Genomic DNA, 144179 nt, shown 5'->3' with positions numbered 1-144179 from the left:
ATCGTATAATTGCTAATATCATTAATTACGCGATATGCCTAACGGCAAATCGACATCTATTGGTTGGGTGTTTGTTTAGGGGAGTTATCTTTTCTTATCTGCTGGTCACCAGACGATGAGAACAAGATGGGAACCAGAATAGAAAATTCACACGAGTTATCTCGCCTTGAAATGTCCATAATTCTTGCACATGACGACGTTGTCAACACATAATGGCGGCCAGAACTTTACGTTGAGGATTTTTGCATTTCAGGCTGATAAGTTAAATCATATCATAGTTTGATGCTTTAACATTATAATACACGATAACTTAAAAAGGAAAGGCTTACTTTTTATTTTTAGCTGAAATAGTTTACAAGGAAAGTGCGTTTATCTAAATTTAGACTGCACAATTGAAAAAAAAAATGAACCGACGTGTATTAAAAAGATTTGATGCAGGAAATACCATTCTTTTCATTTTTATTCATTATAACCACCAACATGAAAGAAGATAAAATTCGGATTGGAACTCAAGCTTTGCGCGTTTGACTCCGGTGATAAACCAATTCACAAGACATCCGTTTTCCAGAGTTGATATTTCCTTTAGGGAAAACGGTAGTATTAAATTTTCCCAGCATTAGGTTGGCCTTTTGTGTACCCAAGGCAGGTGAAGGAAGTCAAATTAGGAGCGCTGTGATTGGATGTAAGGGTACAATATATTTTTTATTTATCTATGAATAACTGCAGTGTGTATATTTACAATATAAATTTTGAAACCTATTAAAATATTTTCTAGAGAATTATTCGAAAAGACTTCCAAAATTTCATAAATTTTGTGCAAAATGACGGTGGACATGGATAACATAAACAAGCTCCGTTGGAAGTTGGTCATGATACTATTTGGCTTTAATTTTTAAAACAGAATAATAAAGTACTAACACAACATATAACTGTTTTATCCAGGTTTTTATCTTAAAAAGTGGTAAATTTAGAAAATGTTACTATTGTCGCCAATGGCAGAATAAATAGTACCGTTCGTTTTCCCTTTACACAGACTCCACATGGCACTAGTAGAAGGAAACAACTCTTTACCTTAATGCAAACGCCATCTTGATGCTCGGAAATATCTTTTTCTGTTTACAAAAAGGTTGATTTAGCGGATCGTACATATCAGAATGACAAGTAAGTCAGCCACATAATAGTTTGAGAACATGAGCTTGCGATCTATCTATACATATGACAATAATAATCGCACCGAAAAAACTATCTAAATTAGACGATCAAAAAGTTGTACTACTGAAAATTATTGAAAGGAAATCGCAAGGTACTTGCCATTTCATTTTTTTTTTTTTTTAAAGAAAATGACTTATAAAACTATTCATTTTTTTTACATAATATCCCGTACACATGGTGTTTAAAGTACCAAATAATTCCGGTTTGATTAAAGGGTGCCGAATAATAATGATTTGAACTGATTTGAAAAGTGAAAAAAATAATATGCTGAACATCTTTGAAAAATAAAGAACAAAGTAGTAACAGCTGAAATGTAATAAAAGTCTAGTGTATGGTGTCCGCCCGCTGCCAATGTGATGCGTTGTGTCGGTCAAAATGCATGTTGTCATAACATTTTTTCTGCCCGATAGAATTTTTCAAATTTAAAAACAGACATGCTACATTATTTCAGGATCATAAAATTGAAATTTGGGAAAAACTGAGGCGAAAATATTAATTCCAAAACATTAATAAAAATAAATGGTGAAAAATCCAAGTCACCCCTCCGTGATGGGTACACTCAAAATCAATATTGTTTTTCTCCATATCTAACTGTTAGAACTGTTTAATTTTCAAAAACAGCATACAATATGTACCAAAGATTATAACAGGAATGTATGAAAAAATTTGAAGAGACCAATTTTGGGAATTTACTAATAATTGAAGCCGAGCCGTAACGTTAGCGAGAAAAGGTTAAAAAAAAACACACACATTTATTAATACACACGGTTTTATTTCAAGAATATATGTACCAGGGATTAACTTTTTTCATTTCAGAGCAGTTAATACTTCATATAAACACGAATACGCTTATAATTCTACCATCTTCCGCTCTTGTAATGAAAAACATGGAAAAAATAAGACCCCTACTTCAAAATGGATACAAATTTCTGCCCTGGCTTGGACACTCCTTTTCTTATCGAAATTTTAATTCCAAATACTAGCGAGAATAAGCTGTAAAAAATTTTATAGTATCGGAGGATATGGTTTTTTTTTGTACCCATTTTGAATATCACTATTTAATTCTACAGTGCAGACAATAAAAATCCAAAATTCCATCTTTAGATAAAATATATGTTTCCTGTTATTTTAATGTATGAGAACAAAAATAATATTTATTTATTTTTATTTTTCTGACATAAAGGTGCTTAAAATCAACATTTTCTTTTGTCAGTATTTTGCAGTACATGATAGAAAATAAATTACAATTTTTTACAGCTTATTCTCGCTAGTATTTTTCAGTTGACGTCGGCCGACGCAAAATAGCAATCTCCGGCGCAGAGATCACATATCCGTTCCGTTCAATACTTTGTAACACTACACTCAATATGACCTCTGCCATACCTTTTTTGCGTACTTTTTTGTTCCCAATCTCTAATCAAAATCTACATTACTGTTTATTTAATTAAGATACTTTTATGGAGAAAAACATAGAAATTCTCATTTTTGCAAAGATAAGTATATCAAACGGAAAATTTTGCTATGTTTATTAACGTAATACTAAAAGTTGCATTTTCGTTAGAGATTAAATTTTTTTCGTAAACACAGCCGGTTGTGAAGGGACTATTTTGTCACCGTAATTACCATTTTTTACTATTTTACATTAATTTTATATTAATTTCTACCTATAATTGCAATTACTATTATGTTCTGTAATGCCCGTAATAGTACAGATTCCCGGAGACATCATTTTAAATATTTACCCTGCCACGTTGTTTTTTTTGCCGACGAAAAAACAACATGGTGCTTGTTTTGTTTTGTCATAGTGAAGTTTGATGTAACCCCATGTTTTCTGACATGAGCCCACCCTGAAGAAGATGGAGCAAAGACAAAAATGTATTATGCAGAAAAATGTAAATCAGTATCAGCCATTTGATAAGCAGAATAATTATTGGCAGGGCTTATTTTACCAACTTAGGTCTTAGCATAAGTTATCATTAATAGGTCTTAAACAAAAATACCCCACATCCATAAGTGGACTTCATCAGCTGGCCTCTACATAGTCCAAATAATTATGACTTCTACAAAGGCTATTATATTTTTTTCTTTGACGCCTTCGTCAAAGAAAAAAAAATAATAGCCTTTCAAGACGTCATAATTATTTGAACTAGCCTCTACATTTCTATTGATACATTTGTAAATCAAGATATATGTCACATGTATGTAGGTTGTAACTTACTTTAAAAGTTTACAATCTTATTCTTTGATATAACTTCTCCACATTCACACCTACACAATTAAGTCCTTATAACTATGATGTCATGCAAGTATATTTTTATTTTTTTCTTTCAGGATGAAGATGTTTTTATAATTATTTTGACTACATTCAATACCGATAGATTTATTTTAACATCAGCTAGTGGGCCCCCACTTATAAAAATTTCTGAATCTGCCACTGATTATCAAATTTGTACTTTGTTTCTCACCAGTTCCATGTTGAACAGTTTGTCCATTTCAGCAGGGGATGCAAGTACAACCAACAAAACAGAGTAATTTAAGTAAAAGTACTTGCATATCATTCTGTTTTCTAGCAAGGACTAGAGAGTGAAGTGTTTAGAAAGCTACAATTTATATATGATAGTAAAAAAATTTAAATGATAGTAGGTCATGATGCATAACTAATCAATACTTAATCTTTCTTAGATTCACCATAGTTTTATTTAAAGTCAATCTTTTTCTGCAATCTAATTTAAAAAAATTAAATCCTTTAATTGCTCCTGTTCTGATATGTTGCGCATCAAGCATTGATGCGTGACATATGAGAACAGGAGCAATTAAAGGATTTAATTTTAATTAGATTGTCTTTTTCTGTTAGGTACAAATGTGTTAGTTTTCCTTACAGTTTTGCAAACAAATGCACACAAAGAAAGGATAGATAGGGACATAGGCTCATACAAACAGCTGGTGAAAGTTTTGCCTATTTATTTGAATCTGTTTTTTTTTATTATTCATTTTAAAGATAGAAATCATAGTTATGTATACAAAAGAATATGTGGTATGATTGCCAATGAGACAAATATCCACAAAAGACAAAAATTACACAGACATTTAAAACTATAGGTCACATTATGGCCTTCAACAATGAGATGTAGTTTAAGTCTATGTGACATTATCAGACACAAAAAAATATTCCCTGAATTTTTTACAAAGGCCAAGTGATACCATGATGGATTGCTTGAATGTAAGCTGTCAATATAATGAACACACTGAAATTATTGACACTTAAAGTTCTAGACAATCAAACAAATAATATTTGAATAAGTACAAATGTGTTCTTTATACTGAACATGAAAAATGATATATATTATATAAACTCTTGTTGAATGTTTATGACTTAAACAGAAATGTGGTTATAATTCTCATTAGAGCTAATTTCCTAATGCTTGTAAAATAAGACTTTGGTAGACTTGCCTGCAATGTAGCTCAAGCATTGTGATTAAGATTGACATCTGCAAACAATGTAGATAGGAATAGTTATTTAAACTTGTATATTATATTTCAATTTAATTGAATGTTATCCCAATAACAATTGTACAATATACAAACAAAACAAGCAAGCTAACCAAATTCTTACTCTACATACATTAGGAAATTATCTCTAACTACTGCTTCTATATATACTTTCCTTTCATTTTAGCAGTTATGACAATGTTATGCCAAAAGATGACTTAAAGGGGCATCTGGAGTAAAAAGACAGACTACTGAGTATAACATGAAATTAATTATATCAATCAAATTATAAAATATTTGACAATTTTATTTTCAATTACAGTTTAACCCAAATGTTTAAGACTGATTAACTTCTCTTATGTAGTGCATTACATAATGTCAAAGTTTTCTTCACAAAATTCATAATGCTACAAAGTACTGAAGTTTTAAATAGTTTGTAAATGTTGTGCTATTCATATACATCTGCTGTGTAATTACTCTATTTACATGCAAACACAGGATCATACAAATCATACATAGTAAACATTGTAAAAAGATGTTCATACATGTACAGTGTATTTAGAAATTGAGTCAATATCTAGCTATACATATACCATACATTTTCTATAGAAGTAATTAAACACTTTTAAAAATACTGTCTTTACTTTTAAGTTACCATTCATCTAAATTGCAGTTCTTCAAATGACCATGAGAACAGTTGTAAATTGTTAATGAAAGAAGAGGAAGAAGTGGATGGACAGGAATCAGACTAAAACAATTATGCATATATGTTGAATGTAACAATTGGTTTTTTTAGCTCACCTGGCCCAAAGGGCCAAGTGAGCTTTTCTCATCACTTGGCGTCCTGCGTCCGTCGTCGTCGTCGTCCTGCGTCCGGCGTTAACTTTTACAAAAATCTTCTCCTCTGAAACTACAGGGCCAAATTTAACCAAACTTGGCCACAATCATCATTGGGGTATCTAGTTCAAAAATTGTGTCCGGTGACCCCGCCAACCAACCAAGATGGCCGCCATGGCTAAAAATAGAACATAGGGGTAAAATGCAGTTTTTGGCTTATAACTCAAAAACCAAAGCATTTAGAGCAATCTGACATGGGATAAAATTGTTTATCAGGTTAAGATCTATCTGCCCTGAAATTTTAAGATGAATCTGACATTCCGTTGTTAGGTTGCTGCCCCTGAATTGGTAATTTTAAGGAAATTTTGTTGTTTTTGGTTATTATCTTGAATATTATTTTAGATAGAGATAAACTGTAAACAGCAATAATGTTCAGCAAAGTAAGATCTACAAATAAGTCAACATGACCAAAATGGTCAGTTGACCACTTTAGGAGTTATTGCCCTTTATAGCCAATTTTTAACCATTTTTCGTAAATCTTAGTAATCTTTTAGAAAAATCTTCTCCTCTGAAACTACTGGGCCAAATTAATTGAAACTTGGCCACAATTATCATTGGGGTATCTAGTTTGAAAATTGTGTCCGATGACCCGGCCAACCAACCAAGATGGCCACCACGTCTAAAAATAGAACATAGGGGTAAAATGCAGTTTTTGGCTTATAACTCAAAAACCAAAGCATTAAGAGTAAATCTGACATGAAGTAAAATTGTTGATCAGGTCAAGATCTATCTGCCCTGGAATTTTCAGATGAATTTGATTATTGGTTGTTAGGTTGCTGCCCATGAATTGGTAATTTTGAGGAAATTTTGCTGTTTTTTTTGTTATTATCTTGAATATTATTATAGATAGAGATAAACTGTAAACAGCAATAATGTACAGCAAAGTAAGAACTAAAAATAAGTCAACATGACCAAAATAGTCAATTGACCCCCTAAGGAGTTATTGCCCTTCATAGTAAATTTTTAATAATTTTCACAAAATTAGTAGATTTTCACTAACATTTTCCACAGAAACTACTGTTATAGATAGAGATAATTGTAAGCAGCAAAAATGTTTAGTAAAGTAAGATCTACAAACACATCACCATCACCAAAACACAATTTTGTCATGAATCCATCTGTGTACAATGTTTAATATTAACATAGACCAAGGTGAGCCACACAGGCTCTTTAGAGCCTCTAGTTTTAATTATGCCAATTTATAAAGATAAGACCTGATTTGTATATACATGATAAAGATAAATACACCATAAAAATATTTAATTTTGCTTTATTCTTTTGCAGGAAACCAAGTATGAAATTGAGAGGGTTTCAGTATTTCTAGCATATTATAGTATTCATTTATACTTGGGATTGGTATACAACTATACAAACAACTGATCAAGCACAAGCCACCATTTGTTACTTTGTAACTCACTAATTGCTTTATCTTTTGTTTTTGCTTCAATTTACATATTTGGGCCTATGTTGCTTCTAGCCTCTTTTTTTTTGCTTAAAGATAAAATGTATGCTGTATAATAACAAAGTTCATTATATAAAGTCTGTAAATAAGGGAAATACACTTGTTGTATGTTGGTTCGAATCCAACTGCAGACGAACAAATGTGAGCTTTGTAACTCACTAATTGCTTTATCTTTTTTTTTTTCTTCAATTTACATATTTGGGCCTATGTTGCTTCTAGCCTTTTTTTTGCTTGAAGATAAAATTTATGCTGTATAATAACAAAGTTCATTATATATAAGTCTGTAAATAAGGGAAATACACTTGTTGTATGTTGGTTCGAATCCAACTGCAGACGAACAAATGTAAGCTAGTTAAGCTTATGAAAGCATTTTTTTTTTATCATTTTACAAAATAGCAATGATTTTTAGGATAATAGTTTCTTTACTAATAATTGGAAAAATAACTTGTATATTTTAGGAATAACAGTACTGTAGTTGAAGAGTTGCCACCGTCAATTGTAGATTTGACGGTCGCAAATGCAGTTTTACTGGCGACGCGTAGCGGAGACAGTAAAACGGAGATTTGCGACCGTCAAATCAAAATTGACGGTGGCAACTCTTCAACTACAGTACTGTTATTCCGATTCTAATGCATTACAAAAAGAAATAATACGATAAAACTTGAAAAAAGGTATAAATTTGACAAATAAAAAAAAATTCCGCGAAACTTCATGAATGATTTTGGAACAAAGAAGTCATGGCTAAACGTGACGTCATACAAATGAAAACTTACAATCTGGAGGTTATGAAGTTACTTGTACGCTTCAAATTCGAATAGAATTTAATTAAAACGGCAAATTCGAGGTAGGTGTTGTTTTATTTTCGATTATATAGTAGTAATCGAACATTTATTGATTCATCAATACAAAATGGCGGGTCCCTCCTTAGTTACGCCTGGTCAACTGTGGATTTGACGGCAACTTTTAGCCAATGAAAAACATTGTTACATTCAAATTGCATTAGAATTTCCTATAGACTTTTGATTTTTAATTTCAAATAAATGAAGGAACACAATTCATTTAATTGGCATTTATGAAAAAAAATAATTAGAAAATAAAATATAATACATGTTTATTCATGATATTGATATTAAAGAATGCTTTCACATTTTGCTTTTCACCTCTTATAGTGTTGAAATCACTATGATTTTCTACATATTGGTGTTGGTGTTAAGTTGGTGTTTAAACTACCAGATAATATACCAAAATGGACACATTTCTATCCTGTAAAAGTTACTCTCCATCTGGATGAGATAGTAACACAGACTTATTTGTAGATTTTTATACAAAATGCATATGATAGAAAAAAAAAATCATGTACCATCTGTTTAGCATAAATTAAAATGCACAGACACTGCAAAGTCTTATAAACTTACAGTTAGGTTAACACATTTTATAAAAAGGCTGTAACTTATTAGTTTTCAGTAAACAATTACTGTAGTTGTAGCCATAATTTGCCACCTTTTACAATTATGAGTAGACTAATATTGCCATCTTATAGTCAACAGGGAAGACTTTTAACTGCAGAAACTGAAATTGAAATACAAAATGGTTCATATTTATTGGTTCTTAACCTGATTTTGAAGACTGTTCCTTAACTTTTAAGTTCTTGTTACTCCTCAGGTTCATACATGTAGTTCATATGCATACCATAGACAGGAAGCTTGAGATTGATTTTGGTCCCTATGGTTTAGGAATTAGGGGCCAAAAAGGGGCTTAAATAATCATTTTTATTTGTTTTTGCACAATAACTTTAGTACAAGTGAATAAAAATTTATAAAATTTAAACATAAGCTTCATGACCTTAAAAGAAAGGTTGAGATTGATTATAGAGGTTTTGGTCCAAACGGTTTTTGAAAAAGGGTCCAGAAAGGGGCTCAAATACATCTTTTAAGCAGTTGATTTTGGTTTTGGCTCAATCACTTTAGAATAAGTAAATAGAAATCTATGAAATTTAAAGGCAAGGTTTATGACCACAAAAAGGAAGGTTGGGATTGATTTGGGGGGTTTGGGTCTCAAAGATTAGGAATTATATAGGGGCATAAATAAGCAATTTTGTTGGTTTTCACTCAATAACTTAAGTATAAGTAAATAGAAATCTATAAATTTTAAACACAAGGTTCATGACCACAAAAGTTAGGTTGCAATTTATTTTTGGGGGTTTTGGTCCCAACAGTTTATGAATAAGGGACCAAAAGGGTCCAAAATTAAACTTTGATCTAAAATTGAAATATATTTGCTTAATTTGATATGCTGAATCTAACTGTGTAATTAGATTTTTATTTTTTTAAATTTTGGTCCTGTTTTCAAACTGGTCTACATTAAGGTCCAAAGGGTCCAAAATTAAACTTAGTTTGAGTTTATCAAAAAATAATTTCTTTGGGTTCTTTGATATGCCAAACCTAAACATGTACTTAGATTTTCGATTATGGGCCCAGTTTTCAAACTCGTCTAAATCTAGTTCCAAAATTTTAAAAAGAATTGAATATATGGATATACATTTTGTACATTGAAGACTAAAAGGTTCAAAATGGAACTTTATTAGATTTCGTCAAAAACTGAATTCTTGGGGTTATTTCATATGCTGAATCTAACAATGTATTTTGATTTTGGATGTTGGACAATAATAGGTAAATTTCCAATTCAATTTAAGACCACATTCATTCCTTGTCAGAAACCTGTTTTGTGTCAACTATTTATTCACAATCCAAATTCAGAGCTATATCAAGCTTGAATGTTGTGTCAATACTTGCCCAACTGTTCAGGATTGGACATCTGGGGTCTTATACAGCTGTTCCCTGCAGAGCATATGGTTAAAGTTATACTTATTTTATTATTTTAGCTCCTTAGTCTAGATTATACAAATTTCTAAATGTTTAGGATTAAGATGACTTTTAAATTTGCAGCAATATTAATTTGAGTCAAATAAGGGTCTTTTATGCCCCTACTCCTTTAAGATATTGAATAAAGTGTTGACATTGAAACGGCTGGATTGACAAACAATGGCATACCATGTATATCCCTTATCTTAATAAAAACCAGAAATTAAAAAGATTTTTCTTTTTATTATATTTTCAGATCACAATTATGTTAACCTGATCATAGAAACATGAGAAGCATTACAAACCTGCATAGATTATACACACACATGGAATAGACTCTCACTTTAAAAGAACTTACAAACAAGACTTAAGAACTCATAAAAAATGATTCATATTTCAATGAGTGAATTGGAGTGATTCTAATTGCACATCCAAATTTGTGTGCATTTAATACATGTATTAATTACAATGAGTTTTATTAATTGCTGTTTTGAAAATTTTGTATGTCTTATTAAATCTATCATGAACATATTGTTGTTAGCAATTAAAATAGCAATAAAGAATACATTTTATCAGTTTTAGCCAAGTAGTATGTAAATATGAATGTCCTTCACATTGTTTACATTTTTAAAACTTCCCAAAAAGCCTTTTGCTTTATACTACTCATAACTTCAGTAATGTACAGATAAAACTGATTTAACTTTTTACCTAAAGCCTCGGTCACACCTTACCGGATAAGACGAACGGACGCCTAACGGATGAAAATAAAAGTTGTCCGTTGACAAAATTGTTATCCGTTGGGCGTCCGTTGATGTACTGACCAACTAAAACGGACGCCTAACGAATGCATAACGGACATGCAACGGATATGCAACGGACGAGAAACGGAGACGTAACGGACAGAACGGATGTCGAACGTACATCCAACGGACGAGTACCGCATAAAACGGACACCTAACGAAAGCGTACCGGATAAAACGGATAAACAAGATATACGAAAAAATTAAAGGCGACAATAATAATACATGTCAATCGCATTAATATTGAAAATGTTCTAGTTAAGTAATTAAGTAAGTTGATTTTATTTCGAGTCGGCATATATATACATAATAACAGACAAAACATGAGCTCTGATGAACTTTTTAACCGACTATCACATAAAAAATCATGCAAATCCTACCAAACAAAACTGAAAAAACATGCAATATAATGAAAGCAAATCTATTTGTCAAAGTTCTGTGTGACTGGTTTTTGTTTGTTCTTCAAAATGCCGCTAAAGGGTAGTGTCTGACCTGAATAAGTTTAACAGCTGATTGATTGTGAAGATGTGCCCTTACTCTAAGATCGATTATGAATAATAAGAATTCATGAACCTTAAGAAATATTTTTGGCATTTCTGACGAGAAATTTTCAATTGCCATCAATTTTATCCGTTTCAGATCCGTTCATCATCCGTTATGTCCGTTATACGTCCGTTAGAAGTCCGTTTCTCATCCGTTTTATCCGTTAGACGTCCGTTAGAAGTCCGTTGGTGAATTTATCTGCCAGACCTCCAACGGATGTATAACGGACACGTAACGGATACAAAACGGAAACGAAACGGACGAGTACCGTACAAAACGGACGCCTAACGGACGTCTAACGGACGTTCAACGGACATTTTATCCGTTAGACGTCCGTTCAAAGTTTTGAACATGCTCAAAATTTTCTACCGGACAGAACGGACGTCGACGGATAAAACGGACGCTTAACGGACATGCAACGGATAAAACGGACGCTTAACGGACATGCAACGGATATGGACGGACGTCTAACGGATTGAAAAAAAGTTATCCGTTAGGCGTCCGTTCGAGCTATCCGGTAAGGTGTGACCGAGGCTTAAGATTTGAGATTTAAGCATATGAATTCAAGGAAATAATTGGTATGAGTCAATTGGACAGCATTCCAAAACACAAAAATCTTAATAAAATACTTCAGTTACAAATAAAGATCTGCCATCAACAAAAAGAAAGCAGTAATAACAGTTGTCTTGCAAATAAATTATAATGGGTTAAATGCATCTCACACTGGATACATGTACATCATGTCTGTGCTTGATTAAATGGTTGTATTGATGCATGAGAAAGTTCAGTATTATTACCTCTTACAATGACAATTATTTCATGACCCCACACAATGAACTTGCAGAGGGGGATAATGTTTTTGACCCATGCATTTGTCTGTCTGTCATTCCTGGTCTTCAACAACTTGTCATCACAACTCCTCTGAAAACACACTTGTAAGAGAACTTCATATAATTTTATAGATGTGCATATCAACAGGAAATTGTGATTCAATTCTTTTTCTAGAAGTTATTCCCCTTTGAACTTATTGGCCTCAATTATACTTCTACAATATAGTTTTTCATTGCAAATTCTATGAAACCTCACAAGAGAATCTTTTTAAGCTTTGTAGACAACAAGGACATACTAGATAGATGTTTGTCCAGTGACAATGTGGGGACATGGGGTATGTGAATGTGCTGACAATGGTTTTTGAATTTATTCTGAATTCAATATGGCATGTAAAATGTTTAACTAGATGATAAATTTAAGCTCAATGTAGCTTCCATGTTTTGTTGGCTTACTGAATAAAAAATATGAGATGTGTTTGTTGCTAGTGAGACATTATTTTTTTTAGCAGTGATAATGGATCCAGAATTTTTTTCAACTTGAAATAATAACAATTGATTAACAGTACATACATTCATCACTGGTTTAGTGCACATAACTCCAATATCAATTATTGATAATGCCAAGAGTATCAGGACATAATTTGGGTGTAACATCTACCAAGGTATCTGCTAGCTTAAAACCCAGTCCCCAATCATGTATATTAAATAATAGACATTGGTTTATGTGCAGTAAAAGTCAAGATTATATGATACATTAGAGAAGGGGTATAATGCAAGAATAAAAGTAGAGTAATAAAACCATTGTCAAGTGTTATACTGCAAGATTCAGAATTTGAAAGAATTATTTCATATACATGTAGGTGTCTATGTACTTTAGAATGCTTGCACAAGAATAGGCTTCATGGAAGCAAAGCAATATATTTTTCTCATTTGGTAGCAGGAATTTTTTATAAGGTAAGGTACAACCCCACCAAGCTATGAGAGGCTTTCCCTCTGACAAACGGTTGTGCTGTTTAATATACAGGTATCACAGAGGTTTGTTAATATTTGCCATGTACCTTTTTTAATGGAAGTTTAATGGATTCCTAATGGTAAGGATGCATTGGACCATAAAAAGGAATATGTTTGCTTGCCCTAACCCTTAGCCTACCTACCCAGAAAATAGCTGCCAAATAAAAATCTTTTTATTGTCCTGATTTGAAGAAGTTTCTTTTTTTATCAGATAGGCAGGAAGACTAATAAACAGCTGATACTTCAATTTCTTTTTTGTTGAGAAAAGGAAATGGACACCTGTCAACGTATATTTGTTCCACCTAACAGAAGTTCCAATGGAAACTTTGTTATAAACATTGTAATAATATCTATTCCTGTTGGAACAAATATTCTATATCATTTATTCCGTTAGGTACATATACTGTAATATTTATTCCTGTGGAAATAATATTCCAGAATATTTTTTCCTTTAGGAACTTATATTATGAAGGAACTTTTATTCCGTGACATACCTACCCACTGTCTCAGCCATTGAATGTAGGGTTCGGGCAAACCAACAAATTTTTAAGTGTGGCCTTTTAGCAATGTTTAGTAATACCTAGCACTTTATTCCAGAAATCCCAACCTTAGATTTTCTTCATTTCTATTTTTTTTCTTTTTGCAAAAACAATTGGAACACAGGGAGGGGTTTTACAAAAACCGAAAAAATACAAGGGTAGAACCCCCTTAGCAACTGTGTTTCAAATCATTGTATCAATTTAATACAAAGATTTGAAACACATACAAGACTTTCACTTACATGTACTTTGTTTCCACTTAATTTGTCTCCTCAGTGGCGTATCCAGAACTTTTCATAAAGGGGGGTATCTGACTGACCAAAGGGAGCCCACTCCAGTCAGGCTTCAGCGAATCCCTATAAAATCAACCATTTTTTTTCTCAAGAAAAGGGAGGGCCCCTGGATCCGCCTATGCTTCTATTTTAAAATATGTCTATCACGGCACTATGACATGTAAACTAAAGTGTGATTTTTAGGGGTTTCTTATGTATGAACCCGGCAAATTGTAACAAACCCATGTGGAGTACTACATAGAGCTATACTGAATGGACAACTACCATCCTAGACCAGGATCAAAAGTGCTGACAGAGTGATAAAATACTTGAAAGACTCAAGATTGCCGTAGCCTACATGTAGCCTGTCGGCAAAATTCATAAAATTTCTTCTTTTTTCGCTTCAAATATACTCCTCATAGTTACCAGGATTGAAATTTTGTGTTTGCGTCAGATGCACGTTTCGTCAAAGTAATTTTTAAACTTCAATTTGGCGACAATCCTAGTTGAAGGAGATGAAGCGATGAGATGATTCTCATAATTTCCGCCATCGCCACTTTACCTCATTACTCCTAACCTTCCGCAAATATTTTTTTCGACAATCCTCGCTAAATTGTGTATCACGCAAGGGACTTTGCAGAGAATACCGAATGCTTGTCGGCCATGAGGAAATTTCCTCATGGAGTCGGACAATGTGTGGCAGAGGTCATATTAAGTGCAGTATTGCAAAGCATGTATGGAACGGATATGAACTCTGCGCCGGAGATTGGCAAAATAGTCCAATTTTCGGCGTAGGGCTACTGAGCGCCGCCGAATCACATTTTGGCCGAAAAGGCACATCCGGTTGTCCTACTGTCATAGGTAAAATAGCGATAAACAGATTATCATTGGTCATCTCAACTCGATTGCTTTTCTCACTTTCGCCGTGACCGGCTCAAGCGAGAAAATCAATCTCGTTGAGATAACCAACGATAATCTATAAATATCATAGAATGTAAACAATTATTTTTAATATTTCCTGATGAATGGTTACGTAAAATGAAAGTTTTAGGTTTACCGTGAATCCACAAATCATTTTTCTCCTTTTATCGATGCTGTCATTACATTTCCAGGGGCCGCTAAGTTTATCATTAATTATATTAACATTAAATGGTTGACACGAAAGATGTGAAAACGTTACTTTTTATTCATTTTGGGGTTTTCGAAAACTTTGACTATGCATACCCATGGAAGGTTAATCCAGAAAACACCGTCTGTGAGTTTCACCAAGTCATTTCCTTGATTCTTTGAGAATTTTCACTGATTCATTACATTGGTTTAGTGTTCTTTGTCACTTTCTGTGAGAATTTACACTGATTCATTACATTGGTGTAGTGTTCTTTGTCACTTTCTTTGAGAATGTACACTGATTTATTATATTAGTGTAGTGTTCTTTGTCACTTTCTTTGAGTGTTTACACTGATTCATTACATTGGCGAAGGGTTCTTTGTCTATTTCTTTGAGAATTTACACTGATTCATTATATTAGTGTAGTGTTCTGTGTCACTTTCTTTGAGAATATACACTGATTTATTATATTAGTGTAGTGTTCTGTGTCACTTTCTTTGAGATTTACACTGATTCATTACATTGGTGAAGGGTTCTTTGTCTATTTCTTTGAGAATTTATACTGATTCATTATATTAGTGTAGTGTTCTGTGTCACTTTCTTTGAGAATTTACACTGATTCATTACATTGGTGCAGTGTTCTTTGTCACTTTCTTTTAGAATGTACACTGATTTATTATATTACATTTATTGTACAGTGTTCTGTGTCATTTTCTTTGAGATTTACACTGATTCATTACATTGGTGTAGCGTTCTTTGTCACTTTCTTTGAGAATGTACACTGATTTATTATATTACATGTAGTAGAGTTTTCTGTGTCACTTTCTTTGCGATTTACACTGATTCATTACATTGGCGAAGTGTTCTTTGTCTATTTCTTTGAGAATCTCACTGATTCATTATATTAGTGTAGTGTTCTGGGTCACTTTTTTTGAGAACTTACACTCATCCATTACATTGGTGTAGTGTTCTGTATCACTATATTCCTAGATTTACTTTATATAACAATTTAAATATAATTGGGGGAAGGGTTTGCTGTATATGAATTAAAACAGACTTTCACTGAAACATTCGATGTCAAAAGAATTTCCAAAGTCTTCATGTCAATATTTTTTTACAAAGTTGATGACTTTTCTCAATAAACTGTTACATCAAGTCGCAACTTAAGATTTGAACATTTCATATGGAATTTTGTTAAATGAATCTATCTTCTACATATCTATTTGAAATAATCACTTGTCAGTTTGCTTAATTGGTCACGTCGGTCCCTATTTTTTAAATATACGGTAGAGAATAGTATTAAATAGCTATTACCAAATGGTTACAAAAGCGCAATTATTTGCTTACATTTTACCAAGATGGTACTCAGAATTGAATCCTATACGGCTTCTGATTGGTTGATACAGGATTGGGATTACATTTAATCGAAAGCTTATCCAATTAGGTTTAAAAATTGCCGAAAATCATATTCACATTTTACGAAGTAATGAAAATATCTTCCATTTCTGTACGTAGGACGCATTAAAAATATGCCTTTTTCATTAAACGAAAAAAGTAGACGATCTTTTTCAACTGCATTTTAAGTAAATTTGAGTCGCATGACCCTATATATTTTTTTAGTTGTAATGCAACACTGACATTTCTAGTAACAGGAACTGCTACCTGTTTTTGCCTAGTTTGTGTAGTCTTCGAGAAAAAAAATACGGAACACTAGTGGTACCCTATGGAAAATGCATTACGAATAATTGCGCTCTTGTAACCAAATGCTAAAATGTTATTTCACATCAGAGTTATCTTTCTTGTTCCAAACAAGAAAACAATCGATGATCTAATTAAGATCCAACATTCCATAGCATGTTGGTATAAAGGAATGGCGATTTGAACATGTAAGTGTACCTGTCCCATTAGTATGGACGTTCATTAAACAATGGTGTTCAAATCTTCATCTTGTTGTTTAGAAAGTAGATGTTCGATAGTCCTTGCTTAATATAGTCATATCGTTTTAGACAAATCTTGACATACGGTATAAAACTATTTGTGTAATATATTCATACAATTTTAGACATGTGGCGATGTAAAGCTGGACACATGGTATAAACACACTCTGTGTAATATATTCATACAATTTTACACATTTGGTGCTGTACAGCTTGACACAAGAATATAAACATACTTTTTGTAATATATTCATAGCTTAACACATGCTTTAAACACTATCTGTGTAATATATTCATACCATGTTATACATGTTGTGATGTAAAGGTGTAACACCACTAATTCGGGCCCGACCAGAAAGCACACTGTGACACCCGAAAGTAGTACATATCTAACACAAAACTAGTTCCTACGCATGAGTGTAACTTTCTAGATATGTAGATTATTTATATACTTGTGGTATCAAATGAAGGCCGAATGACGGGTGATCATTGAAGAATCCTTTTTGACTTATAATTTTGGATATTTAAAAAAAAAATGCACCAAATTTTAAAAAGAGGGTACTTTTTGCCTGTTTGTCAGATCTGACGTACCTGTTTTGGTATATGCAAAGTTTCGGGAACCTGTTTTTTCTTATATGCCATTAAAAGTATGTTGATTTTTTTTCAGTACAAGACACCATAAAGTGTTGCTGTGACATGCAATGAATGTCACTTTATTTGAACATAAAATGAAAGAGCTGTGTCTGCTTAAAAATGAGGAATTTAACATAGAAAGCAATGGGGCCATGCATTAGTGGTGTACTTCCAAAAACTTGACACATGGTATATACACTCTTTGTGTAATATATTCATACCATTTACAAATGTGGTGATGTAAAGCAGGACTCATGGTATAAACACACTTTGTGTAATATATTGCTAAACCTTTATACATGTGGTTATGGAAAGCTTGACACAAGGTATAAACACACTCTGTATAATATATTCATACCAATTTATACACGTGGCGATGAAAAGCTGGACTTATGGTATAAACACCCTCTGTGTAATATATTCATATATCATTTTAGACAAGTGGCAATAAATAGGTTGACACATGATATAAACACTCTTTGAATAATAAATTCATAGTATTTTAAACATGTATTGTTGTAAAGATTGGCACATGGTATAAATGTGAGCCAAAATTTGTTCCTGTGAAAAAAATTCCAGTGGAAATAATTTAACAGAAAATATGTTCTGGGAGAACTTATTCACAGACAATTTCTATATAATTTGTTCCATCTCTATGAAATAAGTTCCATACTTTACCTGGTGAAAGAAGTTCTGGATTGGTGAAATTTGTTCCTCACCTGGTGAAAAAAGTTCCTTGTCTGTGAAATATGTTCCACTGGTAAAACAAGTTATTTTATATACTGATCACTTTGCATCAGTGAGTTTAAAGTCATTGTAAAAGACATGTATTAGATTGATAATGTGTATAAATAAATAAAAAGTGTAAATATCCAATTTAGATCATGTGGAGTAAAGCAATCAATGTTTATAAACTAAATTATACTAATAAAGGCAAACATGACTCTTACACTCAAAACTATCCAAGAAACAAATATCCACATTTAATTGCATACTCAATGAATAATACTAAAAATGACACTTATGAACTAGGAAAGAGTAGAATAAGAAATAATAAAAGTCTTTCAGAAAAAAAGGTATTACAGTTAAAGATTAACAATTGTACTAAATTGTACACACTCTTTTAATACTTTGCAATGACAATAGCTAAGTACATGTATGATTAGAACAATAATGAAAGATGAACAGGAAACAAGGAGGTTGACTGATACCACATAAATGATAAAACATAGATACAAATTATGATACATTATCATGGCTTTCATTTCTTATCTTCATCCTACAGTCATGCCTTTTAATTGCAAATGTATCCCATGCAAGTACAAGTACAGCATCCAGCTTGCATTATATTTTTTAAGTGTAACAAGAAAATGTTTCGCTGTGCAATATGTAAAAGGTACATTTTCATTGATTTCTATAAAACACCTTCGTTCAAAACTGATATCAAAGGAACCGTTTATTTCACTTTTTTTATAATTTAAATATTGGAACAAAACTCATGGAGCTATGATTTTTGTTCCGGAACTTATTTCACATTTGGTTAAAAAATTAGTTCCGGAACAAATTTTCTAGTGCTGGAAATTATTTTACGGTGGAACAAATGTCACGCCGGAATGGAGTTTTTGTTACATAAACACTAGATCTTTGTAATAAATACATACCATTATAGACCTGTGGTGATGTACAAACCTTATGCGCAAATGAACAACATATTTTACTGAAATTTTATTCTTGCTTACGAAAATTAATGTTTTGCTGCCAAATACCAATAACTTCTTTATATTCTTATTTTAATTACTTTCGCTGTTGTTCAAGGTTTATGAAAATCAACAATATTGTTATTAATAATATATCCAATATACATGTATAAAGTTGTGGATTTGAAAGTTTTCCTTAAATAATCATATCCAATCTAATTGTTTAATCATAGCATGTGTTCTAACTCAAATAAACAACTTTTTTTAATGCTACAAATATTGTAAACATTTGTTATAAAGTGGAGATAACTACAGAAATACTCGAAAGACATCTTGAGGGAGACGTGTAGTCTTCAACAAAAGACAGGTGTCATAACAGTCTGTCTAAAATGTACTAATAGATTATTTTTTTTAATTTTTTTAGCCAGCAGTGTACACGAAACATTATATGTGATATAGAAGAGAATCAGATGGTGTGTATATGTCAATAGGAGAGAAGCCCGACGACAGAAATAAAAAAAAAACACATCTTGGTGCATACATACAGTCTTTGGCAAATAGACATGATAGATTTACATAGATTCGACAGAAACAATCAAAGATTTGTCATTTTTTTCTTAATAAGGGAGGGGGCACATAACACTATGATATGTACCACCACTAAGGTGGGAGAAACCATTTATTTTACAATAAATCTTTAGAATTTCATGGATTTATGATTTGATTTTCTTGAAAATTCATTCAAGCTTATATACAAATAAAATGTATGGTTTCAAGGAACAAAGATGTATGCGTGCTTATGTAAATATAAAGAAAAGTTTAAATGTTGGTGTCTGTCCAGCGTGGAGATTTAAAAATTTATCAATGCATTGCAAATGAGGCAAAAAATGTGATGCTCTGATTGGACCCATGTGTGAAGGAAATCCCCAACCTGTGTATGCAAATACTTACTTGTGTAGTACACTAGCCTAGAATTTTCATTCATTTAATTTTTTAGTCCACATGATGCAATTATATACCTCAATGCTTAACTATAACAAACTTTCTGCGTGGGACACATGTTCTGGTACACCAAAACTGGTACCTGCCACCTAACGGCGATGTTCCTCGCATAAGTTTCAGAAAATGAAATGAAACAGGGTTAAATAATAGTAACTTTTAAATCTCGACCATTCCCCTTTTATCTTTCATTTTTCTAGGAGAGAAAAGAAAGGAGTTCTGTTGCATCTTAGATAAGATCCTTTCGACTCCGTGGACGTTCGGGTTTCACTCAATCCCAACGAGGGCTATAATATGCATATAAACAACACAGGTTTTTGCCAATACCGTCTCTGTTGGTATCTTGCAAACTTTCTACTATATAAGGAGTTAAAACCCTTTACATCGTATGCTTATCTTCTGAGAGAAGTCAGTTGGAGCGTGTTTACCTCCGAATTATGTGTGGAAAACATTTTTTTTTATGTGTTTTTCTTTAGCTTTTTGCATAGTTTTGTGTTTTTTCTTTTTAGAAAAGAGGGAGTGCGGTGAGATAGACCTTTTTATTGACAAACAAATAACTTTTTTTTACCTATGTAACAGAGAATATCAATAAAGGAAGATGCAAGGTATATTTAAAAAAAGAAGATGTGCCGTATGATTGTCAATGAGACAACTCTTCACAAGAGACCAAAATGACAGAAATTAACAACCATAGGTCACCGTACGACCTTCAATAATGAGCAAAGCCCATACCACATAGTCAGCTATAAAAGGCCCCGAGAAATAACAATGTAAAACAACCCAAACGAGAAAACTAACGGCCTTATTTATCAACTGAACAGAAACACAACAACACCCATCTGCACTGCATGATATTCTCTGTATTGTCAGTTCGAATTTACACCACGTTTCACATGCAAGGGGTTGAGCAGTGGCGGATCCAGAACTTTGCCTAAGGGGGGGCCCGCTGACTGACCTAAGGGGGGCCCGCTCCAGTCATGCTTCAGTGATTCCCTATATAATCAACCAAATTTTTCCCACGAAAGGTGGGGGGCGGGCCCCCAGGCCCCCCCCCCCCCCTGGATCCGCCTATGTTGAGTTATGATCATTACGGCATTAACAAACCAAAAAATAAATTTTAGCGCGGGACCTACTTCCACGTAGGCCTGTGTAAAATAGGCATGCAATGTCTTCAATCTGAAAAGATGTACATTTTATATCACAGTTTAAAGACTTTATTCAGTCGAAGTCAGATTCGTACTGATATTAACCATTCGGTGAGCAACAAAAAAAGTAGTAAGTCGAAGGTTGACATCACTATGGTACCAGTTGTAACGGAACTGTGAAGAATGACGGTATTCACTGCAGTGTAAGAGGAATAATCAAATGTTTACACCACCGAATAATCAGTTAAAGTGATAACACCCAGACAGGTTATTACAGGACAAAGACAAAGAAATTAACAACTGTAAGTCACCGTACGGCCTTTAAAATAAATAAATAATCTTTATTTCAAGTGATTGATCCCACTAGTTAAAAATAATCTCTCTGGGAGTCCGCAAAATAATAATAACGTATTTATAAATACATACAGTATTATAATGATATATTATACACAATATACAATTGTATCTAAATAATTATGAAAGTAATTAAGAAATCATTAATAAAGGTGTGACCGAGGCTTTAACAATTAGCAAAGCCCATACCGCATAGTCAGCTATAAAAGTCCCCAAAATGACAAATGTAAAACAATTCAAACTAAAAACTAGCGGCCTAATTTATGTACATAAAAATGAACGAAAAACAAATATGTAACACATCAATAAACGACAGCCACTAAATTACAGGCTCCTGACTTGGGACAGGCACATACATACAGAATGTGGCGGGGTTAAACATGTGAGCGGGATCCTCCACCCTCGACCCTTTCCCTGGAACAGGGGTGTAACAGTACAACATAAGAACTCTTATTCGATTTCGGATGATGAGAACAAGGTTGCCTCTGTACATGTCCTCACTGTTTCTTTGAATTTCTTCATAATACGTACAAGTTAAATCTAAAGGTTCATACAAGTGTTAGGACGCTTCTTAATTACGAGTTCCAACAATCCTGTGAATCTTTGTATCGTACACCATCTACGAAGAAATCATACCCATCGAAGGTGTCGGTTGGATTCCCAATAAGTAAAATGTTGTGTTCCGACGTTAATCCAAATATATGGTCGACATTTGGAGTCATATTGTTACGGCCAGAAATCGCCTTTAAATTGTAGCCAACAAAAGACACAAATCAATAATAAAATTTAACAATATTTAATATACAAAAGTTTACAAAAGGTATTACACAAATATTACTGTTAACTTAACTGTCAAAATATGAGTCCAATCTGTTATCTTTATCTGTATCCGGAAATCTTTCGGAATCCAATTTGAATATTACGTTCACTACTAAGGTCACAATCCAGTATGATGTTGTTTGTAGAATAAAAGTGTCAATCCAAATGCTGTGAATACTAATGTCTATCAATGTCTATGTCCAAGTTTAACTATGAGAGTTTAACTTTAGTGTCTGTATATATAGTGTTGTCATGGAAAATTCTAGAACACTCTATAATGGAACATTGTGAAAAATCCTGGAAAGTTACAACGGAAGTTTCTGGAATAACGTAGAAGTTCAAATTACGCATCTTTTATAAGGATCATTCTAGAAAGTTCCAATCATTCTGTGATTGTTCCAGTGATTCCTAAACTGCACAGTTATAAGATTATTTGGTAAACAACTATCAGGCCATACAACACAAATTAGGCCAACATAAATAAACATAATAATTACAATATCATAACACCTCCCCCCTTAAAAGAAGTTTTAGTGTAACAAAAACTTATCATGAATAATATGAACAAAAATACATAATATATACAAAGTGATTTAATAAGCTCTAGATAAAGCATCAGCTATTACATTATCTTTACCCTTAATATGTTTTACAATTACATCATATTCCTGTAACAATAAACTCCACCTAGTCAACCTCTGATTCTTGTTTCTCATTTTATGCATGAAGGTGAGAGGATTATGATCAGTATAAACATGAATAGGATATACAGTGGGATTTAAATATACATCAAAATGTTGAAGTGCTGACAACATTGCAAAACACTCTTTTTCAATAGTTGAATAATTTTTCTGATGTTTATCTAATTTCTTAGAAAAATATGATATAGGTTTCTCAACATTATCATCTGTCTCTTGATATAAAACAGCTCCAATTCCTACATCGCTTGCATCAACGGCAAGTTTAAATTGTTTTTCAAAGTCTGGAGTAATCAGAACTGGACTATTAATTAAAAGTGATTTGCTATTTTCAAAAGCGTTTTGACAATTTTCACTCCATATAAATTTAGAATCTTTTCGTAAAAGATGAGTCAATGGTTGAACCACAGTAGCAAAATTTGAACAAAATTTTCTGTAAAATCCAATCATGCCTAAATATCTCATAAGTTGTTTTCTATTTGTAGGAGGAGGAAATTTGGAAATAGCTTCCACTTTAGCCATAATAGGTTTCACTTGACCTTGGCCAACTGTATGCCCTAAATAATCAACAGTGGCCTGACAAAATTCACTTTTACCAAGATTAACAGTCAAATTTGATTGTGACAATCTATCAAAAGTATCATACAAATGTGTTAAATGCTGTTCCCAGCTATCACTACATACAATAAGATCATCAATATAAGCATAACAACAGTCTAAATCTTTTATAACATTATTTATCATTCTTTGAAATGTAGCTGGAGCACTTTTCATGCCAAACGGCATTACAGTATATTGAAATAAGCCATCTGGTGTAACAAAAGCTGATATTTCACGAGCTCTCTGTGTCAATGGAACTTGCCAATAACCTTTCAACAAATCAAATTTGCTCACAAATTTTGCTTGACCAATGTTGTCAATACAATCGTCTATCCTTGGAATCGGATAGGAATCAGATTTTGAGACTGAATTTACTTTTCTGAAATCAGTCACGAAACGAAAGGTTTTATCTGGTTTTGGCACAAGGAGACAAGGAGAGCTCCATTCACTGTTACTCGGCTCAATAATATCATTGTCAAGCATATATTTAATTTCTTTTCTCATAGCTTCAAGTTTGAGTGGATTGAGCCGGTAAGGATGTTGCTTAATTGGAGAAGCATCTCCTACATCAACATCATGACAAACAGCAGTGGTTTTGTTTGGCACATCTGGAAAAAGATTTTTAAAAGAAAATACCAAAGCTTTTATTTCTTCTCTACGATCAAAAGACAGATGTGCAAGTTTTGAATCTAAATTTGACAAAATTTCTGAATTTTTCAATCTAACTGTCTCTTCCATAGTTTTAGAACTAAAAGGTGGTTCAATTACATCTGGTTTGTCACGATTGTTCTCAAATTTAACCATGCCTAAAGTGGCAACTGGTTTACTCTCACATTCATTCGTACGCTCAAAATATGGTTTTAACATATTAATATGACACACTCTATTTTGTTTGCGCCGACCTGGAGTTTTTACAATATAATTCAAATCATTAATTTTATTCTCTATTGTATAAGGACCACAATATTTAGCCTGTAAAGGATGTCCAGGGACAGGCAGAAATACAAGTACCTTATCACCAGGCTCAAAAACTCTGTCCCTGGCATCTTTATCATACCATATTTTCATCTTGTTCTGTACATTTTTTAAGTTTTTCTGAGCAATTTGACAAGCAGTATACAATTTTTCTTTAAAACTAGATACATAGTCTAAAAGATTCAAGTCAGTATGTTCAGTAAGCCACTTTTCCTTAATCAATTTTAACGGTCCCCTTACAGTATGATCAAATACCAACTCAAAGGGACTAAATCCAAGGGATTCTTGAACAGCCTCTCGAACCGCAAAAAGTAGAAAGTGAACTCCATCATCCCAGTCTCTGTCAAATTGAAGACAAAAAGTTCTAATCATGTTCTTCAATGTTTGATGAAAACGTTCTAAGGCACCTTGAGATTCTGGATGATAAGCACTTGATCTGTACTGAGCAATCCCTAACTGGTATACGACTTGCTGAAATAAACCTGACATGAAATTTGATCCCTGGTCGGACTGTATAGACTTAGGAAGTCCTACTAATGTGAAAAATTTGATCAAAGCTTTGACGATAGTAGGTGTCTTGATATTTCTGAGCGGAATAGCTTCAGGAAAGCGGGTAGATGTACACATGATTGTCAATAAATATGCATTTCCAGTCTTGGTCTTTGGTAAAGGTCCAACACAGTCAATTAGAACTCTGCTGAAAGGTTCGTCAAAGGCTGGAATAGGCAGAAGTGGTGCTGGTGGTATTTTCTGGTTAGGTTTACCAACAACCTGGCATATATGGCATGATTTGCAGTATTCTGCGACATCATTTCTAAGTCTGGGCCAGTAGAAATGTTGCAATATTTTTAGGCAAGTCTTCCTTATACCTAAGTGCCCAGCCAAGGGGGTGTCATGGGCAAGACCAATAATTTCTTGCCTATAAACTTTAGGCACCACCACTTGGTATAGCACTCTCCATTCCTCCTCTGGGGTGGCATCAGGAGGCCTCCACTTCCTCATTAAAATGCCGTCCTGATGGTAAAAGCATTCGGCCACTTTGTCTGCTTCCTCCTGTGGTTGAGCTCTCTGGCTGAGCTGAAGAACCTCAGGGTCTTTATGTTGTTCTTCAGATAAATTCTTTCGGTCTAATGAATGGCTGTTAACGTCTGGCCATGGCATAATAACATTCTTGTTAACACTAGGTGGTCTTGTGATGGCCTTTTCTGAGCTACCAGGACCTTCAATGTCAGCTATAAAAGTGTCAGAAAGGTCCATGTAATCAAACTTGTCTTCTTGCAAATTCTGATTTTGTTGTTTTCTAGCCATCGCCCTAGTAACAACACAAGCTGGATACAATTCAGCATCATCTTCAGGTGATTTAACATCCACCACCGGTTCACTGGTAACAATTGGTTCAGCAACCACTTTGTTCCTAGCTAGATCATTTCCTAGCAATAATGTAACACCCTCAACAGGGAGATTAGGACGAACACCTACAACAACTGGTCCAGTTATCAAATCTGACTTCAGATAAATACGATGGAGAGGAACATCTATACAACCTAACTCTACACCTTGTAACAAAACGGAGGCACCAACAGAAGTATTCTCGGACAAAGGCAACACACCTTCTAACAATAAAGTCTGAGAAGCTCCAGTGTCCCGTAAAATCTTAATAGGCTGAAGAGTGGTATCATCAACAATAGAAACAAACCCATCAGACATAAAGGGTTTGTATTCCTCCATGTAATCACAAAAACTGGACTTAAAAGCCTGACGCGCAGGGCATTCCAATGTACTGGTATTATAAGGTGTCGTACAAGCACTGGTCTTCGGCTTATTATCTCGTTCATTCTTCTTCTGGAGTCTAAAACAATCAGCCATCAGGTGACCAATCTTCTTACAATAAGCACAAGTCAGTGACTTCTTCTCAAAAGTATCAAATTTTGGACTAGACATATTATAACTGGACTGACTCTTATTCTGTGCAACAGACTTACTATCAGTACGCTCATTGCTTTGATTTTTGTAATTTCCACTGGAAGTATTGACATTTTGACCCTTGAAACTTCTTTTATGTGAAAGAGTATAATTATCTGAAATGACATCTGCATCATGTATCGACTCAACAGTTTTGTCGTCTAAATGTGTTTTTAAGTCTAAATGAACACATAGTTTGAACTCTTCTAATAATATCAATTGTCTTAGGTTATCAAAATTGTTATCTGTTTTCTTTGACGTAAGCCATTTGTCAAATAGATCTTCTTTTTCCCGAGCAAATTCCACATATGTTTGTGAATCAAACTTTTTATAAGATCTAAATTTCTGTCTATATGCTTCTGGTACTAGCTCATAAGCTTTCAAAACTTCCTGTTTTACCGTGTCATAATCAGAACTTTTTTCTGATGGAAGTGCGGAGTATATTTCAGCGGCCTTCCCCTCAAAAACACTTTGCAGCATCGTAGTCCAATACGGCATAGGCCATTTCAAATTGTTAGCAATTTTCTCAAACTGTGGAAAATATTTATCAACTGTTTTTTCACAAAATTTTGGAACCAAACGTATGTTTTTTGCTGCATCAAAATAATCTGATTTCGAGTGAACTTTAGTGTTGCTTTCTTCTTTGACCATTTCAATTTTTAGTTTCTCCATCTCTAGCCTTTCCCTCATTTCAAGTTCTTTTAATTTAAATTCATCTTCTTTTCTTATCTCCAGTTCTTTTAATTTGAGTTCATGTTCTAATTCAAGCTGTTTTAATTTAAAGGCGTCAATATTTTCGACCTTAAGTTCAAGAGCCTCTTCACCTAAAATTTCTGCGTCAACTAATTTGTCTATAACCAAATTTTTTATAATTTGTTTTCTCATAGATACTTTAAAATCTAATTTTAGATGTTTAGCAAGCAACACTAATTCCTCTTTCTTTAAATTATCAAACCCCTCCAGGTCTGGCGTTTTCAAAAATTTACCAGCATCAAATGCCATTTTGTAGAATTTTGTTGGCTAGTTATAATAAAAATATTAAACAAATTTTGAATAAAATATGTTCAGTATCCCGGACGAGCCCCCAATTTCTGTTACGGCCAGAAATCGCCTTTAAATTGTAGCCAACAAAAGACACAAATCAATAATAAAATTTAACAATATTTAATATACAAAAGTTTACAAAAGGTATTACACAAATATTACTGTTAACTTAACTGTCAAAATATGAGTCCAATCTGTTATCTTTATCTGTATCCGGAAATCTTTCGGAATCCAATTTGAATATTACGTTCACTACTAAGGTCACAATCCAGTATGATGTTGTTTGTAGAATAAAAGTGTCAATCCAAATGCTGTGAATACTAATGTCTATCAATGTCTATGTCCAAGTTTAACTATGAGAGTTTAACTTTAGTGTCTGTATATATAGTGTTGTCATGGAAAATTCTAGAACACTCTATAATGGAACATTGTGGAAAATCCTGGAAAGTTACAACGGAAGTTTCTGGAATAACGTAGAAGTTTAAATTACGCATCTTTTATAAGGATCATTCTAGAAAGTTCCAATCATTCTGTGATTGTTCCAGTGATTCCTAAACTGCACAGTTATAAGATTATTTGGTAAACAACTATCAGGCCATACAACACAAATTAGGCCAACAAAAAAACTAGTTCAAAATACAGATCATCGAGGTCGGGTGAAAGTGCCTGCGGTTTGTCCATGACAGGCGCGTAGCTACGTTTACGTCAAAACGCCTGGGCGTACACTTGAATTTTTGTTAAAAAAATATTTTAGTCTATAAAGAAAATAAAAATAACTTGTTAGAAGCACATCAGCTTTATAATTCTTTCTTCGTTGGCTTGTAATTGTGGATAAAATTGACGAAATTTACTTTCAGTCAAATGGTATCATATCATTTATTTGTTCATTTTCTGTCAAGTCTGAAGCTACTTTGAGTTTTATACTCCCTTCCCTTTTGTTTTAAGCAATCCTTTATCTCCTTAAAATCGTTTTGTGGTTTACAGTTTTGTTGAGCCTGTGACATACATTTGTATTTCTGACGCCAAAGCGCGACATAGTGATCCTATATGGCTTTTTTATAAATTATCAATGCATCAATCTTCATAAATTGTCATGAAACTTGGGCCAGAACTAGTAGTACTCCAGATCAAGAAAAAATATCTAAAGAAAATGTTGGATTTTTTTTAAAATCCTGTAATGGACTGATAAATGGATTCACTTTTTGAAGGAGGAATCCTTGACAAAAAAAAAACAGGATTCCACAGAACCCTTTACGATATCTAATATTGGACCTGAACATCTCTGAAGATTAATGTTCATTTACGAAATTTGGAAATAGAAAGGTGATTTTGTTGGTTAATTGCTTTACCCTCACAGCTCTTTTAAAAGATATTTAAAAGCTACTGGTTTTGAAATTATCTCTGAATCCTATGACTATTATATTTCAAATTAACAAAATGAATAATTCAACATAACAAATAAACCATTTAGATTGTAAAGTATGTTGCTACTGATGAGTTTTTAATGACAGGAATGTTATTCATTCTCGATAACTCATTAGCTTCCGGGGGCCTCGCTCCCTAGATCTAATTTATCCACTACCCGAAATTGTTTGACATTGATCAGTTTGGGGTCCTAAGACCCTTCACCAAGGTTCGGGCGTACACGTTAAAATGACCTAGCTACGCCACTGCTTGAGTAGAGGATCGGCAAACCATGGGAGAGGTGGTAAAGTTGACAGCATAGTTAAACTATATTTAATGGTTTTTTTTGTGATTTAAACAGTGGCTTCCGTTTGCGCTTCAACCACAGATTCAAAATGTTTGGTAAGGTTTTGACTAAATCCGATTTTAGCTGACAGTTTCTATTTCGATTGTAAGTAAGGCGGAGGCATTTTAAGGTTAGTGGTGGCATTAAATGCACACATTTGGTATTACCGATTTGAAAGATGAAATTAAGGTCACTACAGGTGATGTTTAAAAACAAATGATCACAAATAGATTGATTTGGTTTAAAGTTACTTTGCCTTGAATCAAATTCCATTTTCCAACAACTGAAACCAAAACTTTTCATGTTAAGGAATCATTCATTTGTAAATACATCACTCGTTGATTTATTAAATCATTATTAAATCAAAATTAATTTGATTTCCCATTTTGGAAATATTCAAAACCTATTTGAACAGTCAAATTCATATAATAATCTGAATTATGTAATTGAGCTACCCGCTGCTTCAGTTTAACGTCAAAACGAAGAATTATTTGCAAATGATATTAATATCAGGATGAAAGACAACAGTCATAAGAAATAAATCAATGGATATGACAATATCATTGAGAAATAATGGTTTGTCTTTTTGAATACAGATATTTCATTTATTTTTTTTACGGCAGCCATATTGATTTTCCCTTTGTGACAATTTGTTCCTGGCGAAAAGCTAGATTTTCACACTTCACTGCATTACAAAATTGGCTTTTAAGCAAAAGAATGCCCGATGGATGCGACATTAACTGGCGATTACACGTCATTTAATTTTATACTATTGAACCATGCCTACATCTTCTCTCCGATTCTGACAATCACATAGAAAATTAATTGGATTTTTATAACAGGAAACAGTGCGTATTGAATAATATATGTCCCGGAAATGGTACACAGTTGAGACGAAAATCAAGCGCCTCAAGGATTAAGATTTTTCGTTCGACCTGCTTGCAATAAGATGCTAAAGCAACGTTTTGATTTATAATCCAACATCCTAATAAGTTGTTTATCCTGCTGTGTGATGTTTGTCTCTTTCTTCGTTGTGTTTTAAACTGCTTCATTAAGCTTTGCTTCCTCTTCAGATTTGGAGGATAAAGTGAATAAAGAGCAAACTTTCTGGATATAGAACCTTTTCTTCGAATTTAGAAAAAAAGAAAATCTGTTAATACATATTTCGATTGGAAATAATTTTAACCTATTCAGAATGAATTTATATCAATAGTCAATACGACTTCTCCTATAATTACTTTTATATTGTATACTCGCCTTCCATTCCATGTTTAAGTAGCAATACGATAGTCCCATTTATTTCATTAATTATATTAAAGGTTCCTTAATTTATTTATGATTATTATGCGCAATAGATATGTATACTGTAACAGGTAAATTGGTGCAAATGTGTTCCGTATAGATATTTGCCTAATTGAAACATGAGAAAAATAATATTTTGTGCAAATGATACAACGGTCATCTAAAAAATAACAGTTGGCGCAAAATGACTGCTGCCGAAAAATTCGGCTATTCTTATACTTCCCACAAAGCTCTTAACTTTTCTACCTTTCTAAACATCTTTGGCTTTCAAATGTTTGGTTTGAGAATTCCTGAAGTAAGTTAAGGTTAAAAGCGCCCTCGTGGAGACTGTGTATATGTGATATTAGGTTAGTAGGGAGGCGGGGCTTATCTCATACACGGTTAGTAGTGGTGTTACGTCCCTTTATATTCCATATAAGGTAGTAGGGAGGCGGGGCTTATTTCATACACAGTTAGTAGTGGTGTTACGTCCCTTTATAAAACAGAACGGTACTGAGAAAAAATCGTAAAGGTTAAGCTTTGGATTTTACACATTTTGGCCACGAACATCACTGAAGAGACATGTAATGTCGAAATGCGCATCTGGTGCAGTAAATTGGTATAGTTAATGTTATTACTACCACTGGGTCGATGCCTCTGCTGGTGGACTGTAAGTCCCCGAGGGTATCACCAGACCTGTAGCCAGTTCTCCGGTACTGGCATGAAAATATGGATTTTTTTGTGTTATTAAATTTGCTGTTACGAAATGTTAAAAATCATAATAAATTAAGGAATGTATCTCTCTCATGCAAAGCTCTAATTCCTTTCACGGATTTGGCTATACTTTTTGGAACTTTTCGATTATAGCTGTTCACCTTTTATATATAAGCTTTGGATTTTACACATTTTGGCCACGAGCATCACTGAAGAGACACGTACTGTCGAAATGCGCATCTGGTGCAGTAAAATTGGTACTGTTAATGTTATTACTACCACTGTGTCGATGCCTCTGCTAGTGGACTGTTAGTCCCCGAGGGTATCACCAGCCCAGTAGCTAGTTCTCCGGTACTGGCATGAAAATACGAATTTTTTTGTGTTATTAAATTTGCTGTTACGAAATGTTAAAAATTATAATAAATTAAGGAATGTATCTCCCTCATGCAAAGCTCTAATTCCTTTCACGGATTTGGCTATACTTTTTGGAACTTTTGGATTATAGCTCTTCATCTTTTATATAAGCTTTGGGTTTTACACATTTTGGCTCGAGCATCACTGAAGAGACATGTATTGTCGAAATGCGCATCTGGTGCAGTAAAATTGGTACCGTTAATGTTATTTCAACAGACGAAGAACTTGATTAAGATTGAAATCAATTCATAAAACACATTTAAACCTAACAAGTTGTTATTGTTGGTATCTGTTTTTGTAGGATCAATGGAAGTGGTTTCTTAATGCTAACAGTATTGAAGACTTGCTCATTTTGATAGGTCTAAATTTCACACGTTAAGATAGTCGGTATGATAAATTCGTTACATAGTATGCTAGTGACCTAATACGTTATATATCTGGGGTCAGTAAATTCCATATGGGGATTCGAGCTTCGCTCTCACCCCATATGGAATTTACTGACCCCATATATACCATATTAGGTCACTAGCAAACTATGTTACTATTATTATTTTCTCTAAAGAAGTGACGAAGGTCATGAATATGCAAGTTATCTTTTTTGTTTATCCTGATTTATTATTTGGTTGTCAAAACTATAATCATGATAACAGAATAAAAACATCTATCATATATAAAAGAGTAAAATATACCAGAACTTTAACTGATCAGTAAAATAATATGAAGTCCTGTTTCATGTCTTATTACAGTTTAAGACTTTAAAAGATACGAGGAGTGTCTCGTAAAGTGTGTGACTTGTGTATTAAATGGTAGGCCTGGAATCTTTGATATGGGTTTTATCAATAAAAATAATTAATTATCAATTCGGACCTTTTATTTATTTATCAGGAACGTTCAAAACCCTAAAAATGCATCATAAAAGCAACTGATGAATAAATCTTTGAGTATGTGAGAGAAGCTATCAGAACAGAATTTAGGACGGTATGTTATCAATCATGTCAGTACCGAAGCCGAAGTCGATATCGAAAGCGAGGAAGATTTTGAATAATACTTTCAAAGCTTTCAAAGCTAAATTATCAGTTCTGCTTCTTGCGATAGCATGCATAAGTTTAAAATTCTCAAAAGTAACAGTTTGAAATGCGGTTTGTTTCAACTCGGCTTATTCATTTGAAGATAAAAGCACCTTAGAAACAAACAAAACGTGATGAATTTTATGAATTTTCTTGTGTAATTGGATTGCTGTCTCAAAGTAGAATGGTAGGTCTCAATCTATGAAGATCCACAGAGTTGCAACTGACCAATTGTCAGTGTTTTGTCTTTTTTTTTTATACCTTTTAAGCTTCTCAATTGATAGACTGTAAACAAAATAATTTGGTCAATTTCCCCTGTATTTGTTACACTTACAGCGTCAAAATCGATATGTTGTCAAAGCATAATAGAATTATAAAGTCTATATCATAATTCTACAAATATCATTTCATAAATTTACAGTGTCCATAAGATCAAACTCTCATTGCTTTTTGTTGATGCTGCTGGCATTTTGATGGAAAATTTCAAATGTTACATACTTTAACAAATTTTGAATTTAGCCCTAAATGGATCTAAATTTTAATACATTAGTTTCACACATATTTCCCGATAGAATTGTGATGTTGGTTAACGATGTCCATCTTCTGCATTTTTTTTTTTTGCTGTTAAAAAGTCAAAATTTGCAATAGTCTGTCTGTAATTATAGGAGAAGTCGTTTTGAATTCAATCCAAATGTTGTTAAAGAGCGCAGATTTTTTGATTTTTGTGGGGTTTTTTTTGTGTGTGTTTTTTGTTTTGCTACATGCATTTACTGACTTTGTGTCATATATGAATACACAGGTAAATTTTACGTGAATTTGAATTCATATTAATTTCACATGAAATTTACATCAATTTCACCTCAAACGAGCTTATACGTGAAACTCATGTAAAATTCGTGAAAATCACATGATTTTTTTTTCAAGTGAAATTCACATGATTTTTTTTCACGTGAAATTCAAATTAATCTAAAAAATTAATTGAAATTCGCCTGAAAATTTTCACGTGAGTTTCATGTATATTAATCTCGTTTGAGGTGAATTTAACGTGACATTTTTCCCGTGAATTTCATTTGAGATTCATGTTAAATTCACGTGAGCAAATTGTGCCTGTGTACTAGTACACCATATCCTTTCTTTACTATTATGCTGCATATATATACTTACGACGTTTACTCAACACGCAACTGCAAAACAAATATATATACTTAGTATACATAACAGTCATGTATATATAGCATACCGGGATGTTCGTGTATGAAACAAATCAAAGAGCGATATTGGACGTATAAAACACCATAAGGAGTAGAAATAGTAAATGGAATTTGCTTAAATTTTGCATGCTGTTGATTATAGATCTAGATTCACTCGGAATATCCAAGTGCATTAAAAGAATTTAAAAAATAATTATTTAGGACCCTTTTTGAAAAGTGGTTGCCAGCTTGGGTTTAGTACGATTATTTTGACGTTTTGTTGTATTTTTTCACTTAGAACCACACTTTGACTGATGTATACCGACAAAATAAAGTCTCTACTACTAGTATCACTATTTTAAAAAGCATAAAAAGTATGGGTCCCCGTGCTATTTTCATGCTACAAGTTTTGTAAAATTGACAAAACTAGCATAATTTTTATCTATCACTTAAAGTGTAATAGCATTTAAAAGTCTTTTGATTTGGCTTTACCATTGTTCTCAATGATCTAAGTTTTCTTTATAATACATTATACTTACTTCAAATGTTATTTAATTTGTTTGTACTACTATCTGAAACGTTCTTTGAATTTTCTTTCATTTATGTTGTCAGTACTGTATGTATTTTCGCTGATATAAGTGAAATGTTATTGTACTAAGAAAACTTTTAAATACAATATTTTCGTATAGGAATGCATACACCATCATCTTACCTTTCTTTTTCTGCTCGAAAAAAAATAAATCTATATGAAAAAAGTAGAACCAAGACTTTTCTTCATAAAATAATGTTTACGATATTGCTAAATACGAAAATAGTCGCTTCCAATCGTCTTGTTAGTTATGAAGCAAAAACTCTGACACACCTCTATCTTAGTTGTTTTGAGTGATTTTTTTGTGGTAAACTTAAAGGTATAAATGACGTGTTGTGCTGGTACACCACTTTCCAGAGTTAAGGTACCGTTGTGGTGGGGTGTCGTTATATGTGTCTTACCTAGTCAGGACGCTATAATTCAGTGATTGTAGTTTGTTTCTGTGCGTCATATTTTTTTTGTCGTTTGTTGTTTTGTACATATGTCAGGGCGATTGTGTCGTCTAATGCTTACTATGCGTATTGGTTTAGCTCATTGATGAAGTATGATGGTAATCTATAGTTGCTTTCTTCTACATCCTACATGTTCTACGTCGACTCATTCGATCTCTGGTTAAACTTTGTCTCATTGTCAATCATACCAAATCTTCTTTTTAATATACATATCTGTATTACTAGTATAGAATTGAGAATGGAAATGGGGAATGTGTCAAAGAGACAACAACCCGACGATAGAACAGACAACAGGAGAAAGTCACCAACAGGTCTTCAATGCAACGAGAAATTCCCTTACCCGGAGGTGTCCTTCAGCTGGCTCCTTAACAAATATATATATTAGTTCAGTGATAATAAACGCCATACTAAACTCCAAATTGTACACAGAAACTGAAATTAAAAATAATACAAGACTAACAAAGGCCAGAGGCTCCTGACTTGAGACAGGCGCAAAAATGCGGCGGAGTTAAACATGTTTATGAGATCTCAACCAAATCCCTATACCTCTAGCCAATGTACAAAAGTAAACGCATAGCAATACGCACATTAAAATTCAGTTCAAGAGAAGTCCGAGTCTGATGTCAGAAGATGTTACCAAAGAAAAAAACAAAATGACAATAATGCATAAATAACAACAGACTACTAGCAGTTAACTGACATGCCAGCTCCAGACTTCAATTTAACTGATTGAAAGATTATGTCTTCATCATATGAATATCAGGCGCAATCCTTCCCGTTAGGGGTTTAGTATCATACCATCATAACATACATGAGAAGAACATAACCCGTGTCATGCCAACAACTGGGTTTTAAATAAATGTGTTTAGTTCTGATTCAAAGATCTATAATAAGTGAATCAATATTAAGCCAAAATATGAAATCTTTAATGACCTGACAACAGTATCGTAACTATATCCTTTCTTAATAATTCTATTTGAAGGTTTTGTTAGCTTCTGCGGTGAATACTGACATTTTTGTGCTTTATAAAGAATAATTCCATAAACAATTAGATGTGAAATACCTGAACTTATAAGAAGTCTGCATGTTGAGCTATATTTACGAATGATGTCCTTATACCAATGTTAAAATTTAGTAAATGTTTTGACTAGTTTGTGATATCGAAAACTCTAGTGTAATAATTTTTCAGTAATACATTAATTTCTCTCGTTAAAATCTAAAACATTGTTACATACATGAGCGAATCGTACAAGATGAGATATAGATCTATAAACACCGTAAGATGGTGACAAGGGAACGTCACCATCTAAAAATGGATAATTAACGATAGGAAATGAAAATTCATCTCTTTTATCATAAATTTAAGTATTAAGCTTTCCGTTAATGATATAGATATCAAGATCGAGGAAAGGGCAGTGGTCATTGTTAGTATAAGCTTTATTTGAAGTAAGTTCAACAGAATAAATTTCTTTAGTATACATACTGAAGTCGTCATTATTGAGAGCCAAAATATAATCCAAATATCTAAAAGTATTATTAAATTTGTGTATCAGATGTTGTTTCGATGGGTCTTTGCTGATTTTTGTCATAAATTGTAACTCATAGTAATACAAAAACAGGTCCGCAATAAGTGGTGCACTGTTAGTCCCAATTGGAATTCCGATAACCTGACGATATACAGAATCTCCAAAGCGAACAAAAATGATATCTAGTAAAAATTCAAGGGCAGATATATAGTATCAAAGCATGCCCAATTGACATAGTTTTTTTGTTCATTGCTACTAAAAATGACCTAAAAGAGTTTTTCTACAAAGAGAACAATACATATTGTATTCATTCAATAGGACAGGTGGACTAACAAAAGTCGAAATAGCCTGGTCAGATGAAGATAGCACTGTGGAAAACTTTCATTGGGTTCGCAATAAAACAGAAATATAAAATACCGCGCCGAAGTACAAAATAATGGACGTACTTCAGCGCGGTATAAAAAGTAATATTTTAGTCATGGCTGGTTTGTTCGTAAGGCTACTCAAAATTAACATGGATTTGTCCTAGCATTATAAATGTAACTAACCTTTACCATTAATACATTGATCAGTGCTTTTCCTTTCTTGCATGACATCACTTGGTAAAAAAGATAGCTGCGCATACACACTAATGCTAGTTGGAAGGGATATTAAGAAAATCATATTTTATACATCTGTCTCGAACCACTATTTTGAAGGTTGGAACAATATTTTTTTTTGTATATTAAAAACAACGGGAAAACATTAGGAGTTTTCAGAATGCAATTGCATGTCGTATATATCAGTTTTATTAGTTAATATCCCTATATTTAGAAACACGAGATTGATAATTATTGAGATAACTATATAAAAATTGACTGATGGCAGAAAAAACAAATAATAATTTTCATTATAAATACTACTGTAAATTCTGAAATTATTGTGTGCATTTATTATTGCTATTTTGTCATTTTAGACTAAAATGCGATTTTAATTTTTGCGATATTAAGAAAAATCCTGTTTGATTCATATAAAAAATTTCAAAATACGAATGGCGATGATAACCCTGTCGCATTTTTCGCAATAATAAAAACATCGCAATAATTTCTGAATTTACAGTATATCGTAGAACTGCACAAAAGTTAACAAAAATGAAATGAACTGTAAAATAAGATACTTCAATATATAGGATTTGTCGATCTTTAATTCTGAAACACACAAATTTTATTTCAACATACCAATGCTACAATTAGGATTTTACAGACTGGACAAATGAATTAAATAAAAAAAAACCTTACAAATATGTACTTATAAGGATTTATTTAGTTCGTGTGTTTATAGGTCGCATCCTAAGTTTTTAAGTGTTTGCTTCTATTTGATGTTTTTTCGTTAGCTGTGAATGGAAAAAATAAACATTTTGGATGTTTGGAGATATCGCATAAACTAAAATTCTATGGTGAAGGATAAGTTGTCAAAGGCAATGAAAAATGATTTGTAGATGAAAATGAGTCAAGATCATGATCAAAAATAAAACGACGGAAAAATGAACAGAAACAAAGTAATTTTCATCACAAATGAAACATATTTATGGTTATTTACAACATACCTTATCCATATCGGTCAACCAAATCTTGGTGGTGTCCGTAAAGTCTTAAAAACAAGATGTTTAAAATTATGTATGTACCTATAAGCAGCAACCCTCTATCAATGAAGTCATGATAGGAAACACAAGCACTGTAAATACGTATCAACTGTGTTATGATATTGTAATTATTATGTTTATTTATGTTGGCCTAATTTGTGTTGTATGGCCTGATAGTTGTTTACCAAATAATCTTATAATTGTGCAGTTTAGGAATCACTGGAACAATCACAGAATGATTGGAACTTTCTAGAATGATCCTTATAAAAGATGCGTAATTTAAACTTCTACGTTATTCCAGAAACTTCCGTTGTAACTTTCCAGGATTTTCCACAATGTTCCATTATAGAGTGTTCTAGAATTTTCCATTGACAACACTATATATACAGACACTAAAGTTAAACTCTCATAATTAAAACTTGGACATAGACATTGATAGACATTAGTATTCACAGCATTTGGATTGACACTTTTATTCTACAAACAACATCATACTGGATTGTGACATTAGTAGTGAACGTAATATTCAAATTGGATTCCGAAAGATTTCCGGATACAGATAAAGATAACTGATTGGACTCATATTTTGACAGTTAAGTTAACAGTAATATTTGTGTAATACCTTTTGTAAACTTTTGTATATTAAATATTGTTAAATTTTACTATTGATTTGTGTCTTTTGTTGGCTACAATTTAAAGGCGATTTCTGGCCGTAACAGAAATTGGGGGCTCGTCCGGGAGACTGAAAATATATCATTCAAAATTTTTTCAATATTTTTATTATAACTAGCCAACAAAATTCTACAAAATGGCATTTGATGCCGGTAAATTTTTGAAAACGCCAGACCTGGAGAGTTTTGATAATTTAAAGAAAGACGAATTAGTGTTGCTTGCTAAACATCTGCAGTTAAATTTTAAAGTATCTATGAGAAAACAAATTATAAAAAATTTGGTTATAGACAAATTAGTTGACGCAGAAATTTTAGGTGAAGAGGCTCTTGAACTTAAGGTCGAAAATGTAGATGCCTTTAAATTAAAACAGCTTGAATTAGAACATGAATTTAAATTAAAACAAGCAGAACTGGAAATGAAGGAAAGGTTGGAAATAGAGAGAAAAGAAAAAGAAGATGAATTTAAATTAAAAGAACTGGAAATGAAGGAGAGGGAGAAAATAAAAGAAGATGAATTAAAATTAAAAGAACTTGAAATGAGAGAAAGGCTAGAGATGGAAAAACTGAAAATTGAAATGGTCAAAGAAGAAAGCAACACTAAAGTCCAGTCGAAATCAGATTATTTTGATGCAGCAAAAAATATACGTTTGGTTCCAAAATTTTGTGAAAAAACAGTCGATAAATATTTTCCACAGTTTGAGAAAATTGCTAATAATTTGAAATGGCCAAAGCCATATTGGACTACAATGCTACAAAGTGTTTTTGAAGGAAAGGCCGCTGAAATATACTCTGCACTTCCATCAGAAAAAAGTTCCGATTATGACACCGTGAAACAGGAAATTTTGAAAGCCTATGAGCTAGTACCAGAAGCATATAGACAGAAATTTAGATCTTATAAAAAGTTTGATTCGCAAACCTATGTGGAATTTGCTCGGGAAAAAGAAGATCTATTTGATAAATGGCTTACTTCAAAGAAAACAAAAAACAATTTTGATCAACTAAGACAATTGATGTTATTAGAAGAGTTTAAACAATGTGTTCATTCAGAATTAAAAACACATTTAGACGACAAAACTGTTGAGTCAATACATGATGCGGCTGTAATTTCAGATAATTATACTCTTTCACATAAAAGAAGTTTCAAGAGTCAAAATGTTAATACTTCCAGTGGAAATTACAAAAATCAAAGCACTGAGCGTACTGATAGTAAGCCTGTTCCACAGAATAAGAGTCAGTCCAGTTATAATATGTCTAGTCCAAAATTTGATACTTTTGAGAAGAAGTCACTGACTTGTGCTTATTGTAAGAAGATTGGTCACCTGATGGCTGATTGTTTTAGACTCCAGAAGAAGAATGAACGAGATAATAAGCCGAAAACCAGTGCTTGTACGACACCTTATATTACCAGTACATTGGAATGTCCTGCGAGTCAGGCTTTTAAGTCCAGTTTTTGTGATTACATGGAGGAATACAAACCCTTTATGTCTGATGGGTTTGTTTCTATTGTTGATGATACCACTCTTCAGCCTATTAAGATTTTACGGGACACTGGAGCTTCTCAGTCTTTATTGTTAGAAGGTGTGTTGCCTTTGTCCGAGAAGACTTCTGTTGGTGCCTCCGTTTTGTTACAAGGTGTAGAGTTGGGTTGTATAGATGTTCCTCTCCATCGTATTTATCTGAAGTCAGATTTAATAACTGGACCAGTTGTTGTAGGTGTTCGTCCTAATCTCCCTGTTGAGGGTGTTACCTTATTGCTAGGAAATGATCTAGCTAGGAACAAAGTGGTTGCTGAACCAATTGTTACCAGTGAACCGGTGGTGGATGTTAAATCACCTGAAGATGATGCTGAATTATATCCAGCTTGTGTTGTTACTAGGGCGATGGCTAGAAAACAACAAGATGAGAATTTGCAAACAGACAAGTTTGATTACATGGACCTTTCTGACACTTTCATAGCTGACATTGAAGGTCCTGGTAACTCAGAAAAGGCAATTATAAAACCACCTAGTGTTAACAAAAATGTTATTATGCCATGGCCAGATGTAAACAGCCATTCATTAGACCGAAAGAATTTATCTGAAGAACAACATAAAGACCCTGAGGTTCTTCAGCTCAGCCAGAGAGCTCAACCACAGGAGGAAGCAGACAAAGTGGCCGAATGCTATTACCATCAGGACGGCATTTTAATGAGAAAGTGGAGGCCTCCTGATGCTACCCCAGAGGAGGAATGGAGAGTGGTGTACCAAGTGGTGGTGCCTAAAGTTTATAGACAAGAAATTATTGGTCTTGCCCATGACACCCCCTTGGCTGGACACTTAGGTATAAGGAAGACTTGCCTTAAGATCTTGCAGCATTTTTACTGGCCTAAACTTAGAAATGATGTTGCAGAATACTGCAAATCATGCCATATATGCCAGGTTGTTGGTAAGCCTAACCAGAAAATACCACCAGCACCACTTTTGCCTATTCCAGCCTTTGACGAACCTTTCAGCAGAGTTTTAATTGACTGCGTTGGACCTTTACCAAAGACCAAAACTGGAAATGCGTATTTATTGACAATCATGTGTACATCCACACGCTTTCCTGAGGCTATTCCGCTGAGAAATATCAAGACACCTACTATTGTCAAAGCTTTGATCAAATTTTTCACATTAGTAGGACTTCCTAAGTCTATACAGTCCGACCAGGGATCAAATTTCATGTCAGGTTTATTCCAGCAAGTCGTGTACCAGTTAGGGATTGCTCAGTATAGATCAAGTGCGTACCATCCAGAATCTCAAGGTGCCTTAGAACGTTTTCATCAAACATTGAAGAACATGATTAGAACTTTTTGTCTTCAATTTGACAGAGACTGGGATGATGGAGTTCACTTTCTACTTTTTGCAGTCCGAGAAGCTGTTCAAGAATCCCTTGGATTTAGTCCCTTTGAGTTGGTATTTGGCCATACTGTAAGGGGACCGTTAAAATTGATTAAGGAAAAGTGGCTTACTGAACATACTGACTTGAATCTTTTAGACTATGTATCTAGATTTAAAGAAAAATTGTATACTGCTTGTCAAATTGCTCAGAAAAACTTAAAAAATGTACAGAACAAGATGAAAATATGGTATGATAAAGATGCCAGGGACAGAGTTTTTGAGCCTGGTGATAAGGTACTTGTATTTCTGCCTGTCCCTGGACATCCTTTACAGGCTAAATATTGTGGTCCTTATACAATAGAGAGTAAAATTAATGATTTGAATTATATTGTAAAAACTCCAGGTCGGCGCAAACAAAATAGAGTGTGTCATATTAATATGTTAAAACCATATTTTGAGCGTACTAATGTACTATGTGATAGTAAACCAGTTGCCACTATAGGCATGGTTAAATTTGAGAACAATCATGACAAACCAGATGTAATTGAACCAACTTTTAGTTGTAAAACTATGGAAGAGACAGTTAGATTGAAAAATTCAGAAATTTTGTCAAATTTAGATTCAAAACTTGCACATCTGTCTTTTGATCGTAGAGAAGAAATAAATACTTTGGTATTTTCTTTTAAAAATCTTTTTCCAGATGTGCCAAACAAAACCACTGCTGTTTGTCATGATGTTGATGTAGGAGATGCTTCTCCAATTAAGCAACATCCTTATCGGCTCAATCCACTCAAACTTGAAGTTATGAGAAAAGAAATTAAATATATGCTTGACAATGATATTATTGAACCGAGTCACAGTGAATGGAGCTCTCCTTGTCTCCTTGTGCCAAAACCAGATAAAACTTTTCGTTTCGTGACTGATTTCAGAAAAGTAAATTCAGTCTCAAAATCTGATTCCTATCCGATTCCAAGGATAGACGATTGTATTGACAATATTGGTCAAGCAAAATTTGTGAGCAAATTTGATTTATTGAAAGGTTATTGGCAAGTTCCATTGACACAGAGAGCTCGTGAAATATCAGCTTTTGTTACACCAGATGGCTTATTTCAATATACTGTAATGCCATTTGGCATGAAAAGTGCACCAGCTACATTTCAAAGAATGATCAATAATGTTATAAAAGATTTAGACTGTTGTTATGCTTATATTGATGATCTTATTGTATGTAGTGATAGCTGGGAACAGCATTTAACACATTTGTATGATACTTTTGATAGATTGTCATATTCAAATTTGACTGTTAATCTTGGTAAAAGTGAATTTTGTCAGGCCACTGTTGATTATTTAGGGCATATAGTTGGCCAAGGTCAAGTAAAACCTATTATGGCTAAAGTGGAAGCTATTTCCAAATTTCCACCTCCTACAAATAGAAAACAACTTATGAGATATTTAGGCATGATAGGATTTTACAGGAAATTCTGTTCAAATTTTGCTACTGTTGTTCAACCATTGACTCATCTTTTACGAAAAGATTCTAAATTTATCTGGAGCGGAAATTGTCAAAAAGCTTTTGAAAATAGCAAATCACTTTTAATTAATAGTCCAGTTCTGATTACTCCAGACTTTGAAAAACAATTTAAACTTGCTGTTGATGCAAGCGATGTAGGAATAGGAGCTGTTTTATATCAAGAGACAGATGATAATGTTGAAAAACCTATATCATATTTTTCTAAGAAATTAGATAAACATCAGAAAAATTATTCAACTATTGAAAAAGAGTGTTTTGCAATGTTGTCAGCACTTCAACATTTTGATGTATATTTGAATCCCACTGTATATCCTATTCTTGTTTATACTGATCATAATCCTCTCACCTTCATGCATAAAATGAGAAACAAGAATCAGAGGTTGACTAGGTGGAGTTTATTGTTACAGGAATATGATGTAATTGTAAAACATATTAAGGGTAAAGATAATGTAATAGCTGATGCTTTATCTAGAGCTTATTAAATCACTTTGTATATATTATGTATTTTTGTTCATATTATTCATGATAAGTTTTTGTTACACTAAAACTTCTTTTAAGGGGGGAGGTGTTATGATATTGTAATTATTATGTTTATTTATGTTGGCCTAATTTGTGTTGTATGGCCTGATAGTTGTTTACCAAATAATCTTATAATTGTGCAGTTTAGGAATCACTGGAACAATCACAGAATGATTGGAACTTTCTAGAATGATCCTTATAAAAGATGCGTAATTTAAACTTCTATGTTATTCCAGAAACTTCCGTTGTAACTTTCCAGGATTTTCCACAATGTTCCATTATAGAGTGTTCTAGAATTTTCCATTGACAACACTATATATACAGACACTAAAGTTAAACTCTCATAATTAAAACTTGGACATAGACATTGATAGACATTAGTATTCACAGCATTTGGATTGACACTTTTATTCTACAAACAACATCATACTGGATTGTGACATTAGTAGTGAACGTAATATTCAAATTGGATTCCGAAAGATTTCCGGATACAGATAAAGATAACTGATTGGACTCATATTTTGACAGTTAAGTTAACAGTAATATTTGTGTAATACCTTTTGTAAACTTTTGTATATTAAATATTGTTAAATTTTACTATTGATTTGTGTCTTTTGTTGGCTACAATTTAAAGGCGATTTCTGGCCGTAACAACTGGGAGACATAAACTCCATATGCACGTGTTGATAGACTACTGCTTCATAAATTCACAAAACGATGTAAAGGATCAAAACTTGTGTACATTTAATACATCATCGTTGTTTCATGGACGTTCAATCCCAAATTTGCTTATGTTGTATATATAGGTTTGGGTTTGTATATTCCAAACTGTTCCTTGATGTACTATGTTCATTCAATCTGATATAATTTGTTATTAAATTTAGAAAGAATATAAAAACAAGGAGATGTATCTTGTTAACCAATAAGATCATTTTCCAAAAACATCATCCAAAGAATGTCAAATATAAGGTACAAACAACTGTATATGAATTGAAATATGGTTGGGTCTTTCAAAGCAGATGTTGTCGGCGATTGTTGCGAAATAATGAAATTAGAAAGGAAGAGTATGTGTTTAATACAGGAAACACACAAAATAACACAGATCAGATAAAAGAAAATAGGTGCACAACTTCATGACCTGCAGAAAAATCTGTCGACGTTTGGTAACCCTTTTAAACAGATTTAAAGGTGTCATCAAAGCGTCACCAAGACGACGACTACATTAATAATCGCTTTGTTTTCACCCAGCTGGGCACTGTCAGGAGACACACAGATAGTAGTTGTTTTATTCTGAAATCCGCGGTTCATGCAGCAAACGATTGTCACTCATGCTTATTTGTATTTTCCAAAAAGATCATTTAATTCTATAAGATTTCACGGCTATTTACTTTTTTTCGACGATAACTTTTTGAATTTAGATAATAATCATCTGTTCACAATATAATGCTATTTTCTGTTATATATTCGATTTCTTTTTTCTGTGGTATACTATTATAAAAACGACACACTATTGTTTGCACTATTAGTCTCGAACCATAAATAATATTTATGTTTTGTTCTTAAAAAAAATCAAAGGAAAATGCAGCAAATGAAATCTTAAAGCAAATATCATGTATTGCTGTTGTGTTAGTGCCACAGAAAACCATTTGGAGTTCGGAATCAATATTTTCTCACATTGTCATGGACAGTATAACTGCGTAATCATTAACGCGAGGAGAATGATCTATGTGTTGTCCTAACTACGTTGGATATGATCTTTGTCTACAGCTTGTTTATAATCATGTTTTAAAATATAAAGTTAAGACAACAGACTATCATCATTGTGACCAAGATGACAGAATGGACATTTAAATATTTGGTGATACTGGTTTTATCAAGAGCAAAGATAAGACTCTTATGATACTTGGGTTCGAAATCGATTTCGAATAAACGTTTTTCCTCGCTTAATATCACAAAGCATAGGGTAAACTGTAACTGTTATCTAAAATGTTGAAAGACTGACAATATATAATTACAAAAGCTTTTAATCAGTGCCGAAGACATTTGATAGAATATATAAAAGTCATTTAGCAGTTAACTAGCTTTCTTATCTCACAATTCAGGTTCTTAAAAACGCAGGATAAGACTTAATTGAAAGTTTACTATTGATGCCTAACTTAGAAACACTTTAAACAACAAAAAAAGAGAGGAAAACCTAGTGCAATCAACAGATTCGTATAGAAACACACGGATACCAGCAAGACAAAACACTGGAAGTTGATAACAGAAAAGGGAGACCGCCGAGACAAAACGTAGTCAGTAGTCTTAGTGTTTGTATTTTGTTGATTGTGGAATGTCTTTTATAATAAGTATGGCCTGATATAGAAATTGATTACCACAACACGTGTTTCTCTGTGATATCCTTCATTTGGTGTATGTACTCTCGATGAATTCAAATACAAATAAAAATTTAAAAAATGATGTAAATGAAAAACCAATTGGTCCGAAACCACAGTTATTTCGTAGTAAATTTCTTTTAGACAATAAACGAAAATTAAAAAAATCCCACTTGCGTTTTCTCACTAATATTTTTACAGTGTGTAGTAATACTTTTGGGACAAATTATATCAAAATTATAGAAAACATCATCAGTTCTACTCAAAATATGGACAATTTTATTTTAAGGGGTCTTGAAATCTTTTGACAGCTGCCGATGTGCTAATTTTATTTTTATCTTTTTCAGCTGGACCAAATCACTACTTTTATTACCGTGTCATTTCACCCCCCCCCCCCCACTTACTTGCAAAGTGAGGCATAAAACATAGAAAAAGGGGTATAAAAAATGGCAATAACACACAGTGACTGTCCACATTAGGGACTATATTGAAAAGGATTATGTTTCTGTCTGTGCGTCCGTTCGTTCGTACGTTCGACTGTCCCGCTTCAGGTTAAAGTTTTTGGTCAAGGTAGTTTTTGATGAAGTTAAAGTCCTATTAACTTCAAACTCTTAGTACACATGTCACATGTGATATGATCTTTCTAAAATTAAATCAATAAAGGAAATTATTGCCCAGTTACAAACACTACCAGGACATAATAACATTAACGGTACCAATTTTCCTGCACCAGATGCGCATTTCGACAATACATGTCTCTTCAGTGATGCTCGTGGCCAAAATATTTGAAATCCAAAGCTTATATAAAAGCAAGATAATCGGTAATGATTTTTTTAGTAATATGTTTCAGCACATGTATAATAATAAATTAACCCCAACTTAAGCCTGGTAAACTTGTTGTCTCCTTGTGAAATATAAAGCATATTGAAAATGATTTTTACTTGTTGTCTCCTTGTGAAATATAAAATGTTTTATATTTCACAAGGAGACAACAAGTTTACCAGGCTTAAGTTGGGGTTAATTTATTATTATACATGTGCTGAAACATATTACCAAAAAAAATCATTATGGATTATCCCCTGGTAGTGTTTGTAACTGGGCAATAAAGTCTTTTATTGATATAAAGTTAAATACTTCTTGCTTCTGATCACTAGACATCACTCCAGTCCTGTCAGGTTTAATTCTTATATATGTGGATGAAAAATAAAAGTCCCCAAAACATTCACATGGCAGCAATTGCATTTAAAGCCTTTAAGGCTTTGATTTTTTTTTACAGAAGAGTGTCATTTTTTTACAGAAGAGTGTCCACTATGCACTTGCACTGCACTATAATAATAGTAGAATAGGATGCTATGATATAAATAGATGAAAATTATATATACATGCAACCGTTATATTAATATTATATCTGACAACAAACCAGTGTATTCTCTGGGACTATTATTATATTAGTATAAAAGTCCAAGGTATACTGATTTGTATCACTACAATACAATAGTTATTACGGTGATGTTGAATTTCCTGTCATTTATTCATCATCCGAGCACGAACTTGTATCAGAAAAAATCTCTATAAATTAACCTCAGTTTCAGGTATAGAGATGTGATCTGTTTCTGTGACATGTGCTTTTGACCATCCACAAGAACCTGCGGTCATCCGATGTTCAGTATTTCGGTACTTTGATTTATAATTATTATTTATACTATATCATCATTTTAATATACACCTTCATCATTATCATAATCATTATTATCATTATCATCATTAGTATCATTACTATCATTAGTATTGTTGTTGTTGTTGTTGTGACTTTGAAATTGTTTTTGTTATTCAAAATAATAACGTGTAATTAGTTTTAGTGATATGTATTCGTTTTGGGGGTGATATTATTGGTAAAATGAAGACATAATATGACCAGAAAACAAGATCATTTGTTTTTAATCCATTGTGCTCTTATTCTTGTTATACAAATTTATGACTTTATTTAGCAATCAATTCAAAAAGCTATTGGTTTAATTTCAAACTCCATAAATCTGTGATTTTCTAGCAAGTAAAATATGCTTCTCTCTGACAACTTGGCGTGACTAGCATCATGAAAAGTAGCTTGCGATATCAGTTTGTCATAAACAATCGGCAATGTTTACCATAAAAATCCATTAAATAGCAAAATATTTACATACCCAATGAAGCAGCGTTCCTTTAGCAGCCGGCAAACGTCGCATGCGTTAGCACATTTAGCAGTATCTTGGCTCCAGTTGAACATAATCCTATTGATTGTAATCCCCAATCGTTTTGAGGAAGAATATCACTTTAGTTTTCGGTTTTACGATCGACGTATCTTACATTTATTGCCTCTAAATACACGCCTTGTAGACTTATGGTGGAATTTAATAGAAATGATTAACTAATCTAATTTTGCTAGCCCTTTTAGTTCATTTTTATTGTTTTTCTAAGAAATACTGTGAAAAGATAGAAATAGGTTTAATGAATTATTAAGAACAAATTATCTCGAACATTTTAGACTTTCGAACATTCTCGTTACTGATGAATAGATATAGTCGTTTATAAATATTAAATAAAATAGTCCAGAGAAAATGGATGTCAGCCTAAACTCCAAAACCTATAAATGAACCAAAATCATCAATTATACAAGGATAACTTAGACCAGTAAAGAATGTAGAATTGCTGGGATTTACACATGGACCTGGCAGGATAGACAGGTACTAGGCTTTTATCACAAAAACACACTGTTCCGTGACTGTGACTCATAGATAATATATACATTGTATATTTTAAATCATGTAACTGGTGAGATCATAACATATACTCAGCACACAAATTCAACAGCTGCAACGCATTATTTTTAATTCTTTTTTTTTTTGTGAATATGTATCAAACCCTTTTAATTTATTTTGGCAAATACAAAACAATTACTTAACTTAAATGTCTTTGTTAATCTTGCTTTCATTTTATTTATAACCATTTCTGTTTGTCAATTGAAATGAGTCCACCAATAATAAGAATTTAAAACTAGTTGTCACGTTTGCTTGCACCACGTTTGCTTGTAAAAAAAAAACCATAATTAAATAATTGACGAAAGCCTAGACGCTGACAGTGTTTGTTGCATACATCATTAGGTTGGTTCCATCCGTAAAATAATCAGTAAGCGTTTTGCAAACTTGTCAAATAATGGACGGAAAACAGTCTAATACAGCATGTGCTTAACAAGTTTCTGAAAGTTTTAATTTGGAAGTGATATTGCTTAGTGACAAAGATTCCGACAACTTTATATATTCTACCTGCAGAATAATATGCATATCATTCATATAACTAGCAGACAAAATAATTAAAAAAATAATTATGCTTTGCATAAGATGATTTAAACACCAAACTGATGAGAAAATATTATGCAACATTAGCTGAATACCGCAACCTTTACCTCCACAAACACGATAGAAATCATGACAGTTACTCATAGCCAATCAATAAGGCGGATAGAAACGTTTACGGACAATGAAACTGATGAATGTTCGGCGTAGCATTCCTTTCACAGAAATTGAATTGAGCTACAGATCTACAAAGATTGCTTCTTTTGAAATGAAAGTAATATAAACGAAATGTTTTTATGTTGTTAGAGCTCATATTCTCTGATTAGTTTATGGTCTTTTGACAGAATCGAATATCAGGCTAAACGCTTATGTCTAAATTTGTAAAAGACTATTCAAAAGGTCGACTACTAGATTGTGAATATTTTATGTTTTCAGAGAAAAACTGAAGATAGGCTGTATTATGGTATTTGTTTTTTTTAGTTTTTTCTCAGGATATAGATGTATTTTTTTAGTTGAAAAGTTTTTGACCTAAAGTCTTACGTACATACACACGTCTCTTTATTAAAAGGTTAAAAGGAATAAACTTACAACGTTTACATAATTAGATAACTATAAAAGTAAATAAATATATTCATAAATTTTTGTTGTTCATTTCTGTGTCGATTTGGTCTCTTGTAGAGAATTGTCTCATTGGCAATCATACAACATCTTTTTTATATGTATTTGCTTACTATTGGTATGGTTCTATTTATATTATTTCGTGGTGGATCGTCAGTATCATTAGTAAATTTTTATAATGGGTTTTTATAGTCTAGTTATAAATGGAGATAGTGACACTTTTTTCTCTCGCATTTTTCATCTCAAATCGGTTTTAAAGAGAACATTTAAATATGTCTTTACCGAAATAAGATATAAGATATGCAACTGTCTTTAGATTTTATAACATCAATGATAATATTTAACAGGTGAATTATAATTTGTTACTATCGAATTACAAAAGCAATAAAATGTTTGGTCCTACTGTTATCATCTATGATGAAATTGTGTGTTCCGTTTGCAACAGAAGAACCCTACATTGACAATACAAATGACCTTTCAAACATAAAGCTTTAGTTAGGAAAATGACAGTTGTTTTCCATCCGTTTGATATCTGTCTGAGGCTGTGATTTTGTCATTTGAAAAGGGAATTTCCGTTTTGATTTCCCTTGGAATTCGGATTTTTTATTATTCTACTTTTTTCAGTACTCGTTATCTCAAAACTTATCAATCTGAAGGAATTTGGATATAAGACATTTGAGAAGCTTTATAATTCTTGTGTGGTACAAGTATTAGACTACAACTCCTCAGTTTGGGGATACAAAGACTTCTCCGGAATCGATAATATTCAAAACAAAGCAATTAGATATTTTCTTGGAGTACACAAATTTGCACCAAAACTAGCAATAGAGGGGGATATCGGATGGCTACTTTCTAAAGAACGACGATAGCTTATCATGATAAGTTACTGGAATACACTGTTGAAAATGGATAATTCAAGGGTTTGCAAACGTATCTTTCAATGTGACTAAAGCATATGCTCAAACAACTGGTCGGCAGAAATAAAAACTATAATGACAAACATTGGAGTTATGGAAACTTTTTAGAATAGGAAGAGTTGTGATATAAATAACGCAAAATCATCACTACTTTAACAGCATAGTCTTAATTGGTTAAAAAACTTAGATAAATATCCAAAACTGCGAACATACAAAACTTTCAAAACTAATTTCTCTGCAGAAGTACTAGTATACGTGAACCTTAACCTACAACGCAACGAACGGTCCATGTTGGCTCACTTCAGATGCGGCATTCTACCTCTAAGAATTGAAACAGGACGGTTTAGAGGCGAACCTGAGGACAGCAGACTTTGTAAAATGTGTAGCAAAAATGAAATTGAAAGTGAAATTCACTTCCTTATTAACTGTGATTTATATAATGAACTTCGAAATGAACTTTACTCAACCATACCAAGCAAAGAAACATTTTTATCACTGCCACACTGTGAACAATTAATACAATTTTTAATTTATTTTCCAAGAAGAACAGCTAAATATATTTTACAAGCATTTACAAAACGCAGACAATTCATTTATGTAAATAATTGAACTACAGGACTCTACTATGAAATGATTTAAAGATTTATATTTTTTAAGTGACTTATAGGTCCAATGGGCCGGGTGTACACACATTGTATTGACAAATATTATTATTATACTGTAAATATACACAATGTCACTATAATAAACAAATTCGTATTCGTATTCGTATTCGTAGCACAAACTGTATGCTCGAAACACAAAATCCAGTTTGATTCGTTGATTTTTGAGTCCATGTAATATGATGTTCGTAATCGAAATATTTATGACTGTAAGACTATTAAAATGCTTTGAGTTAATGCAATAACGATTGTTTTGGAGTTTAGTATGACGTCCATTTTCACTAAAGGTAAACATTTTTGTTTAGGGGTCAGCTGAAGCACACCTCGGGGTGCGGGATTTTCCCGCTACATGGAAGACCAATTGGTGGTCTTCGGCTGTCATCTGCTGGTTGTTGTCTCTGTGACACATTACCCATTTCCATTCTCAATTTTACATTATATTTGTTTGTTATTTGTAACTAATCGTAGATAAGAAGTTTGACAAACATTACTAATAGAAACAAATTGAATGGAAACATGTATGATTGTAATATATCAAAATTGGGTATATATAATCTACTTTTGTGAGTATACTTTGTCTTTATTTAATGATGCATGACAAGTTGATTACTTCATGTAAATAGAACAAATCAAACCATTATGTGTATGTGGTATAATTTCTAATGATCATGAATCACAGACCCAAACCCTATGGTGTTAAAATGGAACGGCTTTTAGCAATGAGCAAACTCATACCTTTAAGTCAGCCGTAGTAGTTACCTTGATGTACACAAATTAAAATAAAATAATTATTAGTCTGATATAAGGTGCAGCATTAAACGAAGACCATTACGACAGACGACAATAACACAAACCATTGGAATCCAGTAACAGTCCACTGGCTTGGAACAGACATATAGCTTGCTGTTCGGTGTAAGCCAAGGCTCCGTATCGAAGGAGTTATGATGTTCTTTGATTAATAATGGATTACCTTTTACAAAATGTGACTTGGATGGAGAGTTTCTGATTGGCACTCATACTACATCTTCTTGTGTAAAACATTCTTAACCCTCCCATAGCCTGGAACAGTTATCACTGAAGAGATATGTATTGTCGAAATGCGCATCTGGTGCAAGAAAATTGGTACCGTTAATTTTATTATGTGTTTATTATTTATCACCATCGTAAGTCAGCAGTCAAGTATTCCAGTAATAATACCAATCGTGGTCTTATTTGTTCCTTAACATCCTTTAACATTCAAACCGAAATGCGTTAACAAATAGATGTGAGTATACCATAGCTGGAAATAAAAGGGTTGATACATAAGCCTTAAAGTAATTTTTTTTCCTTTTTATTTTAAACTCTATTGTTGGTTTTGCTTATATTTTCTCATCCTAAAAAACATGAAATATATAGGCTGCTGGAATTATATAATAATCAATCAATTAGTTCATTGACTACAATGAAGTCAATGTATTTATTTGCCACACGGTAATATGTTTATTTTATTTTGCGGAGGAACAAGATTCTGTTTTAAATCATAGGGGTTGTAGGAACAGCGTGCGTAACATTAGTTGTTATCTTATAGTTCGTTTCTGTGCGTGTTACATTGTCGTTTTGGTTTTTTGTTGAACTTCAATATTTCTGTTGTTTCGTTGTTTTCCCTTATAGTTGATGTGTTTATCTCAGTTTTAGTTTGTAACCCGGATTTGTTTTTTTTTTTTCTCAATCGATTTATGAATTTCGAACAGTGGTATACTACAGTTACCTTTATTGATACTTTTTTGTTATGCACAGTAACTGAAACAGAAGAAATAGTTATCAAGGTATCAGGATTATAATGTAATACGCCAGACGTGCGTTTCGTCTACAAAAGACTCATCAGTGACGCCGCTCAGATCAAAATAGTTGTATAGCGAAACAAGTACAAAGTTGAAGACATACTAATGTATCCTTCTCGTCTGTAAAAGGATAAAGGAAGCCCGTGATTGTGATTGTGACATTATTTACATTTCCCCCGCCACATTTTGTTTTTAATAGCGATTGTAATAATTCCTCGTTCTATCCGCCAGCGAGTTAAATTGGGATAAGCAAACTCTGTCGTTCATAATTAGGACAAATACTGTCCTTCAAATCGTCAAATTATTCTTCTTCGGGAAAAACTGATGTTTCAATGAATGGAAAACAAACGGTACAACCATTTATTGGCGCAGATGTATTTTTGGAAAAGAAATACCGTTCTTATGTACTAACGACTATGTGGCTTAAAATCTTAAGCTTTGTTTAACAAATAATGTGTGACATAACGCTATTTATAGGTATTATGACGACAAAACATGGTAAATATTCCTCAAACGTAGTATATTGGACCTTTAGTTTAAATACATCTAATCAGTGGCGGATGCAGCCATTTAAAAAAGGGGGGTTCCCAACCCAGAGTAAAGGGGGGGGGGGGTTCCAACTATATGCTCCCATTCAAATGCATTGATCGGCCAAAAAAGGGGGGTTCCAACCCCCGGACCCCCCCCCCTCTGGATCCGCCACTGCTAATTGTGGTTCTACCAAACGTTGATTGCATATAGCTTGTTACTATTGGAAAGATTTGTTATATCTAACACATTGTGATGTTAATTTGTCATAAATTTATTCGATTAAGGCATTAAGCAATACACAACAAATCACTTCCTGTGTATGACAAATCAACAAAAGTAGAAAGTGAAGCAAAAGATGGAAAAGGGACATTCAAACCATTACGTAAAACAAACTGACAATTACATAGTAAAATACGAAAACGACCGATAGACAAACAACAGCATACAAAACACAACATAGAAACCAAAGACTGTAAAACTAATAAAAAAATCAATTAAAAGAAACAATCAACTTCAGGAATAAACAAATATATATTCACAATTTACTCACTATACTAACCACTATTACTTGGTGTTCAACATCGGCAGATGTTCCACAAAATTTTCAAAAAAGAAGATGAGGCAGCATATAAGATATGAAACTGTCTTTAGATTTTATAACATCAATGATAATATTTAACAGGTGAATAATAATTTGTTATTATCGAATTACAAAAGCAATAAAATGTTTGGTCCTACTGTTATCATCTATAAAGAAATTGAGTGATCCGTTTGCAACAGAAGAACCATACATTGCCAATACAAATGACCTTTCAATCGTAAAGCTTTACTTAGGAAAATGACAGTTGTTTTCCATCCGTTTGATATCTGTCTGAGCCTGTGATTTGTCATTTGAAAAGGGAATTTTCCGTTTTGATTTCCCTTGGAATTCGTATTTTTTATTATTCTACTTTTTTCAGTACTCGTAGCACAAACTGTTAGCTCGAAACACAAAATCCAGTTTGATTCGTTGATTTTTGAGTCCATGTAATACGATGTTCGTAATCGAAATATTTATTACGGTGAGACTAGTAAAATGCTTTGAGTTAATGCAATAACGATTGTTTCGGAGTTTAGTATGACGTCCATTATCACTAAACGTGTACATTTTTGTTTAGGGGTCAGCTGAAGAACACCTCTGGGTACGGGATTTTCTCGCTACATGGAAGACCAATTGGTGGCCTTCAGCTGTCATCTGCTCATTGGTCTGGTTGTTGTCTCTTAGACACATTACCCATTTCCATTCTCAATTTTACAATATATTTGTTTGTTATTTGTAACTAATTGTAGATCAGATGTTTGACAAATATTACGCATAGAAACAAATTGAAAGGAAACATGTATGATTGTAATATATCAAAATTGGGTATACGTATATATAATCTACTTTTGTGAGTATGCTTTGTCTTTATTTGATTACTTTGCGTAAATAGAATAAAACAAACCATTATGTGTATGTCGTATAATTTCTAATGATGTATCACAGACCCACAAATACTATGGTGTTAAAATGGAACGGCTTTTAGCAATGAGCAAACTCAAAACTTTAGGTCAGCTGTAGTAGTTACCTTGATGTACACAAATTAAAATAAAATAATTATTAGTCTGATATAAGGTGTAGCATTAAACGAAGACCATTACGACAGATGACAATTACAAAAACCATTGGAATCCAGTAACAGTCTACTTAGAACTTAGAACTTTATTAACTCTCTAGACAGTTTACACTGTAACAAGAGGCAGACAAATGATACAAATAATAATTTACAATGGTGAACAAGATAGAAAGAAATATACATACATAGTTCATTATACCTAAATCTCTGTACACAAGTATACACATACATAACACGTGATAATCATTCAAAGCTATAATAATGGTATCTGAGATCGCCCATGCCAAGAAATTGCCTCCGTTGAAATTCTGCAAACACCCCATAGAGCAAATTACATGGATGATTAATATTGACCATTCGGTATATGGCCGTGTTCTAAGCGACACGTACATGAAGGTCATAAATTAATTTCTTGAATGAAATCAAATCTTTAGCTACTAATGACTGCCGTAGGAGGTCGACCGGAATTTTTAGTGAGGATTTCTTGGCATGGAGTAACAGATAGAAAACTCGGGGTTAGAATTCATAGAACAGAAAAGGGGCAGTGGCAAATATTTCATGTATATTTTGAACACAGAGTGAATTTACCCGCACCCTTTGCCAAAAAAACCCTTTCTTTTTCTTATTTGTGCCTTCGGACTTTATGTTTTGAATTGTAGTTTCACTTTCCATATTCGGTATTTATTCAAATGAAAGCTCCACGTGGTAAAAATCACGTGATGCAGGGATATAGTATCTTGGAGTTGGGCTATTTCTTTCTTTTCGGGCGGGGACTCCAAGCAAACAACATGCATGTGTATAACGGCACTGTAGATTTTCGTATTAAATAAAGGAAGTTGCCGGTCCGGTAAATGAATAAATTGGTTAGAAAGCAAGGTTTTAATTTAAATTAGATTCCTAAGCTTAATTCCAGGGTTGAAAATAGAGAGAACAAATAAAAAGGGGGAGGTGTCCACAGGGAATATTTGTATCTTATGAACTCTACGTGTATATTTGAAAGGTTTATTTTTTTTTATTTAATTAAAAAAGAGAAAAACAAATGTAAGACAAATTGTGAATGGTCTTTCTTCCTTTCTCCCATGCCAAGAAATTGCCTCCGTTGAAATTCTGCAAACACCCCATAGAGCAAATTACATGGATGATTAATATTGACCATTCGGTATATGGCCGTGTTCTAAGCGACACGTACATGAAGGTCATAAATTAATTTCTTGAATGAAATCAAATCTTTAGCTACTAATGACTGCCGTAGGAGGTCGACCGGAATTTTTAGCGAGGATTTCTTGGCATGGTCCAATACATGTAAATACATAATATATTAGAATCATAGATATTTCATAAGTTTTTTTTATAAAAATAGACAAGTTATTTAAGACTTTTACATTACATAAAGACATCAAATCTTTCATTTTATATTCTGAAGGGTTAACAATATAGTAATTTGGGATATATGCACGTCTTAATTTTTTAACCTCGTCATTTCGGCATACAAATAAGTAATGAAACTGATTTCCAATACAATTATTTTTGCACAAAGTACATAGTCTTTCCTCTTTTGGAATATTATGCCATCGACCAGTTTCTAGTGGAATTTTGATATTTGAGCATCTAAGTTTGGTAATATATATTCTATTTTCTTTTTTCAATTTTACTAAATAATTTTCTAAGCAAAAAGCGTGTTTAAACAGTAAATAATATCCACCTCTAGAGTAGTTTTCAGCATCACTAAACCATTTTTGAATAAACTGATCTTGTAAAATTTGCTTTAAATATATTTTGATGTCAACATTTCTTAAAATACATTGATTGTTCCATACATAGCTTAAACCTGTGTTTTCTAATGTAGATTTAATACAATTAATCCATTTGGAAACAATATTTCCAGAATTATGCATGTTATACAAAAATTGGTATAATAATCCTGATAATTTCGTGCTGTTTAATGATAATAATTTTGACCAGAATGATAAAATTCGTAATCGTACTTTAATTCTCAATGGATACCTGCCAGTTTCGCCGTACACCATATAATTAGCAGTACTGCTTCTTAATGAAAGAATTCTTTTCAAAAATTTTAAATGAACTCTTTCTAAAGCATCAATGTTTTCGAAACCCCATATTTCACAAGAGTAAATCAGTATGGGTTCAACCAAAGAATCGAACAATTTTAGTTGCAAATCAATAGGAATATTTAAATTCCTTATTTTTCTGTAGAGAGCATAGAGTGCCTTTTCTGCTTGTTCTATCAATTTTTTTCTGGCATTTGTAAATCTACCGTTACAATTAAACAGCAAGCCTAGATAAGGATAAAAATCTACTATTTCAATATCAGAACCATATAATTTGAAATCATGTAAGTGGTTTCTTTTGCTTTTTCTTTTTCATAATCTTTGTTTTATCTGTGTTCACAGACAGTTTCCATTGTGTACAATATAATTCAAACATATCTAATGTATTTTGCATATCACTTGCTGTTTCAGCAAGTATGATAGTGTCATCTGCATAGAATAAGATAAAAATTTGTTGAACTTCAGTGTTTCTGTTGTTTCGTTGTTTTCCCTTATAGTTGATGTGTTTATCTCAGTTTTAGTTTGTAACCCGGATTTGGTTTTTTTTTCTCAATCGATTTATGAATTTTGAACAGTGGTATACTACAGTTACCTTTATTGATACTAGTTTTCATATGCACAGAAACTGAAACAGAGGAAATAGTTATCAAAGGTACCGGGATTATAATGTAATACGCCAGGCGCTCGTTTCGTCTACAAAAGACTCATCAGTGACGCCGCTCAGATCAAAATAGTTGTATAGCCAAACAAGTACAAAGTTGAAGACACAATTATGTATACTTCTCGTCTGTAAAAGGGATAAACGAAGCCCGTGATAGTGATTGTTACATTATTTACATTTCCCCCGCCCACTTTGTTTTCAATAGCGATGGTAACAATTGCTCGTTCTATCCACCAGCGAGTTAAATTGGGATAAGCAAACTCTGTCGTTCATAATTATGACAAATACATGTCCTTCAAATCGTCAAATCATTCTTCTTCGGGAAAAACTGATGTGTCAATGAATGGAAAATAAACGGTACAACCATTTATTGGCGCAGATGTATTTTGGAGAAGAAATACCGTTCTTATGTACTAACGACTATTAGGCCGAAAATCTTAAGCTTTGTTTAACAAATAATTTGTTTGACATAACGCTATTTATAGATACCATGACGACAAAACATGGTAAATATTCCTCAAACGTAGTATATTGGACCTTTAGTTTAAATACATCTAATTGTGGTTCTACCAAACGTTGATTGCATATAGCTTGTTACTATTGGAAAGATTTGTTATATCTAACACATTGTGATGTTAATTTTTTCATAAATTTATTCGATTAAGGCATTAAGCAATACACAACAAATCACTTCCTGTGTATGAAAAATCAACAAAAGTAGAAAGTGAAGCAAAAGATGGAAAAGGGACATTCAAACCATTACGTAAAACAAACTGACAATTACATAGTAAAATACGAAAACGACCGATAGACAAACAACAGCATACAAAACACAACATAGAAACCAAAGACTGTAAAACTAATAAAAAAATCAATTAAAAGAAACAATCAACTTCAGGAATAAACAAATATATATTCACAATTTACTCACTATACTAACCACTATTACTTGGTGTTCAACATCGGTAGATGTTCAACAAAAGTTTCAAAAAAGAAGATGAGGCAGCTAAAATTTGACAACTTTGCAAATGACATATACACATATATAAACTATACATGTTACAATGGTTTGTCAAATTGGAACAGTAATTTAATTTGAGAGTATTTACCTTAAGTATGGTGAGGAAAGTAGATAGATGTAGAGGCGTGATTTAAATATGTTTTGATATAGAGAGCACTTATAATTTTCAGGTGGGTTTGTTTGAAAATTATTATATCAATCACAACAAAATGATTTCTGTTAAAAGCTGTATGTTTTCTTATCTTGTTGATTGGGAAGAGTCCAGTTGAGGAAAACGACCCATTTCTGAGAATTATATACCAGGCAGAGAGTAGTAGGCATATGATTGAGAATTAGGTTGAATGTTTCTATACTAACTGAAGCAAAGAAAAAAAGCAGAGAAAGCAACGGAAGCTATGTATTTAAGTTATTAAAAAAGTCATTTATTCAATCTTTCAGTAAAATGGCAACTTAATCTGTTTGACAAAATAGTAAAACCTATCCTACTGTATGGATGTGAAGTTTGGGGCTTTGAAAACAAATCTATCATCAATCAAGTTCACCTGAAATTTCTGAAACATATCAACAAAATCAACACCAAGCATTATTGTTTATGGTGAAACCGGCAGATGTCCACTTGACATCAGCATTAAATGCAAAACTTTTTTTCGATTTGTTGCAAAGTATGTTCAGACGAAAACAAATCGTCATCGATTTACAAGATCACATACTACCCGGTATCAACACAGTGGAAAAATGACAGAATCAAATGAGGAAGAATGCTCAAGATATTCTAAGCATGTGGGGATTTTCAAATATTTGCCAACTTCACAAAGTGGATCAATAAGAGCATCAAAATGGGGTTAATTGTCCAATAGAAGCATACATGTTACTCGTCAATACAAAACTCCCCAAAATGCATAAACTATAGACTGTAAAAAAATGGAATTCGAGAACTACCTGAATATTCTTGATGATAAAAATGTGGTTATCTTATGTAAATTCAGAGCAGGTAACCATGCGGTGCCTATAGAAAAGGGTAGATGGCAAACATTGCTCGCAATGAAAGAACATGTGCGTTGTTTAGTTCCGGTGATATAGGTGACGAATTTCATTATTTATTTTGCTGTTCACAATTGATGAACGAGCGAAAATTAATTCTAGAAACAAAATGATCACATAGTCCAAAAATAATTTCAATTTGCTCTCTGTTTAATATTAAAAAGCAATCTGTTTTAGTAAATAGTTATTAAATTTACCAGGGTTATAATTTAGTACGCCAGACGCGCGTTTCGTCTATATAAGATTCATCAGTGACGCTCATATCAAAATATTTATAAAGCCAAACAAGTAGAAACTTGAAGAGCATTGAGGATCCCAAATTCCAAAAAGTTGTGCCAAATACGGCTAAGGTAATCTATGCCTGGGATAAGAAAAGTTTTTCGAAAAATTCAGTTTTGTAAACAGGAAATTTATAAAAATGACCACACATTATTGATATCCATGTCAACACAGAAGTGTTGACTACTGGGCTGGTGATACCCTCGGGGGCATCAGTGGCATAGACCCATTGGTGTAAATAGTTATCAAAGATACCAGGATTATAATTTAGTACGCCAGAAGCGCGTTTCGTCTACATAAGACTCATCAGTGACGCTCATATCAAAATATTTATAAAGCGAAACAAGTAGAAAGTTGAACTGTGTTTATATATTAGATGTATTAATAAAAAAAAACAAATGTTAGTCCCTCCATGAAAATGTAGTATACGCATAATCATCGTACTGGTTAAATCTAGTGTAATACATGTTACTAAACATGTATATACCATCATAATTTTGTACTTTAGAATATCTGCATTAATTTTGTTCACCTCAATTTTTGTATTTGTATTTATATTGTATGTTGCTCTGTAAACTTGTATTTAGTTTTTAGAGACTGAAGTATATATCTATCTATCTTTATGGAAATGATGAAAGATTGTAAAATAAGTAAAGGCAACAGTAATAGACCGCTGTTCAAAACTCATAAATCCATGGACAAAAAACAAAATCGGGGTAACAAACTAAAACCGAGGGAAACGCATTAAATATAAGAGGAGAACAACGACACAACAGTAAAATGTAACACACACAGAAACGGACTAAGCATCAGACAAAATCCCACGAGAATAACAAATATAACATCAAAACCAAATACATGAATTTGGGATAGACAAGTACCGTGACACGTCTTATCGAAATGTGAAAATACACTCAAAAATAAGAGAAAACAAACGACGCAACGTTAAAATGTAACACACACAGAAACGAACAATAATATAACAATGGCCATATTCCTGACTTGGTACAGGACATTTTAAAAGGAAAAAATGGCGGGTTGAACCTGGTTTTGTGGCATGCCAAACCTCGCACTTTAATGGCTATATGTTAAATATAACATTGAAATGACAACATAATATTACAGGATTACAATACAAATAAATAGGAGAACGTATTAGACAAAGAAACACATGATTAATGAATAACAAAAAGCATCAGGTTTAGAAAGTAAAATCACAAAAATACTGAACTTAGAGGAAGATCAATTGGGAAAGTCCATAATCACATGGCAAAATCAAATAACAAAACGCATCAAAAACGAATGGACAAAAACTGTCATATTCCTGACTTGGTACAGGCATTTTCAAATGTAGAAAATGGTGGATTAAACCTGGTTCTATAGCGCTAACCCTCTCACTTTAATGACAGTCTCATTAATTTCCGATATTTTTACATTGATGCGTTAAATAAACAGACACAATAAATATAATAGTCAAAATATGGGTACATCAGTCATCATCGTTTAACAATTTTAAAAGGAACAATTTAACAGAACACAAAAACATCTACTATCTACGAAACACATTTATTGAGTGTCTGACGTCAGAAAATTTTATACGTCACATAAATTTGTCGTTCAATGTACGTACAAACAATTTTAAAATTTTCCTGGGAATGTTAGCATACAGGGTTAAAAAATCAAAAGTATGTAAGAATAAATTTAAGAAATAGACCGAGATTTAAACTAGTCCAAAAGTTATATATAGAATTTATAAGAATCCAAAAATAGTTAATTCCACTACGCGATTGAATGATTTTGACGTTTGTGGTTCAACGTATATTGTAATTCATAATAGAAATATATGATAATGACATATAATAGAACAATATCATACTGACGGGATCTTTTAAAGAGTCACGTTATAAGAACAAAAGAAATACAAAAAGTCGCAAATACAAAACAAACCACAAAAAAATAAAAGCCAATACAAACACATTGACGAGATGTATAAGTACCGAGCCACGTGAAACGGATATCACATGAAACCATTCAACAGTAAAAGTAATATTAATAATAGAACAAAGACAAATGAAAGAACTATATAACACGTTGTTAAGATGATAAACATCATCAGTACGAAGAATCTATACATCAAGACCATCGTTAAAATTCAATACGTCAAAAACGCGCCTCGTCCACACAAGACTCACCAGTGACGCCCAGATATAAAAGATCGAAAGCGAAAAAAAAGGGGACAAAGTTGTACAGCACTGAAGATCAAAAGTTGAAAAATGCTGTGTCAAATACGGCTATGTTTTTATGCTTGGGATAAGAACATCCTTATTATTTAGAACAATTAATGCTATTGCAAACAGTAAATTTTATCAAATGAATATAACAGATATACATAATGAAACTGAAGTATTAACTCATTACAGAAAACAAACACGAATACATAATGCACAGTCCAACACAGAATAAACACACCCGACTCAGTCCAGGCCTCAACGCAGTAAATCGTGAAAATGACGTCACATACGATTGTGAAAAGGCATTAAAAATTACGTCACATTTGAATTTATGAAATTTCTGAAACAGCAGAAGAATGACGTCACATATGAAAAACTATATCTCAAAAGTAAGATAGAATTAAGATTGATTAAAGATTATAATAGAACTAAATACTGATATTGCATTTAAACACAATGCATATTGCAATACTTATTAATAGCAATTAACTATAATATATATGTCCAGTTTGTTATGAATCCAACTTCAAACGTAAATTATCGTACAGATTACGTTGACCAAAATCAAATCTAATAAATGACGGCGGTGATTAATTTTTCTCTCCATAACACATAAATATAATAGAAAAGACGTCAACACATTTGACAAAATCCGATGAGAATTACAAATATAACATTAAAAATTTAAACTAAATACATGAATTTGGGATAGACAAGTACCGTAACACGTCTTTACACGTATTTACGGAGTGTCAATTTTAATCTGTCCTCCTCATAACTTTGTTGGAGTAGTTTCTGCGTAAGGAGCACACTCCTGTATATGAAGTCCGTATAGTGTGAACAAGCACGTGAATAACGTATCAATTGTGATATGTAAACACCATACAAAGGGGCAGATGGTATGTTACTGCTGAGAAATGGGAAATTAATAATTGGGAAGTTGAAATCGTCCCGTTTGTCATAGATTTTCGTGTGAAGTCGTCCATCTACGTCAATATGGAGGAAAAGATCAAGGTATGAAGCAGTCTTTCCAGTATCAGTAGTATCCAAAATTTAAAGTTCACTGGGATATATGAGATGTAAGTATTGGCTGAAGTATGGGTTATTCAATGATAGAACATCATTAATATATCGGAAAGTAAAATTAAAGAATTTCGCAAGGTGCTTTTTCTTTTTGTCTTTTAGAAGGTTCTGAATGAATTCTGCTTCATACGAGTACAAAAACAAATCAGCCAGCAGGGGTGCACAATTAGTACCCATTGGAATACCGATTGTCTGTTGAAATATGAATCCTCCAAACTCAACAAATATATTGTAGATCAAAAAGTCCAGCATTTTGATAATATCATCTTCAGTATATTTTCTGGAAGATTCAGTGTGATTCATCACAAAATATGAATTATTGTAACCCAAAACAAGAAATTTGTATCTACGATTCCCATTTTTATAGAAAAAGCTCTGTTTTATGAGATGGTGAAGTCGATCTTTCAACTGAGCATGGGGAATAGTAGTATATAGCGTAGAAAAATCAAAAGTTTTTATGTTGCTGCAAAATTGCAAAGATTGTGATCGAAGGTTAAGCAGTAGATCTTTGGAATTTTTGAGAATCCACATCTGGTTAACACCACTGGTAGAATATATCTCCTCACAATATTTTTGAAGCCCATCTTTAACTGTAGAAAGAATAGTAGTCAGTACTTTAGAAAGGTGTTTAGTCGAACATTTTGAAGAACCAGCTATGTATCGTTCTTTATGTGGAGTTTTGTGTAATTTAGGTATCCAGTATAATGAGGGCAAGTTTTCTTCGTTTTCTTTGATGTTGACACTAAAAGAAAGAAGGACAGATTTATGATTTTGTAAAATTTCGTCCTTGGTAAATGATGTTAAAGAATATGTAGGATTACCAGTAGTTTTATCAATTCCAAGCTCTGCAGTGAGACATTGCAAATAATGTTTTTTACATATGAAGACAATATTATTGGAGGCTTTATCTACTGGAACAACGACATATTTGTCATGCAAAGAGGATAAAGCATCCACAACCTCCGGATTCTTGAAAGGGTTAGAAACTCTAGTACTCATATTACATCGTAGTTTATGTATGCGCCTCTGAATGCATGATCGAATAGCTTTGATCCATTCAGACAAAGTGTCCAGTTCTGGTTCGTCTGGTTCGCGCTTTACCCATTTTCTTACATAGTCCTCAACTGCATCCATCAGTAACTTGAAATTCTTTTTCCAGTTGATGGGCTGGGGGATTCTATATTTTGGTCCCTTGGCTAACAACTCTCTTAGTTGTTCATTGGTAACGATGCCAAGGTCACCAGTAATAATATGACCAGCTGGATTGTAATTGTATTGTGACGATGTACATGAGCAATCCGAAGGCTTGGATTTTGTATCTTTGAGGTTAAAAGGCTCTAAAACTCTCTTGTGGTTGAAAATCTTGGATGCAATAGACTTGGTGTAAGTATAAGAAATAACAGGTGTAGCTTTATTTTTGAAGTAATCAGGTATAGTTTTTTGTACAGATTTTTGATGGAAAATATTGCTAATATTTACAGCATCTAAACCTTTATTGGCGAATTCTACCTTAAAAAAATAACGTTTTTCCTCACTATTGGATGTAGTGGATACGGGTTTGAATAGTCTATGGTTAGCAATGTCCATGATAATTGCAACTAATCTATACAAAACAGAACGAGAATCAGTAACGGAAGTATTTTTGGCATCTTGAAATAGTAAAGAAAGTTTTGACAATGGAATGGAGTATAATTTAGTTCTAATGTGATGAATTCCTAAAGGTTTTTGAACAGACGTTAATAGACTATCAATTGTCACGGTGTGTACAGCAGGTGGTATATATTTTCTGTGACCATGACTTCTATTTCGTCGAATAGAAGTATTAAATAATTGTAATGTATTGACGGTACTAAAATAAAATTATTTACCCGGTAGTACCTTTCGCCTATTCATTATAGCTTTTTCAAGATATCTCTTAATTCGGTATTTTGCTATTTTACTGGGTTTTTTTTTAATTTTTTAAATCATTGAAATAGTTATACATTCTTTTTGTGTTTTGAGTTCATATGCATCATGGTGATAGATCCCTTTTTATACTTAACAAAGAGACAATTGCGTAAATTTTTGAAGAAAATTCAATTGATTTGTCACCCTCTATATAATGGCACTATTTAAAAACTCCTCAGTTCATTCTTCTGTTGGTGGAATGACAAGTAAACCAATAGATTAGAATGTATTGATCCTTCACAAACAACACAAACATAATTATAGTAATGTCATTACCAAAAATTTACTGTTTGTGCGGAGAAATAAACTATCATTTTATACCAATATTCCCAAGAGTCCAAAATAATAGGTTCATTAACACAATGCTTAATTTTGCTATAATTCAAAATGATTCTAAAGAATCAATAAACTCTCGTGTTTATTTTTGATTAATCTAAATTTTACAGGAAAAAAAACATTCAAAAACTGAAATTGATATTTATTAAAGGAAAACAGCAATAATTATTGGCTTTTCTTTTTTAAGAAGAGTTTCATTTTTAATATATAGGTAGTCACGTCACATCTTACAACTACATATAGATTCCTACACTGCAACAAGTGTATTACGATATGTCTCCACTCGAGACAGTTAAATTTTATTATTCAAAGCGCGAGGGTTGCTGAGCTTTTTAAATAATTAAAATGTAACTGTCGAAAATGGAGAAATATCGTAATACACGAGTTATAGTGTCGGAATCTGTTTCTCTGATGATTTTTATCCTTCTTTTACAAAGATTTTCAGAAACTTATGGTCTTTATATGCGCCGTCATCAGGCATGGTGGCCTTTTTTCATGACGTCACAATTGGAAAATTCACAAGAAAACAAAACATTTTGACGTCATAATCAAATTTCGACTCATCATTTGCCGAGAACCGATTTTTCACTAGGAAATGTGAAAATTGCACAAAAATTAGAGAAAAGTATTTATATCATAATACTAATACCAGAGAAACTTAAAATTTTTCAAAGTCATGCATATATTGTAAACAAAACTCTTTTTTTCTCGAAAAACTAAGGATTTTCTTATCCCAGGCATAGATTACCTTAGCCGTATTTGGAAATTTGGATCCTCTATGCTCTTCAACTTTGTACTTGTTTGGCTTTATTATAACTATTTTAATATGTGCGTCACTGGTGAGTCTTATGTAGACGAAAGGCGCGTCTGGCGTACTAAAAAATAATCCTGGTACCTTTGATAACTTGTAAAGTTGCAGAGGCCTTAGCTAATCACAAGAAGTCAGAAAACAAAACTTGCGGGATAATAACAAATGATTACTATTTGTAAAGGCTACTTTCGAGAGAATCCTTATCAAACTAATTTGCGATTAACTGTAATAGGTCCTTACTTGGTTCACACACTTTCCAATAAAAATAATGATGAACTTAGCTTGACTTTATGCATAAGCTTAGATTCTTGATCAAATTTAAATCCACTTGACAACTACATCAACCCATCCACACATTAATACACAACTCTATGATATATTGACAAGGATAATCAAGGTTCCAGGGTAGACATATAAACAGTTAGCTCAGGTTTCCGTGCACATGACACCAACTTTAGGAATAACGTTTTCCTGATACGCCCTTCTATATGTAGACAATGCTGCAATTGTTGAGAGCTGTATACGGGCATAAGCTTCATCAAGAGGTGCCACAAACATTGCTATTTAGTATATCTTTAGGCTTGAGAGATCAGTATAGTCCTCAAATTGTGTATTTTGAGTGAAAAAACTTTATTTATGTAGCGAAAGGATAACACCAGCTTCTTTTCATTCGTCTTAGACAGCTCCTATGTGAATTTTGCTGTGATTTTTTTTCACATTAATATGTAACAGTTACCCTTTAATTAAGGCATACTCTATGGCTGGCTTAATCGGGTTACCTTATGGAGACGATATGTAGAAATTAAGTGTTCACTGAATCAAATGATATTGCCAAAAACACTGTGACACTAATTCTAATTTATCAATTTTCTGGTAAGAAAAGTACTGATGATATTTCATAAGACTGAGTGGGGCAGAACTTATCGATAAAACATGTCCACACAAAATAAAGAAACCAAAATAAGACATAGTCATGATGACTTATGAATTCAATTAAAGCAACAAGAGATATATATACCACAGTTTCGAAAATGGAAAATAAACTTTGAATGGTTTTACACTTGTAATTTTTGGGGCCCTTTATAGCTTGCTATTCGGTGTGAGCCAAAGCTCCGTGTTGAAGACCGTACCTTGACCTATGAATTGTTTAATTTTATAAGGTGTTACATGGGTGGAGAGTTGTCTTATTGGCACTCATACCACATCTTCCTATATCTATTGGAATTCATCAAATGTTTATCAAAATGATAATCAGATAAAGGAAGTGGTTATCGTCATAAATGCTATAAGTTATTTAATCCAGCACTATACATTGGTATTACAGAAATATGTATATTCATCTAAAAAGTAAAAAGGCAGTCAGAAGTGAAGAAATAGCAATGGAAAAACATATAGTTTAGAAGATATTCCATGTAATTCGTGCATGATAAAGAGGGATTGTTGTCACTTTATAAAGGACATAGTTTAAAAAAATGAGAACAACAGAACAGACTGATGATATTTAAATTCGGTTTTTGGTAATGTTGTCAGTTATGTTCCAGAGCACCAATATGACATGCATATAACGATCAATGAATAAAATTTATGTTCTAATGTCTTTTATTTGTAGGTAATTTGTTTCAGCATGAATCTTGCTATAATGTTTCATTGGTTATACTCTTTTCTTCAAAATCTTAATCAAAGACTAAATTGAGAGAATCTTTTGAACTTTGTAGATGTCTCTGATAGTTGGTGTGCGTGTCAGCAGCAATGATACTTCAGAGCCCAATTAAGTTGTCACAAAACTCTACTAATCTCATTATATGGAATTAATTTCAATGCTCATTTGTTTACATTTGACCAATAAATAACGAATTACATTGATTGTCAATCAATAAAAGAAATAATTAATTTTCCAATCCAAACAGGTAAAATCCTACATTAGAAAATTGCATGTGAAGTTTTACACCTGGTTGTCCTTTAAGTCAACAATTTACCGTGCAACAGAGACAGCATATCGACGTTTCATGTAAAGTATCCATTAAAGTAAACAGGAATGCAACAATGAAAGTAGTTTTAAATACCTGTTCTAAACGGTAACCGAGATATTCTATTAAATCTTAAAAAGAATCCTTAATATTAATGAGTTGACATAACCATGTAATTATCTTTAAATTGCTATCATCATAATATAATACCTAAAATTAGAGTGCAATTTTGTTGGGAGTAAAATGTAATGACTGCTTGTTTGAAAATTAGTTTCAAACGATATTTGTCATTTGTATAATTCTGAATATAAGAGATTATAGAATACTGATATATTTTTCACATGCCTGTCTTTAATTTCATGCCATAAAATTCGGTGTAATTTAATCTTTTCATTCGTTTGTGATATACAATTAAGGGTATTATCGATTTAAGTGTTTAATGTTTTATTTCATCATTTAACTTACAACAAATTACAATAGAAAAATAAACCCTTTTAAAGCCAGACAATCGCTGCAACATAAGGTACATCGTACAAAACGACACATTTATGTAAAATGTAATGTAACATAAAATACATATAGTATATTTAAACTGGCAACATACTGTCTCCTTAATCAACCTCAGATACTTACGAGGCAGAAAGTTTGGGACTCAAATATATCCATGTATTATGAGTTTTCGTGCTATAACGTATTCGGACCTCATAATTTCCATTGAAAAGGCACAAATAATACGAATTGCATATGACGTACGAAAACATGTAAACTGATCATATGTATAAAAACGTTTCAGACATATGCACCAAAAAGGTCAGGAGAATTACCATATCTTTAAAAGTAAAAATGTCTCGGGAACTGAAATCTAACGATTTCATACAATACCCTATGCGAAGCTATGGCTTCTGATATCTTTGGGAGTGACAATCACAATCAGTTGAACAAATACAATGGGAGTGAATGCGGAGCGGCGGATCAAGCCATTTTAAAGGGGGGGTCCCAACCCAGAATAAAGGGGGGTTCCAACTATATGCTCCCATGCAAATGCATTGATCGACCAAAATAAAGGGAGGTTCCAACCCCCGGAACCCTCCCCCTGGATCCGCCACTGGTGCGCATATGGTAAACATATATTATTGAATCCATTAAGCACGACACGTGTTTATGGCAATCTATAACTCCCACCAGGAAAGGAGGACCGTTTGAAACCTTCTTGTCAATGATTGAATGACGACGCAAATAAGTTTGTCAATGAAAAGAAACAAGAACAAGGACAATCAATTAATATATAATTAACTCCTAACTTAGATTAAGTAATGATAACCGATAACCAAATATGAATATCTATACAGAGTATTAACAGATTGACTTCAACATAGTCTTCTTCTTCTTCCGAATACGAGAGTAGACTTTGTAAGAGTGTAAAAATTTCAGGAACTTGTGTGCTATGTACATATGGACTTAATCAAAAGTAATATAATAATGAAAAATGGTTAACAATAACATATATACATTATGTACAGTGGCTTGGTAGTTTAATAAATTGTTGTGGGTCCTTCAAATGTTATAGTGGATATGCCATCTTTGAAGGATTCCAGGGTGTCAGACATACCTATTGCTTCAGATAGTGAATTCCAATCAGAAATAGTGTTAGGATAGAATGAAAAATTGTAGAAATCTTTCTTGGTCGCTATTTGCCTAAATTTATGTTTCCTCCTAGTACGTCTATCAGATATTGTTAAATTGTCTTTTGAAACTTCAACTAACCCCCAATTAATGTTATATAGCATATGTATAGTTAATCTAGACTTTTTTCTTCTTATTTGTAAACTTTCCCATTCTAAGCATTAATCAAGTTGGAAACTGCTCCAGGTGTTCTGGCTTTACTCGTTAAAGACAAATCTGACTGCCTTACGCTGTATCTGCTTAACCTGAGTGATGTGTTGCTTTTTGTATGGATTCCAGACAGGAGAAGAGTATTCGACCGACTGGACGGGCAAGTGATGGGTTTTTAACCATACGTATGCAGTTTTTCAAGTTTCTACGAAGAAAACCTAAGGTTTTATTTGCCTTACAGGTAATACTGTTTACGTCAAGATCATGGCTTATAGTTACGTCTAAATATTTACTGTCTTTTAACATTTAACAAAGACGGTGACAGATCTGACGATTCATTTACCAACCAGTTGGAAGCATTTGCAGGGTCATATAGTATAAAAATTAAGAGACAAGGTATACTTTCCAGTCAGGTACCTCTATCCACAAGAGTCAAATAAGTTGTACTGATCTTTTCCAAGAGTCGTTGTAGTTTATTGCACATCTATTATCTTTTTAGAGAATCCAATTAGCCTGGTCCTGATAACAAGTTGTTATTAGTAATTTCCGATAAATTTTAACGTTGCTATGATGGTTTACATTTTGAGATTTACCTTTAAAAATACTAACTTAAAGCCCTTGTATTTATAATCTCCTAAACTGTCTTTTTATTATTTTTAACTTTATCAAATGAAAAGTGAGTTTGAACTGCCTGTCAGTTTTACTTGTCGTAATCTTGTTAGATATCTAAAGCTATCTGATATTTACTGTGCAATTCTATTATTTAATATCCTATTAAACACACACACGATTTTGCGTGCAAACATACCATAAACGTCATTTAAACAAAAATAATCGCATTTCCCTTAACGTTGGAAAAGACAAAACGTTATCATTAGAAGAAAAACTATTCCGTAATTTACCCGGTGTTGTTGAAATCCAATATTCATTAGCCATATCGCTGTCTATCAGTCTTTTTGGACTTTATATTCAATATAGCCATCAAAGATATCAGGTATCTATAAACAAAAACTGTACCGAAATTTAAATTTTATTGGTTCGGTTATGGGTAAGTTTTACTAGTACATACATGTATACACGTACAAACGACAGATTTTGGAATCAGTAATAGTTTAGTAAAAGTTGTCTGCATATGTTGTTAAATCTGTTGGCAGTTTTGTTATAATATTTTAATAGAGAAGTATTTATTTTCAAGTTAGCACAATACAAAGATTTTTCACTCCTAATCAGACAACTTTAAACTTTTGTTGGGATAGTTTAGTACTTGCTAACAAATCCCACTGACAATTATGAATCATTTTATAGTACAGCAAACTTGGAGTGAGAGTGATCATCAAACTCTTCCAAATTTTCAATGTTTCAAAATGCCTCTATAGGAAATAGTAACATAAAATAAATATGGAAGTGATGTTATTGTTGGGCAATTATAGTGTATTTGTTGGATTCATAATGTAACTTTTTGACTGTTTTAGTAATTCTATTTGTTAATTTGCCATACATAAAACAATTGTCGGAAGTGTATCATACCGAGACCCCCATATCAGCCCGAGACGAAGTCGAGGTGCTGATATGGGTCGAGGGATGATACCCGGGCCGATATGGAAAAAGCCATGTATTAATCTCTATATAAATGTAGCTGTACTCAAACTTAGATTGCAACTCCCTTAAGTAAAGTCAGATTAATCTCTTCTGTTTAGCTGGGGGGAGGGGGGGTTAATGTTTTTTTTTTGCTTTTTAAATTTTATTGTACATTCGTGTCCCGGATGTAGGGTATTCCAAAAACACGTGATGTCAACAATGGCATCGATATCATATGTATGTCTACACGTACATGTATAATCTAGGAAGAAACCATATATAAGAATAAACTTTTAGAACTACTAAGCTCCATATTCAATGCAAAAAGGGAACATTTTATTGAGAAATGTTTGATGCTGGTTTATAATGAATTTCTATGAATATTTTAACATTCAGTGTTTTTTTTGTTTTTTCTTTTTTTGTTTGTTTTTTAATTTTAGCACGGTTTTTTTTTTATTTGAGAATATGAAGTATGAAGACTTTAGAATGTAAAGATAGGATGTGATATAATTGCAAATAAAACAATAACTATCCACCAATGACAACGGAATAATCAATGGAACATCTGAATATATCTCTTTACAGCTTTTAACCCCGTTGAGTTGTTGTCAAACTGTCGTATACCCAGGAACTCACTTTTCTACCTTAAGGAATAAGACCAATAGCTCATTGTCCCATTTCTTTCTATGTTAAATTGTGCATCTTAATCAATCATTCATAGCAATGTTGTCTTAGGTTTAGATAGTGTGAAAGTTATTTCATGTCAAACAATACCTTATTCTGACTTGTGCTTGAAAATTCAACACCTTAAATTGTATATTAGTGCGCAGTTGATCCTGGAAGTCTGTGTGGTACAATATTTTACATGTTGACAAATTTACAGCTATGTGAAATAACAGTTTTTGTTAAAAAAAAAATATGTACTACTGTCTTGTGTGTTCTTTCGGATCCTAATTAGTGGTTTTATAGCTTAAGGTCACCCTCGAACCAGTTTAGCCTGTATAGCCAGAAAGTTAAATAGGTATGATATTCAATTTTCTTTCGATGAAATATGTGTTCCAGTCCTTATAATGATGATATAAGCCGCTAGGTCAATCTGTCTATGGATATATCTTATAGTGCCTTAGTACTGCATTTCGTGCTAAAACTTATACAAAAGTCATAGTATTTAATATGTTCGGAAGACAAACTTCTGACATTACAGTTATTGTATATATCAATCTTTGTTTTGATCATCCATTGTTAGTTGTGTACTTTGATCATGTCTTTGAATAAGGGTTTAAACGACGTAAACATTTTAAAAGAATTCCACAGTTCAAACACCCCATATATTGTTTAGAAATGTCCATCCAAAAAAATGCTACGCCCCGTTTTAGCAAATTAGGCTGTTGAAGTACTTTTTGTTACAATTAAATCTGTCTACAGTCGAAATTAGATACTTCGTCAAAAAGGAAGAATGTTAATTTCTTAAATAGAACATGTAGAAAATTATAGCTTTGTAAATTAATACCAATGGCTTTTCTGTCGTTTTCTTGTCACTATTTTCTTGTTAGTGCCAGTACACAGGGGCAATCATCTAATTAAAACCTGATCATGTAATGGTTGGCTATTCAGGGAGATTAATTATTGGCGAGATATATCGGAAAATTCCGGTGATATTACAAATCATTTTCATAATTGTCTCATTTCTTTTATTGATATATGAGCTCAATACATGTAAACATTTCCCCATACATTGTTCTTATTGATGCAACACGAAGAAGCTTCATTGTATTGGTTTCCTAGTATAAGAGCAAAGAAAAATATCTTTGTGTCAACATACATGTCTTTTGCATACTGTGATGAACTTGGACCTATGCAAGAAAATATGTTTTTATTGTAAAGATAATAAAATCGTCACTAAAAGCCTCATTCATTGTCTAACATTTTCCTTTAATTGATCTTAACTATCACAAAAGATCGCTGTAAAACAATTGATCACAATCAATTAAATTTAAAAATAAAAAGATACAATTTTTTTAAGGATTAAAGCAACATTAAGTGCAGTGTTATAATGCATTACTGTCACTACAAGCTGATGTATATTTCAATTAACAATTGCCCAGTAGTTAAAGATTAGTTTTCTGTTTTTTTTTTTTTTTTTTGAGAAACGGTCAATACAACCACGTTCCTGATTGGATCTTCATTTCCGGATTGGAAAAGTAATACCAGAAGACAAACGTACGAGGGCGGGAACTTCGATATCAAGTATATGTAAATTGACTTTCGTGTAAATCACCGACGAGCCCCGAGAATCAGCCAGAGTAAAAATTGTAAATAAGATTAAATGTGCTATATTATACTTTGACCTTTGATGAAATGATTTTGGATTTAAAAGTATGTTAGTCATATGGAAATTGATACCAAAGTTGTAAACTTTGTATAACTCTGTATGAAAGTGTCTACTGATTGTGATTAAGTTTTAACAGAACATCTAATACTTTTGGAATAAAATACTGTGTCACAGTTTCTGGATGCATTATGCTATACACATTTATCTTTTCTTAATTTAAGTTAACAGTTGGATATAAATTTACAGCTGAGAAAAGATGGAAAACTTGAAGCGAACTTTTTTATTTCCAGTTTTTGTCTACTATATTTTAATGTGCTGCCTGCCAGGTAAGTAATGAAGTTCTTTTATTCTATGTTGTTCTTAAAAACTTAACATGTATTATTGTTTTTACAGGTTAATTAAGATTGCTGTTAAAAAAATTCTAACTTTCACATTTCACGAATGAACACTGTATTGTTTTTTTACAATGTTATCATGTATTTCTACATTTGATTTGTTTCAGCATACAATGATGACACGTTTTACCTGTCTGACTTTTGATAGGTCACCCCTACAAGTTTACGTGATATATAACTAATGAAAACTTGCATGGGTATTTAATGTAATCGTAATTGAATAAAGGTGGTTGAAATTTTTTTTGATTTTTTTTACATAAATTTCCTTGTAGGTTTATTATTTATCTTAAATGATTTCGGAAATCTATTACCTTCTACATGTCGTTTTCGGTGACATCTTATGGGAAATGAAGCATGTTATCTTTTAATTAAGATTCCAGTAGCATGCAATCTGTAGCGTATGCTTCTGTTCAATGTTATCATTTTATTGTACCTAGAAAATAGATAGAAAAACAATAAACGTATCAGTCAGGGTCAGATTTCATATGCTGTTTATTTCCTTTTAATTGAAAAATAACATTGCTACTCTTAAAATATAATGACCACCCGTAATTTTATTAAACAACTTTTATTCAATTTTATTAGCGTACATTTGTTTAAGTACTTTGTGCATACTTCGTTAAAGATTTGTCAGTTGACTGCACAAAAGTTAAATTAAAGCGAAAAGCACTGAAAAAACATATTATTAAGATTTAATCTTACTTCATTGCACTAACAATAATACTTTTATACAAAACGTTACCATAACATGTTAGCATCAGTGTACAAAACTTTCTTTTAACTTTAAAATACGTTTAATAATTTAATGTAATTTGTAATTTTCTTGCATGAATTTTTTTCGTTTTCATGTTCATGATAATTTGAACAGTGCATCAAATGTTTTTATATGAGAATTTCGTATGCAAAAAATCCATTTTGATTTAAGATACCTATATGTCAATGTATGCAAAATAAAAATTATTCTGACTAGTGTGTTATTCTTTTAAAAGGCTGGAAGAATAAGTAATTTTGATAACACAATTTACCAAATAGTCTTATTTGCTATTGATTTTGCATTTTATAGTGCAGGACGGTGGCAATAGACAGCAATCATTCGGCAATTGAAAATTTCACCACAAATCATTATTTAAAAAAAAAAACTTTGTGCATGCGTTTGTTGTGCAATACAATATTCGAATTTCCCCTGTATACACGCACCCCTGCTCTTTATGGATAATTATCATTTTGATAGAACTTGATATTCATAACATCTTTCATTAAATAATCACACTATTGTAGTTTTCAGCTTATATTATTAGAAATATGACCCAGATGACTTTTTACTTGTAGCTGTTTGATTTATTGTTTTTGTATGACAAGAATCTGCACAAGCCCACATGGTTAACGCTGTTATCGATTTCGTCACGCGACTTCACGTCTGCTACTTTTATAATTAATATCTATTAATACGCACCACCATGCATGTAAAGTATATTCGATCTTAGAACAATCCTTTTGTGGTCAAATGTTGCTTGGGCACGTGCCTTAAAGCACAACATGTGCATGCAGTTTTTACAGTTACCATTGAGTTATCAGTTCCATTTTTCTCATTTTACATATGTTGGTTTTTACTGAACTTCAAAACTGCTTATGTGAGACAATGATTATATATTTTTGGTTAACAAAATTTACTAAAAATTGTGTACTAAAAATTGTGTACCAAAAATGTCATTTGCTTGTCAAATATGACAATATCTGGATGATGTCACAGCGACAACATAAATAACTTCTTTTTCCATTTTAAATTGCCATTCTTTTGTCTATCATGAAATAGTTAATGTTTTTAGCAGTTTCAGAAGAAAATTAACGACTCAGTTCCCTCCCCCAACTGTTGATGCTAGTAAACAAGAAGAATATGAACGAAGTAAACAAGTTCAGTTTAAATTTACGTTTTAGAATAGGAAAAAGGTAGTCAGTTTTCATATATTTCAATTTAGTCACTCAAAAATTAGATTTACTAGGCTCTGTATTCAGACTTTTAAAGCAACTTACTCAAGATAAAGAAAAACGAATATGGAAAAGAAAAACGAATATATGGAAAAGAAAAACGAACATGGAAAAGAAAAACGACTATGGAAAACGTATTAACAGTAACAGTATGACTGTCACACGTGACTTTTCAGTATATTGATACGGTCTCCCAATAGAGTTCAATGTCGCAAGGAAATGAATGTCAGTTTTACAACTTCGGTTCAATTTTTCATATTTGAAAATGTCAGTCTATTGCAATCTCACTGAAGATCACCAATTCGTCTGTCAACAGATGTTTGATGTCGTAAGGGATGACATCAAAAGATCGATGTAGGATAAAAAACTTAAATCAAATAGTTTGGGGTGGGGGGGGGGGGGGGTCAACATTGCTGCAAGTTTTGTTAATCTAAAATCGCTTTAACATGTATCCCTATTGGTCAATCAATATTTCCCAAATTAAGTTAAGAGGGGGGGTGTGGGGGTCAGTGAAAAAACTATGTGAATTAAGTTTTTTATCCTTCATTGAACTTTTGATGTCGTCCCTAATAGATCGGCATTTTAACTAAGTTTTTTTTTTATATGTCAATCTAGAGTTATTAACAGAAGAGTACACGCTTAAAGTGGAGGTTGAGGAACAATGTTAGAAACATTTTTTAGATGCGTCTATTTTAAAGAATTGTTAAAATTGATCTATAGTTATATCCGTTAGTTGCTCGGTTAATTATTGTGCTAACAATGATATTTTTTGCGAGTTACCACTTGTTGTCGCTTTTAAATTTGGTACCAAATTAAACTGTGCATCATTGTGAAAATTTAAATAAAGCATACTAATGTTTGGATTTGTGGTTACTGAACCGCAGTGATTAAGCCTCTCTCTGTCATGTACTTCCGGTGTCACTGCCATTTTGTTTATCAAATGTCAGAATGAATTTATCTGGCAATTATTATAAATTTTCAGTATCAATAAAGGTCGAAACGTGTTTTCCCTTTCATTCCCAGAGTAGACAATCATATTAGATAGGTACGGTATGTGAATGCTGATCAAGTATGACATTAAGCTGGGTTGATGTTAGACTTCGATCACTTAATGACCAGTTTGGGCATTATGTACAGTCGTTTCAAGATGATACGAAGGGCCTCTTTTGTAAGGATTATGTCAAATATAGTACTTTATCAATAACATCTCATATTCCCCATTGACATCTTGAAATCATAATTCTTATGAAATTGTACTTGATGTATTGTCTTGTGTCCTACCACGTGCGTTACTAAAGTGCTATTAATCTGACATACCATACTACATGTGTACGTTATGTAAAACTGAGGTAGCTTGTAAAATTAAAAAAAAAATATGTATAAAGGTTTATTCTAGATAAAGATCATAACCGATCAGACAAGTACATTTCAAGAAAGAAATTAAGCTCGATTTAAACAAGGTAGACAAGTTTTAATCGCTCATATCCCACGCTTTCTATGATACTAATGCAAATGTAATCTTCGTGAAATTGAGAAAAAAATCCTTTCTCAGTTTTAATTGCCATTGTTTCCAATTTAGGACATACATGTAACTAACAACATCACAAACGAAAAAATACATTTAGGATACAATTGAAAAATATTTAAAACCAATAGCAATATTCATTTTCCCATATATTCTTTCCTTTTTTCTTTTTTTTTTTTGGGGGGGGGGGGTCTCGGATGGTCTTATGACTAGTGCTGCATGCTAAACTGTCGTCTTTACCCGCTTGTCGTTTTGAAATTTTCCTAAATTGTTAACTTTTTTTTATTTATTAGATTAAATACAATATTTTTTTCGGTGTAAAAGTTTCAATTCTAAAGATAAAATTTAATTAAAACTTCGATGGTTATGTACAATGAGAAATTTAATTATATTTGTTCACCTACACGTGAATAGTAACATCAATGTAATCAAGACTACATTCTATATCTCAACTCTTTAATTTATAAAAAAAATTAAAGGAAAAAAATACAATTTTAAAATTAAACTTGAGAATCTTAGATTATGTGAAGATTTCATTTAATATCTTTTACATTCTATAGTTTTAAATAATTTGTAAGTAATCGTTATATGCAATGATTTCGCACATGTCAGCTTCAGTTGCTCATCTTAGATTTCAATAATTTTAATAGTACAATCCTTAGAGGCACATAACAGAGACACCTTAAAGGTACTCAACAGTATAATGACCACAGACAAGACCACAGAAGTCACTGCATACTTCCTCGAACTAACAAATAAGTCAAAGTTAAGTGATAAAACACAAACTTGGATTTAAGTACATCTGCACTATGTAATTGTTTTATTACTTGCTTCCTTGACTCTATAAATAAAGTTTTGTGTTACTATTTTCTCACTTTTGTCACTTACTACACTCGACTATTAAGTGCAGTTATCTTGGGATGTTGAAGTTACTAGACCAACGCATTTTATGCAAGTATTGTATTTTTGAATTATATACTCGTTCAACTGTACTAGCCGATAACTAGTTACCGTAACCTGGAATTTTATACAATAACGGTAGCGGAAGATATGCTTGCGGGAACATGACGTCATCGCTTTATAACTTTATCCTTCACAACGTTTCACGATGAAGCAGTATCTTAATTTGCTTTGGATATGAAATCCAAAATGAAACTGTATGAACCTCTTCTGTTACATACGTGTTTAAACCAAGTCTGGGTTAAATCTATCCAAATGTTACAACACTATGGAGATCCTGGTAAAACTATGTTAACTTATTGTTCAGTATCATTTTGTTTTGAAAGTAACTGTAATGACTAAAGAGAAGTAACTTTCCTATCAAGTATACATAATTTTAAGCGTCAAAATCGCTTAACTGATTTAATTTCAACAAGGAATGCACACCTCCATCCTAAAGTGTGGAAAGTCAAAAGTCTAAACGGAAAGAGGATCATTACAAAATGGGTATAAGGAGTAACAAAAACTTACTTGAGTAACGTTATGGGAGAAACTGTTTGCTCTGTATTATAAAAGTACCGAAGTATTTGCTTTTGGGATCACAGTAAACTTTTTGACTCAATTATAGGGCTGAAAGACAATCGCAAAGGCCTCTGATTGTGGTACATAAACAATTAGATCATGTAGGCAATATATATTATCTTTTATAATATTAGCCAACAAAATTTTATTTCAAAAAATTGAATTTAAAGTGTGCATAACACTTTAATTGATTTATTAAGTATTCAAAGCCACATTCAACACCATTGACTATTTCGTAATAGTTAGTACTGAGTAAATACATGTATAGGTGGGGGTAGCTAAAGTACCGAGAGAGAGAGAGAGAGAGAGAGAGAGAGAGAGAGAGAGAGAGAGAGAGAGAGAGAGAGAGAGAGTCACAGACATTTGGCATGCTAACTGACAATTATTGTCAATTTCGATTCGATTTGCACAACTGCCACATGCTTAGTTCGAACTCACAACCTCAGTGTCAGTTATACAGTTGTTGGACAACTTAGAGCACTCGGCCACCGATGTCCCTAAAACTTAAATAATGGCGATTAAATAATAAATTTTGTATTTTGGGACTTAGAATAGAAAGCCCGTCACATATCGTATTAGAGAGTTATATCAAGTTTTGTTATCAAATACCGAAGATTCGTGATTTGTCAAGATTACTGAAATTAACTGTATTGTTTGCTTCGTTAGTGATTGACTTAATAGTCGCGTCCAAATCCCAAATGGAATAAGTTTGGACATTTGAACAAAACATCCAATGCATTTTGGGACATATATCAATGTCGGGGAATTCCTGAACAATCGTAGATAATAACAGTATAAATAATGTAGTAAATATTTCTACTTTATACGGGGTGTGAAACAAAGTCAGAGGGAATTTTTCCCAAGGTACTACATAATCACCAATCAGTACTACATTGTCCAATCACAGTGGCAAGAACCAATACCAATAACCAAGAAGACGATCGAAAATTGTGAAATTAAACTTATCTATTCTTTTCACTGATTAGTCTAAACAGGTCCAAAATCAATATTTGCACACCTCCGACACGTTCTGTGCATTTACGGATGATGATAATGATTAATTTATTGCATTTTCGGATAATAAAATTCAGATCATTATTATCTTTGTAGTACTTTGTCGTTTGACTGAAATGCGTAGTCGATGTTTGCTTTGAAAGCCGGTGTCTTTCTCCCTTGTGTAAAATTATGTCTTTTTTATCAATGGTTTCATCTACATTTGAATCTGACTTGTTCTCAGTGTGCCCTTTTGCTCTAGAATATAAGTGATATTTCGTTTTTGTCGTTTTGTCGGCTCTAGTTTTAAACATTTTGTAACTATTTTATGCAGTAAACTTCCTATTCTTCTTTACGCAATGTTTATATTTCACGCCTTATCATATAAGACCCCATAGTTCCGTTCCTATAGTAGTTTATTTATCACCACCAAATATCTAATTCTGTATTCTCTTTGTATAATCAATTTTGATTTTACTATACTGTAATCAACTTGGGGACATAGGGGACCGAGTTGTCTACGAAGCCCAAATACTGTATCACTAACCTGTCAACACTGAGGTTTTGAGTTCGAATCCCGGACGTAGCTGGAGCACTCGACTCTCAGCTTTATTGACTAGTATTGTCAGTTTTCCTGATGAATGTCAGTGGTTGTCTCCCTGTATGCCGGCTTTCTCAATAAATAGTATGGAAAGTGGTGTTAAACACCAATCAATCAGTTAATTAATCAATTGAATCACGTACACATTACTTTGATGAAATAATTTTGCTAAGCGAGTTTTAATACTTAGTTTATGAGCAATACAACTAGGTCGTAACCATTGGGTCTTTCTTGTTCTTGTTCTTATCTGAATACGTTCTCTGTGTATGCTATTTGGTGGTGTTGTTATATTGCCATTCGGGGTACTCTTTTTTTTAAAGCATAGATATGAGTGACAAGGTCCACACTTATACGTTTCCATGTTCATGTAACCATAATCAAAATCCTAATGTGGCATATATTTCTTAAAGCTCCCATCATATGAATAAACATATATAAAATCGAGAAAGGAAATGGGGAATACTTATTTTCAAGTTGATGTTTTCACAATTTCATTGTAAAGACAACTTCATTGTAAAGTACTTTGAAGAATAATAACACCAATAGGATGTAGGTGTGTGGACATCCAAAAAGGATAAATATTACATAATAAAATACTTTAAACTAAGAATTGTGCTCAGCTTTTCTTTTAAATCTCAGTTAATTACTGTTTGATGTAAAGTAGTGTTTTCCTCTGTCGTATATTACAAACGTCATAATGTTTCACTTTACGTCCATAACTTGACACACCGGTTACTGTCGGTAAGCATATCAAACAAAGAGAACGATTGGATGACGATAGTATTGTTTTCAATGATAAACAGTATCCAACTCTAAATAATTATAAAATATAAAAACAAATTGTGACCTATAAACACTTCCTAAATTGGATATGCTTAAACATGAACTTCCTACATGATCAAAAAAAGAACGCTCAATACGATAGGCATTGATGGCGAATGAAAAAAGTATGCTAAACACAATACACTTTCTTTAACTTCGACACTTTTGTAACATTTGTATATTGTACAATGTGTTACTTCTCTATCCTTATCGTAAGTTTTAATTATTATAAACTTACAGACAGATTGAGAGAATTAGTCCATTTTGTTTCTTAGAAAAGAATGACTAACTTACAAACAAACAAAGTATCGTGTTTTTAGGAATAACAAGCCCTAATGTGTTCAAAATACAACACGATTGGTGTTTTAAAACAGACTTAAGACATTAACATAAACTACGCACCTTGTCTGGTCCACTTGGTCCTTTATTTGAATGAAGTGTGGGTTGTGAACACGATATTACGACAAAATATCTTCTCATTCTAGTTAAAATAGTTTCTATACCAATGGTAATGTCTTAATCAACGGTTTTAACCACTGAATTAGCAAAAACTTTCATTCTTGAAAACCAATTCATTGATGGACAATAAGAAAGAAAAAAAAAAGACAACGTCTTCATTGATGACGGTAGCGGTCTCGTATATTCACTACAACACTTGACAGTGCATTATTAGAACGTACACTCACAAAAACACTATGCACTGCTCTTTATAAAGATACATTCACTAAAACACTATGCTCTCTACCTTAGGATGAAATTTGAAGTGCTTTGTTTTTTCTCGCTTAAATAATGTCGTGTAAATAAGATACCGTCAAAAATCATTACCATTCTTTATCAGTGTATGAAGAAGTCTAGTTTTTGGTATTTTAGAGTTTTGGCAGTGTGTATAGTAAAAGATTCGGTGGTATTAGTATGCATGTATTTCATTTATAGTATTTGTATACGTGTATCAAAACCGTATTTTTACCAAACAAACCACCACCATTTTGTAATCAAATATAATAAATTGTTTAATGATAATTCATTTATCTAAAAGAAAAATATTTATTTACATGTAACATTGTTGGTGTTATTTTCCAGACCGATATAATTTATAAATTATTATTTATTTATCAATCGAAACGCATATTAGTCAATACACACTTGATACTTTTGGTTTTTTTCACAAGATAAAAACAAAACTCATCAAAGATATTGAAAAAAACAACTTTAAATAAATACATTTTGGAGTAGATGTAACGAAACTTAAAAATAAACTTTATGCTCTCTTCAAGAAGACAATATCTGCGGATTTTCACTCGTCATATGCAACACAATTTTAGCCACACTACTAATGGAACGGCTTAATCTTCGAAGCAAATAGGATTCCCAGTTTTTGGTTTGGTCCGCCTAGTCATTAAATTAATGCTTAATTATGATTGTTGCGTGTTAATAACCCCCGTGGGACTTATATTGAAATAATACATATTAGAATGTGAATTTGGGGGATCTTTTAAAATAAGTCTTGTGTACTTTTGCTTGTTTATACATCTTTTTTAATCTAATGCTATGGTTTGTCTTTATTTTGGTTTCCTCATGGACCATGTCAGGGGCGGATCCAGCCATTTTAAAAAGGAGGGTTCCCAGCCCAGGACAAAGGGGGTTTCCAACTATATGTCCCCATTCAAACCCCCGGAACCTTCCCCCTGGTTATTTGTTCGCCGTCTTTTTATCATTTTTAAGTTTTGAATGAGCATTGTCGCCGAGATAACAACATTTTTGTTAAAGTTGCTTGTGAACATTACGATCCTGATGGGGGACAACAAGCGGTGAAGAGAAACTCATTTTTTTAATGTTTGATACTTTAGAAGTTATTTCAATTTTGAAAGAATTTTGACCTAAAAATTGTCAGTGTTTTAAACAAAAATTAATATACGATATTGTTTGTATACAAAAGCAGTGCGTAACTTTGAAAAGTAACAAAAACAAAAACCTTAACCAATGAAATCCAATATGAACTATGTGTGTATTTTTTGGAATTTACAGGAACAGTGTGTTTACACAAGGCTTTTGAAGGTATTGTACCACATTCTCAATCTTTAGTTTCAGGTGGGCGGTTTTACTGTTTGCATTTCTTCATCTGTTCGTCTGTTCTTCTTTATCTATTTCCTTGCTGTGTTCTGTTTTCTTCGATTTTTGGTACATTATCCCCTTTTATGGACCTTCATATTTGTCATATTGTGATAGTTGATTAAAGACCACAGGTTCAGTCAACTTCAAACGTAGTATCGTCTTTTGCAATTGCACTAAAAAAAATTTCCGCCAAAAAAAAAAAATACGATGCAAGTTAAACCTTTATTATTTGTCTTTATTTCGACCTGAGGTATTAAAAATAAATCCAAACAGATTTATACGTCAATGTCATTATTTCTAAAAATCAATGTTCTCTAGTATAGTTCTATAAATCGGTACTGCATCATTGAATCTGTAAATCAATATCAATATCTGTTCTAAACGATTGTACACAAACATTCGAGTTGTAGAAAATTACATTTCGAAAAAAAATACAATGCTTTTATTTTGATAAACTTGAGCTTAAATTACTTGTTATCGAAAAAAGGGGGGATTCTGTGACAATATAATCACTCACACAAATAACATTCAGAGATGAACGGGTGACAGTACTGGATGGTTATTTGATAAATGACTAAAAGATCCATTGGGCCGATGTGACACAAACATAGGCTTCAGTAGTTTACCGATATTCAAATCTCGTAAAATTGATTAAGATGACACATGTCAAGGGAAAACAAAAACCCTGGGGAATAGAATGAACTTCAAAAGGGGCGAGACCGAGTCAATATGACGTACATGTAAGCAACTGTATATAGTGTAGCGTATAGTCCATAACAATGAGTAAACCCCATACTGTACAGTCAGTGATAAAGGCCCCGATAGAAAGAAAACAAATATGACAGACATCAACCAACGAAAACCACTGAATTACAAGATCCTTTTTTGGGATAGACACAAGCCATGGGCACATAAAGAATTCGACGGGAGAAACAAATTGAAAGTTATATATAGTGCTCAAACGAAGCAGCATAATTTTGTTTTACGTTAATCTAAAATATTTTGTAATCTGAATGATATGTGTTTTTTTCAGCATTATGTTAAAATTCATGATGCATGATTTTTTTTTATCGTGATTCATTCCTTTGTTATTTGCAGGTAATTTCACTGAAAATATTAATTATTATGAGAAGTCCATTCCTAGATTAATAATCAGAAGTCCATTACTAAACTAGTAATCAGAAGTCCATCGCTAGACAAGTAATCAGAAGTCCATCGCTAGACTAGTAATCAGAAGTCCATTACTACAGTAGTAATCAGAAGTCCATTACTACAGTAGTAATCAGAAGTCCATTACTAGACTAGTAATCAGAAGTCCTTACTAGACTAGTAATATTAATATGGTAGATATACCTGTAGAAAAGCAGGGCAAATGTGTAATAGTCGATGCCATCCAAATCTAGTTTGTAAATAAAATGTTGATTTTTAAAATATTGTGCATGAAATTTACATTTATCAAAACGATTGTACGCATAAAAATACTTTTAATAACAATTTCATTTTAATTCATATTCTCAACCTAAAAACAATTGCTAAAACAATACGATAAAAAGAACAATCATTATGCCATTTAATATTTTCATACTAACTTCACCAACCCGCCCTTGTGGACTCGCTTGATATTATTAATACTAATAAAGTCGGTATCAAAAATGGCGCGCTTGATATTAACACTGATACAGTCAGTATTAAAAACAAAACATGAATTATTCAATATATATTTTGCATATCATTTAAATATACTGTGCTTATCATTTAATTAATTTGTGATTAACATTTCAATATTTGTGTGTCTTTCATATTAATATATTATGCCTAACGTTTTACAATATTAAGGTTATTAGTTTGGTATAATACTGTTAACTTTTATTATATTTCAATATGTTATATATTTTAGTATCATTTTAGTTATTCTGTATAATCCCTGACGTTTTTTCTAGTGATTATACATAATCCCTGAAAATTTTAGTGATTATATATAATTCCTGGAAATTCACTGTAACATATAATTCGTCTTAAATTATTTACCTCATGTTTAACATATAGGTGTCTGAGCGTTGCTTTACAACGAAATATTGAAGTCTTTAATTTCGCCTAAAAATGTTACAGATCTTCAAATTAGCGTTAATATTTGAACACTTTCTCCTGTAACATCATGGCAATATAAGTATGATAATTCCTCCAAAACAACTGTTTTCTTTCCAAAAAACAAGATACGCGTTTTGCTTAAAGGGAAAACGGTACTATTTATTCTGCCATAAGCGACAATACTAACATTTTCTAATTTTACCACTTTTTATAATAAAAATCTGGATAAAACAGTTATGCGTGGTGTTAGTACTTTCTTACTCTATTTTAAAAATTGGAGCCAAATAGTATCATGACCAATTTCAACGGAGTTTGTTTATGTTATCCATGCCCACCGTCATTTTGCAGCAAATTTATAAAATTTTGAAAGCCTTTTCCAATAATTCTCTAGAAAATATTTCAATAGGTTTTAAAATTTATATTGTAAATATAAACACTGCAGTTATTCATAGATAAATAAAAAAATATAGTGTACCCTTACATCCAATCACGGCTCTCCTAAGTTTACTTCCTTCACCTGTCTTGGGTACACAAAAGGCCAACCTAATGTTGGGAAAATGTAATAGTACCGTTTTCCCGAAAATGATGATTGCTTAATTTAAAAGCTGTTCTGTTACAAATAACAAGCGAAAATGTATATGTCTGTTGGATGATCCGTCTGAAAAACACCTTTTTTACAGAAAGCTTATTTACCGGTTTTATTTAATTAGTTGAAGAGCTAAAAGTACTGAGAAATTCCCTACTGATATTAATGTCGAAATTTACAAAGGCTTTGTATTTTTTAATTCCATTGCTAAGAAAATAAATTGAAAGCGTAAACATATGATAACTTTCAAATAGAAGTTGGTTATCATTCTTTATCGTTATTTTTTATACATTATTTATAAGGTGACACATTATACGAAAGGCGTTAAAGCAAAGTAGAATTCTACCTACATACGAACTTTTTTGTGACACTATTGGTCACACAGGATTTCTTTAATGATTGCTTTGTAGACACACTGTCTTCCTAGTGATAAACATAAGGCAATGATGTATTTTAGATCTTGAAAGCTGCTTTAAATCATAAGATCTTTATAAGTGTGAATGTATTTATCCCCGTGTGTAGACAGCACTGCAATATTTCATATTCTAAGGCTAAAACATTTGATAAATCTTTTTGTCCAGCAGGAATCTGTGTGGCCATGACATCCATTTATATTTCTCGTGATATAAGCATTTGAAACAATTTCTAAAGCCATTAAAACCATAATAGTTGATATATTCGTCATTACACTAGTTTTGTAGTTTTGCATTTTAATACAGACACCCGGCCAAAATTTAAGCAAAACCTAAATGATTTTGCTTCTATTTTTTGTTTTAAAATTAGATTTGATACTGATTTGTTTCCATATATTTCGTTAATCTATCGTTATTCGACAGGTAAGACGTCAGGTATAACTTTTGTTCCTAGGTACCTAACAAACAGGTTTCCAAAAGCTGCATACAATTTTTTTTTCAAGTTTCGTGTAATGAAATGTAACTGTTAACTGCAGGCTAAATTGTGCCGAATTATGTGACCGTATACCAGTCAAACGACCATTGCTGACTCGTAGGCATCGTTAAGTTCGACATCAGTGGTCACGTGGTCACCGCATTTGGACTTTGAGACAGTGGAGTCAAGTCCATTGGTCTGACGAGAGCAGATTCCTCCTACATCATATTGATGGGCTCATGCGCGCATGGCGTCCTCGGAATACAGCATACAAGAAACAAAACAACCTCGGAACTACAGCGTTTGGTGGTGGGTGTCTGACAGGTTGGGTCGTTTTTTATCGACTGTAACATGGACCTTAATGTTCTGGCTGGGATTAAAATATCGCGATTACATCATCCGGGATATCGTTGTGCCACATTTTGACGATCACAATCTTGCAACTAGACCAATATTCATGGACGATAATACTAGGCCACACAGAGGACCCATTGTTTTCGATTATTTTCGTCAGGAGCCAATTGACACTATTCTCTGGCCACCTATGTCACCTGATATGAATTCCATTGAGCATGTCTAAGATGATATTGGTCGAAAAATCGACAGCAGGGTTCCTGCTAGTACGAAATTACAGGAATTACGAGTAGTCTTGATTAAAGAATGGCAAAGAATTCCTGTTAGAAAATTAAGACGCCTAGATTCAAAGCAGGAGACAACGTGCAGAAGAAAACTTTTCCAGAAGCGTGAAGCATACACTCAATACTGACCTAAATTGTACTATAATGTGTTCACAAATTGTCACTCTGGAATCTTGAAAAAAATGTGTCTTGTGCAGAGCAAATGTTTCAAAAACTCCAGTAAAAGTTTCTTATTTTGCTATTTTACAACCATTTGCCCAAAACGAAACAGTCAAAAGTGCAATCATGAAAACAGTCCAAAACTTTCACTTTTCAATAAACATGCTATGTGTTATCCTATAAAAACACAAATTCAGTTCATTGTATCGATATTTGGTATAGTTATGAACTCAGTATAGAATGATTCTTGAAAATTATCAGGTGTAAGTTGCTTAACCTTTGGCGAGGTGTATATATTATTAAGGCTCAAATATGTTTTAGTTTTCATTTCACGACGTCATAAATATAAAACAGAATTTTTTATTAATCTCACAAAAACATGAGTTTCCATTGATTTTTAGAAACATAGAATAAACTTTTTTTTAACCTGAGTCTTGTTACAACTTTTTACATGCTAGAAAATTAAGTTTGTCAAAGTCTGCACTCTTTGTTTCCTATGCCATTATTTGCTTAAAAGACAGTTTTATCAACTATTCAGGAAAATCTCTATTTTATGGATACGCAAGATCTAAACGTCAATAAAAGTTTGGTAAAGATAAAGATAAATTTCTTTTTCTTTAATGCAGGTCTTTTAGTAAACTAAACATTGTCGTAAACTTGAAAAACATAGGAATTTGTAGTCGGGTTCAATAAGGCCTTTACCTCTTTCAGAATTTGAATACATACGGGGCATAAGTTTTGAAACAAGAGATTGGTAGTTTGGCTTTATATCATTCTTTGAACATTATATCATATTTACGTAGTGTTTCTTGTTATAAAGACTTGTATTAAATAAAACACGTTCATCTGTTGAGTATTATCATAATAAGCTTTCTTCATTCAATATGCTGTGTTTTATATCAAAACTCCTCGATTTAGTTAATCCAAATAACGAAAATCAGAAAGGACGACACTTTTATACAAACAAATGCCCCATGGTATACGTATTGTACAGAAATAGTTGTAAATTTCACATGCTGTGATACAATGGGAGTAATCTATTTCAATTTTCCTATTCAAATAATAATGAAACTAATGTACGAGTAAATTGCTATGTAGCGTATATCTGCCTTGCAATTGAAACTTCGTATGAGCAATTTTATAATTAAGCAGAGGATAACGGTCGATAGCGGATGTAGTTAACTACAACAAAGTCACAGCTAGTGTAATTACGAAATCTTTGACATATAAAACTACAATTCTGTAATTCAAACTTTTATATTGAAATATTGTAGCTTGCCCTTGTATGAATATTGTACATTATTGTAAATTGATGAAGACGGGATACGTATTGATGGTATTTAAGTAAAATTAAGCATAACCAGGAAACCTCTTGCATCTTAAAATCATATATTAAGCCAGACAACTTCGATTGAGAACGACTGTTTTGTACTTCTCTAGATGCCGAATACCCGACTTTCGCTACAAAAAGAATAAATGATGTTAAGGTGTTCAAGCCTGAATTGTTTGTCCAGTTGCTATCGTATAATGTTCCCTAGACTAAATAATTCGTGTACCCGATTGTTCGACTTGCATAGAGTTTCGTATCTAAACAAATATCAACAACTCAAATCTTGCATCAAGTGTGTTGATATAGAAGCTGTACTAACCCCTTTCGATCAAATTGATATGTAAATGCATTTTAAAAGTATGTACCAAGAACAAGACAAAGACAAGACGTAGCAATAACGAAAATAAACAATAAACAATAAATCATTAATAAACTGAATTAAATAAGATATATTAACTGCACTTTGTACTTACTATAAGAGGTAAATAAAATAACGTAAGCATCAATTTTAAATGATTTTTTTTAATCATCATATAATTATCCCTTTTATTTATAGAATTATATTTATAATATGTAAATCATGTAGCCGTTTGATTGTAATATTTACTGCAGTACACAATTCATCTGAATATAAAGATTTATTATTTTAACCTGCAAAGTAAGTTCATGGTAACATGTTTAGCATATTCAAATTCTGACACATGCTTCCATGATGTTAGTTTGTATCACATCCTGCAATGTGTAAAGAAAATATGGAACCAGTTATATGAAAGAAATTGACGCGACAAAAAACTGAAAATAATTATATGCATAGTTTTTATTCGTATGATTAAACATCTATAAGACATATCTTTTAACTTTTACAACATCTTTGACATATCCTGTAATAAGTACAGACGTTGCCAGGTTTTTTTTTCATGTAAGGTGATAAATTTGAAATGATAGACCACCACCTGTGTGACAAGGTTGTTGATACATGCATGCAATATTCGCTTCAATAATTTTGCAAGTTTTTTTTTTAATTTGATCTTCGATAAAATTGCATGCAATTCTACAAAATGGTTTTTTTTTCGCAAATTATCATTACTGTTCCAAATGCTTGATTCATAAAAAACAAGAACATACTATTATTAATCTTTATTTTTATATATTATATATATTACAAATTGAATCTATAAATCTGTCGAGCGCGATGTCATCTTAAAAGGGTAAACGTACAGATAACAATACCTTGTACTGGTATCTCAATATCTATATAGAGGATATATCTCTATATTTTAAAATTATATCGAAACTGATATGACAACTTTTCTCGAAAGATCTGTATATCTTATTTAAATAAGCAGCATGCATCATATACAATCTATTTGACATTTTTCCAATCTTCGCCTTTTTAAATAATTAAAAAACCTAAATAATTAAGGAATTTATTCAAACCATATATTGCATGAACATTAATGGGGGAAAGTCCTGATTTTAATCATTGCTCTTAATTGCAGCGAACTTGTATTACTTCCCAGAAATAGAGAACAATTCGAAGTCAAACTAGTCCACAATTTTATTCTCAACATAAACGCGGGCATTCAAAATGACTCTCTTGAAAGGGTTGTATTACACCATTGTCAGTCTTTAGTGTATAGTTGTATCAATGGCAATCATACCTATTTTAAGCAACATGGAAAATACCCGGACGATATCTCGTATCTCAAATAACTGGTTGTTGATTTTCTACGCCTTCATTTTTTTTTCTTATCTTCATCAGATATCAGAATAATAAATCAAACAGATGCCTCTGTCTTAGATATTTAATACCAAAATAAGAAAACAAATCATAGTCTTCATAAAAAGATCATTGCAGCATGATATTGCATCCGGATTAGTCATTTCGTCATTCACTTCATATTTAGTGCTTCCGACTGCCATATAATTGATACACGTCAATCATCCGCCATTCTAAATTTGTTTCTTCTCTAATTTGCCTATTTGGTTAATGTCTTAGACTCCAAATGGAATATAATAATAACTGCTTTGTCAGTAACTTGGTGTCATGAGATGATGTTAAACCATTTATAAAACAAATTTATTACGATCTAGAAAATGAATTTAGAGATAAGATCCCTTTTCTAGCTTTTCTTCTCTACTTCGTGAACTTTTCTTTGAAGTGTCAGAAATAGCAAAATGATATTAATTCTCAACACATGAATAAGCGCTGAATAACCGCCACATTCTTTATCTGTATGTTATCATGTTATTCAATGGTTGTTTCTGGTTGTTGTCTGTTATATTTTGTTTTGTTTTGTTTTGTCATAAATCAAGCCGATTGGTTTCTTTTTCGATAGAATTGTTTCACATTATTCATGTAGAGGGCCGTATTTTACCTGACTATTCAGTATATGCTTTGCTCTAAGTTTTTGGTATATAATGGCTCAAATTCACGCCAATGGACTATATATGTTGATAGTTATCGCATTTGATAATGATGTTCCCGGTGGAATATTTATTATTATTCCACTCTATGTTAAATTTAATATTTTAATCAGATTATGATTGAATGAGACCATTCCATGTGACATCGAACAAAAACTTCTTATTCCCTTCGGAGTATCATATTCCCCTCTGAACATCGAGACTTACTTGTGCGACGTTACGTTGCGTGGAGTGGCACTCGGGGAAATATGAATTTTCTTTGGTAAACAAATCTTCTTGTCTTACCTCCTATACATTTCCAGGAATATGATTGGTTAAAAGCGTCCGCGTGCAAACCGTGTATATTTGATATTAGGTTAGTAGGGAGGCGGGCTTATCTCATACACGGTTAGTAGTGGAGTTACGTCCCTTTATATTCCATATTAGGTAAGAAGGGGGCGGGGCTTATTTCATACACGGTTAGTAATGGTGTTATGTCCCTTTTTAAAAACAAAACGGTACTGAGAAAAAATCTTAAAAGTTCCAACAGACGACGAAATTGATGATTAAAATTGAAATAAATTCATAAAACACATTTAAACCTTACAAGTCGTTACTGTTGGCATCTTTTTTTGTAGGATCAATGGAAGTATTTTCTTAATACTAACAGTATTGAAGACTTGCTCATTTGAGAATCACTAGTCTTAATTTCACACGTTAAGATAGTCGGTAAGATAAATTCGTTACATAGTGTGCTAGTGACGTAATACGGTATATATGGGGTCAGTAAATTCCATATGGGGATTCGAGCTTCGCTCTCACCCCATATATACCGTATTAGGTCACTAGCACACTATGTAACTAATAATATCTGTCTCAGGTACGGGAAATAAATGTATAATATTTACCTCGGTGGGATTTTGACTGTTTGAGTTTAAGTGATTTGTTGATGATAAAAATCTCACAGTAAATATGCTTTTTTGTTTCAAATGTTCTAGGATAGAAATTCTACACACGTACAATATTTGTTGGAGTTTTCACTTAATAACATTCATCGTCTTTTTTCGCTTGTATATGTCTCTGCTGGGAAACATCAAACGTCGAACACTTAAGTCAAGCTGAAGATAAGATACCAAAAAGAAGAACAAATGTGATAAAAATTGTCAGTCTGGTAATGAAACTGACAGTTGATGCATCCTTATAAGGCCATGATATAAATAAATGAAATTATAATTGCACTTTCAATAATGTTATTGAAGTGGATATTTCTTTTTCCTTTCAATTTTATCTAATTGTTAGTTACATTGAAAGAGGGGGAAATGTTTTTGAGATTGAATAACTTGGCCTTGTAATACACAAAATACAACATTTTAATACATTTTAATCGTGTACAACCAAAAGGATGTCCCCTTACTTATATTTGTTCTTCCAATTAATAACTGTCTTATCCACTGTCCTTCTTTCTTCAGTGTATTTCTTTGGCCTTATTTAGCCCAAAGTTGTGGTCGGAAATGTAAAGAACCAAACAAATTATTTGTGAATATGCATTGTTTATGGCATTGTTGAAATTTCCTGTTATCCTCCTTCTTTAATTTATTTTTCGTCCCATTCCTTTGTAAAATGCATCATCTATCGTATTCTACAACTGATTTGTTGACAGTTTCAAGAAAGATCAATTTATCAGACTTATATAAGTTAACCCCTTCGTATATGTATTTTGCTGGGTTGATGTTTAGACGAATTGTATATACAGAATGTACACAGCCATGTACCACCATCACTACTGGTGATCCGATGGATGTATCTGTTGTAGAGTTGTCACTGGTTCAGACGTATATATATATACTGAACAAATATATCATGTTAAGGAGGGGTATTTGCGAAAAATACCAGTCGAGAGAATGTTAAATTTCACGAGCCGTAAGTTAGGGAAATTCATTTTCAAGACTGGTATTTTTCGCAAATACCCCTCAAGAACATGCTATATCTGTTTAATTACACCTAATGTTAACGTTCAAAAACGCACTGATGACAAGCGTCCAGTCGAATAGAGTATTTTGTTTGGCAAATACAACGGCAGAAAGGTTAAAAAAGGCATATCCTTTTTGCATATACCCCGGCGGCGTTAAAAAGTGAACGATATTCATTTGATAACATTAAATTGGTGAAAAATACACTGGCTATCAACCAATCAAAACCCAGGCCTGATTCTTACATAAGGTGTAATTAATATATGAAATGACTGAATAAATAGTCAACGATTAATCTTACAGGGCAATGGATCATGTAATATGATACAGTACACTACAAAATATAATATTTAACATTGTTACAAGTCAAAAAGGGTACAACATCACCATAAAATAACTATAAAATGAACAAATATTAGAAATTTCGGATAACAGAAATCCTTCTTCGGTAATAGCACGATATCAAAAGAATCATGTCAATATATTCAAATTAAGACTCTATCAAAATCTTGAAATTTATACAATTTAAGCGAACATCATAGACCCTGGTAAAATTTTAAAATTTCCAAACACGGCGCAAAGACTACAAAAATATGCCAAAATAAAAATAGTTATTTGCGATGTGAACTGGCACAACTCTAAATTTTCAAAAGGAGGTGACAGTTGAGATGTTCAACAACTGCATGGATAGCAGTCTCCAAATAAAAAAAAAACAGAAATGCCCTAACCGATCCGAGTATAATATTTCAAATTTGACAACGGTAGTGCAATTGCAACAGAAACTTCATATTTAAGCCTCCCAACCGAATAGCAGTTTAATGATGGTTAAAAAAATAAGTATTTAATAAGGTAAAATAATCGAACGTGGCTACGTACTTGTACATCCATCCCAAATCAATGGAGCCCTGTAATTTAAACTGGTATGATTTTTTAAAAAAATCTTCAAACTGTAAATCCAGTACCGAAGCCGGAGTTACTGGAAACAAGTGATAGTAGGAAAACAAGTGATGACAGGAAAATGAGATATATATATATTTTTTTTTTCAGAGTATGAACAATTGCTAAGAATTTTGTAATATGTTGACCACTGTAGCTGTTTTCTTCTCTTTAATATGTCAAATCAAAATATATTCTACGAATTATGGTTCATTTCGCGACACTTATTCATGCACAAAATATGAAATGATTGACTTTTCCGGACATTTCCAATATTTGTTTCAATATGGTTCTAATAATATTATTGACATTCGGGTCATCTCCGTCTGGATTGTTTCATCGTTATCATGATACAACCTATGGTTAATCAACTATATGCAGCTATATCATTTACATGAAAACGACAACAGTGTCAAGTAACTAATTAAACCCTGTCAATCAATAACAACTCCTAAATCATACCAGCTTGAACATCGGAATTTTTATATTCAAAAATGATTTATGACTTTTGCTATCTTAGTTTTGATACGTTATAAAAGAATGTCTGCATTTGTTCATTTAAATTGTTTTTAACATAGAATAATCATTAAGAAATACCAATGGTGGTTCTAACAAGCCTGAATTTTGTCTTTAAATTCTCGATAAAAATGTGTATATTCTTCCAGCCGTGACCTAAGTAGAACGTCCTATGGTCATATTTATAAATTAACTGTTCACAAAACTTTAGAATTTACTAAGGTTTTCCTACCCGAGTAAAAGATAATGCCTTAGCTGTATTTGGCAAAACTTTTAGGAATGTTTGTCCTCAATGCTCTTCGTACTTTATTTGACTTTTTTTTTTTTTTTTTTTTTTTTACTTTATAGGATTCTATCGTCACTGATGAGTCTTTCGTAGACGAAACGTGCGTCTGGCGTTAATACAAAATTAAACCTGGTTTCTATGATGAGTTCATTTATCTCTTTATAGACTTATTGCCCTTCATTAATGATTTTTACCAAAATTGTCGTCAACATCTCTTGATGTTTTCGTATATAAAAGAGTCTTTTAAAAGTTGGTGAATATATAATTTGTTTACCATCGAACTTATTTTCATATCGTCCAGATTACGGCAGAAATAAGAACTTGTGATACGATGTGAGAGGTCAGCCGTTGTTGAAAATCGTTTGGTAACTGATAATAGGGATTGTCAATTCGACGAGCAATGTTGTACCTTTGACCGTCTACTAACATAATTGTACAGGATATGTAATGTTGAGTCCATATTTTCAAAGAATTTTCTTTAATAGTTAGATCAGATAAACTTGTTACTATATATATAATGAAATGTTAAAATTTAGAGTAATATAATGGAAGCTCCATTGCAAAATTCTAAATTATAACAATTTGACAAAACGGGGCACATTTTTACCATTCTTGACGCTATCGCGAACCTCTGAGTGCTGAAAAAACTTTGTACTTTGCGCTATATGAACTGAAGGCTTTCATCGCTCTGAAAGATTATAAGTATATTTGACTTTATTTGCTGCAGAACTAAACCTCTTATTGTCCTTGTATTGTTTTGGGTAATGTGAAGCCTAAAAAACCAAAATTAATTTGGTATGTAGCACCTTGGACTTCGGTTCCGGAACCAACATGATGTATATGAACACTTTTCTAAAACTTTCCCTACACTTAGCCTACATTGTACGTATATGTACATGAAAATATAAACTCAAATTGTTCCTTTTGTATATAATTGAAATGTTTTTTTTTATTTTAAATGGAACTGTAAAAACACAATAGTCAGTTCTTCACCATTAAATTGATTTCTTTATATATCATACATTTCTTAAATTGTCCTTTGTTAAATTTTGAAATCATTAAGAATCTACGGTTCTTCGTGACGGTGTTTAAAAAAACACGTTTCGGACGCATTAAATCTACGATAAAAAAAATGTATTTTATAGTTATTTTGGATATATATTTGAAAGAATATTTTAATTGGTATATCTTAACACAGACTTAAGTTATCTTGAACACTTAAAAACTGCTTGAACGGAAAAATGATAAAAGAATTTCTTGAGGTCCATTTACAGAAAGAGTAATAGATTTCTGATTGAATTAAGTAATTAAAACCAATATTATATTGTTATATTTCAAATGTACACAAACACCTGTTTGGAATCTGATAATAACAAAATATAATTAGTCCACATTCATTGTATTAATCAAACATACAAATAATTATCAATGGGGCTTGTGCTCTTTTGTAATTTGCTAAATATCAATAATTCTATGATGACTAGAAACGTGGTTACGCAAAAATAGCAACAAAATCATTGATTTGTTCGAACTGTATTGCCAATCGTTTCAAAGGATTTGAAGCATAGCCAAAAGAATGTTTCCACACCCACATTAATTTTGAAAATCAGTTTTGATCTTAAAATATTTGAATTTTCCGTACAGTATATTTGATCAAACTATGGAATATTGTAAGGCTGCCAGTGTTATTTTGTTTCTATCAATTTTAATCCATTTTAGTCATTGAATTTCCTTTGGTAGCAGCAAAAAGATTATAGCTGATTAATGAAACTATACATTTAAACTAATTTTAATCAAGCTTCATTTTTCTTTGACAAAAATGTCTTGACAATCAACACGACTGGTCTGTAGGTTTGTTTTCCACGTAACTAAAACCATGATGCTTGTAATGATTGTTATTTCTAATGAGTTACTAACTTTATGTCGAATTTAACTATGCTTGTGCTTGAAATTTGTATTTGATAGAGAAAGTCACATCTGATTTTTTACAGTTTATTCTTAAGTTGGTATGTTAGATCATTGGCCCAAGATACGAAAGTGTTGAACGGGCGCCATGTTTAACCTCGCCACAACCTGTATGAGCTTGTCAATAACCGCCACAACCTGTATGAGCTTGTCAATAACCTCGCCACAACCTGTATGTGTTTGTCAAAAACCACGCCACAACCTGTATGAGCTTGTCAATAACCTCGCCACAACCTGTATGAGCTTATTAATAACCTCGAACCTGTTATTCAGTGGTTGTCGTTAGTTGTTGTCTGTTGTTTCTGTTTTTTGTTTATCATTTATGTCATTAATCTGCTCGTTATCTTTTTCGTTGGAATTGTTCAAAAATTCATCATGTTGACGCCATTTGTAACTGGCTTTACGGCATGGGTTTTGCTCATTGTTGAAGGTCAAACGGTGACATATAATTGCTTTATGTAACGTTATTTTGACTCTATTGGATTGTGGTCTCATTGTCATTCATATTACGTATCCTTTATTCATAATAAGAGTTATTCCTCTATGTTTTTACAGCATTTTACTTTTCAGGTACAGTACCTTTAGTTTAATTTACATAAGTATATTATGAAGACGTACTTTTGTGCAGTCGCAATTATTTACAGAAAATATATCATACTGTTATTATCAAGAATATTAATTGAAACAGTGCCTATTTTCTTAACGCATGCCATCAAACTGTGCAATATTTATTTTTCAAATCAGCATAGATAGAAATCTCTTCGGCACCTGTTGAATGTAAATGACACAATAAGCATGCAAACCTACCCTCGTATTAGATAAGCTAGGAGGAAAGAAGAACGTAGTTTTAAAACAATGCGAAAATGAAATTCACGCAAGTCCACTTGTGAACGATTTAATCAATGAAATAGATAGAATCTTAACCACTTTGGATATGAGAATGACTTCAAATGACAAATGACATTAAACGAGGAGGCATCAAATCATGGGATCTCTTAATTGTTCACTTAATCTTTCGGTTTACTTGTCATCGCATGAAACTTGGTAAAAAAAAATAACTATATTTGACGACTGTATAGAGTCAAAGGAATTTGTAAATTGAATAACCTGTGAACTTAGAATCGTTTCTCTGATGAAGATTATGTATTCCATTTACAAAATATTTTTCATCAGCCAAAGAAACACATCCTTCATATTTAATAGATATGTCAACTCTTTTGAACATCTAATGTCGATTGAGACTCCTAGGACCTGCGAACTTCTGCAATATAAATTATGTATATGAATCATTTAATAAAGTAATTTAAAAGATGTCATATACCAAGTTCCATGACTGTTGTTGAGACATTATTCAAAGAAACTCTGAACATGTTTATGAAAATTATCTTAAAAATAGTTTATACATTCTTAATTTTTTAATTACAATTTATATTATTTAATTCATAAACACTTGTAGATTTTACATAATTAACAAAGAAAATATATAAGAAACAGGGGAAAAGTGACAAGTTTAAGGGACCAATGATTGCAATATATTCAGTAAAAATAGTGTGTTATTTCAGGTGAACAAACAAAAAAAATATTAAGTAAAATGCAACAGATATAGCTGATCCAATATTATTACCGGTTACTGTGATACAACTGAACATTTTTGTTTAAATGAAATTAACAAAAATACCGAACTCCAAAGAATACTCAAAACGGGAAGACCCTTGATCCCCAGTCAAACCGTCATGTTTAATTACTGTTTAAAATGCTATGTTTCAACTACGTTTTGAATAAAAATGTCCCGTTATTTTGAAAGCTAGGTTTTACTAGATTTGTGCTTACCACGTTTTGCTACGTATTAATACGTGTAGACCCACGTTTCCACCTCGCATTGATACGTTTCGATACGTAGTTAGCACGTTTTATTACGTTCCACTTAGCTTTGGTACGTATTTACCAGGTTTTTACTTCGTTTCAATTTTCGCTACGTTTGTTGTTGAATTTAAAAACATACGGGGCAGGTCCCGTTTTGAACAAAGGAACACTACGTTTCGATACGCTTCGTTACGTATATTCCCGTTTCGCTACGCTTTCAAACTGTAGTAAAACGTAGCTCTTGAAACGTGACAGTGTGACTGGGGCTTTATCAAATGACATAAACCGAAAGCCCAAACATATCAAACGAATGGTAAACAACTTTTAAACGTTATCATAAATTGGACACAATTGCAGAAAAAAGCTTTATTCTTCATTAAATTGAATGTATATGTCTTAGCTATTCTCCTCTTTATCATTTTTTCCTCTTTATCATTTTTCTCCTCTTTATCATGTTTTCCTCTTTATCCTTTATCAAAAAAGTACGAAATGATAATAAATAAAACAAGCATGTATCTAAGAACACAAATGCCCTCTCTCAAACTTTGCACAGACGGATGGAATGACGTCAGGAATGTCAAGGATAACAATTTATGATCCCTCTGCCTACGACAGGGTCATACAAAGGTATCGTACTCAATATTGACATTTTGAGACTATTTTAGCAAGGATTTTTTTAGAATGTCATCATATGTGTATTCGTGCATTAATTCGTATTTTTACAATACGTATATTCTTTAATAATATTATTTATTGAATATAATCCAATATGTATACTTATATACTTTGTATAATTTGTGTGTGCTTTATTGTAGATTGCAGCGCGCAGGAAACAGTATACCCTAACCCTCAAGGTATCCTTGTGATGATCGCATCATCAGCAACATCTGTATTGCATGAACATTTTTTTCGAGTAAAATTGTATTAAAAAAAATCAAATTCATGCAAAACAGACGCAATGCATTTTTCACTTTTGCGCACAATTGCATCGAAATCACAAAAGACAGGCGTAAACTGCACCAATAAAATCAAAGCACAATATATGTCAATATTTTCTGATGTTTTAATTTTAATTTTCATTGTTGTCTTTTTTCAATGTACCATTTATTCACGTTTTAATGGCAAAGGTAACATTTCAATTTAGCAAAGAAAAGCAAATGTGATGTTTAGTTGTCTCTTTGTGTTGTTATGTATATCATAGTTCATAGAATAAGTAATGATTAAAATTAAAGAGGCTCCAACATAATCAGAGGCTTACGCAAATAGAACTGAACATTAATTTCGAAAAAAACTATTGTAGAGAAACTTTAAAGTTTATGTTACAACTAGCTAGAATCCATCAGTAATATTTATATCCCGTTTACAATCAGAGCTCGTTGTTTTGACACAAGGCAATGAAGGTATGTGCCATTATTTTGATATGCATGAAGTTACTCTGCATCTGAAACAATTTTTATTTATAAATCGGTTTCATCACCATAGATTTTTTAACGTTTCTTTTTTTATTATTATTATACATGCATTTTGGCACATATCAATTTCAAATTTAACAAACATGTAATAAAATAGATTTTTATATCATAATGACTTTATATAGTTATAATTTTAAGAATCCCATTTTATGTAGTTGGTAAACTTTTTTAAAACAAGTGTCGTTTTTAAATGATTTACGGAAGAATTATGTGTACTATGGTTAGCTATGCCCTCAAGGGATTCAACGTAACAATACACTTATCGTCTCCATTTGAATAAGAAAAATATGTTGTGGTTTACATATATATTTATTCAATTTGAGGTCTTGGTCACTTTTGGTTCTAAGAGCAAAATAACAGTTTTGATGCGGACGAGTCACTGTGTTTGACATAGATGGAATGTATATCTCTTCCCAATATTTTTTATATGATTGTTCAACATGTATCACATATGAAGATGTTTTTGCGCAAGCACTTTTGAACATTTTCTTTTTTTTTCCTTTTTTTATATACATATCATGTTTTATTGTATTGTTAATGAAAGATATTTAGTTTTTTACATCAGTGATGAGTGTTTACAGTTTACTATAACATGAGCGATCTGTATCTATCGATTCATTGATTTGAAGATTTTTTTTTATCTATATATAATTTTCCCATTTATGACAGAAAACTGCAAAGTTAAAACTTATCGATGACGTTAACAAACCGAAGCAATTCTATATAAATGATTATCAAACTTGTTGTTACCGAGTAATATATATGTTTTCCAAATGTTTTCATTTTTTTTATTTTAATTTAAATAGAGAAATCAATATACAAAACCAGTATTTAGTGGGGTTTTTTTTTTCTCTCTTGGTAAAACATGTGCTTTGCAAGCACGGACTTAACTACAAAAAGCAATACCACTTTATAATGACGTAAATAAACTTTTTTTTTTTTTAGAAAATGCGAGATAGATTCTTACTAACATGATGTATTTTTCAGTTCTACTGAATTTAATTTATAAGAAAAGAAGAATAAGTTCATATTTCATCACTTTATATATTTGTTATATTTCCTCATTGTGCCATTTAACTTGATATTGTACAATTATGGGAAGACCTTATTACTATTTTGATACTTGCATTGCAGACAGTGGCGCTCCAGCAAATGTCCCTAAACCAGGAGGTATATTTTATGCAATTGCAGAACACACAGCGCATAATTAGCAATTACACCAACACAGCGATATGTCTTATGAACAAGAGTTAACGTTGTCACTTTGAAATCGCAAATGCATTAATGGGGATTTTTTTGTTTATTTTGAATTTTTCAATAGTTGAAATGTAAATTACAGTTTCTATATTTGTCATAGACATAACTTGTGTCTTATGTCTAAATTCCTGAATATTAACAAAGGGCTAGATTCACAATTTGGAAAGTGAATCATTATGGATTGGTGGTTTTGTCTACTGGCCAATTTTGCATGCATGTCCAGAAGAGAACATGTAAATATTATATGAGTATAAACTCTTTTTGTACTATACCGAATCACCGAGTCCATTTTTTAACTCGTTGGTTCACAAAATAACAGTCCCTAGGAAGCCACTTTATCCTTCCCAGTCATATTATTGTGCCTCCGAGCCAACAATAATTTGCTCGTATCCCTAAATACGGTATGCTTAGCAAATGGACCGAAGATTTCCAGTTTTGTTTTTGTTTGGCTTGACCCGCAGGTAGGGATTAAATCACGTTTTTTTTTCGCTCGGTGCAAGAACAGTACCACGAGACCACAGTGGTTGTTAGTATGAGTAAGATGCAGTCTTTGTATTGTAGTTTGTCACACCACATGATAAATAAAGGCAACAGTACTATACCGCTGTTCGAAATTCATAAATCGATTGAGAAAAAAAAAACAAATCCGGTTTACTAATTGAATCTGAGGGAAACACTACAAATATAAGATGAGAACTATGACACAACAGAAGCACAACATTAAAATGTAACACACACAGAAACGAACTATAATATAACAATGGCCATTTTTCTGACTTGGTACAGGACATTTATAAGAAAAAAAAAATGGTGGGTTGAACCTGGTTTTGTGGCTAGCCAAAACTCCCGCTTTTATGGCAATTTTAAATAAAACATTAAAATGACAACATTACATGACAGGTTTACAATACAAATAAATGGGAGAACATAATTATAGGACAGAAAAATAAGTGTGTGTAATTTTGTAAGTTTCAGAGGAGTTTTGATCCATAAAAACTAGCCTCTTAATTACCACACATCCTACTACAGTTTTGTTCTTGAGATGCTAGCAAACATTTGCCAATGGACATTAACCATCAAAATTGAATAAACGTTTTTGCAATATTTTTTTTTAATCTAGATAATACACCATACTAGCTTGAAGAAACTCGCATAGACGGCAACTCGTTGGGTCATACTATTGACCGGTTGTTACTTTTCAACTACATTTAGATATCATTTTTGTTTTCTTTAATTTTGTTAAGCGTTTAATCATCCCGCTCATAAATGGTGTTTTTTTTTAGAACGATCAGTTGACATAAAATTATTTTGGGGCTTCATTTAAAACCATCAAATTTGTTAAAAATCGAAAAATGTTGGTGTAATTGAAGAATATTTTAGTTGCAATTAACGGGAAAATAACAAAAGACTACATACGATTTTTCAAACATACAAAATTGTATGATGTATTCATTTAACATAATTTAACATAAAAAAAATGTGATGGTATGTCTTAACCTATTATCCTTATAGATATTGCGACTAAAAACTACTACTATTTAAGCACATCTGCGCAGCTGCAATTTTTTTTCTATCGATATTGTGATACTTTCACTTGATTGATCAATTCCGTTTAACGTAAATCTGTAGAAAAGCGAAACTCTTCTTAACTAATTTTTGATGTCAATTTAGACTTCATAATCAATTTCTATTTGCTTTAACTGCAATGGCATAATTTAACATTTTAAGGATGTACTTAGGTGAGGTTTTGGAATTTGTGTCAAATGTTCGGACTCCTTGGTGTTTTTCCATACAATACAATGTAAAATATTTTGCCCATAACACTCATTTATTTTTTCATACAAGACTAAATAGCTCATGAAAGGTCAATTACCAAAATTTTAGAAGATTCTAAATTTTCGTTCTTTTGTTTTGAGACCTTATAATACCAATGCAAATATAAGGTAAGAGTCCGAGTCAGCCTTTTCCCGCCATATTTTAAATCTCAAATATCTCGAAAAGGAGGTCCATAGCCTATCAATATTTTTAGCTTATTTTTATCCTTAATTGATGCTCTACCAGCTTATGATATCAATTTTAACTTCTTAATTTATTAATTTTCACCTAACCTCACCTAAGCACATCCTTAACAAGTTTTTATTGTTTCAATAAAACAGGTTTATTGTATGATGGAATTTCTCATTCGACATTACAATTAGTCTCTTGCAGGTCGACGATTAAAAGGCATGTTGAAGCATTAGTCTGTTTAATAAGCATGCTTTTTTTCTTGTTGTCCTTTCAGATTGAGCACAGAATCTTCTTACCATTTATCATATTTTACATTTAATGTAGACAGTATTGAAAAATCTATTAATTCTACATTTTCAAACTGAATTTTCTAACGTTACACGTCTGTTCAAGACCATTTAATGATACTTCAAAAGACTATTTCTTCTATAGTTCTCTTTTTTCATACTAGGTATTCATTGCATCGCTTGTCTAAAATATCTTCTAGACTGATAACATCAGTGAATAATAACATGTCGTAACAAAGCTTAGCAATACTATATTTCATTAATCATTTGCATGAATTGTCATGACTTTTGTAATTCTATTCTGTCATATAGATTATTCAAGAAATGTTCATCATGGAGTGGTCCATATAAACGTTATTTGAAAGTCTGCCGAATTATATTTTTCTAGAAACGTGCGTATATGAACACTTATTTTCATCTAGGCTGCACAAAATAACAAACTTAACTTGAGAGTTTGAGTAACTGTAAACATGTATTTCATTGAAAAAAGTCTAACAATGTGCCACCATTAACACTTGTACAGTAAATTGTATGTGTCAGTTCCGACACACGCACAGTTAAAATAAACCCTTGGGAGTAGTTGTTTAAAATGTCCGATTCTTTAGATATATGTGTAATTCAAAGTCAATAAAGTTTATATTGCCAGGCTCGTATTAAATTCAATTTTCATTACTAAATGCTTCGTCTCAAGGGAGTAGTAAAACAAGAAACAAACATACAAGAAATAAATAGTTTTAACAACTTTTCTATTTAATCCTGATATACTGACTTTAAGAAATTTTTATCATCGATTTTGTATCTTTAAGGATTCCCATTGCTCTTATCTTTAAAATGCAATGGTCTCGTCTATGTATCTTAAATATCTAACCCTTTATGACTGTTCTGATGACTAAACCAATATTTGCAAATATGCATGAAATTTACATCTTAAAAGGGTAATTTATAGCTTTGACCTGATCAAATCCAATCAATAATACCCTCTCAGGACATTTGTACAAAAGCTATAGTACAATTCTAAAGGCTCTTTCCAACGATTTGGTAGGAATGGAAATTAGAACCAATTTATTTCTTGTAATAGTTCGACTTTGATGAAATTGAACGTGACTCATGAAAGTAACTATTATTTCAAAGTACTTGTTTACAAAACACATTAATTTATATATTTGTACACCATGCTAAAAAGAGTTCCAAACATATCCGTGGTTTGTTACAACTCGGACAAAACACTTACATTGTTAGACATATACATCATAACATCGACGTATCATATAGACAGTGACAATTTTCCTTCAGTGATGATGCTTGTCACATGAGTTTAGCAAATCCAGTAGGAAAATACAATTGAAGTCTCCAATACAAATGTCCCCTGTCTCACTTGATATTTGTCAGCGTTTGCATCTGTTTTGTCTATATAAACATATATATATATATATATATATATATATATACTATCCTTCACTTATCAATGTAGAGACTAACAAAATATAATATTGTCACTTGACGTCTGTTATTTAAATGGGGTCTTTCAGTTGCTTGGTGTGATATTTCAAAGAAAAAAAAGAAAAAAAGCTGCCATTTAAAAAGTTTACAGACATTTCTTTCACCTTAAACTGGATCACAATAAAACTTATGCATATTAATATAAAGTATAATGTTAATATGACTTATATACATTCGATAAGTTTTATGTTTTTATTTCATAAAATGACATGTTCTTGCTTTCTTAAATCATAAAATATATGGCTAGACTGTTTGTTATTATCGTCAAGTAATGACAAAGTGAATAATGATAACGCATTTGAAAAGGCTATGATATCATTGTATTTCCACAAGTATAATCTTTCTGTATTTTTCCTGCCGTTCAAATAAAGGCAATAGTAGTTTACCGCTGTCAAATATTCATAAATCGATTAAGCGAAAACAAATCCGAGTAACAAACTAATACCGAAGGAAAAAATCAAACGCCAAAATACACGGAAATGGACATCTGCCATATTCATGAATAAGTTCAGGACATTTTAAGAAAAAAATTGAGGGTTGAACTTGGTTTTATAGCTAGCCAAACCTCCCCGTTTAAGTGGCAATTATAAAAAATAAACCCACTACGTGACAGGAAAACAATACAAATAAACAGTACATCATTTTAAGACTTTAAAGAGACATTGGATAGTAAACGACCAAACACATTATGCAAGAAATATCAAAGTACGAATAAAATGGTCATACGATAGAAATACCTATTGGAATTATGACAATATGTTTTTTCTTTAAAATTGTCATTTTCTATGATAGCACTAAAATTCAATTTATATTCAAATTAAAATCATCTTTTCGTAACTTTTGTCAAAATAGCAATTTTTGCTCTCATAAAATTACAACATTATTCATAAATATTTTTCAATGCGTGATGTTTTCGTTTAGTGAAGTAATATATATTTTGAAGAAGACAGTTTAATTCTCTACTCTTATTATCTTGGGATTTGGTTCTCTTTGGACACAAGATGATTTGCGTGCAAACTGTAACTTTTAAACGAAAAAAAGCATTCCAGTGGTAAAGTTGTTGTCTAGAACTGATTACTTAGTTAGGATTAAGAAAAAGAACTCCTTTCTAACTACAAAATATTGTCTTATTAAGAATGCTGTTTTAAATATGTATTTTTCACTTTTATTTCCCTAGAGTTCAATTTGTTGATAGTTGATTGAGGTGCTCAAATAGATTATCACACCCAAATGAATTTCTCTGTCAGTTAAGCAAGCATGCGATCTGACAAATCTCAAAAGACACTTTTCGATTTTTATAAGCATCCAAAAAGAGAAATCGAGATCATCATAATGCTTTAATCATCTATAGCAAGATATTGATTTGAGATTGTTCACAGCATTCTTATGTTTGGATAATTAGTGCTTAATATTCAAAAGACATATGACGGCGTTTGCCACTTTGTTCATCGTTAGATATAGTAGAAAATGAATTAAAGAATCGCCTAAGCGGTAATTGAATGTTTGAGTCAATTTGAAATACTGTATTCAGAAACTCACTCAATTAGAAAACAATCTATTAATTGAAAAGACAAGTCTAATTGGTGTTATAGTTCTTAAATTAAAGACTGTCTTTTACGGACACATTTTCTGTACTGATAACGTGACATTATAGGATCTAAAACGCACTTTAACAATCATTCAAATGTCGGAAACTGCAATGCTGTTGCTATTCATTAACAGAATTTATATTGTTGCGTCAAATCACAGTCATGTATTACTATATATGCTATACTGTACAGTAATTGGTATAAACCATAAACAAAATATCTAAATAAAACAAAGAAAAACTCAAAGGACAACAACAATCATAAGTAGAAAAGGGACAGTCAGTGCTAGAGATCTGGCTAAGCTTAACCTTGTTAAGACTAGGTAATTACTCAATCTTTTGAGAAGGGATTGTCGTTCCTGTCACAATAATTACATTAACATTTGTTATGGAAATCATGAAGTACTCTATATTAAAAAAATAACGTTAGCTCTTGCGATGAGTTGTAATATGAATTACACAAACATTTTATCATATCCAGCAATTATAGAATATTTAATTAAATGTGTTAATGAATGTCTACTTAAGGAGGTCACTGTAACTATATAATTGTTAATGATCTTGTTTTAGCTATTGACGAACATAAATGGTGTCATCATATGACATAGTTGTTGATGTGTTCTCCTACATATCATACTAAGTAAATTGGTTTTTGAATAAGAAAATAAAACAACATTTTTATCTTGATGATGTAATCAAGGCTATTGATAAAACGTTCTTTACCTATAATTTCAGATGTTTTTGCAGTCGATCCAAGTTTTGATGTTCCAGTCTTCAATGTCACTGTCATTGCAGGAAAGACTGCCATATTACCATGTACTATAGAGCATCTTGCTGGGCACAAGGTACATACTATTTCAATGATTAGAATTTATAATCATTTCCGTGAATAGACTGCAAAATAAAGTACAAAGGAATTAGGCGACGTTTAAATGAAGATCGAAATTTCATTGTTATTTTGAAGTTCTAGTTTCTTGTCAAAACTTTGTCATTTATCCCTATGTCATTTGACTTGATGTACTTTCATAGTTCTCTCTCTTGAGTCAAGTCTAGATATTGTTAGGTATATTTATCTTTGATAATTTGTATCTTGATTGTTATTGTTCAGTTACATTGTGGTTATCAATGCATCCATAAGAAGAGAAGTTGTGTTTAGAAAAGCAAAAACCAGATCTTTGAAATAGGATCCTTTCTTTTGACCCCGACTATTTTTGTTTCTCCCCTGATATTATAATAGTAATAAACACTTTACCATTGCTGTTTTCAAGAAACTCCAAATTATCATATCTGGTTTGTCATTGCTGTAGTCAAGGAACCAAATAATTATGTCGTTTTCTATCTTGTATGGGTGTTTAGAAGAGGGTGGTAAAGGGTTATTTTCGTGCAACGTGATCGCCGTTTTTTATTTCACGTTCAACGTGTTTTTACTTTTTATTTGACGTTCAGTCGTGCAAGACGGGTGCCTCGTTCAACGTGTTCTGCTTATTTAATTTTACGTATCAAGTAAAACAAAGAGTTAATATATACAAGAAGGCAGTGACTCAGTCACAAAAGGTTCAAATTAAAGTATTTATTTTTCGTGTAACGTTCATTACAGAAATTATTTCACGTTCAACGGGAAATTATGTCTTATTTCACGTTTTTTTTCGTGCAAGCACCCCCCTTTACCACCCTCTATCAATACAACTTTGTACTAAAATTGACCCTATCTTGTAATAAGGGACTACTTTTTATCAATAGAATAAGAAAAACTACAATGAAAATATATACATAACTCATTTGTTTTTTCTTTATCGATTTGTGAATTTTGAACAGCGGTATACTACTGTTGCCCTTATTTATTCATAAACGTTTACATGATGAAAGCAACATCAAATAATTTGCCTGCGTTCGAAGCGTTTTTTTCTCTGGATTTACCGTCACCCGGAATGACCAAAGACAAAAATTCGGAAGCAAAGGATGTATAAGTACCGAAACACGAGAAGAACTATATGACCAACATGGATCTAACATTAAAATTCTATACGGTCAACTTTGCCTGAGAGAGTTCATTATAATTTCTGAATTTATCAAAAAAAACTATAAGAAAGGTTTGTTATACATCCTTCTAGGACCGAAGCATTCACTTCTGAGCTGATAATATCCTTAGTGACTAAGTCTCCACCAGCAGTTGTATTTACCCAGTTCTAAACTTTTATGCCATATCAACTATAGTCAACTTTGTGAACCTTAGTTTCATAATAACGTCTGTAATCATGCGAGGGAATCATGTCCAAAGCACTGACTATTGAGCCAATGTTTCCATCAGGATTAATAGTCCACCATCAAAAATTTTACATACTCAATATCAATGAAAATAATCAAAAATTCTTCCTATTGATTTATTATTTTAAATTCTTATCAATAAATTACAAAAAATATGTAAAGTGTTTGGTTATCAAAGGTACTATGATTATAATTTAGTACGCCAGACGCGCGTTTCGTCTACATAAGACTCATCAGTGACGCTCATATCAAAATATTAATAAAGCCAAATAAGTTGGAAGTTAAAGAGCATTGAGGGTCCAAAATTCCAAAAAGTTGTGCCAAATACGGCTAAGGTAATCTATTCCTGGGATAAGAAAATCCTTAGTTTTCCAATAAATTCAAAGTTTTGTAAACAGGAAATTTATAAAAATTACCACATAATTGATATTCATGTCAACACCGAAGTGCTGACTACTGGGCTGGTGATACCCTCGGGGACGAAACGTCCACCAGCAGTGGCATCGACCCAGTGGTGTAAATAGTTATCAAAAGTATCAGGATTATAATTTAGTATTATAATTTAGTACGCCAGACAAGCGTTTGGGTCTTTTTTAAAGGAAATTAACAGGAGACTGACAATCAAAAAAAAATTGACAAGAATTAGGCGGGGAAAAAAGCCAATGAAAATCAAAGGTTAACTTTAGGTGTTTTGTTCAGTTTCCGTCTCACTAATAGCAATCATGTTTTGCCTATACTAGTTTTGATACGACGACAATGCGCATTCGAAATAATTTATGAATTAGTAATTTATAACATAGTACAAACAGCCTTATTATATTATGAAAGGTCCTTAAATAACAGCAAAATCCATCTAAGGTCAGCAGAGGTATCAAAAAATAAAACATCACTTTATAAATGTAATGCGTCTGTAGCTCTTTTCTGGATTTACTTCATAAGGAACGCTAAAAGCCGAATACATGAACGTCAAGGATGTATAAGAACCGAAACAGTTGAAGACTTTATGTTTTTTTATTCAACTGACCAATTGTATTCATCAAATATCTATTCATATCATGTTAAAGGTAATGATTAAGAGAGGCAAATAATTATATAAATGGTCAATATATCAATGAACTTGTACCCGTATAGTTATTTATATGCATTAGTTATCATATTAACGCGAGTCTATCACCCTGACATTAACATGTTTAAATTCGGCTTAAAATAAGTCTAAGACTCAGTTAACAGTAAGGTCTTATTTTCAATGTGGACTCTGTTCAACTAAAACACATAGTATGGTTTGGCTTTATGTACATAGTTAACTTTGGTTCTAACTGTACTTTGAAATGAAAGAACCTTTCGAACTTCACAATGTTAATAACATATTTTCCCCCATAAACTGGTTAATGAACGTAGATCTTAAAAATCATAAAAAAATAACGATAGTTCAATTCCAAAATTGAATACTGTTTTGTATGTTTAAATTTCCCTTTTCGGAACTAAGGCATAATTCGTATAATCGTGGAAACAAATTATACTGTAATTAAATATTAAAACAGCAAACGCAATATCTTAACAGTTTAATAAACCTTCAAGTCCTTAAGCGTATCAATGTGTATTATAGTTCCACAACGTAGCTACAAATAAATGTTTCACAAGCCACCACTTATAATTATCTTTCGCATTGTATAATTATCAGTTCAACTAAATTACCAGCTGTAAAATCGAATGGCTAGTTTTAAAACACAAGTTCGTTAAAATGTTCTTATATAATTATCGAGTGTTTGGCTTTAACACTATAAAACAACAAAATCTTGTCACATGCTGACAGTGTCAAACTTTATTAAGCGTTTCAAACTTCTGAATCAGGTTTAGATTGTTCCTTCAGTGTAAAATTGTTCGATTAAGAGCTGATAAAAGCAGATGAATTCAGGGTGAATGCATGATGAACGGTTGTTTTTCTCGGCCATATAAACTCTTCAGGGACTTAATTTCCAACTCATATAATATGTAAATAATTCGACATGTCAGTGTGAAGGACTCCGCGTTAGTATGATAATGTATATATGTAGATACCATTATGGATAAAGGTCATCGAGATATTTTGTCAATTTATAGAATCATTTTCACTTAACTTTTATGTATTACCTTTAATATTATACAAACAGATGCTTTCTTAATACATTTTTTACCAGTTGCCATAATAAAATGTTGAAATATTATTTTGTTACAGGTCGTCTGGACGGATAGATTTTCTACTTTGCTTACCTACGATATAGGACGGATTATAGACGATGATAGAATAGGCATAGAAAGACCATTTACAAATGACTGGAATTTACTGATTCATGACGTCAAGTACGAAGACGCTGGAAAATACGTCTGCCAAATTAACACAAAACCAGTCAAAACGAAAACAGTTATGCTACATGTGCTAGGTATTTAAGATATTACATATTTTGTCTTTGTGTAAAATATTTAGTATGTGTAATTTATTACAGAGGATTAAAATAGTTGTTGGTGAATCTAACATTTATTGATTGACAATTATGATAAAATTAATGATGAAGCATCATATTCTTTCCTTATAGTACACTATGTATAACGAAGTAACGAACGTTAATATTTCACACAGGGATTCAACAATTAAATAATGTTCATGTATAGTTTGAATCATGGGATTCACAGTTTTTAAACGATAGTCTTTACAAGTTACAAAAAATATTCGGTGTATGTTGCAATTCAATTAGATTGAAGAGTTCTCTGTGGAACTCCTAGTAGATTCGTTGATATTCAGTTGCACAAAGTAATATTCCCTAGAATTTACATCAACAAAAAAGTAAAGGAAACTGGTTTGTTCACTGATTTCTTCTCTGGTAGCATAAAACCATTATTTAGGAGATATAATTACATTTCCAAGAGTCGATTTGTGATAAATCATCCTAAATTATGGAATATATTTACACTTAGCACTCTTACAAGGTGTAAAATATTAAGCCTCTACCCTTTGTATGTATTCCCTTCTGTGTATACCTTTTATATGACTAAAACATTTATTGATGAGTTGTCAGAAACTGCAAGTCCCTTTGTTCCGACTAATGATCGAATAATTTGAATATATACGGTATTTCTACTCAGTGTTGACCTTGCTTGTATCTCACATCATCCATTTTATTTTATGTGATTCATGCTGACAGCATTTCAGTAGTGCTGTTCACGGTCCAATGTGTTTGAAGCTCCCGTCGATCATTTAACAATTCTATGTCTCTCATATGTTAAACAACTGGAATAATATAGATTTCCGCAAAATAAAATAATTGGTTTAAAAAAGTATGATAAAGAAAATTCCATTTTTTGTTTTGTCTATTTTGAATTTTCATTGCATCTTACTCCAAAGGAGTAGGTTCAGTAAGACCCCTTTTTGGCCCCAAAATATAGCAGTTTTACAAAATTGTTAAAATGTTAGGTTGATGTTTAGACGAGTTGTATATATAAATTTATTTATAAACTAGAACACACCCGTGATATCGCGGGTCCGTTACTGAATTAAAGTATATAACTATGCGTTAGCCTTATTTTAGTATTGGTATTGTCACCTGAAAAGTCATGCCGAATATAAGATACACAGTTTTTCTCTGCTTTCAAATCTTTCTGTTTGAATCCGTCGACCTGGAACTTATCAATTATTGGTAATATTAATTATTTGGAAAACAAAAGGTCCTGGAATAGAGTATTTTTTAATCAACATCAATGTCCTATATTAGTTATAAATAAAGTTGAATTCTTTGATTCGCTTTTTCTCATCATGCCCGCTAACAAATTGAAAACTGTACCTATACGCCTTATTTTAAGTCCAGATTTTTAGTATTCGTAATGTTATCTTAGAAAGTCTTACTGATTAAAATACTACAATAGGGAACAATTTGACAATGATTGAATTTAGTAGTGTCAATCCTGTGATTAGGGCCCGTGTATATAGCAAATTCCTAAATACACCGTTTGGTGTTGCGCTTGTCAGATGTGGAACGTACAGATAAGGTAATAGGTAACAGGTGCATATACTATTGGTATCGGTATCGGATTCGACCCGAAACTTGTTAATTATTGGCAATATTAATTATGTGGAAAACAAAAGGGTCTGGAGTGGTGTAATTTTTAATCTACACCATTGTCCTATATTAGCTATATATAAAGTTAAATTCTTTGATTTGTCGTTTTTACCCCATGTCGGCTGACAAATTTGACCTCTTTATCTTAGTATTATAAATAAAAGTCTTTCAATAAGAGATTTATGAAAGTCTTAGGATTTGTGAAGCAATACTGATACAAACAAGAATAAGTGAAATTTCATTTTGTTCGGTTATTTTTATTTTTTATTTTATCTTTTATTCGTACACGTTGAACAAAATCTTAGGACTTTAATAAGATTTTTTGTTTGTGTTGAGTTATCGTAAAATTTGTGACAACTCTATGCATGAAATGTTCCATCGGAAAACAAGGGCTGGCACAACACAATACATATATTTTGTTTCTAATATTCGATCTGTAAATTTGCGTTAGTGATAAAACATAGGTTTTGTCATTATCTCTGAAGGATTTGAACACACGATTTTGTGACATCGTGTGCAATATCATATGTAAAGCACCCTAAACTATTCGGTCATTTACGTTTCATAACAATATACCTTCCGTTAATAGAGGGATGCTTTTCCTCGTCGGATTTATCTAGGGTTGTAACACAGTACATAATTGATAGTAGCAAGTAGATGGTATAACTGTTTTTGTTTGTCATAAAGGATGGTAATTTTGCTCACTATGCATCATAATCAATAATTATATACGTCTAATTAACTATTAGTTTATCACAAATTTACAATAGTTGTTCCCCATCATATAGTCATTGCAATACAGAGCTAATTTCATAAGTTATAAACTTCCATCAGAACAGTGTTAATTTCTGAAATTCTGCACTAGGACTTTTTATTGTTCTTTCATCAGTGGGATTCAAAACCTTGCTTTGAAACCTCACAGACTAATCGACCAACTAGGCTTTACTAAAATAAAGATTTCGTTCGTCGAGTAATGCCTTTCGTGTTCGTTTTTTAACGAGATTGATTTAAGAGCATGGAACAAATAGTGCCTAGTACATGCTTTACCTCGCAAATTATCAGTTTTTAGTTTGTCGTTCAGGATTATAATTTTACTTACTATGCAATCACATGAACATCTATTGTATTATATATGTCTGAATACATGACAACTATATGATATACGTTCTCGATCGCAAAGCCTATGCTTAGACAAGGCTAACACCATGCTTTATATATACTTCGTCTGATATTTAGCCTAACGCTATTATATTGATATATAAATTTATTCATAACTTTAAAGCCACAGATGTTACTCTAAAACATTTGAAGTTTTTCGTTTGTTTTATAAACGTATAAAGCCAATATCTCATTTTTCAATTATTACAATAAGAATCATGAAAAAGAAATAGTCAAAGCGATTACTGAAAGCTGGTAAACATTGTAGTCCTACGTGTTGTATTAGTTAATGATTTCTCTATCATTCCTAATTTTCGTTTTATATTGCAGTTCCTCCTAAAATCAACGTCAGTCTTTCATCCGGTGACATTATTGCCAGAGAAGGGGACACTGTGACTTTGACATGTAACGTTTCGGGCATTCCTGCCCCAACCGTCCATTGGTATAGACGTCCACTTGATCATGGCATTAGTAAAGCCAAAGAAAGTAAGATGCATTTTTCTTCACTTTATTAATGTTTAACTTAGTCTCAACTCTTGCATTCATGAAAATACCATAGTAATTTTGAATCAAAAATACATACTTTTCTAATCAATACAATGAAAAGTAATGGAATGAGTGCCGGAAATTTATTGCAGCCAATAGATAGGCAAACAAACAGCTATCAATTTATGCTTGTATTCATAATGGATTGTACATAAACAATATTATTGGCTTTTTTCAATGCATGTCCTAAATGTGAGGTCTTTAAACTAATTACTGGCGTATTTCTTCCTCAATTATATCTCCGAACTAGTTATGCTCAGTTTTTCTACTCGAACATGTGACCATTATATAGTGTATACCTTGAATTGATTTAGTTTTGTATGAAAAATAATTTTGAATTCCTTTGTTAACAGTAACTCATTTGTGGATATTCTTGTATACAACTGATACCGTATTCAAACGTTGCCGTTATATTTAACCTATAAATTGGCCCAAACGCACTTCTGTGATGACCATGACTTATCATTGATAAGGTCATAATTATAAATTAACTGTTTACAAAACTTTGAATTCTTGAAATACTAAATACTAAGGCTTTCCTACATCAAGAATAGATTACCTTAGCTGTCAACTTTGAGGAATTTTTGGTCCTCAATGCTCATTAAACTTCGTACTTTATTAGGCCTTTTTTAACTTTTTATTATAGCGTCACTGATGAATCTTTTGTAGACAAAACGCCCGTCTGGCGTTAACACAAAATTTCAATCCTAGTATCTATGATGAGTTGTTTTTTTTTGGTATTATTGTAAGTGAAATACAAAATATTGCCAAAATGCAATGCACCTATAACAGGCGTAATATGAACAAGTATTAAACATGCGAGAAGGTATGAACATTTTTTTTTCTTTTAAATGGTTAGAGTCTGTTCTGATTTATTTGGTGCTCGTCATTTTTATTTCAGATATTTAGGATATTGTTGCAATTCTGTGTATGACAAAATCTATTTAAAGTATGCAAATATAGTAAGAAGTACTAAAAAGTAAGACCAAAATACTGAACTCCAAGGAAAATTGTCAATAAAACTTACAAAATCAAACATTATCAATCAACGAAACGAATGAAAAACAACATTTATAATCATGACTTGGTACATGCATTTTCCGAAGATCACAAACACAGTCATGACAGTGATATTTGTTTTTTTGAAACTTCAGATATCTGGCATATGTGTGAATCGAGGATACATTAACACTTTGAGAGGTCGTGTTCTACATTTTAAAATTTCACAGAAGTAATGCATTTTAAGCCACAAACCCCTTCAACCGGATTTTTAGGGGATTTTGTTTGCTTAAACACATCTATCTGTTTGTTTTTATTTATAAGCTTACTGTGAACCTAGATTAAAATTTCCACAAGTTAAGTCTGTCTCGATATCTTGACTTACATATAGAAATTGACTATGAAGTTCGGTTACAATCAAAACTTTACGAAAAAGAGATGATTTAATTATCCCAATGGTGAACTGTCCATTTCCATGTTGCAAAAGTAAAGCAGCACCTGCTTACGTATTATAAATATCTCCCAGCTGAAGCGATATTCATAGGCTTATTTTTATATTCATGAATTTCTTTATAGATGACTGCAACTTACACGGTAGCTATTAACTTGAGCAGGAGTTCCGATCGGTGAAGTTGAATCATCCCTTCGTAAATTTTAAGGACGTCATCACGAGTTAGATTAGCATAATGGGATATCTGTTAAAAGATGACGATGGATATGCACCAATTGTCGTAACTACAATCCCCTCCCCTTTTCTAGACCTACAGAATTAGTTTTATCACCTGGTGTATACTTGTATGAGCAACTTGACAGGTGCCATATGTAAAGCAGGATATGTTTACCCTGCCGGACCACCCAAGTTCACCCCCAGTTTTTTGTGGGTTTCATGTTGCTTAGTTTTCAGTTTTCCATGTTGTATATTGTGTATCGTTGTGTGTCTGTTGATTTTTTTTGTAACCATGGCGTCGTCAGTTGATATTCTACTTTGAATGTCTCTTTGGTATCCTTCCAAAATTATTGAGACAAGTGAATAGCAAGCCCAACTTATTAAGACTTTTATCCTTTCAAACCTACTATTTGACAGTAATATTAATATATAAACCTTATTCTATCTTTATAATACACCACGAATATATATTTTGTATAAAGCTATAGATGAATGAACTACTCAGAAAGTATCTCTAATAAATTTTAACTTATTCAAATTGGCTCCTTTGTTTTTCATTCATTGACTCGTTCGTTCTATGTTTAAACTTTTAGAGTTGGAACAGACGAAGCATACATATTACAACTATTGGCCATCATGCACATACACGTTTCACAAAACAGGTATAAATTCACGTTATTTTTCTATTTATTTGCGCATAGCCACATAGCTAGGCTTGCTTCTGTGTCGTGGTTTAAAAAAATGATATAAAATTTCATTTGTCAGACACTATTGTTTTACTAATTTTAAATTTAAAACTTATAACATATCATAACTAACTAAATTGAAGATAATAATTTACATTTTTTTAATTTGAAAACAAAAGATAATTATTCAGTATGAAGATATATGAAAAGAAGGACACGTATGTTCACGTGACTACTCAGTCTTCTATTCCATTGTGAAATTATAATGAATAATGCTTACTTTTGGAAATGGCACTTCCTTGCTGAACTCGCTGAGTTGTTTTAAAGATAAAATTGAATTTGACAGGTCAATAATGACAACTTTTTCATATCTTTCGCTATGGTTTGAGACTGATAATTGCCTAATGTTTACCTTTAATTATTACCTGAATATTTATGATGACATAGTGTCGATAATGTCAACATATTCTGCTTTCCATATCCGCTTTTATTTTTTATTTTGACGAGCAATATTAACAGATTAACAGTTTGCAGAGAGATTGATCGGTAACATTAATCTGACTTCGAGTCGACCATTCTTTCATCTTGTTCCTCTATTCGTTTTGCCTAGTATGTAAGCAGCGATACGAATTTTTTTCAAGTATTTAAATTTGACCTGGCTCAAAATCATTTCCCATTCATCGCAAAGCTATTATCAAAATGTTAGTTTTTTTTATAAACTTGACAAAAATAAGCTACATACAGCATTGCATGTCATTGGCAACCGCTTTGATACATAATTTTTACTGAAAATATGTAACAGAAAATCTGCTGTCTATGGAAAGACAAACTTGAAATATTTTTACACCTAATGAAAGATTGATTATGCGTAATTGCTACCTTAGCCTAAATGTACATTAATCATAACTAAATAGAATAATAGTCTTATATATTGTAGTCTAGTAAAACAAATGTATTTTTGTATTTAACATATGTTTGCTGTTTGTAAAATGCTTTTTTTGTTTCTGCTTTTGTTTATTCATATATATATGCAGAATCGTGTACGTGCATGGTTTTGCCCATTTCTAACCACCAGTAACATTTGATTGCGCTGTTAATATACTAATATATATATATTCACATTCATGTATAGCTATGTATCAAAATTATTCAAACAACTAAGATTTAACATGTTTTAAAGGGAAAATGCAATAGTTGAGAAAAATGAAAGCATCATATTTCAGTTTACATTTAATGTCGTCGGTCTTTTTTTATCAAAGCACTTGCACTTTACAGTGTTTCAATTGATGTGTTCACTTTGTTCAGATTGAACCACTGAATGTGCCTGTATTTACATGATGGAGTGTAACTATGTTTTTAATACCAGTTATAATTGTGTAAGGAATTATAGGTGTAAAATACTTGAACTGTTTTATTGAAATAAGAAGCAATGCAGATATGAACATTAATCTTTGTTAAAAAGACGAAATGTTAAATATATCTTTTAAATAATGTTCAATAAATAATGTCATATCTTTGATTAATAAAATAAAAGATTAAAAAATTCATTTTTTAGTTGACTTATTTTCGTGTACTATTATACTTGTTGTCCTTTATGTAATTATGAAGCGAGGTAACGCGACTGGGGTTCGGGGTTTTTATAATTATTATTTGCAGTAATATAATATATAGGGAACCTGTTAAAAGAAATAGCATTACATATCGGTGAGATATCATTTTATAGACTTAAGTTTGGCAAAATATTTTGACTTTTAAAACAAAAATCTCATACTACTTTTACGTAAAGGTTGTGTGTATTAAAAAGAGGAACAGTATTTCATTGAAATATCACGTATTTAAAATTGATCATCAAGACTTGAGTCAAAGAAAATAGACTTCTTCATTGTCGGGTTTTTTATGCAATTTTTCATTTGAAATACGTTGCATATATATATATATTTTTTTTTTATTTTTCACAATCTGATGTATTCTACAGGGATAACATGGTAAACAGTTGTGTGATATTTTGATGATGTATATATATATATATTTGTTTACAGTTACAACTGTCGAAGTACCTACTTCACCTGTGGTTGGTTTAACAACAATTTTAAAACATGGTACTATCGTGTGATTTCTTCAATCCCAAATTTGCTTGGTGTGCAGTGTATAAGCAACCAAAAGTACAAATATCTTGAACCCTAGTTTTCTGCGCCTTTTAACGTATTCCCATATATAATTCCCGGAGTAGGAGCATAAACCTTCATCTGTGTATATTTATATATTTCCTATAGACACTTTAGACGATATCCTTTCGAAGTCTTGTCATTCCCTTTCATACACGCTTCATCTAACATACAAATGTGTTCATCGCTAATCAAAATGCCGTTGTTGTTTTTTTATCAGTGTGCTGTATTCGTTAAAAGATTTTTCAATGTTTTGCTTTATTTCGACGGAATTAAATCTATGTTCCTTTATCTGTCATATGTCTTAAATTATTTTCCAAAAGCTTAATTTCAACGGAAATTTTTTAATTATTTATAGCACAAAAGCGGTTGGCTTATATTAGAGTTTTTTTTTGTAAGCTATAATTAGCTGATTGAAATTATCTGATAAGTAACGGGTTCATAAATTGTGCGTTCAAGAAACGTTTAGATATGGTCAGGAGTCATTGGATGACATAAATGAATCTTGTATGAAGCCTTTGTTTAGATGGTTTTAATAATTACATTAATACACGTATGTTATATCAATTTCTTTTATCCGGTATTTCTACATTGAACACATTTTATCATCACGCTTTCATTGTGTATTTTCTCACAACAGCAGTCGTAGATAAATTTCCAATAGTCACAGGAAATCTATAGTATTGATATCTCAATATGAGTTCCTAATATAATCACAACAATTCAATACCTATCCCTCTTTACATACACACTTACTAACAAATCCTCCTCCTTTCCTTTCCATCTTTTGACCTTATAACGATAGCTACTTGTACATCATTAACGGAATGTAAACATTTAACGCTTAAGTATGAATATAAATTGTTTTCCAAATCCAAACTAAAGCCTATATTAGTTCCTATTGAATGCAAAGCAAGTTATTTTTTTCTCAATTGAGTTTTAACACACTCTCTTTTTTCATGTGCATATCCTTATTTTAAATAAGAAGAAAACACTGATTTTCATTAATCATATTTCTTTCAATATTTCTTTTTTACTTTTAATCAGGAGTCGGTATGAACGGAGAATATTTGATCATTCACAATATTTCTCGTTACTGTGATGGCATCTACGAATGTGTGGCTTTCAACGATGTACCACCAGCGGTCAACAAAGACATTAAAGTGGAAGTTGAGTGTAAGTTTAGCAGTCAGATAACTAGAAATATTCACTCAACAAACTAAGTCTTCAACAAAAGATAGTAAAGAAGATGACTGTGTTGTTAATTTTACAAGTAGGAAGTCGCAATGACTCTTTCTTGATATTATTCGAATAAATTCATTTTTACAGTCGATTCCCTGAAACATTATATACATTTTTTTATATAAATGTTCAATGAGATGATATTTTTATATATAAATGTTCAATGAGATTTCGTATATCACTGTTTTATCTATCTTTTAAGTCAAACAAAATCACATTTTGAGAACAAATATTCGTGATATACATATGTCAATTAAAAAAATAGTTTTTTTTAAGTTATTCGGTGATCTATGTGAACTGGTTCTTTAATATGAATATCGCCATAAGACATCATTAACAAACAAATATATACAATAGTAAGGATTGAAAAACAAAAATATTTTGATATGAGCGTCACTGATGAGTCTTATGTATACGAAACGCGCGTCTGGCGTACTATATTATAATCCTGGTACCTTTGATAACTTTTTGAAATACTTTTGGCATTAAAGTTTGCGTTTTGGTAGAATAAACCTGTTGCTTTGATTGTTTTGACAATAGTACAATAAAACGGTGTGGAATAACGATTGGCTGTATTCCTGGAATAGTACCATTATAATAATTGTGTTAATTCATTAAAACTTCAGACTAATTTGTGATATAAAAATACATCATTTATTGTTTTCAGTAAAATAAATGTTCACACTATTACAAACTGAAAAGTAAAAAAAAACAGAAATACAAAACTCCATGGAAAGTTGAAAACGGAAAGTTCCTAGTTAAAATGCATAATTTAAACATCAAACACATCAAACGAATGGAAAACAACTGTAATGTTCCTGCCCGGGTACAGTCATTTGCTAATGTAGAAATGTGCGAATTCGTAAGCATCGTTTAAAGGAAAAAGAGAAGGTACAAATGGGCAATCAAGAATCACAAGTCAAATAAAAAACAGATACTTAAAAAACTTTTTTTCATTTTTATTTTAAAACCTTAGATAACAATGTGATATTCTTTTAAAATTGAATTGACAAAGAACATTGTTCATCATAAAGTGGCTATGAGTTTTGGTCTATTTTTGTTGCATAATTTAAAAATTGAAAGATAACGATGCAAATTCAATTAGAACTCATTACAACGATTGAAATTTAACAGAGGAATATATCAGGTATCAAAAATTATTCGTATATGTATTTCAGAGAACTGCAGTGCAAGTGACAACACCATTGATTATATATATTTATATATCAATGAACTAGACAATGTTGTTTTTTACTTCGTTCTGATGATACTTAGACTATTTTTTGTAGAATAATCACTAACCGTATGTTCTTTTGACCAGAATGTAATTTTTTTGCCCTTTTCTGTAATGAGACAATTTAGCAGACATCCAGTTGCTTGTAATTTCTCTTTTTAATCTATTTATAATTAAATTTAGGACTATTCTGGCTGATTTGAACAGCATAAGCAATATTGGATTTTCCCTTTCTGATATGATAATTCACACAAGAGATAATCAAGTTCGACACATCTTAAGGCCCAAATGAGTTCAGTGGCGGATCAGAATAACACTTTTTAGAGTCTTATCTTTCCAAGTGAAAGATAGATATTTTGCCAAATAATACATCACACTTGTGATTAATTTCGTTAAGAATAAAATTTACATCTTCTAAGACGAAAACACATTTTCTTCTAATATACTCGAGGAACGTAATCTTATTAGGTAAAAGCCTTCGATTACGACTTCAATACAATGTATACTTAAGCCATACTAACGATTTGTTGCATTATGATACAGAGCGTGTAATAAACTGCAATTTGATCTTTCTAGGGACTTACAAAATATTTGCGTGTTTGGATCGGTGTTAAAGCTCTCTTAAACTACAATGTTCATTAATTAAATTTGGTCATGTATGTTTACCTAGTTTGACAAGACTACTTTTTTATAGCCATTTCATATGTTTAATAATACATTTTTGATATTTCGTAGGAAGTTTTCATTTGCATCACATAAAGATTCTCGTCCTGTAAATATTTCATTTGTTGTGTTCAATAGAAGATATAAGGTCTGTCTTGACCCATATTTACCTTTTATTATTTTCGTTACTTAAGCTATTGTTATTTTACTTTTATAGGCAAATTGATCATATATGTCTTTTGAAGTCATGTTCTACGCGTTATACTTGTATTTCTCTTGTAATATCTTGTGAGATAAGATGGATCATTGGTATACATTCCCTCATGGAATAATAACTTTCAAAGCTTAAATAAATTTAGTATATTTGACGTTGTTGTATTTGGTATAACTTTCAATGAGAACTGTTCATCTGACGCACTAATGATATATATATTTACATAGTTGTTACAGCATAAATTAAGGTAGGAAAATAGGTGAGCAACTTTGCATTAGAGTAGTATCATCATTCTAAAAAAGAATGTAATAAGCAAAACGATAGATACGTCATTATCTCTCAATTCTGGGATCGAACATTATCTTCATTACGTGTTTTGTCATGGTACTGAAAGTGTTTCAGAATGCAATTTTTAGTAAGTGGCATGCATTTGATTTATTATTTCAAGCAAATACAACTTGAAAATGTAGGTATACTTGTCAGATAAAAGTAAACGATTAATTTAAACAGGGGATGTTAAAAAAAAACTGAAATGTAAATATTACTGTTTCATTACATAAGTATACGGCTTCGATTGATATATTTTTATTTATGCAGTTCCTCCAGAAATACAACTTCAAAACCGAAGAATTGGACAATTTCCTGGAAGGGAGACCATTTTAGAGTGTCAAATAACAGCTTTTCCAAATAACTACAATGTGTGGCGATTTAAAGGGAAGGATTTGAAAACAACCACGAAACATCGAATAGAAATATATAACGATGGAAACCACAGAATGACGCTTAGCCTACGTGTTATGGATATAACATATGCAGATTACGGAAATTATACTTGTGTAGCCCAAAATAAGCTTGGCACCGATGAAGAAATTATGATTTTACATGGTAAGAACATGAACTTTCATAAAGTCGGTGTATCCAGTAAAGTAACCTCAGTAATAAGGACTGAGGTTGTCCGTCTTAAATCTGCTTCAAACATCTTTTTGATTTGTAAAGTCGTAAATATACATACGAACTTGCGATGTCTTATATTTTGTAGCAAGTATTTTAGAGTTGTTAATGTAATTAAAAATTCACGATTATTTTTCGTTCAGCATTCGTTTTATCATAAGGATTACGTTTTTCTTGTTTACCTATATTGATTTTTTAAATATTTTCAAAGAATAGATGAGTTGAGAATAGTTTCATTCGAAACCATAATGTGTATATAGCGTCTGTCGTACATTATTCAATCATAACGCTGGAAGAACACAAATAAACGTTTCTTATGGCATTCTAAGCTGTTTATAAGTCGGTGACAATAGATCCTCGTGCTCCTTCTATCGTGTTCAATCCTCCTGAGCGGACTTTGGAATAAAAGTTATAGGATAACATCTCGTTTGAATTGTTTTACAGTTTTCATTTCTGTGCCTTTTATAACTGACTATACGGTATGGGCTTTGCTCATTGTTGAAGGCCATACTAAGACTTATAGTTGTTAAGTTCTGTGTCATTTTGGCAATTAAAGCTTGCAATGAGCAACCGTTGGAAGATTACACGTTGTATCAATAATAAACGCTGGTAGCTCGTACAAACAAAGCCACCAAGTTCAACAAAACTTCGAATTTTCTAAAATTTTCTAAATAATGTCAGCTTCAAATATTTCCTTTATTTACTATAAAGTGATGTATCAAAGATTTCACTGAAGTAGTTATGATTGGTGCAGCTTAAAGATAGTATTAGTGGCCGTGCCTTAAATCATCTGCAACTTTTAATAGGATAACATAGTCGCAATATACACATGTAATACCTAAGTCGTTCTAATTATAATTTGTATGGACTTCTCGTTATTTGACACCCGACTGCATCTACTAAGTGACGCAAGTTATATCTTAAATGATTTATTTTTTGGATCTTTAATCGCAATTTATACTTTAACTTATTATTATGCATCGTCCATTTTGGCCTTAAGTTTCAAATGATAATCATATTGAGTTAGATGTACTTAAAAAAAAACTTCGCTTATAGCAGATTCAGAATATCAAATAAATTTAACTTTTTCGTACATTAATGGTATCAGTCTTATATGTAATGATGAAGCACGAGTCATGCAAATATATGGCTTTGAAAACATGAGAAAAAACGATGTGTTTGTTTTGTCGAATTATGTTAAGAGCTTTACGAAATAATGATAACATATATTTTAGTTCTATAAAAATCATTGTTGTACAACAACAAAAAATAAACAACCTTTATTTACTGGAAAACAAATCTTTTCCCATTACTGAATTATTAGAAGGAAACAAAATTGGTCGATTTCCTTTTTCAAAATGTTTTTGGTTATTTTCCCCCAAAACATTGATTTTCAAAGTTTCGTGATTTCTTTTTTAAAATACAGATTCCAGAAAACCTAGTATTCCAACAACAACGACAACCAGGCAACCACTGACGAGAACAACACTCCCAAAAACGATTTGGTTACCAGAACCACAGGATAAACTTGGGAATGTGGACACGCACATTGATGGTAATAATCTCCAAACAGAACCCCAACAAAATGGAGGAATAACATGCACCGGCAATCTTGTAGTTATTTGTACGTCCAAAAGGGGTATGCCCCTAAAACTGCATTTTAGAATGCATGAAAAAAAGTCTATCAGTAAAATTAATATCATTTAACTTTATGGCACGAAACTTCATGAAAACATGAACTCTGAGGCATGTTGCAAGGACTTTGTATAACACTTTATTTTTCTTGGAATGTCTTATTTTAATATTCTTTTGCATATGTTAAAATCGTCATGTGTGATTTTTTTCTGCAAGTCAAAGGTAAGAAAAAACATAAAGGCACTAAAACGATTATACATACATATACATAACGGAATGTTCGATGGTTGGTCATGTTGCCGAGTATTGTCTTCTTGAAATAATTCAAACAAACTTCCATCCCATGTCTTTCGTGTATGGCGATGAAACATATCAAAACAGCTAAAATTTAATTTGAAGTGTTGCCAAAAAGAATAACAACTCGATGCGAATGGAAAGGTTGTGGATTCAATGCCCGACCACAACAAATTAATGACTTGGTGGAGTGGTTAATAAGTCTAAACTTACAACGCATGCATCATTTAAAAGAGAGATTGAATGGCTCAGGTTTTTGAAAATTGTTTCTACGGAAACTTATTACCTTGTTAGTTAGATAATACAAAGCAGGGCGTATTGAAATCTCATATTGTGTCGATCAACTTATATTTTACAATATCATTATGCAGATAACCTGATAATCAATTTATCGGACTGTATTGGCGTCTTTTGGAAGTATTTTCCCAGTTTCAACAGAAACCGGAAGATGACTTGAAAACTTTGGGTCATACTTATCAACGTCGGTTAAAACATTATGACGTCGCTAATATGTCCGGGTCAAAGTTCTTAAGGCCGGATCAACGTATTTGACGTCACACAGCCGTGATATTATACAAATATAGCCGTTGATACAAGGATATATTGACCTGAAAGAAGGTTAGGTCATTGATAACTTTTAAGGTAAAGACGATGTACATTTCTTCCGTGGAAACGAAAACATGTGATTTCTAAATAATTTAATTTTGGATATAACGCGTCTTCTGATTGGCTGACAGTGTTATATCTATCAGCTCATAAATATGATTTTGCCATGTGACTGTGACGTCATCAACGGTTTTTTCATGGTTTACTCCGGACTGTAGTGCAATTTAGACTTAAATTCTAAGGAATTACTGTAATATGTTTTTCTGTCTTTTCGAAATAACATAAAAAAAATGTTGTGCACACTTAGAAATACCCCACTACGCGGGTTATACAGTATGCACCACATTTTATATGTCATTTCTTCATAGACTGAACATATTCAACCATTCCTTAAATAATATACAAAGGTAACAGTAGTATACCGCTATTCGAAAATCATAAATTGATTGAGAAAAAACAAATTCGGGTTACAAACTAAAACTGAGGGAAACACTTCAGAAACACTAAAAAACTCACTTTTCTCCTGAAAATGTTAGTTTTGTCAAATATTAAAAACTAAAGCGAACAAAATAGTTTTAAAATGTCTAATGTCGGAACAGACACATGACGCCATACTGGTATGTACAAAAGACTCAACGATTCGCGCGATTTTTAATTCAAAGCAATGAAAGTGTTGACCACAAGAGAAATAGGTTTAACAACTTCTTACTCGTTATGAAACTTATAAATTAGTACATACAAAATACTCTAATGTTATAAACATAACACTATTAATTTTTTCTATTTAAACATTCAGGACAGATATACTCATATTTGTTTTTTCGTTCATTTTTTGTACATAAATTAGGCCGTTAGTTTTCTCCTTTGAATTGTTTTACATTTGTCATCTCGGGGCTTTTTATGGGACTATGCGATATGGGCTTTGCTCATGCTTGAAACTCTTACGGTGACCTATGGTTGTTAATTTCTGCATCCGTCTCTTGTGGAGAGTTGTCTCATTGGCAATCATACCACATCATCTTTTTTATATCATATAAATTCTGCATGTGACTGACTAACTTTTATTCTGTAGGGAAAGCACATAATCATTTATATATACATACATTTATCTCTGCATTGAATGGTTTGCGTTTGTTATAAATGCAAATGTGTTGAATTCCAAGGCCGCTGAACTAAAACAAAACAAACTAGAAATCTACATTACAAAACGAGATTACTTTGTGCATTGTTCACGTCTTTCAAACAGACATTCTTTGATATTCTCTTTTAAATACATCAACGTCTTTTTTAGACTCGAAGCATTTTATAGCTTGGCATACAGTGGGAAAGTGTTGGGTGCTGTCTCATCGGGTTGCACTAACCGAAATCATTTTATTCTTAGAATAAAACATACCAAGGTGATGATAAAAAACGAGCAGTCGAAGAAAAGAAATAGACAAGACATGATCAAACAAAAAATATACGAAAAAAACCAACAACAGACTAGAAAACACATTGAACAACACGACCCAAACTAAAAATTGGGGATAAAATCATCTACACTGGTTAGGTGCTATCTGGTCAACTATTGTATAGATCCATGAGAATTTCATATTCTAAAAACTAAGTATGTTTTAATAGTCCAAACAAATTATAAGTTATCTTAAAGTATATCATCCTTTGCTTACAGCTGGTTTACTTTTTTGCATATTAGTTCTATGAAAAGGGAGTATTTTTTTGCAAAGAATATTCTCAAACAAAGAAATCAACTGCTAAGTTCTTCTCTCTATTTTCAGGCAACAGAATAGGAAAAATGCCACAGAAGGGTAATAACTCGTCATGCAGGAATTCTTTGTCTTTGATTTTTGTTTCTTTTACACTATTACTTGTATTCATAGTAAGCTGACGAACAAGTGATTTTCTTTGCGCATAATATCAAAATGGAAGACTCAAAAGTGAATTATAATTAATTAAATACCTACATACAAATATATGTGTTCGGTGTTCAGAAAAATTAGGCATAGGAAAAATTGAACAGAAACAATATGAGATGCTTAAGTGAAATTAGTTTCAATTTCCCAAACTAACGCAAACAAAACAATATAAACATTTGTTTTCTGTTTATTCCAGTAAATATTTATTTGTGTCACTTATTGCAAGTAAATATAAGGGAAACTGGTATTATTCGTAGGATTAATGGATGAAATATGATTTTTTTGAAAAAATTACTGAATTTGTAATTCATATATGATGTTTCATGCCTACAATCGTCGTGTATATTTGAAGACGACAACATAAAAGATTGTAGAAATTTCACTGGCGTCCTATTATATGTGTTAACGGACGCTAAAAAGTATAAAACATAGTATGTTTCAAAGCTGTATTATGATGAGAGATTGAATTATTGTTCTTATGTCTAGTTATTTTGTATATCTCTTTCTTTCTTTTGATTTATTATTAGTTTCTATATTCATTTTCTTTTTTTTTTTTCTGTGAAATATTTCGTAAAAATGGTACAGTTAATGTAACTATATGTATCAAAACTGTTCTTTTCTATTCCCATTAATTCGATTTTTAAAAGTAGTCTCTTTCCTTATTTTCAAAAAATGGGAATACAACTATACTTTTTGTTTTGGTCACCTCTCATTTTGTACAAAAGAGGAACGAAAGATACCAGAGGGACGAAAGATACCAGAGGGACAGTCAAACTCATAAATCTAAAATAAACTGACAACGCCGTGGCTAAAAATTAAAAGGACAAACAGACAAACAATAGTACACATGACACAACATAAAAAACTAAAGAATAAACAACACGAACCCAACCAAAAACTAGGGGTGATCTCAGGTGGTAAGCAGATCCTGCTCCAAATGTGGCACCCGTCGTGTTGCTTATGAGATAACAAATCCGCTAAATAGTATAATTCGGTAGGTTACATTCATGAAAGGGAAGGGGATTGTAGTTACGACGTAAGGAACCAGCTGTACCTTTTTACCATTTCCTGATCTCTCAAGTTGTTGACGCTATGTAGCTAAGAATTATGACGAGTGTCCCAGTTTATAAGGACAAACAATTATTCTATGTACAAAATGTTTACACAAGAGCAAATCCTGTAGGTTTTTTTTAGTAGATTAATTCATTTTATTTTTATGAAATGTATGTACATTTTATGAGAGAGAGAGAGAGAGAGAGAGAGAGAGAGAGAGAGAGAGAGAGAGAGAGCACCAACACATTGCGTAGCACAACCAGATAACTTAAATTTAAACAAAATATGAAGAAGGAGGGAAACATAGTACATGTTTTTGTAACCGTGTGGTTCTTTTACTTTTAGCATGTAAGTGAGTATTGTCACTATTAGAATACTGTAATGATAATTCGTAAGCTAATCGTATCTAATATTCGAGTAACAACCAAAACAACACTATATGTGATATGATTGTCAACAAGACAACTATGATCCATAAACTTTTATTATTGTAAGATTTTATGCTCCAAAATCTGTAAGTTTATATTTTCTAATCCTTTCTTTCTGGAATTCATAATGTGATTTCAATAATGTTCGCAGACATGAAGATTGTTATTATCAGTATTGAAATCCAATGCAAGTTGTAAATGTTTGTGCATGTTTTTTTTTTTGTAATTTTAAATGTAAATATCCATAGGATGCCAAATATGTTGTTAACGTTTTGCATTTTTCTGTTCGATATCTGGTTTAAATAAATTATTGTTGAATGTAGAGATATTTACGTAGTTTGCATTTTCTGTGGATATGATATATGAAACGAATAGACAATGATTCGTTTCGTTCTGAAAGATTCCATTTACTTGTAATCTGTTGCTTATGTATGGCATCTTTAGTTTGATTGAACAAGTTCTAAAAAGTTTATAATTCAAAGTAAGCCCTTTCGCGAAATCTATTACAATTAACATAAGTTTCACAACAGAACCTATTTTGCAATAGTTTTTTTTTCATATAGATTGACATAGTTCAACTGGTATAGTGATCATATGTTATGTATGATATGGTTCCTTATTAATCTTTAACATTAGAATAAAAGTTAAGAGCCTAGAATAAAAGTTAAGGGCCTAGGATAAAACGTCTTTTTCCATGGATGGATTATCGACATGCATTATCACTTACCTTTTTTTCAAATAATTAGACGGGCTTCCGTTCATTTTCATAAACTCAGACTAAAGCTATCCATAAAAGCCAATGATTTTATCCTCTCGCTCATAGCGTACGACAGTATTATCAAAATTCTGAAGTTCTATAGCTTGTACAATTATAACCAACATCAAATAATAGTATTACATCATTTTTGGTAATTTCCAATAGCTTTTAGTGAGCTTATGGTCCGACCAATCATATGTGCAATGCCATCTGAGTTACAACTGTAATATTTATAAACTAGCTTAACTTTGTATAATATTTGCTTTAAAGATGAGTTATATCATGGTGACATTATTATGTAACTTATCATTATTAAGACATTTGAAATAAAGAATTTGTTTGTTTTTTTTTCTATTTTCAAGCTTGCCTCTAATATCGATCACTAGTCACCGTTTAGTAGCGTTATATTCATACAATGTGTACATTCCTATTATACAGAACGTTAGCTGTATAGATTTGTGGTTTGCAAATAAAATTATTTTATACTAATATCTTTATTGTTGTTTGACACATCCATTAGAGGTTGCGCATCGAGACGAACCACGTCCGCTCGATAGCAAAGTTAGCAACACATTGAGGTTGCAGTTGCGCAGTACTATCTCATCTAATACCGGAAGTGTTATGACGTAATAGAATTATTTTATACTAATATCTTTATTGTTGTTTGACACATCCATGAATGGATGGACTTTTTACTACATATCATATCTAAAAAAAGCATTGAAGGCACACACGCCTTGTTATAATATCCATTTAAGAAACTAGTTATAATATTATCGTTTTTGACACGGTCAAATGACTGCTATTTTTACATCTTTTGCCAACTGCATGTATTTATAAAATGTAGGATTCCAATGGAAATTAATGAAGAGGTACAATATGCGATTCCATTGAAATTTCGGTCTACCATTGTATTGACAAAGGTTTATCAGAATAAAGATATATATATATATATTTATAAATAGAATGAAGATATATATATATATATTTATTCTGTGTGTCAAGAATAATCTGTCCGTACCCAACTGGAAAAGTTGCCATTAAATACGTTCACGATGTTCAAATTTCTAGTTTGTGCTAATTTCGAAAAAAGCTCTAAAATATATATAAAAAATCATAGTTGATTGTAACAAATTTGCTTTTGCTTAGAAAATTCTATCTTAAATTCATTGTGTCAAAATTTATCAGTGGTCGCAATTTTCAAAATAGATGCCAACATACGTAAACTTTAGGTGCTCAGATTTAAACGAACTCATAAATCCAGGGAGTTCGTAACCACAAATTACTTGAAGTTAGCAGAACCATGTACTAAGTTCTTCCAAAGACACAAAGATTTGGTGTGTAAGTTGGGCTCTACCTGTAGAAAACCTATTTAAAACGGGAAAGCAGATTCTTATTTTTACGGAGATTCTGTGTATCGATCCTTTAGATAAACTTCATCTAAAAGGTTATCAATTCAACCCTGTTTTAGAGCTATAAAGAGGCGTTAGCTACGAGATATAAAAAAGTAAAATCACAAAAATACTAAAAAGGAAAGTTCCTTATCAAATGGCAAAATCAAAAGCTCAAACACATCAAACGAATAGTTAACAACTCTTATATTCCTGACTTGGAACAGGCATTTTCTTGTTTTCTTATGTAGAAAAGGGTGGAATATATGATTTTATTTGTTGAATAGCCAGATGGAACTGAACTAGTGAAATTATAATTCTCATTTAGCAGCCAGAAAATAATATTGAGAACGGAATTGGGAAATGTGTCAAAGAGACAAAAAGAAGGGCCCCAATGGGTCTTCAACCAGGGCCGTAACTACATTGAGGCAAATGAGGCAAATGCCTCATGATAGAAATTTAAAAAAAAAAACTGAAACAAAAGATTGTTTTCATATCAAATTGTTTTCACGAATTGTCTTGCAAGAAGCAAGTTCTCTTCACTCTCTGGTGTCGGCCCTGCATGTTTTTCGTTATCCATGTTTCTATTTTCCTTTTAGTTTTCAGAGTTGATGGTCTATTGTTTGTACTTCTGTGTCCCTGGTTTGTCTTTTGTTCATTTATTGTCCTACTTTATGACTATAGTCTGAGTGTTGATTTTCATTTGTAAATGGTTTTGCAATGTTGCATGTCCATCGATGGGCAGACATTGTGCAAGGAAATTTTAAAGTTATTCCTGTTCTTCATCTTGATAGTTGCTGGAGGGTCTTCAACAATACTTTGAAAGAATCATTAATACCGTGAAACAAGGTGAAGATGGTCCCTAGTGTGGACTTTTAAAAGCAGTACTAGTAGTACTTAAAATATAATACTGCACTGTCACTTTATTTAAATCTAGTCATAAAAAATCACCAAAGTCTAAGCACAAAACAAGACGAGAACAGACAGAGAGATCCAGTATAAATAATTATGAGAATTACGATTTTTCGCTTTATCCTACATATCGGTCTTTTAATGTGGTCTCTAGAACCTAAAAGTCTTAAATTACAATGAATCTATGTTTTTGTTTTGGGACCAGAATATTGTTGGAAAAAAATAGCTAAAAATCAATTAATCGGTTTCAATGCAAGAAAGAGTCTGGGAAACGCTCAGAATGCACGATTTTGAGTTATTTTTATCAGAGCTTCAGGGCTTGAGCGGCCCCAAACCCAACGCCAAAAAATATATTTTGCCTCACTAGTAAAAGAGGCTAGTTACGGCCCTGTCAACACAGCGGGGAAAAAAACCCGCACCCGGAGGCGTGCTTCAGCTGGACCCTAGACAAAAATATTTACTAGTTCAGTGATAATGGACGTTATACTATACTCTGTAATATATAAATGTACTATAATAAAACAATTCATACAAGACTAACACAACCCAAATGCTCCTGACTTCGGACAGGCGCAAACATGCGGTGGGGTTAAACATGGTTTGTGAGATCTCAACCCTCCCCCTATACATCTAGCCAATGTCGAAAAACAAAAACACAGCAATATGCATCAAACCAAGTTTAAAAGAAGTCCGAATCTGATCAAAATAGTTAACAAAAGAAACTTAGCAAAATGACAATGACACACAAGTTAACAAAGGACTACTAGCAGTTATTGACGTGCCAGACCTCAATTAAACTGATTGAAAGATTATGTGTTCATCATATGAATATCAAGCACGATCCTACCGTTAGGGGTTTAGTATCATACCATCATAAAATGTGAGAATATAACCCGTGTCATGCCAACAACTGGTTGTAGAATAAATGTGATTATTTTCAATGCAAAGATCCTATAAGTTAATAAATATTTAAGCCAAAATAAACTATAAAAAAAAGATGTGGTATGATTGCCAATGAGACAACTATCCACAAAAGACCAAAATGACACAGACATTAACGACTATAGGCCATCGTACGGCCTTCAACAATGAGCAAAGCCCATACCGCATAGTCAGCTATAAAAGGCCCCGATAAGACAATGTAAAACAATTCAAACGAGAAAACTAACGGCCTTATTTATGTAAAAAAATAAACGAAAAACAAATATGTAACACATAAACAAACGAATAGTATATATATCCCTTCTTAATAAGTCTATTTAGAGGTTTGGTTAATAAAGTTTTTAGGCGAATGCTGGCATTTTTGTGCTTTGTGAAGAATATTATTAATACTTTCCAAAGAATGTTCTTTGACATACCCCTGGTTCATCAACTTTCTGCTCAGACACTGGTGACGTTTTACAGATGTCTGAATAGGAGCTGCAAGCTCTCTAATACCGAATACGTTAGGAAATGTATATCCCATATGCAGGTGACGTTATTATATTGCTACTAAGGTGGGGGAAATAGATAATTTCAAAATATAAATCGTCTCATTTGTCATAGATTCTGGTACTGAGATGACCGTGAATGTCAAATTCGAGGTATAAGTCTAAAAGTGAGGAGGAGGAAGCCGTGTCTGTTGTTTTCTTAATCTTCTTGGGTTTGACTAGTGTCTGAAGGAACTCTGATTCATATAAAAATAGAAAGAGGTCGGCAAGGAAATGTGCACAGTTCGCTCTCATAGGAATGCAACAATTTGTTGAAAAAGTCTACCTCCAAATTCAACAAATATGTTGTCAATAAGAAACTCCAGCACACTGATCACTTGTTCCTCTGTGTAGCATGTGTCACCTAATTTGTTCACTCTTAACAAAATATGTCTTATGATATCCCAAAGGAATAAGTAGACACATCAATTTGAGGCGTATTGAGGATATTGGGATTACTAATAAAAAATAAACTGTTATCAGAGAGATATGTCTTGTTTTTTTGTAATTTCGATAATGCAAATGTTGAAATAAAAAGTAGCAACATTTTAACATGTTAGTTTAGCAAATATTCAAAGTCAATGAACTATGACTGAAGGTACATGGCTAAACAATCTCCATGGAAATGAGATGTGCCAATGCTAATACTGTTACATTATAACGTTGTGTCGTTTGTTTTCTCTTATTTTTGAGTGTAAATTCACATTGCGATAAGACGTGTCACGGTACTTGTCTATCCCAAATTCATGTATTTGGTTTTGATGTTATATATATATGTTATATTTGTTATTCTCGTGGGATTTTGTCTATATGTGTTACATTTTAGTGTTATGTCGTTGTTCTCCTCTTATATTTAATGCGTTTCCCTCGGTTTTGGTTTGTTATCCCGATTTTGTTTTTTGTCCATGGATTTATGAGTTTTGAACAGCGGTATACTACTGTTGCCTTTATTTATTCATACCAAATACCATTGACTTTTCATAAATAGTTCTCTTTAAACAAACCTAAACACAAACTAATACATGTAAACTAAGCAAAATTTCAAAGTCAATAAACCATAACTGAGGGGGAGGGTAAAAAAAAATCCATTGTAATGAGATGTGCCAATGTAAATACAACTGCATACCAAGTATCATTAACCTAGCACTACTGGTTCCCCGTAAACTAACCTAATCACAAACTAATACATGAAAACTAAGCAAAAGTTTCAAAGTCAATAGACCATGACTGAGGGGGGCGGGGCCAAATAATCTCCATGGAAATGAGGTATGCCTATGCTTATACAACTGCATACCAATTATCATTAACCTACGACTAGTAGTTCCCCATAAACTGACCTAATCACAAACTAATACATTAAAACTAAGCAAAATTTTCAAAGTCAAAAGACCGTGAATGAGGGGGCGGGGCCAAAAAATCTCCTTGGAAATGAGATATGCTGGTGCTTATACAACTGCATACCAATTATCATTAATTAACAACTATATGTTCCCCATAAACTGACCTAATCACAAACTAATACATGAAAACTAAGCAAAAGTTTCAAAGTCATTAGACCATAACTGAGGGGGCGGGGTCAAATAATCTCCATGGTAATGAGATGTGCCAATACTTTTACAACTGCATACCATATATCTTTAACTTACCACTAGTGGTTCGTCATAAACTAGACCATAATTACAAACTTATACATTGTTGACGCCACTGTCGTCGCCGAAGCCGGAAACAGCATACCTATGTCTCGCTTTTTTACTCCGTCAAGCGAGACAAAAATGTATCTTAAACTAAAAAAGCAATTAGAAAACATCAACATCTAATGGATTCTTGCTACAGTATACATCATGAAGAGTCAGAGAAAACATGATTCTGTACAATGCCAAAATATGGGTATCGACAGAACGTATTAAGACCATGGATGGTGTATATCAAGTTTGGTTTTGATTCATTGATAACAAATTTTAAAATACTCATACCATATAAAAACTATATTCAGAGATATATAATCAAGGTATTAAATTGAATTTGGCAACATTTAGAATAAGTTTATCGAAAAGTTTACTAGGATCGTATCTAAACGAAAAGGTTCGATTATGTTCCGCGTATAAATTAGGGTAGAATTAAATAAAGGCAACAGTAGTATACCGCTGTTCGACTAAACATTTTTAATGTTTTTTTGCAGGTACAGCCAAAATTCCTAACCAAATATTGGTCTATTAAAGGATTTATTAAAAGTTTTAAATGATTTTTGTAATAAAATCATGAACTCCACCTCCTAACGTAACTATATTTATGGGATCGCTGTTTTCAAAGTCGTGGATTCGAATCCGGTATATACAGGCATACATCTTGAAGTTTAGCGTTTTGTTATTCTTAATCCTTATTTATGTGCCAAAGTTCTAAACTTTCCCATATAAAACGTTACCAAAGAAAAGCTTTAGGTGACAGACCACCAATTCAAAATCCCTATCTATTCAAGCAAATTTTTGAAATTTTCACAGCTTTCCTAATATCTTACATTAAGTTTAATTTAACAAGAGTGCACACAATGAAATGGCTCGCCTTCTTTACTAATCATTGATATTATGTTGATAGTCCTAAGTATAAAGCTTTATTACAACTGTCACATAAACATTGCATTAACCAAGATAGCTAAACAAAGACCAATAAACCATGAAAATGAGGTCAAGGTCAGATGAACCATGCCAGGCAGACATGTACAGCTAACAAAGCTTCCATACAACAAATATAGTTGACCTATTACTTATAGTTTAAGAAAATAGACCAAAACACAAAAACTTAACACTGTGCAATGAACTGTGCAATTGAGGTCATGGTCAAATAAAACCTGCAGGACTGACATATAGATCATAATATATTTCCATACACCAAATATAGTTGACCTTTGGCATATAATATTAGATAAAAAGACCAAAACTTAAAAACTTAACTTTGACCACTGAACCATGAAAATGAGGTCAAGGTCAGATGACATCTGCCCGCTAGACATGTACACCTTACAATCATTCCATACAACAGATATAGTAGACCTATTGCATAAAGTATGAGAAAAACAGACCAAAACACAAAAACTTAACTATAACCACTGGACCATGAAAATGAGGTCAAGGTCAGATGACACCTGCCATTTCGACATGTACACCTTCCAGTCCTTCCATACACCAAATATACTAGCCCTATTGCTTATAGTATCTGAGATATGGACTTGACCACCAAAACTTAACCTTGTTCACTCAGCCATGAAATGAGGTCGAGGTCAAGTGAAAACTGTCTGACGGGCATGAGGACCTTGCAAGGTACGCACATACATAATATAGTTATCCTATTACTTATAATAAGAGAGAATTCAACATTACAAAAATTCTGAACTTTTTTTTCAAGTGGACACTGAACCATGAAAATGAGGTCAAGGACATTGGACATGTGACTAACGGACACTTCGTAACATGAGGCATCTATATACAAAGTATGAAGCATCCAGGTCTTTCACCTTCTAAAATATAAACCTATTTTAAAAGAAGTTAGCTAACGCCGCCGCCGCCGGATCACTATCCCTATGTCGAGCTTTCTGCAACAAAAGTTGCAGGCTCGACAATAAAAACCAGTATATCCTTGCACATGTATCACCTTTCTACATGGAATTTGATTTTCAACCCATGCTTAGTCTTGTAAGAAATAACTGCCTTCAGGCAGCCAAATACTACTTAAAATAAACCTTAACTTAGGAATCTTAAATTATATTAAAAAAAAGAAGTCTTCTGTGAAAGGCCCCGATATAACAAATGAAAAACAATTCAAACGAAAAAACTAACGACTTAATCAATGTACACAAAATGGACAAAAAACAAATATGTAACACAGAAACAAACGACCACCACTGAATTACAGGCTTCTGACTTGAGACAGACACACATACATACAGAATGTTATGTATACTATGGAGTGCATTTAATGTCAATTTTTATGCCACCTCATAGACAAGTTAATATTTGCTCAAAATGATCTAAAGTCTCATATCTGCAAATTCATGGTTAGTTTTTAAAAGTCAACACTGACATCTCAATTAAGCACTATTTTCTCGTCCAAATAGGGCTATTTTACGTTCTAACTTGGAGGGAGTGATTTGATGATCTGGAGTCTGTTTCACAAAAATCTTACAACTAAGATTGATCGGAAGTATACTGAATTATTCATGACTTACAACTTAGTCGTAAGTTTTTTTGTAAAACAGACTCCTGACATCAAAACTCTCTTTTTCATTTTTGTCTTGAGAAAAATAATGCATTGTAAATTAAGGCAATATCTAACATTCCAAAATTTAAAAATTTCACTTCTCGAAAGTGTACATTGGAAAGGGACACAAGGCATACTGGTAAATAGAAATTGGTATACACACATAAACAAAAACAACTTTAATCATTAAATTATCAACATATGAAAAACATTGAACATCAAAACAACTCCTGTTGTTCTCAAATTTATAAATAAAAAACAACAAACAATCTAAACAACTCCTGTTGTTCTCAAATGTATAAAAAAAAATGAACAAAAAAGCTTTCTACATTATTACAAAAAGTTAGAAAAAGTTAATTAAAAGCTCTTGCTTCTACATATACATATCTACTAGCTTCTTGTTATGAGACACCATTATATCTTTGGTATATGAATGAATTTCGGACTAGTTTGCGGAATACTTTTTTCAGCAAGATTCCAGTCTCAACAAAAGTTAGTGAAACTCTAGAGCGAAAAACATGCGAAATCTAGTGTTTCCAGTACCACTTCATCGTCTATGTGTGAATCAAATTTGTTGGTTAAATGACAGTGTTCCAACATAATAACAAAATTACATCGCTGAAATGTGTTGCCTATTTTACTGGTTTTAATATAGTTTTGTGTGGCAAGTATTTAAAATAAGGTTTAACTTTATGTATGATTTTAAAACTTATCAATGATTCATAAATATGAGGACAAGGTTAGATGAATCCTGCCAAACGGTCATGTTCACCCTGTCATTCAATAAATCAAATATAGTTGTTCACTGGTCTATGGATTCATGGATTCAGAATCATGTCAAAGTCACGTGACTTCTGTCTAACAGACTTGTTCATCTTTCAATGATGCCAAAGACCAAATATAGTTGTACTATTATCACTCATAATTTATTTTTCACCACAAACATTACAATTATTGACAAGAAAGAAGTGTCTATTTTTGTTGCATGGGTCTTAAATGTTACTTTCATAAACTATGCGAGCTAACTCTTACGTGTTCTAAATTCTATAGTTACCAATTTATTGTTTTTAACTTTTACGGTTCGTGTGAAAGACGATTTTTCTATCTAATGCAAGTAAAAATTAAAGGTTTACAGCTAAATAGTACAAGGGAAATAGCTATGTACTTCTCAAATGAATAAGTAATTAAATACCAATAAGTGATGAAAACACAAGCTTTTATATGGTTTTTCAGTCCAAGAATCATTAAGGGGTTAATTTACCTTCAGAAAATACATGACTCGCCCACACTCGCCCATATATAGTTAAAGCTTGGAAACAAATAGTGCATTGTTTGAATTAAAGCAAGAAAAATGACAAAAACCAAACAGCAAGCAAATTTTTAAGCTATCTAAGATCACTGACAGATCTGAAATGTTAAGCCCTATCGCAGCAACAAACATAAATATATCTTCGTAATTTAACTATACACAAAGAATTCGAATTCCCATGTGTCTGGAGAATAAGAGTCTTTGAAGCAATCGTCTAGTCCATTCTCACGTATTCTATCTTGCATGAAGTTCAGCTTCTTGTCAACTGTTTCCAATCTGATGTCTGATAGAAGATTATTCTGTTTGCCTCTCAACAAAAAGTGAAAAGAACGCAAAAATGGCATTTGTTTTAACAAGTGAGGGTTATTAATGAAAAAATTCGGAAGCCTACCCGATTCAAGCGCACTCTTTAAATATAAATACGCGTCTGAGATTCTGTCAGATATTAAAGAGAAAGCCCATTGGTCCGGTGTTGACTCCAGCAATAAGTAATACACAACAGTCTCAATCATATTAGTGTTCAACTCGCCACGATCCAATAGAGACTTTCTAGATAATGCTGTAAAAAGTACTTTGAGGACTTTAATGCAGGTTTTGTGACAACTGTGTATTCCTGCAGCTTCCATTTTCCTATTTACTTCTTTCAAATACAACTGTTCGAAAGAACTGAGATCTAAACTCCAGATGACATCAGATCTGCCTAATGGTACCGGAACTGGATCCTGTCCTCTAGCACTTTTACTTTTGTATTCTTGTTGCGTAGATGAATATGCAGTTGCGAACAGGGGAACTGATTGAAACCATCCATGTATTGGTAAAAAGATGGCGGGAATTAATTGTACTCGTATTTCTGAAAGACCTAAGCCAATGACGCTTCGAGTGTCTATTGAAAGAACTATGTTAGTTAAGGGAGACCGCTGTATGCGGAACGGCAGGCGGTCGATAAGTGACCTTGTTCCTGTATAGAGATTTTGCAATGCCCTATCAATCATCTCCTCAGCTATAAATGATACCGATTTTGCACAAAGGCACACATGACTTTTTTGCTTGATTTGTACTGTTTTTAAACATTTCGGTTCTGTGCAAACATTGTTTGGTTTTGCTCGAAGAATTATCTTTCCAGGAGGAATTTCGTCAGAATTCATTTGATCCAAAATTTCATAAACAAAAAAGTCTTTCCCATGAAAGTTCATATGAAAGTCAAATTGACTTGCATGTGCAACTTTTAGTCCTTTGCGCATACTTCCTGTTAACTTGAAATTCTCAAATTTGAGTCCGCCTACAGACGAGTTTGCTTCTATTTCCTTAGATACAAGATACAGGCTATAATTTACAATAAGATTTGCAACCTGAAGCTGTTCCATTTTTATAGAACCTTGATTCAAAAAGAACTGAAGAAGTTTTCTGGTTGAAGGTTCTCCAGAAATCGACATATTCAGATCAACATCAAAATCAACAGCCACATGATTATTCATTGCAATATTTTGAATCAGTTCCTCCCACGCTCTCTTCTCTAAAGGATCTGTCGATTGGTCGTCTTGCTCTGGAAGATGAGGTGAGCTGCCGCGAGATCTATTCATTGACCTACGCAGTGGTCTTCTTGGTGTAGAATTCAAAGTATTGTATGTAGGACCAAATCCAAGATCAGAAACAGAACGAGTAGGTGAACTCCTACTTGGGCTTTGTCTATTATCCAATAAGAGCTTATCCATCATAGAAAACAGGTAATCAGTAGTATGTTTCAGGAATGTTAGAACAGGTACTTGTCTAGGTTTAGGATTAACGTGGTTTGGGACTTTTGTAAAGACTTGATACTGCAATAATATTCGATCGTTTGTCACAGATATTTGAGATTTTACCCGTTCCAATTCTTCAATATGAGACTTTGAGTCCTCTGTGATATTGCTGTGGTCTAACGTGTGTGTTGGCTTAAATGCTGCAAGTTCATCGTCAGTATGTTCCTCATCATCTATTAACTCATTATTTTTGTCTAGTGCACTTGTGTTCGCATTTCTTTCAAGCTTTTCTCCATGTTTAAGGCATCGTTTGACAATTCTATAAACCACTAAACAAATGAAAATCGAAAAAAATAGTAGTAAAATATAAACTGAAAGGACGAGTGGTCGAATCTTCCATTCATATTCCCATTCTACGGGTTCTCCACACGGATCAATAATCTCTGGTTTAAGTTTGCTAATTGATGGTGTCGGAGGCGGCGGAAAAAGCGAAAATCGTTTTGCAGATTCTTTGATAGTTGAAATTAGCCAAAATCCGGTGTCCCTCCAAGTTGTCGTATTATAATTGATTGTTTCATTACTGATATTTGAGATGTTACAATGTGGTATTTCATCTGTACACTTCCAATAGTGCACTTTGAAAAGAAATTTGTAGTACTCTGTTAAATTGAATGCGGGAGTT

At 32.3% G+C, this 144179-nt stretch overlaps 2 protein-coding genes across 7 annotated transcripts in view; one reads left to right on the top strand and one right to left on the bottom strand.

Moving 5' to 3' along the window:
• The first annotated feature begins 74978 nt into the window (after positions 1-74978).
• On the top strand, positions 74979-132918 carry LOC143072397 (limbic system-associated membrane protein-like). Of its 6 annotated transcripts, none has more exons than XM_076247305.1 (12): positions 74979-75491; positions 101567-101605; positions 103358-103393; positions 109598-109707; positions 113343-113547; positions 116707-116862; positions 119182-119250; positions 121314-121373; positions 122487-122615; positions 125390-125677; positions 127170-127367; positions 130054-132918. In XM_076247305.1, exons 1-12 carry the CDS (start codon positions 75422-75424, stop codon positions 130161-130163), a joined length of 1470 nt encoding a protein of 489 aa, XP_076103420.1. In that variant the 5' UTR covers positions 74979-75421; the 3' UTR covers positions 130164-132918. The 6 variants fall into 6 exon arrangements, with proteins under 6 accessions (XP_076103420.1, XP_076103423.1, XP_076103421.1 ...); XM_076247307.1 differs by having other exon boundaries at positions 74985-75491; positions 127170-127298; XM_076247308.1 differs by lacking the exon at positions 119182-119250.
• Positions 132919-140616: 7698 nt separating this feature from the next.
• LOC143072396 (uncharacterized) overlaps positions 140617-144179 on the bottom strand; it is an 11699-nt gene continuing 8136 nt past the window's right edge. The window contains exon 2 of the mRNA XM_076247303.1: positions 140617-144179. This exon is cut by the window's right edge and continues 30 nt beyond it. Coding sequence (XP_076103418.1) covers positions 141911-144179 — 2269 coding nt within the window. The 3' untranslated portion in view covers positions 140617-141910.

Source organism: Mytilus galloprovincialis, chromosome 4 (genome assembly GCF_965363235.1).
Source record: "Mytilus galloprovincialis chromosome 4, xbMytGall1.hap1.1, whole genome shotgun sequence".
In the NCBI taxonomy this organism is placed as follows: Eukaryota; Metazoa; Mollusca; class Bivalvia; order Mytilida; family Mytilidae; genus Mytilus; species Mytilus galloprovincialis.
The sequence above is the reverse complement of the archived record's forward strand: the minus strand, read 5'-3'. Positions and strand labels throughout refer to the sequence as shown.

What these genes read in the sequence shown, in the direction of transcription:
- LOC143072397 (XM_076247305.1), top strand. Translation starts at nt 75,422, where the DNA reads ATGGAAAACTTGAAGCGAACTTTTTTATTTCCAGTTTTTGTCTACTAT. An exon ending in AGCATCTTGCTGGGCACAAG is followed by an intron (nt 109,708 to 113,342) that starts GTACATACTATT and finishes ATTTTGTTACAG; the next exon opens with GTCGTCTGGACGGATAGATT. An exon ending in AGAAATTATGATTTTACATG is followed by an intron (nt 125,678 to 127,169) that starts GTAAGAACATGA and finishes TTTAAAATACAG; the next exon opens with ATTCCAGAAAACCTAGTATT.